Source organism: Phragmites australis, chromosome 2, assembly GCF_958298935.1.
Source record: "Phragmites australis chromosome 2, lpPhrAust1.1, whole genome shotgun sequence".
Lineage (NCBI taxonomy): Eukaryota > Viridiplantae > Streptophyta > Magnoliopsida > Poales > Poaceae > Phragmites > Phragmites australis.
The window spans coordinates 50,168,585-50,310,516 of NC_084922.1; the positions used below are offsets into that span (position 1 = coordinate 50,168,585).

At 44.0% G+C, this 141,932-nt stretch overlaps 10 protein-coding genes and 1 long non-coding RNA gene across 22 annotated transcripts; 6 read left to right on the forward strand and 5 right to left on the reverse strand.

Moving 5' to 3' along the window:
• Positions 1-4,867: 4,867 nt before the first annotated feature.
• LOC133909580 (glucan endo-1,3-beta-glucosidase GII-like) lies at positions 4,868-6,266 on the reverse strand. The gene is made up of 2 exons (XM_062352070.1): positions 6,110-6,266; positions 4,868-6,029 (listed from the first exon to the last, which is right to left on the reverse strand). The coding sequence occupies exons 1-2, from the start codon at positions 6,180-6,182 to the stop codon at positions 5,098-5,100; spliced, it is 1,005 nt and encodes a 334-aa protein (XP_062208054.1). The 5' UTR covers positions 6,183-6,266; the 3' UTR covers positions 4,868-5,097.
• A 15,421-nt stretch (positions 6,267-21,687) lies between these two features.
• On the forward strand, positions 21,688-23,243 carry LOC133910239 (protein JINGUBANG-like). Its single transcript, XM_062352758.1, has one exon. The coding sequence runs from the start codon at positions 21,845-21,847 to the stop codon at positions 23,093-23,095; it is 1,251 nt and encodes a 416-aa protein (XP_062208742.1). The 5' UTR covers positions 21,688-21,844; the 3' UTR covers positions 23,096-23,243.
• A 7,261-nt stretch (positions 23,244-30,504) lies between these two features.
• LOC133909581 (NAC domain-containing protein 48-like) lies at positions 30,505-31,539 on the forward strand. The gene has a single exon (XM_062352071.1). The coding sequence runs from the start codon at positions 30,634-30,636 to the stop codon at positions 31,300-31,302; it is 669 nt and encodes a 222-aa protein (XP_062208055.1). The 5' UTR covers positions 30,505-30,633; the 3' UTR covers positions 31,303-31,539.
• A 9,043-nt stretch (positions 31,540-40,582) lies between these two features.
• On the forward strand, positions 40,583-50,977 carry LOC133909582 (crossover junction endonuclease MUS81-like). 5 transcript variants are annotated; one of them, XM_062352077.1, is made up of 12 exons: positions 40,583-40,907; positions 41,832-41,920; positions 42,039-42,104; positions 42,199-42,299; positions 42,400-42,542; positions 47,991-48,063; positions 48,384-48,542; positions 49,281-49,363; positions 49,960-50,006; positions 50,123-50,194; positions 50,298-50,384; positions 50,567-50,707. In XM_062352077.1, coding segments are annotated over exons 1-12 (1,128 nt in total). In that variant the 5' UTR covers positions 40,583-40,701; the 3' UTR covers positions 50,569-50,707. The 5 variants fall into 5 exon arrangements, with proteins under 5 accessions (XP_062208061.1, XP_062208057.1, XP_062208059.1 ...); XM_062352073.1 differs by having other exon boundaries at positions 49,960-50,194; positions 50,567-50,977; XM_062352075.1 differs by having other exon boundaries at positions 42,199-42,278; positions 49,960-50,194; positions 50,567-50,977.
• A 431-nt stretch (positions 50,978-51,408) lies between these two features.
• Positions 51,409-65,071, forward strand: LOC133909584 (crossover junction endonuclease MUS81-like). 7 transcript variants are annotated; one of them, XM_062352080.1, is made up of 22 exons: positions 51,409-51,815; positions 52,458-52,555; positions 52,670-52,748; positions 52,909-52,995; positions 53,091-53,204; positions 56,152-56,416; positions 57,053-57,128; positions 57,225-57,275; positions 57,384-57,484; positions 57,573-57,715; positions 58,176-58,233; positions 58,888-59,046; positions 59,708-59,787; positions 59,954-60,188; positions 60,305-60,391; positions 60,539-60,813; positions 61,385-61,521; positions 61,691-62,297; positions 62,892-62,933; positions 63,473-63,635; positions 64,523-64,670; positions 64,760-65,071. In XM_062352080.1, the coding sequence occupies exons 1-16, from the start codon at positions 51,412-51,414 to the stop codon at positions 60,641-60,643; spliced, it is 2,142 nt and encodes a 713-aa protein (XP_062208064.1). In that variant the 5' UTR covers positions 51,409-51,411; the 3' UTR covers positions 60,644-60,813; positions 61,385-61,521; positions 61,691-62,297; positions 62,892-62,933; positions 63,473-63,635; positions 64,523-64,670; positions 64,760-65,071. The 7 variants fall into 7 exon arrangements, with proteins under 7 accessions (XP_062208064.1, XP_062208068.1, XP_062208062.1 ...); XM_062352084.1 differs by lacking the exon at positions 64,523-64,670 and having other exon boundaries at positions 56,152-56,202; positions 56,341-56,416; positions 64,760-65,070; XM_062352078.1 differs by lacking the exon at positions 64,523-64,670 and having other exon boundaries at positions 64,760-65,067.
• An 11,199-nt stretch (positions 65,072-76,270) lies between these two features.
• On the forward strand, positions 76,271-78,856 carry LOC133909586 (scarecrow-like protein 3). The gene is made up of 2 exons (XM_062352085.1): positions 76,271-76,835; positions 76,957-78,856. Exon 2 carries the CDS (start codon positions 77,197-77,199, stop codon positions 78,532-78,534), a length of 1,338 nt encoding a protein of 445 aa, XP_062208069.1. The 5' UTR covers positions 76,271-76,835; positions 76,957-77,196; the 3' UTR covers positions 78,535-78,856.
• A 4,634-nt stretch (positions 78,857-83,490) lies between these two features.
• Positions 83,491-85,901, forward strand: LOC133909587 (uncharacterized). The gene is made up of 3 exons (XM_062352086.1): positions 83,491-83,863; positions 84,617-84,881; positions 85,507-85,901. The coding sequence occupies exons 1-3, from the start codon at positions 83,611-83,613 to the stop codon at positions 85,754-85,756; spliced, it is 768 nt and encodes a 255-aa protein (XP_062208070.1). The 5' UTR covers positions 83,491-83,610; the 3' UTR covers positions 85,757-85,901.
• A 657-nt stretch (positions 85,902-86,558) lies between these two features.
• On the reverse strand, positions 86,559-89,546 carry LOC133909589 (pyrroline-5-carboxylate reductase-like). Its single transcript, XM_062352090.1, has 7 exons — positions 89,125-89,546; positions 88,956-89,004; positions 88,509-88,600; positions 87,857-87,929; positions 87,263-87,383; positions 87,066-87,171; positions 86,559-86,872 (listed from the first exon to the last, which is right to left on the reverse strand). Exons 1-7 carry the CDS (start codon positions 89,353-89,355, stop codon positions 86,690-86,692), a joined length of 855 nt encoding a protein of 284 aa, XP_062208074.1. The 5' UTR covers positions 89,356-89,546; the 3' UTR covers positions 86,559-86,689.
• A 236-nt stretch (positions 89,547-89,782) lies between these two features.
• On the reverse strand, positions 89,783-93,699 carry LOC133909588 (U-box domain-containing protein 43-like). Of its 2 annotated transcripts, none has more exons than XM_062352088.1 (3): positions 93,153-93,699; positions 92,093-92,393; positions 89,783-91,711 (listed from the first exon to the last, which is right to left on the reverse strand). In XM_062352088.1, the coding sequence occupies exons 1-3, from the start codon at positions 93,423-93,425 to the stop codon at positions 90,255-90,257; spliced, it is 2,031 nt and encodes a 676-aa protein (XP_062208072.1). In that variant the 5' UTR covers positions 93,426-93,699; the 3' UTR covers positions 89,783-90,254. The 2 variants fall into 2 exon arrangements, with proteins under 2 accessions (XP_062208072.1, XP_062208073.1); XM_062352089.1 differs by having other exon boundaries at positions 92,093-92,415; positions 93,153-93,262.
• A 2,120-nt stretch (positions 93,700-95,819) lies between these two features.
• On the reverse strand, positions 95,820-96,575 carry LOC133909590 (uncharacterized). Its single transcript, XR_009908408.1, has 3 exons — positions 96,529-96,575; positions 96,249-96,345; positions 95,820-96,073 (listed from the first exon to the last, which is right to left on the reverse strand). It is a non-coding gene; the product is annotated as an uncharacterized LOC133909590 (long non-coding RNA).
• A 21,627-nt stretch (positions 96,576-118,202) lies between these two features.
• Positions 118,203-121,487, reverse strand: LOC133909591 (BTB/POZ domain and ankyrin repeat-containing protein NPR5-like). The gene is made up of 2 exons (XM_062352091.1): positions 120,457-121,487; positions 118,203-119,458 (listed from the first exon to the last, which is right to left on the reverse strand). The coding sequence occupies exons 1-2, from the start codon at positions 120,976-120,978 to the stop codon at positions 118,475-118,477; spliced, it is 1,506 nt and encodes a 501-aa protein (XP_062208075.1). The 5' UTR covers positions 120,979-121,487; the 3' UTR covers positions 118,203-118,474.
• Positions 121,488-141,932: the final 20,445 nt, after the last annotated feature.

The following is a 141,932-nucleotide window of genomic DNA, read 5'->3' on the forward strand; positions in this document are numbered from 1 at the left end:
CATGCGTTCTAAATGAGCAGGACTTGCCTTCTCCTTCACTGGGCTGAGTTGGGCATCATACTAGGAGGCTAAGAGCATCAAGTAGTCAAGTGACTATGTGGCCCCCTGTTTGAGTGTGCAGAGACTAACAAATGCTTAAAAGGGGAACTTGGTGTTCAGTACAAGACCACTAGTATTTGGGGGTAAATCTCGTAGAAAAGCCCGTCAAGAAAGGTGATTGAAGTGTCTCGGTATGATTCGCTCCTCCGCTTGCAACGGTTGGAGGCTGAGCATATCACGTGGGTACAGTGTATAATCTCTGCAGAGTGTAAACCTATTCGAATAGTCATGTCCACGGTCATGGACATGCGAAGGTGTGGTCACACTTGAGTAGACTCTGGGTGCATGCGTCTTGATGAGTGAGTGTGCAGACTAGATGCCTATGTGATGATGGTTCCTTGCTGAATCCGCCAGAAACTGTGTGGTACTAAAGGTACACCAGGTGTGATAACCGGGATTGTGGAGCTAGGTGTAGCCCCATCTAGGACCGAAACCCCCCTAGATATAACTTGTGGTTTTGTTTTGAACTGTTTAAACTATTGTAAAGTAAATAGTAGATGATACAATTGACTAACTGCATAAACATCTTTGCACTTAAAACTAAACCGTAAAGCCTTATCCTTAAATTTCTCCTTTATGCATCTATCAACACCTTGAAGTAGAATAGAGCTTACTGAGTACCTTTCGTACTCACTCTTGTTATCATTCATATGAGGAAGCCGATGCTAACAATGCCAGAGGCAAATTTGGGAATAAAGAGTAGTCTTAGAAGTTACGTTTCACCGTAGCTGCTTGTGGCTTTGGTCTTTGCTTTCCGCTGTATTTTTGTTGGCCGTTTGGCTAGGTTTGTAATATATTGTATGGTTTGTAAACATTTTATACTCTAAACTTTAATACTTATGTATGATGTTTGATTGTGATACTACAACTGTTATACTATGCGTATCAGCTACTTGATTCAGGGACTGATACGAGAGGCACATACGATCCCGGGTTGGGCTCCTACAAGTTTTGGCAACACGACAATTTTGCTGCCCAAACTGCTCCTAGGCGCGTCTTCACCAAGTCTAGGTCGACTTGCTTATGTGTATTGCTGGAGCTCGTGTGGCAAAGGATGCCACATCAGCGAACAGACTCTGTCACATGCCACTGAGTATGTCAGGTTGGGCCTGATCGTCAGAATGGATATGAGAAACGGGAGTGTAGCTGTGCGATACCGTTTAGCAAAAATGGTGTAGTTCTTTGATAAGGTCGTATGAAAGTGTAGTTTTCTGATAGTTTTTGCAAAGTATGTGTATTTTATGATACAAAAGGATAGAAAAAATGTAGTTATGTGAAATAGTTTTCTAAAAGGGTAGTTTTGTGATAGTTTTGACGATTGTAGTGTAGTTTTACGAAAGTTACTCTTCAGAATTTGATTTAAGAAAAAATTACTAAGGGTCAAAATGAAGATACATATGCTGTTGCGAGCTAGCAATATGTACACACCCATTATATTTGAGAAAATTGACAATTTGTTACTCAAAAGGTTGGGCTTCAACAATTTGCCACTATAAAATTTGGCTTCAATAATTTTATCTTAAAGATAAGCCACCTTGATTCATTGCCACTCTGGACAATTCTGCCCATGGCCCCACCTGTCACCAACCTTATTGTCCATTGAGCCACCGCATCGCTCGACCCCGATGTCCGCCCCCTTCCTCTCGCCCTCGCCCCACGTGCTGTCGTCCACCATGTCGAGGAGCGCACGAAGCAAGTGAAGGAGGGAGAGGGACTTGCGCCATGAGGAGCGGAGGTAGTTGAGGAAGAGGGTGTCATATGGGGATGGTGGGGAGCCCGTGAGGAAGAAGGTGTCGAGGGTGGCGGCAAGGTTGGCATCCTCCGGGAGTGTGTAGGGCGGAGGAGGAAGCGCACGGGGTGGAGGAGTGGCTGGAGTAGGGCGGAGGATGGATGGGTGGAAGGGGAGTGGCAACAGTGGTGGCGGAGGGAGAGGACAATGGGCTTGGGCCTACAGGGCTTGACGCAAGTGGGCTTCAGGGCGGGGCGGTCGGTAGTCGGCGTGGGCTTGTCATGGAGGAGCGTGAGGGAGAGCGATTTGAGCTGCTCTGAGAGGGACGACATGGAGGAGGGCAAGCCTGTGCCTGCGGTGGCGAAGGAGAAGAAGATAGTGGCATTTGCCCTGGGCTTGGGCTTAAGGTGGGTCTGCCTCCATGGTGGGGTGAGGAATTTGGATGGGGTTGTGCGCATCGCAGGGTAGAAGAACACAATGACATGATAGCTCTACGGGTGACTATAAGATCAGTGACAGGTGGGACCATGGGCAAAATTGTCCATAGTGGCAATGAATCGAGGCGGCTCATCTTTACAGTGGCAAATTATCGAAGCCAAATTTTATAGTGGCAAATTGTTGAGGCTCAATCTTTTGAGTGTCAAATTATCAATTTTCTCATTATATTTGAAGCTTTCTAAGGTGAATATGAAAGATCCATGGCAACATGCACCAAGATACTGGATGGAAAAAACGAATATCTTGTTGCAATTGGGAGTCTCGATAAAGATTTAACCATTGAGGAGGAGCATAATGTTATTGGTAATCCTTTGGAGTAAACAACTATATGCAATTGCGGACAATTCAATAGAATTAGGATATTGTGTGGTCATGCTTTGAAAGTTCTTTATTTGATGAATATCAAGCCATTGCCGGCACAATATGTATTAAAGCGATGGACATAGAAAGCACGGAGTGGAACTATACAAGACAACCAGGGAAGAAACATAATAATAAAAAAAAAATCCAAGGTTGAATGTTATGCTTCACTAGAGATTTTTCTCCCACAAATTTCTTAATTTGGCACATCGAGCAGTCAACTTTCCAAAATGCATGCTGTTAGTAAACAACACACTTGACATCCTTAGTAAGCAAATTGAAAACCAAATCAATGCATGCACAAGTACATCTGGGGATCCTTGTACAATTCGCGTGTATGTTAGTCCACCAAATGACTTACTGAGTAATTCACGCCTAAAGAAAAAGGAGGTCCGCACAAGAGGTTCAAAATGAAAAAGAACTTGCTCGATAAGAAGCGCAAGGCTAGGAAAAAGGAAAAGGTAAAACTACATTAGAAGAAAAAAAATCTATGGTATGTTGTTAAAGAAAAATTGCATTCCAGTGTTATCATTCAGTCCCATGTTTCTCTGAACCATTTGATTTTCTTTTCTTGCATGATACAAGAGGTTCGGAAAGAGGCAATTAATGATGGTGCACAATCATAAGTAGTAGAGGATATTGCTTCTAAGGATAAGGGGAAGGAATCTAAAGAATACAAGGCCCTCAATAGCTTCACTCAACTATTGACGGCAATCTTGTTCATATGCTAAGTTTACAAACATAGTGATGGTATATTACAAAAAGTTCTTACTTTTTATTTTGCTTTGCAAGGACCAATTACTGATGACCTTCTTTATGGAGAACTATTTCAGTGATGGAGCTTGTGTTCTAGAGAACTACTTTTATTTGGGCAATCATGTGCTCTAAGATCAAGTTTAATTACTATTCCCTGTATTTTCAGGATTGTGTTGGTTGAAATTCCTGTGTGCATTTCAGGAGTCCAGATCACTATACATTAATTTTAGTATGTCAAAAATGTTCATTTTAGTCTCATGATCTCAGCAGTGCAAAACTGTACAATATTTCTGCTATTGTTGTTCTTTCTTCAGACTTCAGTGACCGTTGTAGAACTGCAGTCTGCAGATGATGCAGATTTTTGCAGCAATTGTGGTCATGCAAGCCAATGGACTTTTTTTCTGACTTTCTAAGTCACACATTTCTCTGGGCAGTACCATTGCCATGAGGTCTCGGATACCTGGTCAATTTCTCCTTCGTTCCATTAGATTCTCCAAGCTCAGGGCAACACATTTGGTCATTGTTTTAGTCAGACATTTCTCTGGGCAGTACCATTGCCATGAGGTCTCGGATACCTGGTCAATTTCTCCTTCGTTCCATTAGATTCTCCAAGCTCAGGGCAACACATTTGGTCATTGTTTTAGTCAGACATTTCTCTGGGCAGTACCATTGCCATGAGGTCTCGGATACCTGGTCAATTTCTCCTTCGTTCCATTAGATTCTCCAAGCTCAGGGCAACACATTTGGTCATTGTTTTAGTCAGACATTTCTCTGGGCAGTACCATTGCCATGAGGTCTCGGATACCTGGTCAATTTCTCCTTCGTTCCATTAGATTCTCCAAGCTCAGGGCAACACATTTGGTCATTGTTTTAGTCAGACATTTCTCTGGGCAGTACCATTGCCATGAGGTCTCGGATACCTGGTCAATTTCTCCTTCGTTCCATTAGATTCTCTAAGCTCAGGGCAACACATTTGGTCATTGTTTCTGCCTTGCTTCCAAACATGGAAGTTATGGGAGATGCTATTCTGCAGCTGATTGAAATTTCTCTCATCTACGGTCGATAATCTCAGCCCTCAGATCAGGATCCAACGGTCCAACACTCATCTTCCACCTCCAGTCTTCTTCTTCCTCAGGACAGAACTTCCCCTCCCCTTGCTTGCCCTTACCCCGCCCCCTCAACCCGTCTCTGCCGCCGCGGCCGCCCTCCTTCACGCTAACCAGTCCGTTTTTGTCGCCCTCGCCATCAACCCCGGCCACCTACCGCCTGCGGCGCCGACGCCTCGCCGCACCGCCGGCTTTAAATGCGGCATTGTCAACTTGAAGTTACTCCTACGGAGTACGGGCTAGTCCCTCATTTCTACTGCTTATGAGTATGAGATCTCTTAGTTAAATTAAACTGCATCATAATTCAGAACAAGACCTCGCACAGCAAACGGCAACAAATATATTCTAGACATCTAGTATATACCACACAAACAGTGCTTCAAGAAGTAGTATATCGATTCCCAAACCAAATATTGCGTCTCTCTTGCTCTTCTTCCAGCTTATTCAAGTCTTTTTTTTCGTCGAATTATTTGATTTTTGTTTATCCACGGTGATTAAAGTACGCATAGTGATCCTGCAATCCTGCTCATACCCCTGCTTTACCTAATTTCACTTGAAATTAATAGGATAAACTGGAGATTTGTCTGGATTGAACAGCCCAAACTTCTTCTCTGTGGGGTCCCCACGCTTGAGGTTCTCGTTGAACATGGCGAACACGTACACCTCCATCGGCCCGGGCTTCCTCGGCGTGCCCTTGCCCGCGTGGTCGATCAGGTTCTGGTTGTAGGTCCGCGCGTTGTCCACGCTGGCGCCCCTCCCGTCGGCCGAGGGCCACCCGCTCTCAGACACCACGACGTTGACGTTGCCTCCGCCCGCCTTGTCCAGCGCGGCGTGGACGGCGTCCACCATCGCGTCGAAGAGGTTGTTGTAGGTGAGCCCGTTGGGGTCACGTACCGTGGTCGAGCTCGGCTGGAACAGCGCGTAGTTGAGGTCGATGCCCTTGTCGCCCTTGTAGGCGAAGTAGGGGTACACGTTGACGAGGAGCGGCGCGCCGTTGCTGGCCAGGAACTGCACGATGGGCGACATCACTGAGGCGTCCTTGAACACGCCGTCGGAGGGCGGCGAGGACTTTTCGACCGTGTCCATGCTCACCGCCGTAGACACCCTGATGCTTCCGGCGAGGCCGGCCGACACGAGGGCGTCGTGGACGTTCCGCATGGCCGAGAGGATGTCAGCGGTTCCGGTGAGCTCGTTCCCAACGGCGATGTACATGATGCTCACGTCCGGGTAGTAGGCCTGCACGTTGTCCCGGACCCAGGACGCTGCGTTGGAGGGGCTGGCGGCGAGGTCGCCGACCTTGTTGTTGCCGACGTCGAGGACCAGGCCGATGCCCGAGCCGCGCAGGGCGTCCAAGGCCTGCTGGTCGGCGAAGTAGATACGCATGTTGCCGATTCCATTGGATTTGTAGAGTTTCACGACGTCGCTCCGGGAGGGGAGGTTGTTGCCGTTCACGCCGTAGCACACGCCGATGGCTCGCACACCTGCATGCAGCAAATACATGGCTCCAGTGACTGAGCACCGGCACATGTATTGTATGGTACATGGGACCTCAGGGACATACTTGTAACAGTGGCGGCGAATGCTGCAATGACCAATGCTGCTCCAAGTACGGGAGCAACGCCTAGCGTGGCCATCTTCTTCCACGCTGGCCTCTGCAAACGGTGCCGAGTATCCAGGTCGCTCTTGCAGTGGATGCTTACCCTAACGGCCAAACGCAACGATGCTTTTATACCCGTGCCTGACTGCCTGATGGAACTTGGAATTATCAGTTCAGGCAATTCAGACTGATGACCAGTATTGGCCACAGTACGATTGGTCGCAAAAACCGGACAAGGTCAACCGATCCAAAATCTTGCCGTTTTGCGTACGCTTGGAACAGATTTACAACGACACTGACAGATTGTTCATTTCCGGTGCACCCGTCACCACCTAAGCAAAGCTTCGTGCCTTCATAGTGCAATTTTTGCAGCCTCGGCGAGAGTAGACAAGGACGCGTGAGTGCAAGTCCAAACTGGCGCAAACTTCCAAGACCACTGTGGCCAAGTTTTCCAATGCCAAGCCTGACTTCGCCCCACGGTCCACATGAAACAATCAATGCATAGAGCGAGTCTCATACGTCTGTTCTTCTGGACAACACACGTATACATGCAAAGTTGGAATTCCAGGCTCCTAAATCCTTACAACAGGAAGCGGCTCCTGAATTCCTGGCAATATGGTAGTACCAATACATGGTCATCGCAAGTGAAAGAAACTTGTCAGCATGAGTTAATTTCAAGTTAAATATTGAATGGAATGGCCCTCGATAAATTTGATCAACTGTAGTACAAGGTAGTTACAGAACATGCACAAGAAGATGGTACAACAGTATCCTACAAAAAAAATTCCAATAAAAACATGATACATCAATTCTGCCTCATGATGGGATCAAGACAACACGGCTAACAAAGCATTAGCCTCTCTAATTGATCAGCCATCCTTTAACTGCGTTTCCTTCACAGAATAAATAATAAACTAGGTACTTAAATGATTCCCGGCTGTGCAGTGTACCTCAATTTTCCTCTCAGTTGCCATATGTGACGAGAAAATTTCAGAGCGAACCAACTTCCAGTTGCCTTCGTGTGTCACCTTTCAAAGAATTGGCTTCTCATGGTGCTGCAGATCTCATCTGCAACAGCAGCATTTTCATGTTGGAATTTTTCAGCTGCTGTCTTTTTTTTACCCTCTAGACTAGCAATTAAAACATTAGACAAATTAAGATCTTTGGTGACTTCCTTAACTTTCTCAAATTCAAGATTTCTCTCTCTTTCAGACATGAGCAAATCATCTTACTTTTCGAGAATCTCCTCTTGATTATCTATTGTTTCTATTAGCTTCTTTATTTTAGACACAACATTTTTACTTAAATATTTAAGTAAAGATTCACAATCACTATTATCATTACTATCTATGAGTTTAGGTTGTGATTTTACTTTACGTCCTTTTTCCATTAAACACTTTGTAATCTAAAGATGTACTTTATGAATTCAATATGAATGAATAAAGCTTACATTGAATGAATAAAACTTACATATTTCTGTTACATCGTTCTCCTATCTTTCATATATTTTATATACTGACACATCCGCATTATATTACATTTAGAGTTATATATATACACAACTCGAACGCAAGGTTCCTTGCGTGAAACACCCTGGCCTCCCAACACACGCTAACGGGCAGTAATAAGAACTTGCAAAGAATTAGTGCTAAAATCGTGTGTAAATCCGTCGATGAGTGAACGATCACACGTAGACGTAGTTGAAAGATAAAGATCGGGCCTTGCTTGTTTAGATTTTTTTTAAATAGTCCAATGCGGTTCACTGGGCCAAATTTTAAGAACTAGACACTGGAATTGTACGTGGCCTTGCTTGTTCGCACCCGTTGCAACAGGCTGCAGGCCGATACTCTCTTGTGCTCACTTCACTTGGATCTTCTCTTGATGCGAAGCTTTTCTATGCTTCTCTCTCTGTATGGGAGAGTTGATTTTGCGTTACTGCTTAGTGATGGCTAGATTAAATATTTTTTCTTATAATTCCATTTCACCAGTACTATCTATGACACCCAGGCCCGGCCCCCGACAAAGGCAGCAGGGGTGACAACCTAGGGCCTATGAAAGTTAGGCCCCGATCTAGATATGTATATAGTACATAGTCTAATATATGTATATGTCAAAAATAACTACAGAAAGAGAAATTATGGTCCAATCTAAACCCTCAGCAAGAGTCATGCTCTTGCTTGTTCTCTTCTCTTGTCACGCCATCACAACTAACGAACGAGACGACGGGTAGTCCATGCGAACGTGTTCCAATCCCATCTGAATTCTTCTTCTCTCTTCCCTAAAATCGAAGGGCACATCAATCGCCTCGCATTCTTCACCTTATATCGTCATAATTAATGTAGGAGAAGATTTCAATTTCATAGATTCCTAACCTACACGGGTTCAATTACTTCGATTTGCAATGGCTCTACTTCATAATGTGTCAATTAGTTGTTGCATACAAGGTGCTACTTCTTGTATAAAACACCGAGAGTAATACAAAAGTTACTCGATATGAATCTAAGGGCTTTTGTATATGCCAGGTGCTTGATATAGTCTTAATCTTAGTTTTTTTGATATGGCCAAATATTATAGTAAAGTTGTTTTATTTTTTAAAAATTGTGAAACAAATATATGCATATTTGCAATTTCTAAAAAAGATGGAAAGTTTTGTTAGACCATATACCAAGTTTAACTGTAAAATCATTGCCGTTGTCGCGAAAAGATGTTGTCTTTATGGTAAATTTGTAAATATACCAGATATTTAATTTTTAATTAAAATATAAATATTTTTTTATGGAGCCTCCAATCTTTGTTTCGTCCCAGGGCCACTGATGTGAGGCCCGGGCCTGATGACACCATTCATCTACGTGGAAGGAGACCGCAGACCGGAGCTGTGGAAGCTTACCTGTCACTCGCTCCATACTCAGGACAATGCCACCTGGCCGTCATGGTCGTCAAATGCTCACCTAATCGGCGCATTCTCGAGCTGTAGTGTTCACCTGGCCGTCATGGTCGTCAAACATTTGCTTTCTCGAGCTGTAGTGTTCATCTTCATCGACTAGCTGATGCTACCGTTGGGCGTTAGCTATTAAAGATTTTAAGCGATCTTCTAGTCATTTGGCGCTTTCAGCTATTTGAAACCTTCTGCGAATCAACTCCAACGATCGTTTCTTCGTTTGTAAATCGACCTCTATCTGCTCTCTCGTCTTCTCCCAGCTGTTCCCAAACTTTTTTCTGGTCCAAAAGTTTCGTTGATTGATGAAAAACGATCGAGGCTTAATGAATACTACCTGAAACACGAACTGTCCTTTTCAGACTCAAAAGGTGTTCTCCAACCGAAGGGCGGCAATTGCTTCATGCGTGAGCCATGCTCGAAATCAAGCACCGTACTGTGACTTTTGCTTGGAACGTATATAAAAATGTTTGAAAACTTTTGAACCTAACGCATTAGCGTAAACAAAGCGTACCAATTCTCTATCGCTTTGTTTTATCAGTCGCGTGCGTCAAACAAGCGGCACCGAGTGAGACTGAAACTTCTCTTAATTTACAAATTCTTCAGACCGTACTGTCAACGCACCAAGCAAGCTGAATACAAATTGTTAGCAACCAGCCAAGGGGAATCAAGCATTGAGAGGAAGGGAGGAGGAATAGGAGGCAGGATCGAGAGTTCTATTCAGCATCCTTGTGGTTCCCAGAGAGAAACAGAGAGGATAGGAGGAAGGGAAAGAGAGAGTTCATCTCTTCGTTACAGCTTGCCGCTTTCGGCCAGCACGCAGTCAGCTATAAGCGCGATGTCGTACCAGACACGGCTCCCTCTACGCTCTCTCTCTCGGGCCTGCAAGCCAGCAGGTGTTACAGAGCCATTCCGGCCCGCGTACTCGCATATTAGGACGCCGGGCCCGTTTACTTCTGGGCTTGCTAGATGCTTGATCCCCCTCTTCTGTCACAGCCACGCTCTTGCTTGCTGACGACTCCGGGTAGGCGGAGCTGACACTCCCCCGGGCTTGTGTGCCTGCTTGTCCCCAAGCAGGAGCAAAGGGAAAGGCTTGCCGAAGCTGTTCAGTGTCCTCCCATGATGCCATGGCTTTAGGCATCCTTGACCACTTCACCAAGACTTGCGGTACAGATTTGTCACCACGCCGAGCCAGCCTGCTCTGAAGAATGGTTTCTGGAATCTGCAGCTCAGAAGAAGTGTCAGGGAAAGATGGAATGACTTGTTTGTTACCTATAGCTTTCTTGAGCTGAGATACGTGAAACACAGGATGGATAGAAGTGTGAGGTGGGAGCTCCAAGCGATACGCCGATTTCCCAATCTTCTCAATTATACTGTAAGGCCCAAAATACTTGAAGGCCAGTTTCTGACAGGATCGATTGGCCAAAGAGGATTGCACATAAGGTTGGATTTTCAGAAAGACCTTATCATTGACCTCGAAGGAACGATCTGACCTGTTCTTATCTGCTTGTTGTTTCATTCGGTGTTGGGCTCGGGTTAAATGCTGGTGAATAACACTTTGCATGAGTTTCCTTTCAGACAACCATTGATCCAATTCTTGGACAGGACTGACCGAGAAGTGATCCAAACCGAAATGGCGAGGTGGGTGACCATACAGGACCTCAAATGGGGAATGCTTCAGAGATGAGTGGTAAGATGTGTTGTACCAGAACTCTGACAGAGGTAACCATTTCAGCCACTGCTTCGGGCAAGTGTGAACAAAGCAGCGCAGAAAGGTCTCAATGCATTGGTTAACTCGTTCGGTTTGGCCATCCGATTGGGGATGGTAAGCTGAGCTCATCCGGAGTTGGACGTCGGCCAATTTAAATAACTCTTGCCAAAATTTGCTGGTAAAGACACGATCTCGGTCAGAAATAATAGATGCAGGAAGGCCATGGAGTTTGTAAATGTGTGTCATGAATGCTTGAGCAACTGACAATGCTGTAAAAGGATGAAGCAATGGGACAAAGTGACTGTATTTGGAAAATTTGTCGACAATCACCATTATGCAATTTGCATTACCAGATCTAGGCAGTCCCTCTATGAAGTCCATAGAAATGATTTGCCAAGCACTGGTAGGAATAGGCAGGGGTTCCAATAAACCAGGGTATTTGGCTCGATCAGATTTTGCTTGTTGGCAAATAATACAGGATTGCACAAAGGCATGAATGTGAGCTTTCATACCTCTCCAAGCAAAGAGATGCTTGAGTCTTTTGTAGGTTGCAGGGAATCCAGAATGCCCACCCACAGCAGAATTATGAATGGAAGCAATCAGCTGCTGTTGCAACTGAGTATTATGACCAATCCAGATCCTATTTTTGTATCTGAGTAATCCATCATGCAGAACAAAATGTGGAATAGCCTGGGAATTCAGAGTGAGAGCTGCTATAATGTCCAAAGTTTTGGGATCAGCCTGATAGCTGTCTTTCACTGAGTTAAGCCAAATTGGGCTGCAAGAAGAAAATGCCAACAACTGGCCTGAAGGATTAGGATGCCTTGATAAAGCATCGGCCACTCTGTTGTCACTGCCTTTTTTGTAAACAATTTGATATTGTAACCCTATGAGCTTTGTAAAAACCTTGTGTTGCCAATGTGTGTTGAGTCTTTGGTCAGATAAATGTACAAGGCTCTTTTGATCAGTGTAAATAAGAAACTCAGCAAGCTGTAAATAAGGTCTCCATTGATCAACTGCCACAAGAATTGCAAGGTATTCTTTTTCACAAGTAGATAAACCACTGGTTCTAGGACCTAGAGCTTTACTAATAAATGCCAAAGGATGACCTGCTTGCAACAAAACTGCTCCCACACCCTTGTCACTAGCATCAGTCTCAATCTGAAATTGTTTGTTGAAATTGGGCAAGGCCAGAACTGGAGCTTCAATTAAAGCCTTTTTCAGTGAAGTGAAGGCAGTGTCTTGAACATCAGACCAAAGAAACAATGTGTGCTTCTTCAGAAGTTCAGTGAGAGGTTTACTAATGATTGCGAAATGTCTCACAAATTTCCTGTAATACCCAGCAAGACCTAGAAAGCTTCTCAATTGTTTGACATTTGTTGGTGTAGGCCAATCTCTTATGGCACTGATTTTAGAATCATCAGTAGCAACCCCATGTTCTGAAATGACATGTCCTAGGTAGGAGATCTGTCTTTGGGCAAAAACACATTTGGATTGTTTTACTTTCCAGTGGTCCTGAGCTAAAAGCTGTAACACTAGTTTCAAATGCTCCACATGATCAGTGAGACTTTTGCTATAGATTAATATGTCATCAAAGAACACCAAAACACATTTTCTTAACAAGGGTTTCAATGTAGTGTTCATAGCACTCTGGAAGGTGTTAGGGGCTCCAGACAGTCCAAATGCCATTACTCGAAATTCAAAATGGCCTGAATGTGTTTGGAATGCTGTTTTATATTCTTCCCCTGGAGCTAATCTTATTTGGTGGTAACCAGCCCTCAGGTCTAATTTGGTAAACCAGCTAGAATCAGCCAATTCATCCATGAATTCGTCAATGACAGGAATGGGGAATTTAGTTTTAACAGTAAGAGCATTAAGATGACGATAGTCAACACAAAAACGCCAAGAGCCATCCTTCTTTTTAACTAAGAGCACAGGAGAGGAAAAGGCACTGGAACTTGGCTGTATAATACCTGACTGAAGCATTTCAGCAACGTGCTTTTCAATTTCATCCTTCAACCTTGGAGCATATCTATATTGTCTGATATTCACTGGTCCGGCCCCAGAGATAAGAGGGATGTGATGGTCACAGTTTCTGCTAGGAGGTAATTCTGAAGGTTCTTCAAATACAGCTGCAAATTCGTGAAGTAGGGACTGAATTACTGCAGGTAATGGAGTATCAGCTGTATTGGAGCACTGATCAGTGATTTGGAATAATTCAATCATGGTACAAGCAGGTATCTCAGGTAGAATGCCGTGCAGCACAATTGAAGTGCCCTGATAGGGAAGAGAAATCCATTTTTGAGCCCAATGCACTTTCATAGGAGAGAAGGCTTCCAACCAATCCATCCCAAGAATTAAATCATAATGCTTAAGTGGCAAAATCTTCAGTGTAGAATGAAACAAATAATTGTGAATGAACCAATCAGCATGTGCTAGTTCAGAAGTGCAGAGAAGCATACCCCCATTGGCTACCTGAACCTTCAATGGTTGCATAACAGTGGAGATTCCCTGAAGGTGAGAAGCAACTGTTGAACTCAAAAATGAGTGAGAACTGCCAGAGTCCACCAATATCAGTAGAGGAACATCCTGAATCCTGCCCGCAAATTTCATAGTGCGAGGGGCGTCCTGATTGGTTTGTGCAGCTTCAGAAAGAGCCATAAAGAGTTGCTCCTCTGGCATTGCTTCGGGTGAAACTGCAGAAGAGTCCACTGGTTCTTCTTGGAGCAAGTCCCACAATTCCTGCAAGACATGTAGCTGCACGGTGGGTGCGCATTTGTGCTCACGATTCCAGCGCTCACCACACTTGTGACATAAGCCTCTTGCGCGCCGGTAAGCACGAAGGGAAGCAATTTTGTCATCCACTGATGGAGCTCTAGCTGCTTCAGTGCCACGCCTGTCATCAATATTTGGCGCTGGTCTGGGAAGCTGATGAGCAGGCGGCGGTGGCAATGGATGAGGACCGCGTGGTAACGCCTTTGGTGCTGGGAATTCCGGCTTGCGGTAGTCACGCTTGCGTGGAGAGTCGGCCACTTCTTCCTGTAAAGCAGCGAGAACAAAGGCAGAGTCGAGGTCTTGGGGACGTTGAATCAGAACAACAGATCTAATGTCATCGCGCAATCCATCGATGAACCTCATGGTATAGTAGCGAGGGTCAGTCACTGAGTCATATGCGGTGAGCTGATCGATTAGTTCAGAGAACTGGTCGACATACTCCATCACCGACCCAGTTTGTCTAATATGAAAAAGCTGGCGAATAAGGATGTCATGCTGATTGCGGCCAAATCTATCATGAACTAGAATGCAAAATTGGGTCCAAGTCAGATGCCTAATCCGGTGCTCCACAGACTGAAGCCAGCGCGCGGCTGCACCGGAAAAATGCATGGTGGCAACCTTGATCCAAATTTCCTGAGGCACGCCATACAAATCAAAATAATCCTCACTGCGTGATTTCCACAGTTTGGGTGTCGTGCCATCAAAGGAAGGGAAATGCAATTTGGGAAGTTTGCTAGAGACATCATGTGGTGGAACATGGTGATGCATGTGGCCGCGACCATGGCTGAATGCTCCAAGCGAATGATCATCCATAAAAACCTTGGAGTGGGGCGAGTCATGCTTACCCTTGACCGGGAGATGAGAAAGGGTGGTGACCACCCCATGCCCATGCTCCCGGTGATGCGAGTCGACGCGGAGCCCAGCTGGGCCGACGGCTGTGTTCTCGGCAGATGAAGGTGCCGCAGCCGCCTCCGGTGTTGCGAGCAGCCCCGGGGAAGGGATTTCTTGCTCGAGCAGCACCCGATCGAGATGCTTGCGCAGCACACCGACCTCCATCTTCAGATCGCCCACCGCAGCGTCGACTTGCGGTTTCCAAGCACCCATGGACGAGAGAGTCTCCTCCATGAGCCTGAAGCGATCTTCGTGCTTCAGATCAGACTCGTGGAGTTGAGTCTCCAGCGCTTGCTTGAGGCTCTTCATCTCTTCGAGGATGAGCTTAGTATTGGGATCCATGGCGCCGGATCGCTTCTGAAATCTCGTGAAGTGTTCGTGAGGATCCAGATCGCGCAGCCAGGACCGGTGGCTCTGATACCAATGTGTTAGCAACCAGCCAAGGGGAATCAAGCATTGAGAGGAAGGGAGGAGGAATAGGAGGCAGGATCGAGAGTTCTATTCAGCATCCTTGTGGTTCCCAGAGAGAAACAGAGAGGATAGGAGGAAGGGAAAGAGAGAGTTCATCTCTTCGTTACAGCTTGCCGCTTTCGGCCAGCACGCAGTCAGCTATAAGCGCGATGTCGTACCAGACACGGCTCCCTCTACGCTCTCTCTCTCGGGCCTGCAAGCCAGCAGGTGTTACAGAGCCATTCCGGCCCGCGTACTCGCATATTAGGACGCCGGGCCCGTTTACTTCTGGGCTTGCTAGATGCTTGATCCCCCTCTTCTGTCACAGCCACGCTCTTGCTTGCTGACGACTCCGGGTAGGCGGAGCTGACACTCCCCCGGGCTTGTGTGCCTGCTTGTCCCCAAGCAGGAGCAAAGGGAAAGGCTTGCCGAAGCTGTTCAGTGTCCTCCCATGATGCCATGGCTTTAGGCATCCTTGACCACTTCACCAAGACTTGCGGTACAGATTTGTCACCACGCCGAGCCAGCCTGCTCTGAAGAATGGTTTCTGGAATCTGCAGCTCAGAAGAAGTGTCAGGGAAAGATGGAATGACTTGTTTGTTACCTATAGCTTTCTTGAGCTGAGATACGTGAAACACAGGATGGATAGAAGTGTGAGGTGGGAGCTCCAAGCGATACGCCGATTTCCCAATCTTCTCAATTATACTGTAAGGCCCAAAATACTTGAAGGCCAGTTTCTGACAGGATCGATTGGCCAAAGAGGATTGCACATAAGGTTGGATTTTCAGAAAGACCTTATCATTGACCTCGAAGGAACGATCTGACCTGTTCTTATCTGCTTGTTGTTTCATTCGGTGTTGGGCTCGGGTTAAATGCTGGTGAATAACACTTTGCATGAGTTTCCTTTCAGACAACCATTGATCCAATTCTTGGACAGGACTGACCGAGAAGTGATCCAAACCGAAATGGCGAGGTGGGTGACCATACAGGACCTCAAATGGGGAATGCTTCAGAGATGAGTGGTAAGATGTGTTGTACCAGAACTCTGACAGAGGTAACCATTTCAGCCACTGCTTCGGGCAAGTGTGAACAAAGCAGCGCAGAAAGGTCTCAATGCATTGGTTAACTCGTTCGGTTTGGCCATCCGATTGGGGATGGTAAGCTGAGCTCATCCGGAGTTGGACGTCGGCCAATTTAAATAACTCTTGCCAAAATTTGCTGGTAAAGACACGATCTCGGTCAGAAATAATAGATGCAGGAAGGCCATGGAGTTTGTAAATGTGTGTCATGAATGCTTGAGCAACTGACAATGCTGTAAAAGGATGAAGCAATGGGACAAAGTGACTGTATTTGGAAAATTTGTCGACAATCACCATTATGCAATTTGCATTACCAGATCTAGGCAGTCCCTCTATGAAGTCCATAGAAATGATTTGCCAAGCACTGGTAGGAATAGGCAGGGGTTCCAATAAACCAGGGTATTTGGCTCGATCAGATTTTGCTTGTTGGCAAATAATACAGGATTGCACAAAGGCATGAATGTGAGCTTTCATACCTCTCCAAGCAAAGAGATGCTTGAGTCTTTTGTAGGTTGCAGGGAATCCAGAATGCCCACCCACAGCAGAATTATGAATGGAAGCAATCAGCTGCTGTTGCAACTGAGTATTATGACCAATCCAGATCCTATTTTTGTATCTGAGTAATCCATCATGCAGAACAAAATGTGGAATAGCCTGGGAATTCAGAGTGAGAGCTGCTATAATGTCCAAAGTTTTGGGATCAGCCTGATAGCTGTCTTTCACTGAGTTAAGCCAAATTGGGCTGCAAGAAGAAAATGCCAACAACTGGCCTGAAGGATTAGGATGCCTTGATAAAGCATCGGCCACTCTGTTGTCACTGCCTTTTTTGTAAACAATTTGATATTGTAACCCTATGAGCTTTGTAAAAACCTTGTGTTGCCAATGTGTGTTGAGTCTTTGGTCAGATAAATGTACAAGGCTCTTTTGATCAGTGTAAATAAGAAACTCAGCAAGCTGTAAATAAGGTCTCCATTGATCAACTGCCACAAGAATTGCAAGGTATTCTTTTTCACAAGTAGATAAACCACTGGTTCTAGGACCTAGAGCTTTACTAATAAATGCCAAAGGATGACCTGCTTGCAACAAAACTGCTCCCACACCCTTGTCACTAGCATCAGTCTCAATCTGAAATTGTTTGTTGAAATTGGGCAAGGCCAGAACTGGAGCTTCAATTAAAGCCTTTTTCAGTGAAGTGAAGGCAGTGTCTTGAACATCAGACCAAAGAAACAATGTGTGCTTCTTCAGAAGTTCAGTGAGAGGTTTACTAATGATTGCGAAATGTCTCACAAATTTCCTGTAATACCCAGCAAGACCTAGAAAGCTTCTCAATTGTTTGACATTTGTTGGTGTAGGCCAATCTCTTATGGCACTGATTTTAGAATCATCAGTAGCAACCCCATGTTCTGAAATGACATGTCCTAGGTAGGAGATCTGTCTTTGGGCAAAAACACATTTGGATTGTTTTACTTTCCAGTGGTCCTGAGCTAAAAGCTGTAACACTAGTTTCAAATGCTCCACATGATCAGTGAGACTTTTGCTATAGATTAATATGTCATCAAAGAACACCAAAACACATTTTCTTAACAAGGGTTTCAATGTAGTGTTCATAGCACTCTGGAAGGTGTTAGGGGCTCCAGACAGTCCAAATGCCATTACTCGAAATTCAAAATGGCCTGAATGTGTTTGGAATGCTGTTTTATATTCTTCCCCTGGAGCTAATCTTATTTGGTGGTAACCAGCCCTCAGGTCTAATTTGGTAAACCAGCTAGAATCAGCCAATTCATCCATGAATTCGTCAATGACAGGAATGGGGAATTTAGTTTTAACAGTAAGAGCATTAAGATGACGATAGTCAACACAAAAACGCCAAGAGCCATCCTTCTTTTTAACTAAGAGCACAGGAGAGGAAAAGGCACTGGAACTTGGCTGTATAATACCTGACTGAAGCATTTCAGCAACGTGCTTTTCAATTTCATCCTTCAACCTTGGAGCATATCTATATTGTCTGATATTCACTGGTCCGGCCCCAGAGATAAGAGGGATGTGATGGTCACAGTTTCTGCTAGGAGGTAATTCTGAAGGTTCTTCAAATACAGCTGCAAATTCGTGAAGTAGGGCCTGAATTACTGCAGGTAATGGAGTATCAGCTGTATTGGAGCACTGATCAGTGATTTGGAATAATTCAATCATGGTACAAGCAGGTATCTCAGGTAGAATGCTGTGCAGCACAATTGAAGTGCCCTGATAGGGAAGAGAAATCCATTTTTGAGCCCAATGCACTTTCATAGGAGAGAAGGCTTCCAACCAATCCATCCCAAGAATTAAATCATAATGCTTAAGTGGCAAAATCTTCAGTGTAGAATGAAACAAATAATTGTGAATGAACCAATCAGCATGTGCTAGTTCAGAAGTGCAGAGAAGCATACCCCCATTGGCTACCTGAACCTTCAATGGTTGCATAACAGTGGAGATTCCCTGAAGGTGAGAAGCAACTGTTGAACTCAAAAATGAGTGAGAACTGCCAGAGTCCACCAATATCAGTAGAGGAACATCCTGAATCCTGCCCGCAAATTTCATAGTGCGAGGGGCGTCCTGATTGGTTTGTGCAGCTTCAGAAAGAGCCATAAAGAGTTGCTCCTCTGGCATTGCTTCGGGTGAAACTGCAGAAGAGTCCACTGGTTCTTCTTGGAGCAAGTCCCACAATTCCTGCAAGACATGTAGCTGCACGGTGGGTGCGCATTTGTGCTCACGATTCCAGCGCTCACCACACTTGTGACATAAGCCTCTTGCGCGCCGGTAAGCACGAAGGGAAGCAATTTTGTCATCCACTGATGGAGCTCTAGCTGCTTCAGTGCCACGCCTGTCATCAATATTTGGCGCTGGTCTGGGAAGCTGATGAGCAGGCGGCGGTGGCAATGGATGAGGACCGCGTGGTAACGCCTTTGGTGCTGGGAATTCCGGCTTGCGGTAGTCACGCTTGCGTGGAGAGTCGGCCACTTCTTCCTGTAAAGCAGCGAGAACAAAGGCAGAGTCGAGGTCTTGGGGACGTTGAATCAGAACAACAGATCTAATGTCATCGCGCAATCCATCGATGAACCTCATGGTATAGTAGCGAGGGTCAGTCACTGAGTCATATGCGGTGAGCTGATCGATTAGTTCAGAGAACTGGTCGACATACTCCATCACCGACCCAGTTTGTCTAATATGAAAAAGCTGGCGAATAAGGATGTCATGCTGATTGCGGCCAAATCTATCATGAACTAGAATGCAAAATTGGGTCCAAGTCAGATGCCTAATCCGGTGCTCCACAGACTGAAGCCAGCGCGCGGCTGCACCGGAAAAATGCATGGTGGCAACCTTGATCCAAATTTCCTGAGGCACGCCATACAAATCAAAATAATCCTCACTGCGTGATTTCCACAGTTTGGGTGTCGTGCCATCAAAGGAAGGGAAATGCAATTTGGGAAGTTTGCTAGAGACATCATGTGGTGGAACATGGTGATGCATGTGGCCGCGACCATGGCTGAATGCTCCAAGCGAATGATCATCCATAAAAACCTTGGAGTGGGGCGAGTCATGCTTACCCTTGACCGGGAGATGAGAAAGGGTGGTGACCACCCCATGCCCATGCTCCCGGTGATGCGAGTCGACGCGGAGCCCAGCTGGGCCGACGGCTGTGTTCTCGGCAGATGAAGGTGCCGCAGCCGCCTCCGGTGTTGCGAGCAGCCCCGGGGAAGGGATTTCTTGCTCGAGCAGCACCCGATCGAGATGCTTGCGCAGCACACCGACCTCCATCTTCAGATCGCCCACCGCAGCGTCGACTTGCGGTTTCCAAGCACCCATGGACGAGAGAGTCTCCTCCATGAGCCTGAAGCGATCTTCGTGCTTCAGATCAGACTCGTGGAGTTGAGTCTCCAGCGCTTGCTTGAGGCTCTTCATCTCTTCGAGGATGAGCTTAGTATTGGGATCCATGGCGCCGGATCGCTTCTGAAATCTCGTGAAGTGTTCGTGAGGATCCAGATCGCGCAGCCAGGACCGGTGGCTCTGATACCAATGTGTTAGCAACCAGCCAAGGGGAATCAAGCATTGAGAGGAAGGGAGGAGGAATAGGAGGCAGGATCGAGAGTTCTATTCAGCATCCTTGTGGTTCCCAGAGAGAAACAGAGAGGATAGGAGGAAGGGAAAGAGAGAGTTCATCTCTTCGTTACAGCTTGCCGCTTTCGGCCAGCACGCAGTCAGCTATAAGCGCGATGTCGTACCAGACACGGCTCCCTCTACGCTCTCTCTCTCGGGCCTGCAAGCCAGCAGGTGTTACAGAGCCATTCCGGCCCGCGTACTCGCATATTAGGACGCCGGGCCCGTTTACTTCTGGGCTTGCTAGATGCTTGATCCCCCTCTTCTGTCACAGCCACGCTCTTGCTTGCTGACGACTCCGGGTAGGCGGAGCTGACACAAATGTACGAACCTTTAGCTATGTTTACACGTGATTTGAGTTCCTAGTTGTGAAATATTTGACCCGTTTGCCGGAACCAAGTTAAGCAATGTGTAAAGGCTACAAGAAATTGGAAGCAACCTTTCAGAAATAAATTACAAGTATGTATGTTCTCTTCAAGTGAAGCTAGCCACCAAGGTAGTACGTACCTGACGCTTGCCTGGCACAATTCAGTGTTGCAATGCATGTTCTTCAGTATTCTGCTAGCATTTTGTGGCGTACGCGTGCATGGCGCCCGGCTTTGGTCGGTGGATAAATAGTACTGTAACAGTAGCATGGTTGGTACATCAATAGCTGCAGTTCAGTAGACAAGTGTACAGCACTATCATTCTTGAAGGGAACTCAAACCGGAAAGAATATGCATGGCAGTTGTGTGAAGTCTCAGTTCATGCAAAAAAAGAAAGAAACGATGGCTTGCATGCAGTTCCTAAGTCTGAGTCTTGTGCTTAGTGAATTACAGAGAGGAGGAAGATCCAATCTAACTAGAAAGATGCAGAATGTCGTAAAGATATCGTTTGCGAAATGTTTTGTCAGTCAGTCAGCGACATTTGTCTTGCAGAGAAACAGCACCAACAGGTCCTCTCGTTCTGGGACTGTGTGCCTTTCAGTGCAAAGTTGGTGCCTACGAAAGCAAGCATTGCTTGCTCCAACTTCCAAGTGCTCCATGATGCAGCAGCGAGAAAAAAAGGCAAATTAGCAGGCCAAATGTCCGAACGAGGGCAAAAGAAACGCAAAGTGTCTTTCATAGCGGAGGCATGTGACCTCTAATCCCCTTCTTAATTGTCTGTCATGATTGTACGGCCCTGATTGCTGGCATGTTTTCCATCATGGCAGATTGATAGTGCAGCGGATAAACTATGTCAGAACCTTAAGCAATCGGCGATCGCAGGCCCCAAACTCACACCCCCTGACCTCGAGCATCGGGCAACACGATGGATTACTTGCCACTGATTCAGCCCAAGATTGGTGCCGTTGCAGGAAGAAACGCTCTAAATCTAACCTAATCACTGCATAAACAGATTCGTTAAAAAACCCTACATAAACAGACGAATGCTTGTGCCGTTGTGCTGCCTGATTAGAAAAAAAAAAAACCGGAAGCCGTAGTGGCGAAGCAGCTCACCTCGACGTCGTCGACGACCGCTCCAGCCTTCAGCTCCGCGCCCAGCTAGTAGCCGTTGAACCGCCCCGACCCCACCTCGACCTGCACCAGCCCCTCTCTCTCGGGGAATAACTTTTCGTCGTCCTTAAAACGGCCCGCGCCTCTGTCCCCAACCCAGCGTCGCAGCTCGCAGCTCGCAGCCTTTGCTATTATAGCCATCTCGACGCTCTCCTTCCCAACGTCTCTGCGTCCGCCCCAAGCCTAACCATGGCAATGCCGGATCAAGACCGCGCCGCCATGTCCACGCCCCTGCTCCCGCGGCCCTCCTTCCTTTCCTCATCTTTCTCCTCCTCGTCTTTCACCTCCTTGTCGTCGTCCTTCTCAGACGCCGCCTCGGCGCCCTCCACGGCGAACGCGTCGCAGACGATGCCACGGGGCCCGTGCAAGGCGCTGGCCGTGCTGCGGGACCACCCGGGCTCCGTCTCCTCCCTTTCGCTCTGCGGGGAGTTCCTGCTCAGCGCGTCCACCGGCGCCGACATCGTCGCGTGGCAGCAGCCTGACCTCCGCCGCTTCGCGCGATTCGGGCACGGGGAGGGGTCCGTCAAGGCGCTCGCCGCCGCCGGCGGGAGGGTCTTCTCCGCGCACCAGGACGGCCGCGTCCGCGTCTGGCGCGTGTCGCGGCGGTCCGAGAACGCGTTCAAGCTCGTCGCCGCGCTGCCCACCGCCCGGGACTACCTGGGCAGGATCTTCCGACAAGGGAGCTACGTCCAGACGCGCCGCAACCACCGCCGCCTCTGGATCGAGCACGCTGACAGCATCTCCTGCCTCGCCGTGCACGACGGCGTCGTCTACTCGGGCTCCTGGGACAAGACCCTCAAGGTCTGGCGCATCGCCGACCTCAAGTGCCTCGAGTCCATACGCGCCCACGACGACGCCGTCAACGCCGTCGCCGCGGATGGCGGCGTCATCTACTCGGCCTCCGCCGACGGCCGCGTCAAAGCGTGGGAGAAAGGCAAGGCCTCACATTTCCTCCAGGGCGTCCTCATCGCGCGCGACGGTGTCTCGTGGAACGCTCTCGCGGTCGGCGGCGACCGCCGGGTGTACGCTGCGGGGTCGGACGGGCACGTAGTCGAGTGGGACCGGCTCGGCAGCAGGGGCGCCGCCCGGTGGAGTCTTGCGTGCGACATCAGGGCGCACGACATGGCCGTGCTGTGCCTGTGCGTCGTCGGCGACATGCTGTGCACGGGCTCTGCCGACAAGACCATCGGCCTGTGGCTCCGGCAGAGCAGCGGCGAGCTCGCCAAGGTGGGCGCCATCAGAGGCCACGAGGGTCCTGTCAAATGCCTGCAGGCGTCCTGGTGCAGGGTGAGCAATGGCTGCATGGTATACAGCGGGAGCCTTGACAAGAGCATCAGAGTTTGGTGGGTGCCGAATGGTTTCGATGGCAATGAGCAGCAGCAAGACAAGTGCTTCAAGGATCAGAATCAGAATGAGAAGGCCTGTGTGTTCTTGAGGTGAACTGTGTTTGCGTCGAATTTCGACCTGGATTATTTGATATGGCTTAGTCTGAAGTCGTACGGGTTTTCAACATTTATTTATTACATGTACAAATTAAGGGGCTCTAGAATTATTACCAGACAATAGAAAAAACAACACATTGTAGAGGTTCTCTACTAAATCATATTAAGATTACGTAATATTTTGTCACGATAACATTTGATTATAAATTAGTCTCTTTAGTTTTTTTAAGATTAGTGTCATTTAGTTACAAAATATATATAATTATAAGAAGAGATAAAAATTATGTTCCTATAAGAGAAAATTATTTATGCTTCAAATTTATACCAAAATCGCATACATATATTGGTTAAATTCGTATACATTTTGACAACTATCAAAATTGTACGCCAAGTGTAGGTAGCATGTCGTATATAGAATAGGGGTCCTGTATTATAAAGGCCAACACCAACCAATACTAGTTAACAGAATATTCTTACTCAGACTAAAGTCCTATCGCCCGACTAGTCTGTATCTTCGCGACTAGGATCCTTACCACATAAGGAATTTCCGCCATCAGCCTTCGCTGGTCACGGGGTAGATACTCATCAAATCAATTTATTCTTATTAAATACGTTCCACTCAAGTATTTTTCTTCTCTAATCACTCCTCCTCAGCGGATAAGTCGTGACTGGCACGGTGGTGCCATGCCTTGTCCCGTAGCATTAAACATTATGAGACAGACTCGTAGGAGTATCAGACTGCTTCACAGGCGCGCGTGCGAGATCGGTGATGGAATGGGATGTACTGCCTAACCGGGGTGATGTAGACGTGGAGGTGTCCGGCAGATGGGATGGGCTCAACAGCTTCATAAGAAAAAAGTGGCACGTGCGCCGCCCGTTTTAAAAAGCCCAGGGGTGAGAGGTTTAACTAAGGTATGGATCAGTAGATAATGGTTCACTTGCAAGTTCTCATTCTCTCTAGTATATAAACATAGGGGGACTTGGTTTGTAAATGGGATAGAAGGATAACCAATTTACAAACTCTAATAACAAAATATGCACGACGTAGGGGTGTTATCCTTCAAGAGGCTTGAACCTGGATAATCCCTGTGTTCTTGAGTTCATCGTAGACACACGCACACCGCAAGTGTTGTTCACACACCCATCGATCAGTACATCTCAGAATCATTGTCAGGGATTAAACCATCGACAGTTGCCGCGCCAGGAAGGGGGCACGTTTCTGTATTTCAGTAGTGTTGGAGACTAGATTGGGTTACTCATGACCAGATCCACGACAAACGTTGAGTCCCATTCCGAGGACCCCGATCACTACGAGATGTTCGTCATGGGGTACGACCCATATGAGCCCGGTCTGCTCTAGGCATGGGACACCAAACCGAAGTCCGAAGTCTCCGAGGCTCAACGGGAAGTTTGCATGACAATTCATGCAACGAGGGAGGGGGGCAGTGGAGGCTCCTGTGTTTCGGGTGCCAGCGATGATCCACAGGCCACGTTCCCAGAGGGAAACAAGACTAGCGTCGGACATGGGGATGCTCTAACACAACCCCAACCACCACAGTGTTGCCTGGAGGAAATGACGTAGAGGACGCAGTCATTGGCGGAGTCATCGCTAAGGCCATTACGCTACACGAATGTCGGGGGCTCCCCCCGTCGCGACATGACGCCACTCTACGTTCGGCAGCTTGACTATGAGGTCATGACGCCTATACAGAATCTGCGGACCATGTGAATATTTTCTAGTCGCCCACTGGTAGCAGTACCAGAGGGTTTGCCGTTAGCGCCATGGTTGCGTGACCTCGCCCTCTTGGTTGAGACCGCCCGACGCCAAACTACGGCAGCAAATACCGTGTCCGTCGGTAAGATTGGTGATGGTCACGATCGGCCAAGAACCGTGGTAGGCCCCATGACAGGAAAGATCTCATCCTCCATCGGTAACAGGGAGCGCTTAGAGACCCCCGCCATGTCGGGAAGCTAACCCTCTAACCTGCATGACTCCCTACGCCAATGTGACCTCTACAGCGTGATCCAGAGCCATCATCCAAGCAAAATCCTCAAATAGGTAAAAGGGTACTCTGAAACTAGTCAGGAGTGTGGTCTTTTAGGCAGGGTTATCTCGAGGATAGGAAAAAGGGTCTTCCACTCTTCAAGTTTCTAATAGAAAGAACGACCACTTTCGGCGGATACCAGGAACGGAGGTAGCCTTCTAGGATCTCAACAGGTGACCCTTTTTCTCCTCCTATATTGACCACTCCTCGACCAGATGAGGAGTTGTTGCCCTACTTGCAGCTACCCCCACAGGCATGGGCGGACCCACCATGATGCATGGGTATTCAATTGAATACCCAACTTTTTTGCAAAAAAATTAAGTATATAGCACATATACTACGTATATATATCTTTGCTGCTTCAATTCATCAGATCACTCAGCAAATTGTAAACTAATTGTTTTAGTAAACTAATAAAAGTGATTTCACTAATTTTGGGGGTGTTATGGATTAGTTATGAATTAATCTATCTGCAACATATTTACTCAATCCTGCACGTTACAATAACTATTTTAAGATTTCATGTATTTTTACACGATAGAGGATCATGTAAGAAGACTAAAAAATTTTGTTTCATAATTTTTGGATTAGTAAATAATTAACTATGCATTTAACTCGAATTAATAAATGAGTTGCACGTTTTTCTTTTTTTTCAAACTTACTCTCCATGTAATATGATGTAAAGGATATTATTTTTGAAAACAAATTTCACAAAAGGTCTTATAATTGTCTCTAGTTTTTTTTAGAATTTTTTGTGATTTTTTTAAATTTTTTAAATTTTTGGACGTGTTTTTGCAACAAAATCAAACTTTTGGGGGGGTTTTTTTTTTTGCAACAAAATAATTTTTGGAGGGGAAAGTTAAAATCGAAGTGACTTTAGGGGGGGTTTGCATTTTTCCCTAACTGAAAAGAGCCCACATAGCAACAAATATCAGGTATTTATGATCTTTATGTTGTGACTGCCCAGTTCGGCAATCAGCAGTTGAGCGTAAATTTTTTGTGCAAGTTAAGGATAGTGACATCATTAAACGCTTCCAAGCCATAAAGGAACATAAAGTTAAATTGTAATTTTGTTTAAATGCTTTGTAATTTCTTTTAGTTAGTTAAAACTTCTCTACTATGAACAATTTATACTTTAAAATTTACGCTACTATGGACTTCTCGTATTTTGGATTGAACATTTTTTTTAATACTGAATACCCAATCGCTAAATCCTGGGTCCGCCACTGCCCACAGGTCACGGGAACGGTACTGGTCGTCGAGCAGTGAGGGTTTTATGCAACTAGAGATGAACAGGCGCATGACCACATATGTCGGTAGGCTGTGCACGTTGAATGGACTGGGGGCTGGAGCGATCTCGACTCCGCAGCAAGCGACCCCTTCAGGTATACATTTCAATTAAATTTTCAGGCCACCAAACAATATTGCGGAGTATAAGGCCCTCTTATCTAGAATACGAGCAGCATCCACACGAGGGGTAAAACGCCCACTAGCGATGAGGGACTCACTACTGGCTGTAAACCGGGTGGAGAGGGATTCCTGTGCTCGGACCAGACGATGACGGCATACCTCTCCAAAGTGAGAAAGCTAGAGCGATGCTTCTTTGGTTTTGAAGTCTAGCACGTCCCTCATAAGTACAACTTCCCGGCCGATGAGCTTGTCTGTCTAGCCTCTTCTTATGCACCTCTCCTGGTCAAAGTCTTTAAAAAAAGATCAACATGACCACCCACCACAATCTTGGGCCAACGTGGAAGGGATGCTCCGCTCAGAAATGGAGCACCAGAGGACACACCTTTGAAGGCAACGCCTCCTTCAATGTCGTCGACCTCGGGTGACCATCATGTGGTCGCCCTGCTTGATTTGGGTACGACCTAGATGGATCAGATCTTAGACTACCTTCAGAATCAGACAATCCCTGATGATGATGGGTCAGCAAAAATAGTCACGTGGTAGGACCACAAATACTCTTGGGTAAGGGGACGTCTCTACTGCCAAAGGAGCAATGACTTTTTGTTGAAATACATCACTTACGAAGGGGGGAGCACAATATTCCATGACATCCTCGGAGGCATATGTGGTAGTTGTGCTTTATACCGCACTTTGGTCGGGAAAGTTTTCCGGTAAGGATTATTGGCCCATGGCCCTCCAGAATATTTGCAAGCCAGTGAAATGATACGGGTCATGTCAAAACCATGGCCAATATACCAAACTAAAAGCCTAAGCACATCAAACCGTACCACTCTCTTGTTCTTTCACTGTCTGGGGACTTGTTATCATGGGACCATTCCCTAAAAGCCCCCAAGCGGTTTTGAATTCTCCACCACAACCTATGGGTGGAAGGTTTAACTAGGCATAGGGCTACCGGTTTTGAGCCTATTTGTAAGTTCTCCTTCTCTCTAATCTAGTATATAACGAGAGGATGACCTGGCTTGTAAAGGAGAGTATAGAAGAGAGGTACCGGGCAGAGCGGTGTATCTCGTCTGGAACTCATCTGTAACCAGTTCACGAACACTCATAACAAAATACATAGGACTTAGGGTTGTTATCCTTCGAGATGCTTGAACCTGGATAATCCATGGTGTTCTTGAGTTCTAACAGATACATACCTGTCCAAGATGTTGATCACGCGCCTATCATTCGGTACACCATAAAATCATTGTATGGGATTAACTCATGACAGGGACCCCACCGAATGTGTATCTAGACCTGCATCTACCTCAGAAGGGTCCACTCCAGCTCCCTCTATACAGGAACTGCCATCCTCGTTGCCGTCCCTCCTCTTCATCCATCACCTGCTAGCTTGATTCTTGCACGCTAGTCATTGCATCACCTTTCACCAGTCGTGACACTATATTTACGTACACCCCTATATCAAAGTTCTCTTCTAATACCTTGCATGAGTACAAACTTCTTATCTCGAACAACGTATGGACAACGAACAAGTCGTAGCCGCACACCCTTAGGACAACAATATGTGGCTACTAGTTCACACACAAAATACTCATAACATGTGATTTCAGACCATCTATGTGAATAGGTAGCTCAACCGAACTCTCTATGTGCTGACAGTTTTGAATTATTACGAGCCTCCCGTGTAAAACAGTGTGATGCTCTCCATAAGAAATTTGGATAGTCATACCGTATATAGCACAAATGTACATGTAATAAAATAACTACTTAGATATATATACGATACGCAACTAATTATTTACATATAAGTAAATTAACAATTCAAATTAAGTAGCACAATACTTAACAATGCTAAATATTTAAGTAATTAATAATACTAATTAAATCATCATATATTGAATTCAAATGAAATAATTAATATTTAAGATTGACATAAAATATTAATTAAACATTACCTAAGTACTAATATACAACTATTATGATTAAATATTTAATAAGTATTAATGTTTTTTCGCTAGAATTTACTTTGTAAAAATTCAATTTGACAATTTTTTGGTGCATTATGAATTTAATTGAATCTTTCTGTCCGACTCAAGTTTTTTTAATCTTTCTAAAATTTATTTTCTTTTTACTTTTCCTTTATTTTTCTCTCTTTTCTCTCATTGCACCGACATCCAACTTACACCTATGCAGAGCATGCATGCACTAGCCCATCACCCTATGCCACCACCACTTGCACAAAGTGCCACCAAGAGGGGAGGCGCCTATAGGCATATGGGGCCACCATCATGCATCTTTTCTGATGTGACACACTATCTTCCACGGTTTCACTAAACCTAAGTGATTAAGCTAATTAATTAAATTAATTGAATTAACCAAATTAATCAAATAAACCAATTAATCATATAACTATAATAATTCCAATTAAATTACGTAAATATTGTAATTATACTGGCTAATGATATTCGTATAATTATACTAAGAAAATAATCTAATTACATTGACAAATGAAATTCATGTTATTAAATTAAGTAAATAATCTAAATACACTGACTAATCAAATTCATATAATTAAATTAATCAAATAAATAAGTACTCTAATTCATCAAATTAATATAATTAAACAAATGTAACTGAACCGATTAAACAATCTACTTACTCTAATTGCTATTATTACTGCTAGTATTAAGTAAATACATAATCTAAGTATTTACTGTAACTCACGTTGCTGCTCCTACTTACCTCAAGCTGATTCTACTCTACTCACGCTGCTGCTACTCCTCACCTCATGATGCTTCTTCTCTCCTTACGTTACTGTTCTTCCTCACCTCACGTCGCTTCTCCTCTGCCCGCGTTGCCGCTCGTCTCCTATCTTCTCGCACTGCTACTCCTTAACAGTCCGCTCTCATTTTAGAGCAAAACACGGCAGCGCGGGGATAGCAGCGCGTTGGCTAAAAGTCGTCGGGACAGCATTGCGTGGGCTGCAAAACTTGACAAAAGCAGCACAACGCGTGAAGCGGTGACAAGATGTGGTGAGAAGACGCACGAGCGGCATGGGCGACAAAGGCCGGCCATATGCTAAATTTGCAAATATGTCAATATGCTATCTATTTTAGTAAATACGGTGGCATATATTATCTATTTTTGGATTTTTTTGCTATTAAAAAAATGTAGTTTCGTAATAAATTGATGTAAAATAAGTGTGATTTTGTGATTTAGGAGAAAAATATAGTTTTTTTTGATAGTTTGTATAGTTTAATGGAGGAATATTCTTGAGAGTGATGGCTGATTAGAAGAGCGTTGCCAGTTTCGTCGGCTCGATTCCTTTCCTTTCCTTTCCTGCCCGAAAGGAATCCAGACTGGGTTATTTGTGCGGGCCGAAGACCGGTCGATGCGTTGGGCTCAATCGACTCCTTGGAGGGTGAGGACACCACAGAAGTACGAGCCAATAGAGACCGAGCATTAGATTATCCCCAATCATATTCCCTTCATTTCGTTTCCTTTCCGATTCCCTTTCTTGTTCTCATTCCTTTTATTTCCTCTCATCTCCAACAGCTTCCCTTCGAGGGGAATCGCGAAGGGAACGGAGAGAGAATCCCGTTCTGAAGGGAATGACCCTGAGAATCCCGTCGTGAAGGGAACCGTGAAGTGAAACCGTTGGGAACGCTGAAGGGAATGGGAATCCCTTCACAATGGAAATCTACCCGTGAAAAGACTCCCTTGTGCTTGGTCTTAGCTCAGTGGCAAGTCGCTCGTGTGCGACGGAGGGAATTTATTCCCTAATTGCTTTTGGGATAGGTCTCGAACTAGACATGATGTATATGTATATGCGCATTCAATCCCATCCTAAAATATGTATAGATTCGCTCGTATGGATATACGTGGTGTGAGTAAGTAGTGTGATACTAGTGTACGTCCCCTCTACTCTTAAAAAAAGAAGCACGAGCCGATAAATTAAATAGCGGCGCTGTCTCCTCTAGTTTCGAGTGATAGTGTCCGTCCACTCCGCCTCTCTATTCCAAATCTGCCTGCCTCTTTCTCCACGCCTCGTCTCGTGTTGACTCCTCAGCGACCGATTGGAATGGAGGATGAGCCGCATCTGGGCGCCGAGGAAGAAGACGAAGAAGACGACGACCACGCGGCTGACCTCGCCGGAGAGGAGTTCGATCCGACGGAGGACGAGCTGGTGCTCCACTTCCTCCGGCCCCAGCTGCGCGGGTTCCCGCCGCGCGTGGCGGGTGCCGTGGTGGAGGCGGACCCCTGCGGCGCGGCGCCGTGGGAGCTCCTGGCGCGCTACGGCCTGCGCGACCAGGGCCACTTCTTCGCGGCGCGCGGGCGGAAGAAGCCCTTCGTGCGGCGGTCCGTCGGCGGCGGCGCCTGGATGCACAGCGCGACCAGGTGCGGCCAGTCCGTCTCCGACTTGGGCGTCGTGGTGCGGTGGTGCAGGGTCAACTTCTGCTTCTACGTACGCGGGGAGCTCGGCCAGCAGCGGAGCACCGGGTGGATCATGGAGGAGTACGAGATAACGGACCCCCGGTGCTACCGCCGGGACGACGAAGGCGAGGAGGACGAGTACTGGGTGCTCTGCCGCGTCAGGAAGAGCAAGAGGACCGTCGCGCAGGCGGCTTCCCCATCCCTGAGGGACAAAGTGCGGAGGCGCCTGCTCGCCGCGGGATGTTGGCTAGGCGGCGAGGACGAACTCGATCCGGATTCGGGAGTGAAGGCGAAGTCACGGCCGCGGCGCACGTGAGAGCACGAGGTGAAGTGATGGCCTTTGGCTTCGATGACCTCAACTGTGCATGGTTGAACAAGGCATTTTTTTACCATGTTTTCTTCGCCGGTCTGTCAACCTGCGTGTGTCGGTGTTTAGTACTGCAAAATAAAGGCACATGTGTATGTACTGTGATTCAGTGATCGGTTGCCCTGTGGATGCATCTGACTCCACAAATAATTTTAAAAACGTGTTTGGTTATATATATATATATATGATTCTAATTTAGTTTTGGATGCACATATACGTTCGTAATTTGCCACAACGGATGCACAGTCTGCGTTCTCTTATACAAACAGGTTTATTTATTGGTGTTATAAAATTATCTTTATACAAGCAATCAATTATAATTTTAACTCTCGTATCCGTTTATACAATTTTAGATTCAGTTAAACAAATATAAATTCAGTTCGGTCTATTCAGACAGATACAATTAACCAAATTCTTTTCTTTGCAACAAATATGATTCGATCAACTTGTTTCTTCTCAGCCTATATATATATGGTACATACGAGAAAAATCCCGCACAGGGCAACCAATCACCCCATGAGTGAGTGCAATGCAATACCTGTGTATTGGGTAATGCAAAATAAAGTGACATGTTTCAGCTGGGCATTGTAATTTAGTTGGTGCAGAAGTTGTAAGTGAGTGCACTCCATTGCTTGTTTCGACACCACGCAGTTGGGGTTTCAGAGTTCGGACAGCACGCCTGTCTGTGTAATAGGTAAGAGGGTGCCCAACCGGGTGGGCCCCATGCTATCATGTGTCAACTAGCAGGCGAATACCCTTAAGATCACATCCTCATCTTGCGACCAGGACATGACTCTGTCGACCAGCCCTCTTGTTGAGGGCAAAACCCTGTAGGTCGTAGGGTAGTTACTCACATAACCAGTCAAATCACATTTAATGACAACCACTCGAGTGCTTTCTTTCTACATGCACTCCCTTCGACGAGCGAGATCGTGGGCAGGCGTGCTGTGCAGTGACCCATCCTGTAACATTTAATGATACAGGATGGCCTCGTAGGTGCGCGTGACGGCATCTGGTGGATGGGACAAGGCTCGCAGGACGATCAAAGCAGGATGGGCGTGCCTACCCCCGTCATGATAAGCTAGGAGTAGTTGACTTCGTCAGGTGTATGTCTGCCATAGAGTTTAGCATTGTCCATTAGTATGTACTCATTTCTCACTGTTATATAAAGGGGAGGACTCGCTTTATAAGGACACACGGAACAAGTTCATCCAATCCATTAGAAAATACACATAATGTAGAGCTATTATCCCACGAGAGGCCTAAATCTGGATAAATCCTTGTGTTCTTGTGTTCCTCGATCCAACCTTGTGTTCCTCGATCCAACCTCAAGAAATGTTGATCAATGCACCCATCGATAGGTATACCCTAGATTCATTATCACGGATTATCCCTCGACAGTTGGTGCGCCAAGTAAGGACACGTTTTTTCTCGTTTCTTCAAACTTCAGAACCATGGTTGTGCTACCCATTTCAGGATCTGCAACGGCCGCGGGGTCCCGTTTCAAGAACCCCAGCCATCGCGAGGTACGACCTAGATGAGCCCAGTGTGCTCCAAGAATGGGACACCATGACGGATTCTAAGGATTCAGAGACCGAATGTGAAGTCTACATGACGAACCTTGCAACGGGGGCAACAAAAATACTCATGTCTTGGGAATCGTAGGTAAGCCCCAGGGCGTTGGCCAAGTGGGAAATCAGCCTGACGCCAGTCATGAAGGTGGTCTTATACTGCCCCAGCAACTGCAAGGTCACCCAAAGGAGCTCCCGCCTAGGGTTGAGCCCTTGGTTGCATCGTCTTCAAAGCCTTCATGCCATGCTGCAAACTTGCATCGTGCGCAAAACACGAGCGGTGGAGGCTCCCCTCGCGATGTACCGCCGCTCCGCGTCAAACGGCTCGACTACGAGACCATGACCCTCGCGCATGGGGAAAAGGGGCTGCCACTCTTCAAGCTCCTAAATAAAAGCGTCAACTTCCTATGGACACCAGAAGCGACAGCGGATTTTTAAGATCTCAAAAGGTACATCTCTTCCTCTCCTATACTAATCGCTCCTCAACCAAACGAGGAGCCCCTACTCTATGTTGTAGCTACCCCGAAGGTCACGAGCACGGTTCTAGTCGTCGAGCGGGTAGGTCTTCAGCGATCAGTCTATTACGTCAGCGAAATCCTGCATGACGCAAAAGCTCGATACCCACATGCCCAGAAGTTGTTGTACGCCATGCTGATAACCTCTCGTAAGCTTAGGTACTACTTCCAAGCCTATAAAATTAAGGTAGTCTCCTTGCCTCCGATTAGAGAAATCATTCACAACTGGGATTTAGCAGAGAGAACAACGAAGTGGGTAGTGGAGCTCGAGGAGTTCGATATTCAGTTCGTCCCCCGAACGGCTACTAAGTCCTAGGTGCTGCTCGATTTTGTGGCCGAGTGGTCGTCCTTTGAGCCAGAGCAGGTACAACGACCAAAGGTGGAATAGCACTAGACCATTCATTTTGACAGGTCGTTCACACTGAATGAAGTGGGGACTGGAGTGGTCCTGACCTCCCCGACCGGTGACACCCTCAGATACATAGTTCAATTATGTTTTCCTGTCACTAACAATATTGCAGAATATAAGGGGCTCTGGTCCGAAATGAGAGCAGGCTCCACACTTGGTATAAAACGTATGCTAGCGAAAGGGGACTTGTTACTAGTCGTAAACCAAGTACGTAAGGAGTTTCAGTGTTATGACCCAATAATGATCATGTACCTCGCTGAAGTGAGAAGGATGAAGCGACGCTTTATCGGTTTTGAGGTTAAGCATGTCCTGCGCAGGGACAACTTCCTTACCGATGAGTTAGCCCATCTAACTTCTTCTCACACATATGTCCCAGTCAGAGTCTTTGAAGAAAATATTCACACGACCATCCACCATGGTCTCGAGCCAAGATGAAGGGGATGCAATGCTTGGAAATAGAGTACCCAAGGTAACACATTTAGAGACAATGCCTCCCTTTCTGTAGTCCTTGGGTGGCCATAATGTTGTCACCCAGCTTGATTCGGGTATGACCTTAATGTATCAGATCTTAGTATACCTTCATAATCGAGTGATCTCTGATGATGATGCGTTAGCAGAAAAGGTCACGCAACAAACCTGTAGATACTCCTTGGTAGAGGGGCGCCTCTACCACAGGGGGATCAACAGTTTGTTACTGAAATACATCACTTAGGAAGAGGGGAGCACATTGCTCTTTGAAATCCATGGAGGCATATGTGGTAGCCATGGTTCATACCACACTCTGGTCGGAAAAGCATTCCGGCAAGCATTCTATTAGCCCACGACCCTCCAAAATGCTTGCTAGTTGGTGAAACGGTGTGAGCCATGTCAGTACCATAGCCGACATACCAGCCTAACAGCCCAAGCACTGCAAATCGTACCACTCTCTTGGCCTTCCGCTGGCATGATATTGTGGAACCATTCCTTAAAGCTCCTGGTGATTTTGAATTCCTGTGCGTGGCAGTCATAAATTCACTAAGTGAATTGAGGCCAAACTAGTTAGAAGATCACCGTTGCGACATCAATTAAGTTCATGGGGGCTGGTAGTGCGGTTTGGTCCCATAGATTTTTCATAAGTAAATACCCTAAATATGATAGGCTCAACTAATACATAAACACAATAAATACGTTTGAAGTTTACAATCCAAGGGTGTGACAAAGATTATTCAAATCTAGTAAGATGTGCAACAAAACTCTAATTGAAAATCCCGAAAACATGGTTCATCCGGAAGTTCCAGGTTCAATCCGGAAATTCCGAAATTACTGTTCACCGAAAGTTCCGGGTTCAATCCAGAACTTCCGAGTTCAGACAGAGAAAGAGCTCGAAACTGAAATTGAAGTACGCCTAAAGAGTTATAGCTCAAACCAAATGAAGTTGTATGTTCCAAGTAGATCCCTGGAGAATCTATAATCAATTTTACACGAGCAAGTAAATTGAGCAATATGCACAGATATTGAGCAAGAACTCGAGAACAAGGAAATAAGAGAGAAGACACGCGATTTATTTCCCGAAGTTCGGACACCTCCTCTAGAGGTTCCTACATCTATGTTGATCGGTTCGGTCACACTTGAGCCGGGTCTCTCTCGACCCTTTTCCTTTTCAAGCTTAGTCACACTTGAGCTTGGCTTTCACTCTTGATTTCTTCTCTCGCGGATGCGAAATTGAAGCCTTCACAAACTTTTCGTGGCACAACCCAACCGTAAAATCAATCCCCCGGGGATAACAGATTTATCTACCCTCGATTCACCATAACCTTATATGCTCGCCGGCGACGCCTAGCCACCTAGGAGCTCTAAGATCCGAGAGTAAAAAACGCAACAATGAACTTTTTGTTGATGAACTCGAGTGCTCAAGAATAGAGTTTAGCTCTCTTACACTCAGACTTCAAATATCTCAACCCAACTCACTTCACTTCTCAAATCTCACACTAGATTGGAGTAGTGAGAGCTCTATTTGGCTTTAGCTTTGAATATTTCATGGGGAGCACCAGCAGCAAATGAAGAGAGAGGGTAAGGGGGTATTTATACTCATCCCACAAAAACTAGCCATTATGCAACTTTCTGGCTTAACCCGGAACTTCTGGGTTGCTCAAGTTAGACACACCCGAGACCCCATCTAGATCAAGTCTGGAACCTTCGAATTGATCATAGAATCCGGAACTTCCGAGTTGAAACCGGAACTTCCAAATTGAAACTTCAAACAAAAACCGAGAACATGATTTGGACACTTTGACACTTTCTGCACCAGACTCCCTAAACCGAACTCTCACTTTGGATTGGTTAGAAACTCTTGAGCACTGAGACATAACAATTAACTCTATGTTGCATCCCTCTTAATAGTGCGGCATACCTATACTCAAATTCAAATGTAAAACTCGTTTGAACCAATTAGAGTATTTGGATACCTTCAAGTACCGCTTCCTTCTTTCAAACTTAGAGAGTTGCCAATTTTTATATCATCCTCACTCCATCTCTTCTTGTATCATCCTCATTCGATCTCTTCTTAATTCTTTAAGTGATTTATGCAAATCACCCGTAGCTTCACATGTCCTCGCACGGTATTAGCATAAAAGCCTTCACTCGCTCTTCACCATTGCCTTGGTCCTTCGCCATCAAGCCATTTGCTTGCCCTTCACTACCGGATAGTCCATCGCAATCGAGTCTTGCTTGCCTTTCACCGTCTTACCATAGAAAACTATTTTATATTTGATATTTTCAATAATTTCACTTTATCAAATATGGAGTCTAATCTTGTTCTTCACTCTTGGCATATATGATTTGAATTCAAGTTATTTCTTCCTATAGATCTTAACCCTAACTCACTCTCAAGCACAAAGCATATGGGTTAATCTATAAACTTAATTGATAACTTTATACCTTAAGTTACTTGATCTCCATAAATAATTTAGCATTTATGCTTCAAGCTTCTTCTTCTTATGAGTATCACTAAGATTTCAATAACTTTGATGCAATTATTTGAACTCATGGAATTTCTCAATGAATTCATGCTTCATTACTTATGCATCTCCTATGAAATAACTTAATAACAATTCTTAACAAAATTGTTGGTTCATAGGTATTATCATTAACTTACTTGAGCATCACCTAGAGTTCATTCATCTTGATACATATTTCTTTTCTCCATGAATCACCTATGAAACAACCTACTAACAATTATCAACACAATTTGTTAGTACATAAGTATGGTCATTAATGATAATACCTATAGATTAACAATTAGTAAGTTGTTCCATATGTGATGCATGAAGAAGACATATGCATCAAGATGAATGAGCTCTTAATGATGCTCATAAGAAGAAAGAAAAGCTCATATAAGATTAACGATAAGCGTGAATACTAAGTTACTTGTGGAGATCAAGTAACTAAATGTATATCATTGTCAATAGAGTCTTTATGGACTAACCCATGTACTTTGTGTTTGAGAGTGAATTAGGGTTAGGATCCATAAGAAGGTATAAGTCGAATTGAAATCATATATGTCAAGAGTAAAGAACAAGAGTGGACTCCATATATGATAAAGTTAATTTCTTGAAGATGTCGAATACAAATTGGTTTTTCTATGGCAAGACTTGACTACGATGGACCATCCATAGTGAAGGGCAAGCAAATGGCTTGGTGCCGAAGGACCAAGGTGGTGGTGAAGAGCGAGTGAATGCTTTGCGCCTATATCGTGTGAGGTCATGTGAAGCTACCAGTGATTCACATCAATCACATAAAGAATCAAGAAGAGATGAAGTGACGATGATATAAAAGTTGGCAACACTATAAGTTTGAAGGAAAGAAGCAGTACTTGAAGGTATTCAAAGGGTCAATAAGATTCAAACGTGTTTTATCTTTGAAATTGAGTATAGGTATACCGCACTATTAAGAGGGATGCAATATTGAGCTATTTTTATGTCTCAGTGCTCAAGAGTTTCTAATCAGTCCAAAGTGAGATTTCGCTTTAGGAATTCAATGCGGAAAGTGTGGAAGTATCCAAATTGGGTTTCGTAGTGTTTCTAGTTTGATCAAATATATTTGGGATCATGAATTCAGTTGGGATGTGTATCCATCTGAATAAGTTTTTCATAGAGTCCAAAATCGTCGAAATCGAACATCGAGATCAAAAGTTATTGTCATTTTTACTGGGTCAGCTATGCTGAACTCGAACATTCCAGACTAACCCGGATACTCTGGGTTGGCTAGATTCTTCGAGTTTAGCTCATAGCTAGGTGATCTGTTAGGGTCTAAGTGTTTTACTCGGATACTCCGGATTGACCTAGATACTTCGGATTCTATTAGTTGTCCGGACCCTCCGAGTTGTACTTCGGTCGAGGCTCTCGGTTATGCATTCTATTGCTAATCCGGAGGCTCTGGGTAGACTCGGATACTCTGAGTCAGTACAAAAAGTTATGTAACAGCTAGTTTTTGAGGGAATGGTATAAATAACCCCTCAACCCCACCCTTGTTTGTTGCTGCTTGGGCACGAAAGAAAAACCTTTTAGAGCCAAAAGAACTCCCTCCCACTCCAATTTAGTGTGTGATTTGAGAAGAAAAATGAGTTGAGTTAAAAGATTGCAAGTTTAAGTGCAAGTGAGCATATCTCCCATCTTGAACACTCGAGTTCATCAACAAGAAGTTCGCGAAGCATTTGTTACTCTTGGAGCGTGAAGCTTCTAGGTGGCGCCGGCGAGCACCTAAGATTGTGGTGTGCCGTGGGAAGTTTGTCAAGGTTTCGATTTCACCTTCGAAAGGAAGAAATCAAGGGTAAAAACCCAAGCTCAAGTGTGACCGAGCTTGGTGAGGAAAAAGATTGAGAGAGACCCGGCTTAAGTGTGACTGGGCCCCTCAACGGAGACGTAGGAACCACTAGTGGAGGTGTCTGAACTTTAGCAAACAAATTGTATTTCTCCTCTCTTATTTTCATGTTCTTGTGTTCTTACTTAATATTTATGCATTTTGCTCGATCTACTTGTTCGTATGTATTTGATTGTAGGTTATTTGTGAATCTACTTTGAATCATCATTTGAAACACACGATTTCACTTGGTTTGAGCAAGAACCCTTTAGTCTGTTTAATTTCAATTTCAAGTTTATTCTCTTTAAACCCGGAGGTTCTGAATTGACCCCATATACTCTGGATGAAGTGTTTTCGGGATTTTCTTTTTTTAGTTTTATTGCATATCTTTTACTAGATTTGAGTAATCTTTGTCGCCTTAGGATTGTAACCTCCACATTTATTTACGGTGATTGTGCACTAGTTGAGCCTAGCATATTTAGGATTTTCACTTGTGAAAAATTCATTAGTTTATTTTTTTCTGTAGGTTTAGGACAATGGTAAAAGGAGATGAATTTTTGTAAAAACACCTATTCACTCCTCTCTATGTGACATCATTATCTTTTTAATTGGTATCTGTAAAACCATAGATTCGGAATCTTCTATATCTCCTGTATCAATCTCTGAATCAAGTAGCTGATATATACAGTATGACCATAGCAGGCCAGTCTGTCCTTGAAGGCTTCAAACTCTACTGATCCCCAATTCCGGCAAAGTGCGCCATGCATCTTGCCGTCAGCTACTTCGCGTGGAGGTTGCCCTGCACTTGCCATGCCCGCTATGGTTAGCGCAGCAGGCATGTCTGCCCACACTCCGATCACTTGCTCCAGCTCTTCTGCTCTCCCAGCCGGCATTGCTGATTTGTGCTTTCGTTACCGTCTAGGAGTATATATTTTTTTAAGTTATTAGATCGATCTAAAACTCAAAAATAAACTAAAGATTCACCTAATCAAATTAGGTTAAAAATAAGCTAGTAATTCAGAACTATCCATTAAATACTTGCATCTATATTCCCGTCTCCGTGAATCCCGTGAAACGGTTGCAAATGCTGACAACGGATGCTCAACACACCCGAATCTCATGCTCCTCGGGCCTAGTAGTTCGGGAGCCAAGAACTCATTCAACCTACTCAGGTTCGAGAATCACACTTTATTATTTAATGAAATCCCGAGAGATGTCTTTCCCTCTGCCAGGGGACAGGCTAACGAAGTGCTCGTGGTGATTGAGCACCAATTAGGCTTGGGCTATATTGGGCTTAGAGTAGGACTTGAGCCCAACTAGCCTTGTGCTACATTGGGCTTGGAGTAGTACTTGAGCCCAACTAAGGCCTCCTTTAGATTGAAGGAAATTCATAAGACTTATGGAGGATCTAAATTCTTATGAATTTTTTCTATATGTGTTGTTTGGAATATAGGAATGTGTATGTTAAATTCCTATGGAATGTATTCCTATGCCTTCGATTTCATAGGAACTTTAAAATGAGCTCAAACCTCATGTTTTTAGAAGTCTAATGCAATGTCTCTCTTTCTCTCTCTATTCTCTCTTCTTTCCTCCAAAATTCCTGTGTTGTTTTCCTGTGAACTATCTAAATATGTCACCTCTAACGTTCATATGTTTTGAAATCCTATAGAATTAGAGAGTATGAGGCATTTCATTCTTACGTTTTTTCTATTTCTATATTTTTTCAATCATATGTTCTAAAGGAGCCCTTTGCTTGCTCGGTATTGGGCTTAGAGTTAGGTCAGACGAGCCCAGATTCGAAACAAACCCTACACCAAGGACTTGAGTGCAATTTCGGCAAAGAAGTGTGCTTGAATGAAACATTAACCCCTCGAACAGAAATACTCGGAGCACCCGACCGCAAAATTCAAATCGTTCGAGCCACTTCAATGGCGTGCTCTTCCTCCCCACCCCGAAACCCCAAATCCTAGCCCGGATCTGGCAATCCCCTCCATCCCAAGACCCAAATCCGTGTAGAATGGCGCCGGCGGTGCCGATGCAGCACAAGGTGCGCCTCCCGGAGAATGAGGAGCTCGCTCGTAGCCTCCACGAGAAGCGGCTGTCGATGAGGGAGCAGCCGGGCGGTTTGAAGGAGAATCTTGACCTCACGTTCGCCAAAGCCTACCGCAACGTCTACGCCGCCAAGGAGCCTATCCGAACTCTCAAGGAGTTCTCCAAAGTCAAGTAACCATGTTTTCCCACCTCTCCATTTTTTTTTCGTTACTGAGGTGATTGTTGCAGTAAGACTAGGATTTGATTGATTTTAGTGCCGAACACTTTTGTGAGAATGTTTCATCTTGGAGCTGTCACTAGATAGAAACCGGAAGTCCAAGGTTTCTTTTTGGCGCCTTCTAAATATGGCAAACTGTAAGAAGTATGAATTGGTTTGTACTTTGTAGCTTTGGCGTGTTTTGACGCGTCGGTTGCCTTATGTGGTTAATTTCACATCTCGGATTGTAATATCATAAATTTATGTTTGCATATGTTCAGTAACTTTGTAAGCTTTGCTAGGCTGCAATGTGCATTGTAATTTGAGACCTATTTTAGGTCAACCTTTTTTTAAGAGAGATGCTAGGTACTATAATGGTATACAGTTTTGGACTTTTGGAATACTTTTGATATACATATCTGGATATGGCTAAATAGCTAACATAGCAACTTGCTTGTAATTAGATAATTTCTGTAACAGTACTTTGGATTCATGTGGAACTTTATAGTTTTGATTTCCATTTTCCAAGTTTAATTGAGAGATAGAAGTCACCAGAGTCCTTTGCTATTTCATAAATGTATGGAGTATTTCTAGGCCCAAATGTCTTCATTTGCGTTGAATTGCAGCAATTGTTCAAGAAACTTTGTGCTCTCTTAGTTATTATATCGCCGCCCTCACTTTGTTTTTCACCTTGTAACATAGTCCGTTGGAAAACTGCCAATTTTCTGGTGAGTTTAAAATTTTTGCAAGCTAATGTAGGTCTGAATTCTGAAATGCTTGATTTCTTCCTTATGCTGCATTAGAACTATATATTTGTTTCTTTGTATAATAAAGCATTTTCTAATGTAGCATTGCATCTTAAAGTATTAACTGATGTCTTGTTCTATCATTGTTGCCAGGGGTGTGGGACCATGGCTCATACGATGTATGAAAGGGTTCTTCGCAGAGTCCAGACAGGATTTATCTCCTACAAAAGGTATTGTAGTAGGTGAGAATGGTAACTGTTTTCATGGCTGACTGCATGTCGTTTGAATATCGTTTTTTCTCTTGTAGCCACCCATTTGTCTTCTTCCGTGAAATCTGAAAAGTGTTGTTTGTTCTTACAGGAAAGAAAACAAGAGGACCGAAGTGTCATCTACCAAAGAAAAACCCTGCTGCTTCTGGTCCTCCTGGTAGCATTATGCTTGCTGTTTAGATAATATAATGGCCCAACAAAAAAATTGTTCTTACTGGTCTTTTGAATTAATTCCAAAACTTCTTTTGCAGGCAAGGGGCCTCCTACTAGCTTTGGACTGTCAGATTGCTCAGTTTCTATTTATCCGTTTTCATCCCAAGGAGCATTTGAGGTACAATCTTCTGGTACAATGGTATGTTTGATTTTTTGTGGAGAAACCCCTGTACAGCTGCACTGCACCCTTTTTGTTTTTCAATTGGAATATACTGCTATTTTTTATTTTCTACCACCAGGGTTCTGCTGAATTCAATATACCACACAAGGATACTGTATATATAGACAGCTCTATACTAGCTATGCCACCTCGTCAGTCCGGTGAAGAATTTCTTGAAGCTTATGAAGTTGTGTTGATATTGGATGATCGTGAGAATTTCGGGTATGCATGATCATATCCTACTCATACAAGAATTATTGTATCTGCCATTGTCGTTACTACTTCCGGTCAAGTTTAGTTGATGTTTTAGACTACATTTCATATACCAATGCGGGCATTTTGGACTCTTCTACTCCTAATAAGTACTCTGCTGACTTCCAGATTACATGCTAGTAGTTCCTATGTGTCACCGACACGGGATACTGATACGGCTTACAGATACGGTGATACGGAGTACTATAGTAGTATAGAGAAAGTCGAAGTATCAGATTGACAAGTATCGGATATGGGTGCAGCTGAGTTAGGCCTGTTTAAATGCCGTGCTGGACCAGGTTTCGAGTCAGGCTTTGAAAAGACCGACAGGAAATCCGCAAGCTCGAGCCCGGCCTGAGCCCGACATCGGGCTGGGTTGCTAAGCTCGAGCCCGAGCTAACATTAGATTTTTTCAGATTAGGCTTCGGTTTTTTCAGATCGGGTTTTTGTTTTAGGTCTATTTTGAAGCTTGGGTCTGACACGGTTGGAACTGCGAGCCTATATTTCAAAGCTCGAGCCCAGCCTATGTACTGATCGGATCAGGCCTTTTCGGATGGGATTATCCATGAACAGGCCTAGGCTGAGTTAGTGAAATATCAGACTAGTGCTAGTCTATCGCCCTACTGCATGTGAGTACCAGTGCATGACATTGATTGAGTTTTCTTTGGAACATGCATGCATATGGATTAATTAGGGGCAGAAGTGGCCTGTTGCTCCTATCTTTCTCCCAGCGACATGTTTTCATGTTCTCTTGCCAAAACCCTCCAACGATAACTATTCCTGACCAGAGGGAGTATTTGTGTTCTATAGGTGGGGTATCACACACCCAATAGTTAAAATATGTCTCTTTGTAAAAATCAATTATCATTACGCCCTATCATTCTAGAACTGTTTAGCTACTGAAATTAATGAAAATATTGCCTTTTCTGTAGATGTGCTTCTACTTTTTGATGCAGGACTATTTATGCGACTTAGCTTCCATAGTTTTTTTACATTATGTAAGAGAGAAAATTTCTTTTTTCATTGGATCGAGTTGTAATTTCCTTTCTACCATCACAAAGTGTGGATCCGCTCATTTGCCACTACATATGTACCGATTTCATCTTTTGCCAGTTATGTTAGGTAAATACTTTTTGACTGTAAAAAAATAAGTACATTTTACAAAACTATAATTATTTGTACCATTATAACACAAAACTACAATTTTGAAGTTTATTTTACAAAACTATAACTACTTCGACCCTTGTTAACAAAAAACTATAACTTTTTGGCACATATGTGGTTGACGAGTTGGACCAGACCATGTAGCACATGTGTGACTAACGGGTGGAAACATGCCAAAAAGTTGTAGTTTCTTGTTACCAAGTGTCGAAGTTGTAAGACCTCCTAAATCCAGGATCTCCTATACTTTCTGTATCACTTTCTGGATCAAGTAGCTGATACACACAGTATAATAGTTATAGTATCATAACCAAAATTCGTACATAAATACTAAGGTTTAGAGTACAAAAGGCTTACAAATCATACAGTAATAATACAGTCCTGACCGCTAACAAAACACAACGGAAAGCAATGACCCAAAGCTATAAGCAGTTAGGATGCGAATACGACTTCTAAGACTAATCTTTATCCTCGGCTTCACCTCCGGCGAAATCAGCATTAACTTCCTTATCTGAATGACAGCAAGAGTGAGTACGGAAGGTACTCAGCAAGCTCTACTACTTCAAGGTGTTGATAGATGAATAAAGGGGTAATTCAAGGATGAGGCTTTACGGTTTAGTTTTAAGTGTAAAATAGTTTATGCAGGTATTCAATTGTATCATCTATGATTGATTTTAAAACAGTTTAAATAGTTCAAAACCAAGTAACAAGCTATATCTGGAGATTTTTCAGTTCTGAGAGTAGCTACACCTCACTCCACAGTCCCTATCATCACCTCTGGTGTACCTCTAGTACCACACAACTTCCGGTAGATTTAGCCAGCAACTTCATCACACGGACATCTAGTCCACACACTCACTCATCAAGACACATGCACACGGAGTCAGCATGACCATACATTCGCATATCCATGACCGTGTATACGGCTATTCGAATAGATTTACATTTTACAGAGGTTGTACACTGTACCCACGCGTTATGCTCAGCTTTCAATTGTTACAAGCGAATGAGCGAATCATACCGAGACACTCCAAACACCTTTCCTATCGGGCTTTTCTACGAGATTTACCCCCAAGTACTAGTGGTCTTGTACTGATTCATAGTATGATGCCTAACTTAGTCCAGTGAAGGAGAACTCGAGTACTTCCCATTTAGAACTCCTGGTTGCACGGGGGTGGCTAAGCATAACGACGCAATGACTCATTCCTTAAATGGCTAGGGTAGATATCTTCTGGCAATGAATACCACAGAGGTAGCTCAAGCCCCCAGGAGCAACTTTATCCAGAGTACTACTCCACCTGCCCCCGCCAAAACAGTTTTCATTCATTTTTACACACCACCCTCCGCATCTCACATGAAATTAAGGATTTCATAACCATCACGAAATTCACAACCATCAATGATTCATGGTATATGAGTTATCATTGATAACAATAAATCTTATCTCCGAGGAGAGTTATTTTAAAAGAGACGTCTCTGATGAGAGGTGTTTTAAAAGCGACGTCTCCGTTGAGACGTATTCAATCCTAAGCATGCTAGATATCAAGATGTCATCTGTCATTAATATAGATAAAAACAGGTAATCCTAGGGTGATATATCTTTTGAATGAGACATTTAAAGCATAGCATGTGTTAATAGGATTAAATACCTTAAGTAGTTTGTAAAAGCGTAATACATAGCATATGCGATAATAAGTCAAGTTTTAGTTGATCACATAGATTATCTGAAAATATAGGTTTAATATGATCAACAAAATAGGATTTGACTTCTTCGAGATTTTCTTCAAAGTTTTGGTTGTAGTTAGGATCTTCCTTGCTCATAACGCTACCCACATAGCACTCGCAGAATTCTGACAGTTCTATAATTGTGACTACGATCATTAACGGGCTATACTAGAGAAAAATCAAATAACACCAAATAGAAAGTCAAATGAGTTCTAATGGATATCACACTATGATAGATAGGTAGTTCTCGAATTTAGATGAATTACGGCGAAAGAATCGCCGAAATCGGAGTCAGAGCTAAGAAGTTACGACTCTCGGAAGATCCGATCTAAAATTAAATTAAGAAAATACGAAATTATACTATTCATAGGTGGGGCTCATGTGATCCGTAGCTTGGCGGGACCCACATGAACAGTCTCAGGTGGGTCGAGTTGGGCTCAGTCCGGGCCTGGATGGGCCGAGTCGGACTTAAGTTGTACAATATTGGCTCGCTTGGATTTGGGCTAGCCAGTTCGCAAGCTGTGGAGCTGGGCTGGCCCACTAGGGTGAGGCCCATGGTGGTTTGGGCTGGCTTTGCAGGCCAGTGGCGTGCAAGCCGAGACATGTCTTGCGGCTGGTCCACACGCGCGCGCAGGCGCACAGGCGAAGCGGAGCGGCGATGGGGGAAAATCATGCCGGTGGCGAGCGATTCGGCATAGCCACGCTGGCGAACTCGTCGAGAGCGTGCTCCTGCCGGAGTTCCACGACAAGAAGCTAACGCCGGGCATCTACGCACGACAGGGAACTCGGCTAGGGTCACATTGATGGCGGGCCGGGACCAGAGCGGTATCAGACGGCGGCCGGAGTGGACAGCGACGGTGCGGGAAAATTAGGCAGCACCTCCCCTAGTTTACACGCGTTCTTCCTACAAGAAAAAGGAGCCGAGGGCTCCTTGGCTACTCGGCACGATGGCCGGACCACATACAGAGGCACAAGCACGCCAACGGCGAGGAACATCACGGTGGCAGAGCTAAACAGTACAGGTGCACGCGGCTACGCTGGAGAAGAAAGCACGGGGATGACGATACGCTACCTAGGAGGGTTCGTGAGGGGCCGAAATGCTCACCGAGAGCAAGAACGGCGAGAAGTTGGACGGCGGCCAGCGGAGCGTCAAAGAGGAGACGACGGAGTGGCTCGGTGTCCGGCATGAGCGGCCTCCCGTCGGGCTTCTGGTCGACGGACAGTGGCACAGGGACGGCGGCGTCCTCTTAGGGCTCCTCGGCAGCACGTGGGCGGCGGCGAGCTGCGGTGGCAAGCAATGGCGATGGTGACGGCATGATGGTGGTGGCAAAGTTGGGAAACAGAGAGAGGGCAGGCCGCTTTATTTATAAAGCGAGGCGAAGCGGCAGTAAGGCGGCGGGCGTGTCGTGCTGGCCATAAGGAACAGGACGGTAGCGGACGGCGATATTTCCCTGTAGCATGGGCACTCTGTGCTGTCCACACGGGCGGGCGAACGCGAAAGTTGCACGGTGGCAGCGGCATGGGTGGCGCGAGTATGGGTAGAGAGAGAAGAGAGAGAGAGAGTGAGAGCGCGGAGGGTATCGTGGCGATATTTCCCAAGAGGGAGGAAGGCGACGCGTGCGAGCAGGCTCACGCGTGGGGAGGCTGGGCTGGCAGCGCGCGAGAGTGGGCAAAGCGCAGGGGTGGGGGAGGAACGGGGAAAGAAGAGAGGCTGGGCCGGGAGTGCGTGGGCCGGAACAAGAGAAAAAGGAGAGAAAATAACCTGGGGAGAAAGAAAAGGGAAAAAGAAAAGGAAAAGAGAAATGGTTTTGGGATTGATTCAAAAGAGAGTTTTTGTTTGAATTTGGTCTTAGCATAAATTCAAATAGGGATATTTGAATTGTGATTTGGATTTGAATCTTGAGACTTGTAAGATGATTTGAGCCAAACATTTGAATCCAATTTGGAATTGGGCTGAATAGAAACAATAATCGACTTGAATTGAGAGACATTCAATTTCAAATCTCCATACAAAGAACTATAAAAACCATAAACCAATACACATGAATCAATTTAACGTAGGAATTATTTTGGAAATAACTCTAGTGCCTTTTGAAATACCTAATCAACTCAATATATACTTGAATATGTTTTTTCCCTTGATTCTAGTTGACTTAATTAATTACTAAAAGTTTTAGTTTGGAGCAAAATTTGCAATTAGTTAACATGTTAAAATTCAAGATGTTACAGAAGTAGTTGTAGTTTTGTGAAATATACTTCAAAAATTATAGTTCTGTATTACAATGATAGTTGTAGTTTTATGAAATTTACTCAAAAAAAAATAGAAGATCATAAACATGCCATAAACCATAGAAAATTAAAATAAAGGAAAAGCACTAACAAAATCTGGAGCATTTCAGGGATAAATGTTGGTCAGATGCTTTACAATTTCATGAAATTTTACTCTGATTTTTTTTAGAATGCTACATTGAAGCAGAGTTTTGTTCAGACACGTCAGCGTTAAGTTCTCGTGATTGTTTCCTTTTTGTGTAGGTATCGTTCAAGAAAAGTTGCTTCAAGAAAAGTTGCTGATAACATTCATTCACAGTTTAATGTACCTGTAGAGGTTAGTTAGAATCCGAGTTAGATGAGATCTTCTTTATGTCCTACTAACCCTTCCCAAATTCATAAAACGGGTGAATTAATTATATGGGAGCACAGACATTATTGTTGTCTAGTGTCAAAGTGTGGACAACCCAACTTGTTGGATTGTACTTTTCTTATAAACATCCAAACACAAGCCTTCTGGTGATATTACAAACGGGTTTGCTCTTTTTGAACAAAGAAAAGTAGGGTTGTGACGCTTATATTGATCTGTGTGCGTTGTATACTTGTGTTCCAGAGAAAAAGTGTTGTTGATTCTTCCGTTTGGACGTTGTCATCCAGGTTAAACGTTTGCCTGTAGGCGATGGTATTTGGATCGCTCGTCATAGAAAACTTCTCACAGAGTATGTTCTCGATTTCATTGTTGAAAGGAAAAATGTTGCAGATTTAAGTAGCTCAATTAAAGACAACAGATACAAAGATCAGAAATCAAGGCTGCAGGTACCTTCTGAACTTGCATTGGCTTGTTGTTTATTGAATATTCATTTCCTTCTTCTTTGTACCTTCAGTTTGGATTGTGAAATATTCCCTGTCTGCATCTGTTTCTTGTGATGATCCCAATCAGTAGTTGTGGCAACTGACCATTGAAAGTAATTTTGTTTTGTTCATGAATTAATCGCCTGTGCAGCAATTAAAATGATGGTTAAATCATGTATGTGCCTGGCAGCATTATCTTGGAGGCACCTGTGACAGTCGGTCAAAAAATTCAGTGTAACTTTTTTGGATATTATGGTAGTGCTGCTATAAAAGCATGCATATGTTAGACGTCTTTTTTAATTCTTCCCACAGTTGATGATGGCTTGTGTTGCTGAATATGAAAAGGAATGTTCCACTTCAAGGCGTTGCGTCTTTGCATATTTCTAGCGTTATATGGTCACATGCCATGTTCATACTGGTTCCCTGTGGCCTGAGTCTAACCTTTATTGAGGTTATTTTTTTTATTCTTTTGTCATCTCGAATTGAAAGACATAAAGTACATCACCTATAATGGGCAATGAGATGATAAAGGTTATGGTTGGAAGACTTAAGCTTGAGTCTGTAAATTGCAAATCTATTCATAAACAAAAACATTTTTTGTTGTCCTTGTAAAAGGACTCTGAGGGCTTACGAAGTTTCCCTAGCAGATTTTGTTCATTTTAGCAACATGATGGGATCTTCCAATTATGTTTGCCTTTGTAGAAATGCGGACTAAGGAAGCTGATATATCTTGTTGAAGGTGATCCAAACGATTCAAAAGGATCAGTGGCAAGCATTAAAACAGCGTAAGCACACTGCTCATTTCACCTCAGTGGATAATGTTAGATATAGTGCCCGGGGACCTATTAGCACTCCGTAAGTTGACAGGTTCTATGTCCCGCATATGATATTTAAAAAATATATAATTTTTTAATACGATCTCAGATGGAGATGATTTTACATAAAAATTATACTTATCAATGAGATCTATAACTTTATAATTAAATATTTTTTCATTTAAATCTATTTAGATACTCAAAAAATGCCTAGAAGTTCTAGATCTAGAAGTTCTGTGTGCCAATAGGTCCTTGGGCATACTGCCACATAGGATGTCAACACGTGGAGTGTTGACAGTTCCCTAGTCGGCACTCCGCGTGCCGGCATGTACATATTTATGTAAATATCGGATTTTAGCTATTATTTTTATAATTCTCAATAAAATTATATTATTTTAAAAAATCGATAATGTTATGACTGAACAGTAGTATCTTTTCTCCTTGTTTTACACCCTACTGTTATTTTCCTTGCGAATAAGTGATGTGTATATATGTTAGTTATTAAATGGAGTATTTAAGGCAGCGGATGTTTAACCTTTTAACTGCCCCATGCCATTTATTTTCAGCTGCTTCACCACTGAGATTCTCGAAGGATTTGATGTTCTACGGACCAGTGGGTATACTGATACTGAAAATACATACGGCTATCTTACACTCTCGATAATTGAGTACTACAGCACAAATTTCTTAAATCTTGCTAAAAGTTCTCGTGTTTGCCCAACCTACGAGGAGTTTGGGGGAAAGTGTCGTGGCCTTCAGAAGAAAACAGTGAGCCAAATATTTGCACTTCAACTTATGCAGGTTACTTGGCAATACAAGCACCCTTCACCAAAGTTAGCCAGCTGCTTCATTTGATGCGATAGTTGAATGCAAAATTATCCTCATTGATGTACATGCAATGCAGGTGCCACAAGTAACAGAGAAAGCTGCACTAGCTGTTGTAGAGTTCTATCCAACTCTTTTATCACTTGCACGGGCATACTTCATGCTTGTCAGTCCTCCCTTCCTTCTAATTTTCGTTTTAATTTACAAGTTACAGCACTTACTCGTAGTCAGAACAAATATCAGTAGTACATTCAGTATCCCTTTGTGTTCCTGTACTATTATCATATTATGCCTCACAAAATTCTCTAACATTTCTGTGAACTAAATTTTACCTTTACAATGTTGAAGGAAGGTGATATCTGTGCCCAAGAGGAGATGTTGAAGAACAAGAGCAAGATGATAAACGCAGGGGCTAGCAGAAACATCTTCAAGCTTGTCTGGGGTGATGGATGCAATCTTCAGATCTAGCTTCGGACTGACTTAACTGGCTTATATTGTCACCGGCTCGGTGATCTTGGTGCCATCTTCTGTGATCTTTGTCACCGCCACAGGCTTAACTAGCTCACTTATTCCCAGAGATTTAAGCGCAAGGTTTCCATGTTGGAAATGTATGGACCCATTCGACACGTAGAAATTACCGACTGCACGTTCACTTATCTCGATGGTACTAGTTTACTGTTGTACTGGTATAGTAATCCTTGAGCACTAGAATAAAAGTTTTGATTTTTTTGTCATTGCATTGACCCAAAACTCATTCATTTGAACTAAAATTTCTCCTTCTTCTACTTAAGTAGAAAATAACTAAGTAGTAACTCACAACTACCTATTAAGTATCTACATACATCTTTATTGATCACTGAGCGTGGATGACATTAAGGTAGCATGGCCAAAATCAAATCACTAAGCGGCAGCCGTATGATTGAAAAATCTAACGCCTGGAGCATTTCTTTTTTTATTTTTGAGAGAGCGACAGGGACTAATTAGTAAAAAATTTGAGAAGAGGAACTAGTTAGTAATTAGGCACATGCTGGTCAAGCGCTACTCTGGGCCGAGCTGGCCTTGGGATACATTTGGTTTGGAGCCCAACTTGGCTTGCGCTTCTCTCGCTTGGAATGGGCCAGGAACCGGCCCAGAATTACAACAAATCTAACTTCGAGGACTCGGATGCAATTTCGGCAAAGATGTGTGACTCGATGAGATATCATCAACCAACCCCTCCAACTCAAACCGCAGAGCACCCCTCCAACCAACTCAATGGCGGGCTCTTCCTCTTCCCCACCCCGAAACCCCAAACCCTAGCTCAACCCTGGTCTCAAATCCCAATCCGGCCACCCCTCTCTACCCCAAGTCCCAAACCCTCTCTGATGGCGCCGCCGTCGCCGAAGCAGCCCAAGCCGCTGCCGGTGCCGAAGCAGCTGAAGGTGAACAACCCGGAGAACGACGAGTTGGCCCGCTTCTTTCTAGAGAAGTGGCGGTCGATGATGCAGGAGCCGGGCGGGCTCTCGGAGAATAATTACCTCACCTTTGCCAATGCCAACCGCAGCCTCTGCGCCGCCAAAGAGCCCATCCGAACCCTCAAGGACTTCTCGAAGATCAAGTACCTATGCTTTTCCTACTTACATTTTTTTTCATTAAACAGATGGGGTGGAATGTTGCCGTGCGACTAAGGTTTGGTTGATTTTGTTTGGTGCGGAGCGAAGGCTTTGTGTTGGTGATAATGTTTCATTTCGAGCTGTAATTAGATAGAAACATGTAGTTGTAGGTTTGTTTTTTGGCGCCTTCTAACAGTTGAACACTGTAAGATGCATGAATTGGTTTATAGTTTTGGTATGTAAGCGCGTTCATTTCGCTAATTGCAGTTGGGGGGGGGGGGGGTCATCCCTGGTTCTGGTTGCTTTCAACATTTCAGGAACTCAGTGGTTAATTTCACATCTTGGGATGTAATATCGCGGATTTGTGTTTGCAAATTTTAATAACTCTGTAATATTTGTTAGGCTGCAATGTGCATTGCACATTGTGATTACTTGTCCCCCCTGTAAACATAGTCCATTTGTATTTCTGGTGACTTTAATTTTTTGCAAGCTGATATTATCGCATTAATGTAGGTCTGGAATGATTCATTTTCCTTATGTTGCATTAGAACTATAAATTTGATTTTTTTTATGTATAATAAGGCATTTCTAATGCAGCATTGCATCTTAAAGTATTTACTTATGTCGTGCTCTATCATTGTCGTCAGGGGTGTTGGACAATGGCTTACACGTTGTATGAAAGGGTTCTTTGCGGAATCCAGCCAAGAGTTATCTCCTGCAAGAGATGATACAGCAGGAGGGAATGGTAATTATTTTCATGGTTGTTTGCTGCATGTCCTTTGAAAACCCCTTTTTCTCTTTTAGGCCACCCATCCGTCCTCTTCTGTGAAATCTGAATATTGTTATTTAATTCTTACAGGAAAGAAAACAAGAGGACCAAAATGTTATTTGCCAAAGAAGAACACTGCTGCTTATGCGATACTGATCACACTCCTTAGGTATGATTTCTCTGGGGTATTATTGGCCTTTTATTGTTTTTGAGAGAAAAGTATTCTTTCTTAGACTAAATGATGATATTTAGTCATAGGAGTCAGGAGAAAGACACCTAAGTTTTTTACAAAGAGATCAAGAGAAAATAACAATTGATTTTCCCCACAGGGCAAAGATTAGCGGGAAGAGTTTTATGCTGAAACAAGAGCTTATCGATGCTGCTGAAGCCAGTGGTCTGTCACGAGATGCAGTCGGGTACTGTTTGACATTGAATATATGCTGTTACTGATAGCACCTGGCACCTGCTATTTTTGGCATGTTACTAAGTAGCTACTTTCCGTTTTGAGCAGTCCGAATAAAAGTAAAGCAAAACAGAGTTATGGGAAGGACTGGTACTCTGGCTGGAGCTGCATGAAGACATTATTGTCTAAAAAACTTGTCAACAAGTGGAGTAACCCAGCAAAGTAATGCACCAGTCTCATCTTCCTTGTCTGTGTTTAGTGTTAACAAATTGATTCTTGTTTCATGAAGACTTAGGATTTAGAAAATGCAATTCCAATGATTAACTGTTGCTAGTGATGGAGCAATGTTGTTGCCAACTTGTTGGTGTGGTTTCTGTACACCGATTCCACAGTTTTTTTTGGCAAAATAATTCGTGCCTATACAGAAGATCACACATAAAGATTTTAGAGGATAGACTCCGGAGCTTGTTGTACCCACGTATTAACATTCATAGGTATGCATTCTGGCTATGCAACTAGCTGCTGCATTATAGTGCATTAGGACATCAATGCTAGATACTGATTGTAAAATTTTATTTAGGAAGAGCTTTCGTAAAGGATAGTTTGATGATTGGATGGGCTGAAGGATTGATGGATATTGGTGCTTTTGCACTTGTATTCACCAACTTGACTGCTTTTTCATCAGAATGTTCACACTGTTTCAACAGTGTTTAAAGAAGCCACCAGATTTGCTCCCAAGTCCCAAGGGCTAGAAAATTATCGTGTCAATTAGAAAAAAAAGAAAAAGGATATAAGTCACTTTTTTTGTGGTGATTTATATAATAATGGTGTAGGCTGGTCAGATGATTTAAAAATGTATGGCAGGTTAACCTGTTTTGCTGAGTGTAGGCAAAGCTTTTGTGTTTCTTTTGATTGGAATTTTGAACTATTGACTATTTGCTAATATTGAATCTTTATTGAAGTTGAGTGCAAAACGAGGTGCAAGAAAGCGTCACTTCGTCAAATTATGTTAACACTGTCAGATTAAATTTCAGTAGATAGAAATGCACTAAAAGAATGATACTCAAATACTCAGCATCGCGGAATATAGTTACAACCTGATACAAAGGCATTCAAGAATTTGATTACTATCTAGATTACTACCTATTTTTAAGAAACAACAAAGCTCAAAAGGAAGGGAGATTTGTTCTTGATTGATGTGCTTAGCTAATTAGCTAAAACGCTTCATATAAACATTTCCTTTTTTAATTGGTAATTCAAATCTTCGATGATATATTGCAAAAGGATGGCAAAATTCCTATTGCATAACCTTTTGCATGGGACTCCTAACTCCTCCATATGGTCTTACATTTTTTCTTATTTGTTGGTTGGAGGAAACTTGATATGATAACAAAGTAAAGCCATATTGCATGCTAGCAGAAAAATTGGCTGTTTGCTATTTGATTTTGCTGTGTGCATTAGGAAGCATAATGTTTTCTTAACTTCTGAAAGTGTTGCGGGAAGATATCTTTTAAGAGGCGCAAAGGAGATCAATTAACCAATTCCATTGCCCTTTTTAGTTGTAGAGGCCACAATGTGATCGTGCAACGCGTATCTAACAATATTGTGCACGCCAGCATGATTCTGAGACCTACCATCTTTTTTGTCACACAAATTGGATCCTGTTCTCACGTGTCATGGTCTTTTAGTTAGTTAGACCATCCCCAACCGTTTTCCTTCATTTCGGTCCATTCCCAGCCCAAAATCCCTTCCTGAAGGGTCCCTTCCAGACTTGTTCCCTTCAGGTTTCAACACTCCAACAACATTCCCTTCTCGATTCCTGATTCCCGATTCCTTTCGCACTACTAAAGTAACCAACACCCGACCCAACCACAGCCTCCACAAACGATCGGATTCACTGGAGACGCCATCATCCGTATCAGCACACAGAATGTCATCCGAGTTCCAGTCAGTAAGAAGGACGTTGTCGTTGTCCTTCGATCTAGATGCTTCCTCTTCAACTGTCACGTTACTATTGTCGGCCAAACCAACATGGTTGGGCACGACACCGCCTCGCAGGACATCCTCAACTTAGAACAGTAGTTGCTCCAAGTCCGCCGCAATGGAGTCAACCTCTAGAAGTGCAGTGTTGAGCTCCACAGTTGTAGGGGTGCTGTCTGGACTCAAGTTATCCTTGGCCACCTTCTTTAACGCGGCAGCTGCCTCCTGCACATGGTCCTGTATCTTCGACAGAAGAGTGGCAAGCGCTGCAGCATCCATCTACAATAACGGATTAGGGGTGTCCATGAGCACGCAAGTAGCAGAAAGCGCCTGCCGAGGCCAATGTCGCAATGTGGCGATGCACATCCAATCGCCAGTGGCGGAACAACCCGACTTACCCGAGACGGCCAACCAAACCGACACGGCCTCGAGGTGAGCGGACCCCTCCCTCCCCCCCCCCCACCGGTGACACCGCCCGACGCCACGCCCTAACACCCTCACAATTCGAACCACCGCTCCTCCCCTACTCTGCACGACAAACCACCGCCCCTCCATCACCCGATTCACGATTTGCACAAAAAGCTCCGTCACTCGAGTCGCACACAAATCTCAGATCTGAAAGAGTTTCGAGAGAAATTTGTACCTCCCGTCACCGCTCGTCGTCGCCGCCATGCCGCCTCCGGTCCGGTCGCTGCTTCCGTACACACCAACGCACGGATCTATCCTTCAGGAGCTCGCCGCCGCCAACCTTTCGCCGCCCTCCTCGCGCGCGCTGCCGTCGCCACGCATCGCGCGACCTAAACCTCCAGCCCCTTCCACGCTCGGCATCTCCTCGAAGGGATAGGAGAGAGGTTCCCTGGGGCGTGGGAACCTCTCTCCTATCCCCTCCCGCGCCGGTCCGCAACGGGAGGCCGTTGGAGGTCGCGTTTCGTTCCCCTTGCATTCATTTTCCCATCGGGAGGGGAACAGTGGGTGCGACGGGAACCCCTTGGAGATGCCCTTATCTCCCTCTGGTGCATTGATCTTCTGCCACTTTTCATCTTGTGCAACAACATGAGAATCATCTCCTGTAGCCTTTTCAATTTACATCATTACATGTCATGTATCTACTTTGGCTTTTTTAATCAAGCATCCACATTCTTTTGAGATACTGAGCACAGCTTGGTACTGACTAGGTGAGTTTTTGTAGGTATATGCTAACTGAAGAAGGGGAAGGCACTGCTCATGATTGTCTTTCACGGTCTGGATTAGGCGATTCTGTAGGACCTTTAATTATAACCAGTGCTCACAACATATCTGTTGCAAGTCATAATTCAGATCATTGCACGAGTCCTGGTGTTGCTGAAACAATGTCAGGGCCTTTTATGGCCACTTGTAGATCCAGCACATCTAAGCTTGTTTGCGGCAGTTCTACAAAAGAGCAGAGCAGTTACAATGGTCAAGTTCAAACTACTGTAAGGCCTACCCTTTTCTAACATTGCTCTTGTTTTCTGTGCTAACAATGTAAAGATAGCTATATGAACCGTTTCACAGATTCTTCTCTATGTGTAGGCGTGATGAAAGACACAATGGTGTGGTCTGATAGTCTTATTCAGTTATTATCATGATGAAGTTTTCCAATTTTATGTTCATATTCTTCAGTCCTGGATCCTGGTCTGACGCAAATAAAAGTTCTTTTCAGTTTTCAAATTTCAATAGCAGAGCAATGCGTTACTAGTAATGCATTAGTTCAATTCATATAGTCACTTTAACGTACACACTTAGTTACTTACATGACCTCCAGAATATTGTAGCTTCAACAATAATGTGACAAGGAAAAGTAACTTCGACTGTTTAAATTCTTTTTGTCCAAACGAGCTATATGTACACCCTGAGATTAAACCTTTTCCAATTTAAGGAGCTTCTCTAACTTCCTTTTTTCTAAATTTCATCTGATTCCTATAATTCACATTTGTAATTTACGTATACTAGTTACAAATGGTTGATATAATTTCAGCTGGTATTGCTTACAACAATTTACTAACATATTCTTCCATCATGCTAGATGCTGTCATACATTTGTAACTCATGGTTTCACCTATCATGTGTAGAACTACTGTGCTGAAGGAATTATTTTCTGCGATTCAGATTCAGAAGAACCATATAAAAAGAACAGTCCTCTGAAAGGTGTCGATTGGTTTTCTGTTCATATCACATAAGTTCTCATAGAACTATGTTTATGTTTTTGTTCCACTGCACTAAAATTCATTGTGGGTACCACAGGTTCTGAAGAATTTACTGAGAGGGGTGGTCCGCCAAAATTGAAAACATGCAGTTCTGTTCTCTTGATATCACTATGCTTGCTATTTAGATAGTACAATATCATAACAAAAGTGTTATTTCCTGCCGCTCTTCCCAGTTGATTCCTATACTTCTTTGCAGTCAAGGGGCCTACTATTAATTGTGCCCCGCCAGATTACTCAGTTTCTATTTCTCATCTATCATCCCAAGGAATATTCGAGCAGCAATCTTCTAGTACAATGGTATGCTTGACTTTTGATGGAGACATACCTTTTTTTTTCTTAATTTTTCAATTGGAACTTACTGTCATTGTTTATCTTTTACCACCAGGGTTCTGCCGAATTCAATGTGCTAGACAAGGATACTGCTTATATGGACAATTCTATACTAGCTATGCCACCTCGTCAATCCAATGAAAAATTCCGTGAAGCTTATGAAGTTGTGTTTATATTGGATGATCGTGAAAAATTCGGGTTTGTTTGATCATATCCTACTCTCACAAAGAAATACTGTATCTACTATTGTAGACTTGTTATCTCTGATCTTTAGGTGGGATATCTCACCCAATGCATAATACTAAAAGAAATGTGGTCCTTTGCTGCACATTTCCAGAATTTATTCAAATTATTACTACAACAAGAAAGGTTACCTTGTACAATGTTTATAACCGTGATACAAGTTTCAATGGTTTGACTGGTGTGATTTACCCTACTCTTTTGCACAAAACTCTAATACGTGACTTGGCTTCGATAGGTTAATAGATGATTAATCAAAAAACTGTAATTTTCTGTATTCCCTTTTGATGAATCTTTATCCATATGCCAATACTATTATGACTGCTCCACATATTTTTGTTGAACGTCTCATTATTGGAATTTGGTGTATTGGCAGTGCATGGAATTGGGTTATCATGTTTGTTACTTGTTTGTGCAGGTCTCGTTCAAGAAAAGTTGCTGATAACATTCGTTCACAGATAAATGTACCAGTAGAGGTTAGTTAGAATCAGTGTTATGCATACTCTTCTTCATCTTCTCCCACATTCTCTCTGCTGTAGGCTTGAAAGCAGGGGAATTAGTTATATTAATTAAGGATATCTCATATATGATACTAAACCGATAGGCCCGATACACAATTTCAACTTTGCCACTACATTTTCCCAGCCTTACGTTTATGCGGTGTGTTTCAAAAAAATGCCATTGGAGCCCTAATTTTGTCAGTCAATGATCTTTGATCATTAAGAAAAATTCTTAAAATAACTAGAAAATTGATAGAAATAATAGAAAACTCAGGAGAAAATCAAGAAAAATACCATATAATACAGGAAAATTGATAGAAATAATAAGATTACTTGGTCGATATTTTTTCTGTCTGTCCCAATTTTTCTGATGCCTGCAACCTGCAGTGTTTGCTTCCTTGTGTTCTAGGAGGCAGATGGCATTAGTGTCTAATGTCACAATTGTGGACAATGTTGCAACTTGTAGGATTTTAATTTTCTTATAAACGCTTAGAATATATCCTGTTTGATATAGTTCATCTTTTTCTTTTCCAACATAAAAAGGTTGAGGTATAATGCTTAGATTTATCCGTTTGTGTTATGTGCCAGAGAAAGTGGTCTTGATTCTTCAGTTTGAACCTTGGCATCCAGGTTAAGCATTTACCTGTGGGAGATGCTATTTGGATTGCTCGTCATAGGAAACTTCGCACAGAGTATGTTCTTGATTTCATTGTTGAAAGGAAAGAGGTTTCGGATTTAGATGGCTCAATTACAGACAACAGATACAGAGATCAGAAATTAAGGCTGAAGGTACCTTCTGAACTCGAATTTGCTTCTTCTGCTCTTACAAGCCTTGAACCTTCACTTCCCTCTTCATTTTTTTTAGCTTCAGCTTGGATTGTTAAATATTCCGTGTCTCAGATTGTTTCTTGTGATAATCCCAATTGGTTATTGTGGCAAACTCACCGTTAAAAGATGTTTTGTTTTGTTCATCAACCAATTACCTGTATTGCAACTAGATTGATGATTCAATGCTGTGTCTTTGGTGATGTGATCTTGGAGGCATCTGTGGCGGTCATTCAAAAAATATAGTGCCATTTATTTTGAACGTTAAGAATTTTTTAATTTTAACAGGAGTGCTCCACTTCAATGGGTTGCATCTTTGGCTCTTTGCACCTGTCTAGTGTCATTGGCCGCTCTAATGTGGCCCTATTTTAACCTTTACGGAGGTTATTTTATATTCTTTTGTTATCTTGAATTTAAAGGCATAAAGTATCTCACCCTAGGCAATGACTCTAATGTAATGATAAAGTGTATGGTTTGGCATGAGTCTATAGATTGTGAATCCATTAACAGACAAACTGTGTTTTTTGTGATGTTAATGGTCTTGCAGGGCTTACAAGTTCCCCTAGCATATCTTGTTTATTTTAGCCGCAACATGATGTGATGCTTCCATTTGTTGTGCCTGTAGAGATGCGGACTAAGGAAGCTGATATATCTTGTTGAAGGTGATCCAAACCGCTCAGATGCACCAGAGAGGATTAAAATAGCGTATGCACACTGCTTATGTCACCTGAGTGGATAATGTTATGCCTCAACAGCAGTACATTTTTCTCTTTTCCTCACTAATAGATGTCTATAATTGTCAATTAGCAAACTGAGTATTTTAGGATGCCAGATGTATGACTTTTTAATTGCTCCTTGCATTTATTTCCAGCTGTTTCACCACTGAGATTCTCGAAGGATTTGATGTTCATAGAACCAGTGGTTATGCTGAAACTGAAAGGACATATGGCCATCTTACACATTCAATAATTGAATACTACGATACAAACTTCTCAACCCTTGCTAATACTGCTCGTGTTTGCCCAACCTATGATGAGTTTGAGGCGAGGTGCCATGACCTTCAGAAGACAACTGTGAGCCAAATATTTGCACTTCAACTTATGCAGGTAACATGGCAATATGACCCCCCCCCCCCCCCCCTTCACCAAAGTTAGACGTCTGGTTCATTTGATGCCATAGTTGAATGCAAAAACTGTCCTAATCGAAGACACATGCCATGCAGGTGCCTCAAGTAACAGAAGAAGCTGCGTTGGCTGTTATAGAGCTCTATCCAACTCTCATCTCACTTGTGCGGGCATACTCGATGCTTGTCAGTTCTCTCTTCTTTTTAATTTTGTTTTCATTACAAGTTACTACACTTGCTCGTACTCATAACAAATATTAGTAGCAGTCCATATATCTTGGTGGTCCAGTTCTATTATTTCTCACACTAAATTATGTCTTTAAAATGTTGAAGGATGGTGATACACGTGCCCAAGAAGAGATGTTGAAGAACAAGAGCAAGATGGTAAATGCAGGGGCAAGCAGAAATATCTTCAAGCTTGTCTGGGCTGATGGATGAGATCTTCAGATCTAGTTTCTGACCATCTGACTTAACTAGCTTACATGTTATGTTGATGATCCTGGTGCCATCTTTTGTGTAGCTCAGTAGCTCCCTTATTCTCAGAAATTTAACTGCAAGGCTTTCATGTTCCGAAGAAAATGGTGACATCAAACACTGAAAGTTTCAGAGTATGGCCCTGTTTGGCACAGCTGAAACTTATAATTTTTTTCTGAAAAGCTGCTTATGGCTTCTGAGAAAAGCGGTTAGGTTATGGGCTATTTTTAGGCTCTCAGCACATCAGTTTTGTAGAAAAGCTGGTCTCAGCTATCCTTATCAATTTTTAGTTCATTTCACTAGAAGTCAGCTTTTCAGAAAAGCCATAAGCCAGCAATAATTTTTTTTTTCCAGTTTATCAGCTTTTCTGATAAACAGAAACAACCGGGACCTGTGTAGAAAACGTTTTAGCATAATTTCACCTCCCATTTAGAGTACTTTCCTGCTGTGGGCTCCAGGTTGTACATGAAGGAATTATCATGGAATGAGATGGTTTAGTGTGTTTCATATACATCTGTTACTGAGCTGCTTGGATAGTTGGATTATGTGATGTCTCTTGTTATCTCGGCTTTGTTTGCATGGAAGTAGACAGGATAACATAAGATTGTACCTATGGCAGAGTTGGTCGGCGTCATGTCTGGTTGGTGTTTGAACTTTGAAGCTTGTTTGGCCATCTTTGGTTAAGCCTCTCTTGCTTATGATCAGGTAACAGGTTACTTCAGGTAACTTTTGATTCAAGCGCTGTGAATCGTACCGGAAAGGATTGTTGCTCGGAGAACTCAGAAGGACCCGGCTGGCAACGGACGTTACATCACCGCCGGATATACGTGCACCAAACTCAGGTATAAATCAGGAATACAAAATGATCAATTTCTAGTTAATATCCCTCTCTAACCAGTAGAGTTATAAATCAGGAATACAAAATGATCAATTACTAGTTAATATCCCTCTCTAACCAGTAGAGTTATAAATCAGGAATACAAATTGATAAATTACTAGTTAATATCCTAGGAATCGCACCTCTACATTCGTGCACGCGAGATCAATGCGCGGAGAGGGAGGGTGGGGAGTGGGGGATGAGGCTGGGAGCATGGAGCGGCGGTGGGGTGCTTGCCGATGGCGCGTGGAGGCGTGCAAGCCACGTTCGACGGTGGAAGGATGGCGGCGGCTTGCGGACTGTCGCTGGCAGAGCGTGAGTGGGTGCTGTTCGGAGCTGTTCCCGGTCGTGGTGCAGGCCGTGGAGGTGCTGGAGACGCCGAAGTGGGCGCTGCCACCGGTTGTGGTTCTGGGTCCGGCGCAGGAGGAGGGAGGTGCAGTGCAGCCGCAGCAGCGCCGTCCTCCCCTTCGCAGCGCTAACTGCCCCGCCTCCTCCCCGTGCCTATACCGTATCTAGCCCGAGCCGATCCACTGCCGCAATGCTTGGGCCGTGGCCGCACCGATTTGAGCGACCTCCGCCTCCACCTGGGCTGCCGGACCGCCCGCTTGTATCCCCAGCCACAAGATCGCCCGCCTGCTATCTCCATCCTCCATTCAGAACGCTGGTGCTGCATGGTTGGGCTCCCGTAGAAAAGGAACAGAAAGTTTCAGGAGCTGCAAACCTAGCTGCGCAATCCCTTGGGTATGTCATATCTTTCAGCTTTCCTATGCCTGATTGCTGGTTTGGTTCACTTGTGTGTTAGAGGCAAATTCCTGTGAATTTGCAAGAGTTAGTTGCTTGGATAGATCAATTTCTACGAGGCCCTGAACTTGAGTCCATTTAGGATCTGCAAAAAAAACTGTAATGTAATAGTGCGTTGTCTACCTGAAATTTGCTCTGCATTTAATTGAATTGAAATAGTGCAATGTGTCTGGTAGATGTTAGGTGAAAATTTCAATAATTGTAATGTTTGCAGTAGTAGCATGAGCATCGTCTTGTGTACAGAGCATTGCCCTGAAGGTGCTTGTGATAATGCCAAGCTTAGGAGAAGCTCAGATTGGGCGATATGCAAACCAGAAGTGATGATATGTTCTTCCCTTATAAACCAAAAGGTGTTTGTGATAATGCTAAGCCTTGCTTTCCTCCAAATTATGAAGGGTTTCTGGAAAAAATGTGTCGAACTTTGAACAAAGCTCAGCTTCAAAGCACCGTTATCGAACTCCTTGTTTTCATGCCATTTTCAGATGGCACCTGCCAATAGCTGATAAATAGTTTTTTTGTTTGCTTCATTTGCAGGTTGACCGCCTTGCTTGGATGTGCGTTCAATAAGATCTTTAGGTGAGCTCAAGTTGCCTAGGGCTGAAAATAGAGTGCAGTTTTTTATTTTGTTAGACTTAGATGCCTGTTCTTTTTAGGTTATATTTCTTTTTGTTTTTTCCTTATGCTCCCAGCTGTATCAATCAATAATACATCGAATCAACTGTTAGGTCGTATTGAAGTTCACTGATTTTTTTGGTTGAAGCAATGTCGTATGTTTCTGCTAAAAAGAATCATCTTACATACGTTTAATTTCATGTCTCCTTTTTTCAGCTTCCATAATGAGATCAACAAAGTATTGGCGTCTGGTCTGTGATGATTTTTCTATTTTTTTAATATGCTTTGTTAGTACTGTAGTAACTAACTGATTCAGATAGCTGAAACTTTGAAGCCTATTTATGCTAGGTATATGTGTGCTCATTAGATGTTGCCACAATATGCATTCGGATCTTTTTCATTTTGTGCAGTGGCATTTTACATGCCCTAACATCTTTGTGTGAAATGTGTCAAGTGGCACCAAATAATTTAACTTTATTTGGGAATGGCAAATCTTCGTGAAGGATCTGTGCAAGGATCACGCGGGGTGGGCGGGTGGCTGCTCAACGACATGGAGAGCTCATACAATTTCATGGTGAAACATGTGCAGCTCGTGGCCTTTCACAGCATCTTGCCTAGATGTGTCCATTGCTTCTACCTTGCCGCTCTCACCTCATTCTATGCCAGGTAAGGACCATTTTCTTTCTTTCATGGTCAATAAGAACTTTTAGGTTCTTGGAATGTTTCCCTTGTTTTGCTCTCCGCATCCAGATTTTAAATAAATTCACTTGCAATTTGTATTCATGTTGCTGTTGTTGGTGACATCCTAATAATGTTGAAACAGGGTACTCCGTGGTATCCTAAAAAGCATGAGTAGGTGATGTGATGTGTACACTGTAAAAGCTAGGAATGTTGAAATAGGGTACTCCATTGTAGATTATAGATTACTTCTAGGAAACAAATATTAATAACATACATTGAACCGGCAGCCACAAGGCATCACACCATTCTGTCAATCCTATATCTATGGTCATACAACAGCAGCCTAACCTTCTTTCACTGAACCTTTACCTTTTTTTATCCAGTGTTTCAATGTCTTTTTGAGGGTAAAAGGAAAAAAATACTGCTTTCTATGTATGCGGATGGGGAAACTTCGAGTGGTTGAGTGGAGGTTCGGCTTGCAGATTACCTCAAAAGATGATCAATGAGTAGGGTGGCCTAGTCTAGGGGGTTATAACCACTAAAGAAATAAATGTTCATATAATGAAGTCATTATTTGAGATACTTGGAATGTTAGGAACTGAGGTAAGGAACAATGCAGTATGATCTTTTTTTCGATGAGACGCTTCATATTTGCTGCTTGGTTCTTTTGATATGAGACTGTTTCAATTTTTGTATACTTGAGGTCAGATAGAGTACAAGTTCAGGATTCTATTGAGAAAGTGTCAGCAAAGTGCACCAGTATCGCTTCTGTGGTTGCCTCTTTATATGCTTTCCCTTCAGTTTCAGATTTAGTTGTTGCCAGTTATCTCTTTAGCTGGAAGCTTGATTGAGATAAACATTGTACTTTCCAGTTATATGTCTGCCAAAGAGGAAACATTCCTGCTTGGAACATTCATGTAATTTCCCAGTTTGCTCTACCGAAGAGGAAGCATTTCTATCGATACTGCACTTTTTTTCTGTGAAGTTCAGCCTTATAGTCTTTCCGATTACAAATCTGTGGTACTGCTGTTCAGATACTCCAACCTACTAAAAACTTCTTCATTTACTGTGTTTCTAATAAGCTTTATTTTTTTCTTGTTTTTTTTCAGGGCGGGTTATCCCGGATTTCATTACACAAAGGCAACGAAATTACAACGAGTCAAAACAGGCTAAAGGCAAAGTTAGAACAACTATAGCAGCACAGGGTTAAAAAACCGTCGGTAACCGTCCAAAAATCGCGGTTACCGACCTTCTCGGTCCGGTCCGGTTTCAGAAACCGAATGTAACCGAAATTTGAATTCAAAAAATTCAAAAAAATCAAAAAAATTCAAAAAAATCTTTTAAAAAAATTAGACATAATTCTAAGACCTTCTGTGAAAACATTTTTCAAAAATAATGTCATTTGCATTATATTCTATAGGGAGAAAGTTTGAAAAAAATGAAAAAAATTGAAGCGTGCGACTCAGTTATTAACTCACGTTAAGTAAAAGTGTAACATGCAAACACATATTTTTCTCGTACAAAACGTATTTTAAGAGAATCTTTAAAATTGATTTCACTTTATTTAGAGTTTTATTAAATTCTCTATGATTTTTACAAAGTTCACAAGTATAAAGTGAATATGTTAAGAAACAGCACTGTAATTAACTTTTTCGTGTCTACTATTATTTTTTTCTACGTAAATCATAGTATAAATAAGCTAATGAAAGTGGTTTTACTAATTTTTGAGTATGATGGGTCAGTTATGAATTAATCTAGTCGCAATACATTTACACAATCATGCATGTTACAATAACTAATTCATGAGTTCATGTATTTTTAAAATATATAGGATCATGTAAGAAGACTAACAAAATTAGTTTTATGATTTTTGGATTAGCAAAGAGTAAACTATGCATTTAATTTGGTTTAACAAATAAAATTTCTCATAGAAAATTTTGAACTTTTTTATGAGTATAAATACTTTTATCATGTAGATTATGTTACAAGGAAGCTAAAAAAATTTGTTTCATTTGATTTGAAGCTCGGATGAATTAGTTATTGATTTTACAAGATTGAGCCCTTTTTTAGGTTTTTTGTTGAACTGCACTGAAATTCGATAAAACCACTCGATAAATCGAGAAAACCGAGCGGTTACCGACTCAAACCGCTCGGTAACCGACCAAATCAAAAATACGAGAAAATCGCTCGGTAACCGACCCAAACCGCTCGGTAACCGACCAAAATCGAGAGGTTACCGAGAGGGCAAAAACATGATTTTTTCGTAAAAATTCAAATTTTGCCGAATGAATTTTCTTCGATTTTTTTTGAATTTTTAACGGATAACCGCGGTTACCGCGAGATTTCGGTTACCGCCGGAGCTCGGTAGCCGAGCTCCGGTCGGTAACGTGAACCTTGTAGCAGCATCGAGGGCTGCCCCCTAGCAAAAACTGCGGAGGAGACCAACAAAAGACACATCAGAGTAACCATTAAGGCGTTTAATACAGCGCATAATGCTAGCGACATATGCTAAGATGACAGCACACCTGACCATATTTACAAAAGACAATAGGAACAACAGCCAAACACCGAAAAGCCCTCTATATGATCTCAATGATTGCACCGGTTTGGGACACTCCTCTCTTTGCTCTCTTGCAGCCTTTGTAGCATCATCGTCCTGCTTCTTGAGATGGAAGAATAGCGCCGTAGTCTACGCTCTAGCCACCAGCGCGTCTTTGTGCTGACCATCAAGGAGATCTGTCCAATATCGAAGGAAAGAATATGCACATCACATAATCTCAATAGAAAATCGAACTAGTTTTTTTATCGAAAACCACTCTATTTCTCATTCTCCAGATTGCCCAAATAAAAGCAAGTAAATCTGTCATATAAAAAGTTCCCTGCCAGGGAGGAAGTGCTTGACTCAGCGAAAATGCTGATCTATGCTTTCTGGCCGGTAGCTAGCCGCAATGACCAAATCAATCAAGCTCAAAATATATTTAGTCATGGTGCATCAAAGAACAGATGGTCAGTGCTTTTAGGTTCGCAACAGAAGACGCATTTGGATCCTCTTTCCACTTCCTTCTGATAAGATTATCTTTAGTAAGAATAGCATTTTGATGCATCAACCACATGAAAATCAAAGGGTTTTAGCTTTCCAGATTATGTTATGATACAGACCAATCTAGGTTCTACATAGATGTTTGTATATTGACTTCACAAAAAACTTCCCAGCATTCCCCTAATACTAAATCGGTTTGTCTATCTCAAGGGACAGCGCACAAGTCAATAGAGCATCTTTCAACCTTCTTAACTGGCAATTTATTTATTTTCTTGTTGAGGTGATCTCAGATGCAATATCTTGATCATTGAGGCGCATGCTTGGTTTCATGAGATGTACAGTGAAGAGACGATACATGCAGCCCTGAGGCCTATATCCATTTCCATCGTTGTGTATATTTCAAGGTAAACATTCAAATTCTTCCATGTTTAATACCACGTACTGATATGGACCTACTGTACTGCTCCTTAAAAAATGCTGATCAAAGTGACTGCTTGTTTGTACCCATTACATTCGATCTGTATAACCCTTCAGTAACTTTAGTCTCACAATTTCACCACGGGATGAGTAACGTGCCTTTTGCAGCCTCCTTACTTTGCCGCCTTGAACAATTTTATCTGTGCACGGCTGGAAATAGTTAAGCCGGAATGGCTTCCCATTTTTCGTTGTTGATTTACACCATGGCCTGTCATCTGGAATATTTTTTGCACTTATTTGATGTGGTCCATGGTTGTGGGCCAAATTGGATTGTATTGGCACGTCAGATATGAGTTTTTCTTCTTTTCTTTTAGGAGTCCATGCAAGATCCGAAGGGAGCTCCTGACAACTTTTGTAGAAAGGGCTGGGTGGATTTGAATGAATTGACAATTTTTCTGCTGATTTTTTTTTTTTGCAGTATCACTGATTTTCTTAGAAACGTGTTATGGTACACTGGGATGTTTGCTAAATATGTTCCTTCCTTCTACTTGAACCGAAATAAATCGTCATGCGTTTAGCAGATATTAAGCCACTCCAGATCTGCCTCTCTGCGCATCCCGATACAACAAACAAACGAAGGGCGATAGAATAATGGAAAAAATCGCACGCCATGCCGCTTTCGCGAATGGCGCCAAGCCAAACAAACCTTGGCATGGATAGACGACGCTGATCCACGCCCCGCCATAGGTCCAAAACCAAAGCCTGCTTGGCAGTTGGCGCAGGGGGACGCGTCCAAACAAACGAAGCCCCCAACCCCACGCCGCGGCGCCCCCCCTCCTTTCCGCTTGTCGCCGCTCTGCACCCGAACCGATCCGAACCAAACCAAACCAAACCAAACCACCTGTTGGTTTCCCAAGCACGGCACGGCACGGCACGGCAGCATCAAAGTCCAAGCCAGGCGAGCCCCATCCATCGGACGGACTCGTCTCGTCGTCTGGCTCGGGCCGGGCACCTTGTTCCTATGCGTTTGTTCCTGGCATCGCCGCTCACCCGTGCCCGTCCGTCGCGGCACATAGCGTCCAACCCGGACCCTCTCAGGTCAGGTGGAAATGGTGGGCGCAATGGTCCAAAAGGAGGCGGTGGCGACGGCTTGGCTGGCTGGCTCGTGACAGAGCGAGCGGACGGGGGACGGAGGCGCCTGTGATGCGTCCAAAGAATCGGTTTGGGAGCACGCACGCCCAAAAGCGCGCACCGCGACAACGGGCAAGTGCTCCGTCCCGTCCTGCGCCAGAGGCCAACTCGCGTGCACGCCTGTTGCTACTTGCTACTCCATCCATATCTACACGTCTGCTTGCCTTGTTTTGTTTGCTTCGCCTGACTGCAAGCCTAGCGACCTTGCCAGCTCTTGTTTTTCTCTCGGATTCCTTGTCATTTCAACGAACGCTCTGCTCGTCCTGTTCATCAACAGAGAATGGAGAAATGGAGGATGCGATGGGCGCAAATTTATTGGCCTTGGACCTTTTGGTTCATTGCAAGGTCCCCTACTGAAAATGCCAAAGATGGGAGGGGGAAATGTATTCTGTGGAAATGGAATAAACTAAGCGTTAGCGGGATAGTTTTCACTTGCCTAGTTTGAGCCCATCAGTTGTGCTATCCTACCACTAGTAGGCCAGATCATGGTACTAAACTGACACTACGACCTGTCATGGTACTAAACTTATTATAAGCCGCATCGGCCGTTGCCGTCGCAAGCCATTTGGTTTAAAACGACGATTCCACGTTTAAATACAGCAAATGCCTCTTTGCAGTATTACTTACACTTTCTTCTGACTAAACCAGGTGCTACTTGTGCTACCTGTAAAGTCGTCTATTTCTTCTTGTTCTTTTTTTCTGCACTCCAGTACACACAAAAGTAATCTGTGTCACTCATGAATTATGGCCGTAGAGGCTTAGCCACTAGGAAGACCTCAGTAGTCATGATATAGAGATTGGAAGTTATCTTTCATCTTAAAAAAAAAACTCATATTGCTATTCTCAGAAAACATAATACAGTTGGTCTCCTATCATGAGTTGTCGATATCTTTATTGCAGCTATAAAACGCTGATAAATAACAACCCTATTATAGACGTCGGTGCCACCCTTTCTAAAACTTACCCACAAATAAAAAACACACCCTAAGTCCATAAAAAAAGCACACCCTAAGTTGTCCTAAGTTGTATTGGAACAATTACAAAAAAGATATTGCCCCATCAAAAGTGGTGGCTTCAGGCCTTTGTCTTTCCTTGAGAAAAATCCAAGATCTTTGGTTCCAACAACTCGATATTTTAGACCTAGTGAATGTGTGTGGATGTGAATATGGTGTGTGTTAGTGTGTGAGTTCAACTAGCTTGTACTTAAAAAATAACTCGATATTTTAGACCTGCCAAATAAGGGTAAGTTTTGCTTAAAAAATTCAAGTCATTGTTCATTACGCCCATGTCATCAAATTAGACACCTCACTTGCACACGACTTTCGGGAGAAATAACTGAAAATTGGTGCATACTAAGAGAAGACCAAGGGAAGCCAAAACTGCTAAATTCAATGTATCATAATACAGTGCATGTACGAAACCTGTTAATGTATAGCAGTCAAGAAATTGCCTAACTGCTGGCTTTTCCATCAAGACTTGTGACCTTTTTGGTTGTCTTACGATTTGTAGCAATGAACCTTTGTTGATTTGGCTGGCCATTTAGACTAGACAACCTTGGACATTCACACGCGAAATTTGGTAATTTAATCTGGTTGGTCATCGATCGGCCGATCAGTAGTCTAAATGGTAAAACACTTAGTTCTTCATACAGTCCTTCAGCCATGATCCAACCAAACCTTCGCTTCTTTTGCTGATGGTTGGCTAGTCCAAGCCATCCTAGATGCTGCTGCTGCAGCGGCAACAAGAGTCTTGATCCATGAGACCATCACTGGTTCATGCAGACGTGACTTCAAAGGATATGCTACATCCTTTTACGTACGAGTTGTACTAGTGTTAAAAAAAAATGAAAAGTCGCAACAGCTCGTCACACATGTGCCGATCGAGTAGATGATCGTTCGAACCATCGGAACCAACGTAAGACGACGCCTTTTGAGTTGTCGTCGATTACAAGTCTGGCTAGCTAGCCGATGACACATGTATCCGGACCTGGGCCACACACGTGCCCCGTTGCTCATCGGCTCGTACTGTCAGATGGGAACGAGAGAGAGAGAGAGAGAGAGAGAGAGAGAGAGAGAGAAATAATATATATATATGCACAGACGTGAGGTTAAGGCGCGTGACACGCCACGGGTTTTGGCAGATGGCTCGTTCGCAAACTGCATTTCTGCTGTGGCGTCAACATCTCGCTGGTCGGTGCGTGGCTACATGAAGACTAAATAATTATTAAGAACAAGATAACCACGTCCACATTGATGCCGATAGACCAATTAAGACAGAGGACAACGCACAGCATACGCTTGATAATTGACACTACCGATGGATTATTTTTTTACAGGCATCCTCTCCACCGTGTGATCTACTTTAAAGACTTTTGAGGTGTAGAATGGAAGTTGAACTCTCGCTGGCTAGCTCCATCCACAGAGCTTTGTCGCTAGGTTACTAACCTGTCTGCAGAACCGATGATCATTATATGGCATATAGAAGAGCATAAGAATTTTTGCATTAGGCTGACTAGCAACGAGTTGCAGGATCGTCAGAAGAAGGTGTGCAGGGAGGGTTGGGGTTGTGTTCACGTTACATGTTTGTACGTAGGATCAGTCAATCAGGCATTCAAACCAACGGCCGATCCTTTTGGATTGTATATACTCCTTTTTCTTTTTGCTTATTCGGTTAGTATAAGCCCAGGCAGCTCTCCTGCCGATTCCTTCAAAAAAAAATTATTTTAAGCCATTAGTTTAGGTGGCTAGTAGTGTGTAGATAGACTGTCACCTATACGTTGTTGTATTGTTGGTGCATGGTCTTCATCTCACTCAGCATTTTAGCCTTTTAGGTATTTGGAGGAAACCTGGGGTTTCCCAGCTGTTAGAAATTCCTGCAACAAGATTTATTTCAGATTAATTCCTGGTAGGAAAAGTAGCAGTTAATTAGGCCATCTAATCTTGCAAAGGCAGATCACGAGTGCTAATATATAAACGTAAGTTTCTTTCTTTCATGGTGCAATTTGTACTGCCTCTGAAGCTTAATTAATATTGAAGCCAACTAATGACAAGAAGGCGTACAGTGTCGTTTTTTTTTTGGGGTGAAAGATGCACAGTGTAGTATTTACACATGACTAGCGTCGTCCCACGTTTCATGCGTGCTACTAATACAAACCACGTCGTTACGCACTTAATATCCATCTAGGACGTGCGTACTGTTTTTTCCAATAAATTTTCGTTTTGTCACCTTGTCTAGAGTTATGGACCACACTACCCTAGCGGTGCATAAATGCAAGAAAAAAGGATTACAGTAAAATGGTAATTAGATTATGATGCATTTAAGTAGGGATAGATGCAGAATAATGAAAAAAATGTATTGAAGTTATGATAAACTTATATTAGATGTATTTAGAAAAATGATATACATGGACTTAGATGTATTTAGAAAAATGATATATATGGACTTATATTTGGAATCGGAGAAAGCAGTAGACAAGATTTATGCATATTTTCCTCCTTTTCTCTTTTTTTTTGAAAAAACACGTTAATTTTAATGAGTAGGCACTTGGCACTTGTAGAAAGACTTTCCCTACGTATATCAGCCCTCTATTTGTTCTGTACTGCATTAGGGAGTATTGTTTTCTGAAAGACAAAAAAAAGACAAGCAAACTTAACTTGGCTGAATCTTCATGTAGCAGTATTCCTCGTGAATAAATTTCGATTGGGTTTTGACATTTTCTCATCCGACTTTTGCGGTGACTTCGATGTAACCAGTAGCCTGTAGCTGTGAACAAGCGAAGTCACTATTCGCAGCATGCATACGGCTCCAAAAATCTCCTGCAGTGTTTTTGTTTCCCTTGGACCAGACACAGCGATTGATTTTTTTAGTCAATTCAATACTATACAGCTAGCGTTTTGTTTAACTTCTTCAGTCTAAGGCGTGAGACTTATTTTTAGTCTAAGGTCTTAATTTTGTTTCTTTCCTCGTGGATGCTATGGACAAAATACATTTCTGTAATTAAAGTATTTTGACGCTTGAGTCAAAGAAAACTACAGCAACATAGATAACTGAACAAAGGAGTTGAGGCATAATTGCTGCGAATGTGACTTTGCGTGTTCACAGCTACAGATCACTCTTCGTTCAAAAATAATATATGTATTTTTTAATGTTCGGTGTTCAAAATTAGATTTTAATTAAAGTTTTCTCCTAAAATATATCATTTATAGCTACAAAACTTATATAATATAAAATTATTTTAAATTGTAAAACTAGTTATATAGTTTTTATACTCTAGATATTTTTATAATTTAATTAAATGTTAGATAAAATATATAAAATTTGAGTTTTTTTAATAAAAGTGTAGTTACTATTTCTAAATGAAGTGAGTACTGTTACATCAAAAGTCACCGCAAAAGTGGGATGAGAAAACGTCAAAACCCAATCGAAGTTTATTCACCAGGAATGCTGCTATATTTGATGTAACAAGAGTTGAGCCCATGCGGAGTTGCCCGATCCCGATCCCGTCCCGTGACGGCCTCCTTCCATGCAGCATGAGGAAAATGGATGGTCCGATTCGCTGTGATTATGGGGAGTAAATTTTATACGATTGCATTTTATAAAAGATTTTATTTTTATGATGACATATGTTTTCTTTTTTTTTCTTTTTTCAATGTAATCGTAGATCAGAGGATATATATCTTATAAAATTCATTTCCGTCCTTACCTTATGAACTGTAGCGTGGCATTGTTGGGTCAGGTTGTTGCCCTGCCTTGATCTGTGCGCGCGTCAATGGACGCGGCAGTAGTCTTTGGGAGTGTCCGCTCTGCTGTTTGCTTGCCACGTATGCGTTGGGCATGGTGCTGGATGCGGATGATAACCGAAAGTTCATAAAGTGAGCAAGATAGTAGCACAACGTTTCTGAGTTCAGTTATACAGCTGCATGTAGGTGCTTTCTGTCTCTTTAACGGATTTTCCGTTACGATATGACAAAAATGAATAGCTAGCCTGTTTTGCTGTCAGATTATTGCAGTGCTAGCAACCTTTAGATTATTAGTACTGGATACGCTACTGATTCGTACAGCCGACTTCGACAAAAGAGCGAAAGCAGTGTGATCTTTCTTAGGCCAGCTCCAACCGAACCATTTTTCTGGCCGTAAAGTAATGTGCCCAGGCAGATATTGATCGAAGGCTCCGCAAGAGTCGTTTTTAACTTCTATAGGATTATAGACGTAAAGAAATAGCTGCAAATTTGCGGATGTATGAGTGATACTGTATCACTGTAGTTATAGATTGATGTGTAAGTTCGAAATGAGAAAAAGAGTAATAGAAGATAGAAAATATGGTAACTATTGGAGATAAAAATAAATAAAATATACTATAGTAGTGTTAGAGGAATCTATAATAATATTATAGGAGATAAATTTTTAAGTATATATATTAGAGATAATCTTACATATAATATGGACAAGTAGTACGATTCTGATTAAAACCGCTCGGTAAATCAAGATGAGATCAGCACGGAATCGACACTTCCCCGTTGCACAAACAACGTAGTACGTACCACGTGATAACGCAAAACCACTCTAGGTAATTACTCTCTCCCGTCCTTTTGAACATCCTATGTCTTGCGTGTGTAGCTTTGATTACTTATTAACTAGAATATATCTATAAAATTTAATAAGTTTATAATATTATAAAAATATTTTTAAGACAAATTCATATATACTCTATGTTCACGAATAATAGATGTATTTTTTAAGAAAAATCAAATATTATATACTTTAATTAATATTTAATTAAATTATAAAAATATCTAGTATATAAAAATTATACAACTAGATTTACAATTTAAAATAATTTTATACTATATAGATTTCGTAGCTATAAATAATATAGCTTGTGGGGAAACCTTAGTAAAAATTCAATTTTGAAAAAGAACTTAAAAAAACTATGCATACTATTTCTAAACAGATGAGGTATCGTTTTTATGTTATAAAACTAAATATTTTAAAGTTAGTGATAGTTAAAGCTTTAAAAATTTAATCGAATCTTATAAAAACGTAAGTATCTACGGCAGTCACTGTAACTGCTCCTCGTACGTATCTACGGCCGTCACTGTAACTGCTCCTCCAATACTGGCTTGTACTACTCCAAGGCAGCAAGCAGTGGATGAGCGAGCACCAGAGGATGACAGCATGCTCCGGTATGTGATGCAACGGGCGCACAGAATCTGAGGCAAAAATCATGGACGCCCTCTCCGCCGCTCGTCACGGGCGCAACACACACAGGGCCGGCCGGTGACGTGCCGTGAGGACGGCGGTGGCGCGCGGGGCCGACGTGCGTGACCGTGATGGAGGAAGGAGCGGAGCGGAGGCCGGGGCCCCGTCCGCCGCAAGCGCAAGCGCAAGCGCGCGTGCCCGCTCCCTCCCTCCTCCCGTTGTCGTCTCGTCGTCTTATAGGGTACGTTTGGATGGCTGGGCGGAGGCGTCCGGGAGATGGCTATCTATGTTTAATGGTTTTTGGTTGTTGATCAAGTGATGGAGCGGCCAGGTATTAGAGAATAATAGAATATTTTTATAGATTCTGGATGGCTTGGTCTGATAAAATCAGCCAGAAGTAACCATCTAGTTTACTCGTCTCATTTAACTTCACCTTTCAACTAAATACATCCTTAATAGACGGATAGGCTCAACAACAACAGCTCGAGGAAGGATCGATCGAGAGGGCTGCAACATTACACGCCGCCGGCAGGCAGCTGCGTTTGGAGGCCTGCATTTGCCCGGCTGCACTGCAGTGCGTATTCAGATACTAGAGCCCAACCGCGGCTTGCTTCTCTAGTACTCAGATACTCCGTATCAAACGCATCGCTAAGGCATTCCTTTGTTGCACTAGTATTCTGGTAAGTGCGTCGATCTTGAACGTTGATTTCTCAGTCAAACAACAGTTGCAGAGGATTTATTTTATATAGAGATCCATGCCGTGCAAGATACTACTACTAAAGTACCGCTATACTATAGTTCTTTTTTGTCTGGCTGTTTGTGTACTATACCTTTCTTCAGCAAATGCTGCGAAAGATATTGTTTTCTGAAACCAGCCACACAGACGAAGAATAACGCCAGGAAGAGGCAGGAAAGAAACAAGCGAGGAAGAAGGGGGCGTTTTTGTTTTGTTGCGGTGCCCTCGTCGCGTTACGGAGTTGGAGGAATAACTGAGGCCCAACACGCCATTCTTATTCTTCCCCTCGCTACGTCACGTATGATGCCAAAAGCAATGCATGGGTACAATACAACCAGCTTTTTTTTGCTTATCCAACCCTGTCCTGTCCTCAAATAGCAAATACGTATACTCCAGTGGTACGAATTGATTAAGGGCGTTTCCGTTTTCTATTACAAGTACTGACCAGAAAAAAACTTGTTATTTTCAATATTTATTTACTCTAGAAGTAGAATAGTACAGAAATTTGGATGCAGCCAGCGAGCCAGACGCCATCAACGTCGATCAGAATTATCATCTCGTCCGTGAGGTTGCGCCGGAGTGAGCAACGGATGCGCCAGGCGCCAGCTCGTGTGAGTCGGCGTCGCGATTATGCCATCTTCAACTATTTTCTATTTATTTGTTTTTTTTCGACTTCACTCTCTGTTTATATTTTTTTTTCATCTTGAATAACTTTATTTTAAAAAGATTCATGAAAGAAAAGCAAAAAGAATTCTAGAGTGAAAAAAATGACCTTGATAATCTCTTAACAAAGAATCATAGCGAGAAATCATTAGAAGAAGGTTAAAAAAACTCTTCATGAAAAAAATATAACTCACAAAAAGAATTAGTTGCATATGATTAAAATAGAGAATAGAAGGAGCAGGTTGTACGCCTTCACACAAATTCCTCGACTGCTAGCTCTCGTCCATCCAGGGCAGGCCGGTGTGGGCTTGCTGCGATTGCGAATGCAGCCGAGCGCGATGCAGACAAGACTCCCCGCTTTCTTGTCGCGAGCGCACACGCCCCCAAAAGTCCAAAACACAGTCCGCTCCGCTACACACCCCACCACGTCCCCCTGCCCTCTTCAGTCTTCGCCAACTCCTCCTCCCTCCTCTGCTCTGTTTCGGCCGTCCTCTCCTCTCTCTCTCTCTCTAGCCACCCCCCGTCTCTCTGCACGGGAAGCGCCTTGCCCTCCTGCCGGTGTGTGTGCACCTCATCTCTTGCACGAGGAACCAGCTGACTCCCGAGGCGAGCATTTCTTTTTCGCCCCTCTCTTCTGTTTTGTCCGTCTCAGGTTTTGAGCCAGCACAGCGATGGCGCTGTGCTTGCCATGGTTGCAAATACTAGTGGTACAATAAAGTTCTTCACTGCCGCCCTGCCTCACGAGTGCAGAAATAAATGGTGGCTCTGTGTCTGTGCTGCCTACCTAGCGATTTCCTCTTGTCCTTTCTCTCCCCTTGCTCTGAGAAATCTGGCCACCGGGTTGTATTTTTGTTTCTCGAGCTGTTCCTGCTTGTTGCAACCTCCTTGGCCTTTTGGCCCTTGTTGTTCTCTGCCTGTTTGGCTACTGTGTCCGGATACGGTAGTACCACCAAGCACAGCGTGATGATAGAGTATCGTCGTTTCATTGCCCAATCTATCTAAAGCTGGTTATTAATGGATTTCTTGCTTTGTCTCCTTGCTTGTCCTCTCTCCGCATGCAGGCTTTGGCAGGTCGCCTCCTCCTACTCCCACTGACTTTACCCGCTTGGCGCTGCGGTGTCAGAGAGAAGAGAAACCTCAGCAGCATCAAATGCTCCTGAGCCATACCATTTCGGTCGTATAAATCCACAAGAAAGAGAAAGAGAGAAACGGGAAGCAACATTGAAGCTTTTGTTGATTGTTAAGTAGTGCTTCAGCTTGTGTGTCAAGAAGAAGAACAAGAAGCAGAGCTGGCGTGGCTGATGGTCCAGGACGAAGGCTCGTCGTCGTCGGTCACATCATCGCCGCTGCAGAACTTCTCCAACATGCCGCTTCACCCGGCCGCCGCCGCCGCGTCCCCGACGCCGCCCTGGCTGCTCCGGGAGTTACGCTCCGACGAGCGCGGACTCTACCTCATCCACCTCCTCCTCAACTGCGCCGCCGCGGCGTCGGCGGGGCGGCTCGACGCCGCCAACGCCGCGCTGGAGCACATCGCCTCGCTCGCAGCGCCCGACGGCGACGCCATGCAGCGCGTGGCGGCCGCCTTCGCTGAGGCGCTGGCCAGGCGCGCGCTCCGGGCGTGGCCGGGCCTGTGCCGGGCGCTGCTCCTGCCCCGCGCGGCGCCCACACCGGCGGAGTTTGCCGCCGCGCGGCGGCACTTCCTCGAGCTATGCCCTTTCCTCCGCCTCGCCGGCGCCGCCGCCAACCAGTCCATCCTGGAAGCCATGGAGTCCGAGAGGATCGTTCACGTCATCGACCTCGGCGGCGCGGACGCCACCCAATGGCTGGAGCTCCTCCACCTCCTCGCCGCGCGCCCTGAGGGTCCGCCCCACCTCCGCCTCACTGCCGTCCACGAGCACAAGGACGTCCTCACCCAGACGGCCATGGTCCTCACGAAAGAGGCCGAGCGCCTGGACGTCCCCTTCCAGTTCAACCCCGTGGTCTCCCGCCTGGACGCGCTCGACGTCGAGTCCCTCCGCGTGAAGACCGGCGAGGCGCTGGCCATCACCTCCAGTCTCCAGCTGCACTGCCTCCTCGCCTCCGACGACGACTCCGGCGAGGCCGCCGTCGGCGGCAAGGACAAGGACAGGCGCAGCCCGGAGTCCGGTCTGTCCCTGTCGACGTCCCGCGCGGACGCGTTCCTTGGCGCGCTGTGGGGGCTGTCGCCGAAAGTGATGGTGGTGACGGAGCAGGAGGCGAGTCACAACGCGCCGGCGCTGACGGAGCGGTTTGTGGAGGCGCTCAACTACTACGCGGCGCTATTCGACTGCCTGGAGGTGGTCGCGGCGCGCGGGTCGGTGGAGCGCGCGCGGGTGGAGCGGTGGATGCTCGGGGAGGAGATCAAGAACATCGTGGCGTGCGACGGAGCGGAGCGGCGCGAGCGGCACGAGCGGCTGGAGCGGTGGGCGCGGCGGTTGGAGGGTGCCGGCTTCGTGCGCGTGCCGCTCAGCTACTACGCGCTGCTGCAGGCGCGGCGGGTGGCGCAGGGCCTCGGCTGCGACGGCTTCAAGTTGCGTGAGGAGAAGGGCTCCTTCTTCCTGTGCTGGCAAGACCGCGCTCTCGTCTCCGTCTCCGCCTGGCGCGGCCGCCGCTTCGACTGACCCGATCGACAGACGGCGGCGGTGGCGTCCTGTTGCCTTTCCGTATTTGTGCGAAGGAGACGTAAATTTGCTCAGGTTGCGTCAGGCGTTGGTCACGTCCACCTCGCATCGCATCGCATCGCATTGGCTTCTTACATTTTTCTTTTTGTCACTACGTCTTTAGTTCCATGTTTTTAGGGTGGTGTCGTGTTAGATTTCAGGCCAGGTGAAGTCGATGTGCTGTGTTTGTTCATAGTGTATCTTTTTCTGTTTCGGCTGAAATTCGTAGACTTTCGTAGGAATGAACTACTAATGAAATGAAGGGATATCTCCTTTTTATCTATATATCTCCTTTTTATCTATATTTGATCGACCGATTGGATTGTTTGGCGCTCTTTTTCAGTTCTTCCAACATCAACTTGTCGTTGGTGACATCCAGGAGGCAAAACAGTTCTAAATAAACCGGCAAAAATCCCAAAATAAACAATAAAAGTCACTCTATTTGCTAAAATAGATAATATGTATGCATATTTGCAAATCTAACATCCGTATTCGGCACATCAAATATTAAAAAATCTATTCCGTTACTTGAGGCACCGAAAAACGATAAATCCGACCTATATTCGGCATCTTAGATACTGAATACAGGTCGGCTCATTCTATCGCTCACATCGATCTTATCGTGTATAAATTTATTTCAACGTAATTTTATTGATATTTTATTTATTTATTTATTATATTTATGTAGGTAACTTTTTAGTAAAGTAACATTGGGAGGATATAAATTTTAATTTGTAGAACAAGAATATTTGTGCTGCTGTCTTTTTTTGCATCTGAAATTTATTTATTTATCTTTTTTCTCTCATTGCATTGACATCATACTTAAACCTATAAAGAGCATGCATTCACTAGACCATCAACCTACGCCACCACTAACACAAAGTGTCACCACTAGACCATCGTATTATTAAACAAATTAAATAATCTAATTACATTGACAAATCAAATTCACGCTAATTACTATTATACAATCTACTTATTCTGACTAAACAAATAATTACTATTATATAAATTCATATTAATTACTATTACACTGAGTAAGCAAATAATCAATTAAATTGAGCAAATAATTATATAAATGTAATTGAATAGATTAAACAATCTACTTACTCTAATTACTATTATTCCTGCAAGTATTAATTAAATACATAATTTAAATGGTTACTGTAACTTACGCTTCTGCTCTTCCTCGTCTCGGGCTGCTGCTTCTTCTCGTGCTGCTGCTTCTCCTCACCTTGCACTGCTGTTGCTTTTCTCGTGCTGCTGCTTCTCCTCTCCTCCTTTGCTCATACTGCTCATCGCCTCTCTTCTCGTAGCGCTGTGTCTTCTTACTAGCATGCGACTCCTTATAGCGCAACACAACAGCGTGAGGCCAAGACATGCGAGCACACGATGACATTAGCACAAATATTATTATTTGTCAAATTAGAATTTATATCATCCCGATGTTATTTCACTATAAAAAATACCTACACAAATACGTTAAATAAATAATAAAATATCGATAAAATTATGTTAAAACAAATTCACACACACGATAAGACACGACGTGAGCGATGGAACGCGTTAGCCTATATTCGGCACTTTAAGTGTTGAATACGGTATTGTGTAACATATTCAGTACCTCATGTGCCGAATATAGGCTGAGTTTATCATTTTTTGGTACCTTAAGTATCAGAATTGATTTTTCAGTATTTGAGCTATCGAATACAAATATTAGATTTGTAAATATATCGATATGTTATCTATTTTAATAAATATGATGAAATTTATTGTCTATTATTTTTATTTTCGCCAAATAAACCTGAATCTCTTACTAGTTACGTAAAGGTCGAGCACGGTTAGTGGAGACGTATCTCGTCTCTTGACTTTAGGCGTGGGTTGTGTCTTCATGTCATGTCTGATTCAACAATTCCGACCTGTCAAAAAAAAAAAAACAAATCAACAATTTGGATTTGGCTTTGAAATTCAATGTGTCGGAAGAAACCGGCCGAAGGTCACCTTGTCGGAACTTTCACGGAATTGCCAGCTTAATTAGGTTCCAAAAACATTCCACGTAGTACTACTAAGAAAGAGTGGCTCACGAGCGGCATTCCATCACGCATGACATGATCTGTTTCCGATCAGATGCTTTTGGTCGAGCCAATCTGCATCCACCATGCGTCCATGCATGCAGCCTGCGTATGAAATACTCACTTTCACCTCACGGAACCTAGTAGACTCCTCCTATGGTTTCCAAGCCCAGTACAGCGCTGGTCGGCAGGTGTGTACGATTCCAGCTTCTCATCGTTATCATCATCTCCTCCTCGTCAAGGCAGCTTTCGAGTCGAAGGTTATCACCATTCTCAAGCGAACATCCATCAACAGGGCTGTTCTACTGTACTCCTCTTCCCTCCTATAAGGTAAGATGAGTATTAAATCTCAACCATCCATTAATTAAGCGTAGGTTTGGCCACAGAAATATCTATTTAATATGATTACCAGCTATTTATAGAAGAGAACGTTTTAAAGGAATTTAATTCTTTCTAATATTAATACATGAGCAATTAATTATACTAATTATGTATTTACATGTTGAGTGACAAAGTTAGATATATATGTGAGGGTGTGATTCTATTTTTTAAAATATACAGCATAGTACTTAAAAACACATTAAGCATGTTATATGTATTGCCTTAACACTGAAAGTTTGTTATTTCAATTTCCTATGTGATAATCACACATCATAATTTGTAATTTGCACAACATGCTGAAGAAAAATAGAGTCTCAAGAAAAAAAAATAGTAACATAGCTCACGTTTGTGCATGCATGAGAAATTAGGACCAAATTGGACATGTACAACTAACAATAATTACTATCTTTATGACATTTTTTATTTATCTTGTGCTTTAATAGTAAAATTATTTTCTTCCTTAATTATACAAAGTGAAAAGCCGATATTATCCTTATATAGTCATTAATGAACTCTTACCTACTTAATAGGTAATAGTAAATACTAGCCACTAGATAAGAAAGATTAATGGCTCCTATTAATTTGGATGTACTGTAAAATTTCCCCTATCAACAGTAGTTCTTCAGGAATCCCTGCCCGATAGCTGGAAAGAGAATCAGTTCATTCATCTGCATCCAAAAGGTCTTTGCTATTTTTGCGAAAACAACGCAAACCTGCTAACTACCCTTTTTTGACATGAGGCGATGATTCCGTCTCCGAATTGGACTATTCTTTTCCTGGAGGTGCTGCTGCCACTGCAGGCGTAACCATTAGCTAGCGATCCTTTTTTTTTTTTGTCGAACGCAGAGCATATACTAGAATTTCTAGGAGCTCCTTAGAGAGAAAATAAAGAGAGCGACGATTTTTTTAAAGATGAAGCATAGTTTCTAGTTCCATCAATGAAACCAGATTACATACAGAATCCAAACATTCAGGAAAGAAGAACAGAACGGACGAAAGGAAAAAACTATACTTATTACATCACATTTCTGAAACGTACTCTGTCCACCTAGTAACATCTCAGATGCACCAATCAAAAACAGAACAAAAGATCAACCCCCTAATTGACCACCATTCAGCAAAGAACTCCCCTGTAGTCTTCTTGTTGCCGGCGCCCATCCAGAAGTCATACAAAACGCCGCCGTCGCAACTCGCCGTAGCAGCTTGCTGCCTTCACGCACCGCCTCTCTTGCTTCCTTTTTCTGCAACGCCACGCTACTATCAAGCCATGAACAACTTTGCGTATATTACAGTCGCAGGATCCGTCAGTTTCTTCCCTGAAAACATGCCGAATTGCGTGCCTTCCATAATGCCCATACAATTGAAGCACAACCCATTATCAGAAGATGCCTATATTTCTTGGAATATGTCGTACTCCAGGCTCCATCATCTGCTCACGATATTGTTAGACCCTATTAGACTATCTTCAACAAAGATTTTAAAAATTCATCCTCTATAACACTATTACATCATCATCTAATACTATTACAGCATCCTTTATTTTTTCATCTCCAACAACTACCTTATTTCCTACATTTCATTACTCTCTTCCTCTTTTCGACCCCAATCATACTTATAAACAGTGTTGATGATCGCTACAGTAGACCACGAATTTGTTTCTCCCATTTCACTGTGCTGGTCCGGGCGTATTACTGTAGAGACCGATGAAGCTTCTGTTGAAGATGAAAACTGGATGAACAATAGTCCACAAATCACTGTAGCACTGAATTTCTTAATTTTGCAAATTCCGTTGGAGATGGTCTTAGGACTTCTTTAGAATGTAGGATTTTTATTCCAATGTTGGAGGATTTCAATCCTTAGGATTTGTTCTTAAGGGTATTTGGAATGTGCTTGTCAAATTCCTTTGAAATAGTTTTTTCATAGAATTTTTGGAGGAATTGTAACATGAGATCCAACCTTATGGAAAATTTTCTTAATGTCTTTCTCATCTGATTACTGTATTTTTTCTACGCTTCATCCAAACGGTCACTCTTTTAGTTTTTCCGTGTCTTTCCGTTCCATAGGATTCAAAGTGTTAGGGCATTCTAATTATACGTTTTTCTAATTCCTTTGTTTCAAGAATCCTATATTCTAAAAGGCCCCTAGTATGTTAACATCACAATACAAAACATGCTATACATACTTCGCCACCAGACACTGAAAGAATAGATGTTGAACTGCGTCATATGCACGACAGAATCGCCAAGCACTATCGCCTGTCCACCCTCTCTTCATCAGGTTTTCCTTTGTTAATATACTGCTACTTCTAAGCGATAACCCAAGGAAAAACCTATATGCGAAGAGGAAAAACATTTATTTCTACATAAATTTCCGAGGAAAAATATTTCCCTGGTATTTCAATGCAAGATACATTTTTTTTTTTCACTCCCGTAACATTACGCGAGAAGAACCGCTTCCTGTCCGCGCAACCCTAGTAACGGCCCGGGCAGAACCGCATAACAGCTGCCGGTCGGGACTCGAAGTCGACGGCCGACCTGCTGAGTCGGACGGAGAGGGCGAGCTGCGGCGACCAACCGACCGAGGGATGGCGCGGGCGTCGGGCTCAGGTAGCGGCGAGAGCGACTTCTCCGTGGTCGTGCTGGGCTCCGACTTCGCGACGGACGCCGGCGCCGCGCTCCTCTCCCGCGCCGACCGCGAGGAGTGGCACGACTGCGTCCCTGACCTTGCCGCGCCCGCTGACGACTTCTCCGACCTCGAGGAGCTCCAGGTCGTCCGCGTCCAGGGAAGCGACAGGGCCGCCCGCCGCGTCGTCCGTGTCGTCGGCAAGTTCTTCCCGGGTGCGCAAAACTCCTCTCCTCGTACCGTCCTTCCCCGCGCGCAATTTGGGGTTTTGTCAATTGGTAATCGCCGATACTTGATGCGCTTAGATGGACGGAGTAGTGAACCTTCGCGTAACTATGGGGTTCTACTAGATCTCGTCTCTGTGGATAGTTTATAGCTGGTTTGGACGTGTAATTGTGTATGGACTATCAAACGGAGATGTTTGCTAGATGGGATTTTGGGTTCACCTAAAAGGCTAAAATGATTTGATGATGGATTGGTGTTGCAGATTCAGTAGTATGTACAAATTAACTTTTATTCAAACGATGGTAGCTTAAATGCTAACTTTTCACTGAGGTTGGATACGTGGAACTTTTTACTGAATTGATCATAAATTTAGATTTCTAGCAGAACATCCACACATGACATGTATTAAGTGCAATATTAGATGAAGGCTGCAACTTACGGTACTATACTTAAATTCCTCTGCCAGCAGGAGGAAGCATTTTCTCATGATCATTCTAATTCAGGCTGGACGACCATCTGCTGTGACTGTGTACTGAATTGCTTGACGTTAATGCCAGCCAGTATATCAGTAGACCTGATCATTATGTTGATTCCTTCACTACTACTACTAACAAGCTAACAAGCTTAATAAGGCTGTCATAACTTCATAATCTTATTATTGCTTTGTTGCTAGAAGCTTTGCTCCACAGTTTTTTTCAGTATCAATGTTAACATCACATTTGCTTTGGAACTCGGACTTCCAGCTCAAGTAATTGATGGTGAACGTCTGAAGAGGTATGTGTTCCACAAGCTGCGCACTGAATTACCAGAGGGTCCATTCTGCATTTTGTACGTGCACAGTACTGTACAGTCAGATGACAACAACCCGGGGATGTCAATCTTGAGGACGATTTATGAGGAGCTTCCACCTGAATACAAGGAAAGGCTTCAAGTATTCTACTTCTTACATCCTGGGCTTCGCTCTAGGCTGGCCATTGCCACGCTTGGCAGGCTATTCTTAAGTGGAGGGTCAGTACTCTTTCGTATTGTCCTCAGGCATTACTATTGTAGAAGCAACTTAAGCTATTTCATAATGACATTGACAAAAGAAATAAGTCTACAAAATAATGATGTCATAAAACTGTACCTAGTCCGCCCCACCATACCTACCTACTAGAGAAATACGTAAATAGTCATAACAAATTATGGAGTACTGCTGATCCGTTTCCTGCCGGTGGAAGATAAGTATATCAATAGAAGGTTAATTCTTGTTACTAACCGTCAACGGCCATGTCAGAATGAGAGTAAAGTCACTAAACGGACTGGCAGGCATATCATCAGCTGTTATATCCTTTATGAGAAAGGATACCAGTCCCTATATTCAGGAGCTATGGTTCAAATGGACTTGTGGGGTGCAAAGAAACTCTCAGCACTAGTTCACTTTCACTATTCTTTATTTGAGTTTCAACTATTAGGATATCGGCTGGAAGCTACAGTATTGCAACTTTGTTCCATTTGTGCCTTCTGCCAAGAAACATTATACTGAACTCTAATAATCTGGATCTGTTAGATATTTTAATTCCTAATGCATGCTGCTAGAATTAGTTCAGTTTTGAATAAACAGCTTTCTGACCTCTGTTAATCGTCCTTACAGGTTGTATTGGAAAATCAAGTACATCAGTCGACTAGAATATCTCTGGGGGGATATAAGAAAAGGGGAGGTCGAAATACCAGAGTTTGTTATTGAGCATGACAAAGTTCTTGAGCACCGACCACTGACCGATTATGGTATAGAACCTGATCCTCTACATCTTTCTGATGTACCTGCTGTGGGGTACTCGCTTGGAAGGTATGAAGATAAATGGTCTCCTGAAGATCGATGGTATTCTAGCAATTACATGTGACTTTTCTTGGTAGCCAAAGGCTTAAAGCTTTATTGTATAGTAATAGGGGAGTTTGGTGATGTGTAATGCCAGGTTGATGTGAAAACCTTGTCTTAAGACCATCTTCAATGGATTCTCGTCAGTGATCAAATTCCCTTCTCGAAGATATTTTCGTTCTCTTCAGCGTTCCAACGGTTTCCTTTTACGATTCCTATCACGACAGAATTCCTAATATCATTCCTTTCAGGACGGGATTTTTAAGTTCATTTCTTTTAGGATGGAATTCTCTCTTCTTTCTTTTCACGAATCTCTTCGAAGTAAAACTGTTAGAGATAAAAGAAAATAAAGGAAATGAGAATATGAAGAAAAATTAGGAAGGGAACAAAACGAATGGAATATAATTGGAGATGGTCTGTCTTAACTTTGTAATCCAATTTAACACCTGTTTCAAGACTATTGAGCAGACGCTATATGCTGTGATTTGAAATTGTGGTATGAAAGTCGATGGTTGATGTTTATCTTCATATCTGCGTATGTACTTCGATAGTGACTGTGTTCCTAAAAACTTTTTTTTTTTGCGTGCTTAATCCTTTGGCTTGTGAAATTTTTTGTACTCTTCTATTTTGTATTATTTGTTAACCAGTCTCACGCCATTTCTAGGCTTGCGGGCAGACTCAGTTTTAATGTTGGCAGGCACACCAAACTTGGCTCTTGCAATTTTGGAAACCGAAAGCACTAGGATTTGTATGATTCTATCTCAGCAAGGAAACATATAATTAACCGTATGCCACGTGCTTCTCCAAAACATATATAACACATCACATCTTGCCGCTCTAAAGCTGTCACGAAGTTATTATCCCAATATTCCAGACAATTCGCACCTTGCCATCTAACACATATATTAACAAAATTCAACATCGACAAAATTCCGCCAGAATAAATATCGACCTAACTCTATGATAGTTCCCGGCATCGCTTTGCGGCAGCAACAACAGCATTTATCAGGGTTCCACGAAATGCACCCTTCTCAAGCTCCTGAATCCCGGCTATGGTAGTTCCTGCTGGAGAAGTGACCTGATCCTTCAGTTGACCTGGATGTTTTCCCGTCTGGCTCACCATGGTTGCAGCGCCAAGAACCTAAGTAGCAGATAACAAGACGGTGGTAGAAAAAAATGCTTATTTTGTATATTGAAATGAAACATAATGCATAAAGGAACTCAGTTTACTGAAGGAAAATACAAACGTCAGCCACGAGATGATGACACAAAGAATTACTAAACAATGTATCAAACAGTGGATCACAGCATATCTTAAGGGAGTGAGCACTCACTGTCTGAGATGCAAGAGCAAGAGCAAGGTCCCGAGGTAGTCCAGCAGCAACTCCACCATCAGCCATGGCCTCTATTGCTAAGAAAATGTAGGCTGGGCCACTACCACTGTTTACAATAAGATGGAAATACAAGTCCATTATCCAAATGATGATCATTACAGCTTCCTTGAATGTCATATACAGAATCAGCCGCATACCTCAAGCCAGTAACAGCATCAAAATATTTCTCTTCAGCTGTCCAAACTTTTCCAATGGCACTGAATAAACTTCTTACACGGTCTTCATCACCCTGAGTAGCCATCTCCCCCAAACACATCACTAAAGAGATGCAGCAACATTAGCAATTGATACACTCCCTTTTATTGGAGCAGGGAAACAAAAATTTCATTAATGTCAAAGAAGGCATGAAAGTGACTAGTCAGATATCCTTTTACTTAATTCACCAGCAACAACAACAACACAAAAAAAAAAAAAAAAAATCTGCCATGAATCAGAAAAATAAAATATTTTTTCTTGGCAGACGTGTTGTGAAGCCGGATTTGTTACAACCATAGTTATTAAACATAACAGTAAAGCTACTTCGTGAGTCGTGGCAGATGCTGCATAGCATTTTTTTTTCAAACACTTATCATGAAGAAGGGAATATTACATATTTCAATTCAACTGATAACTTGGTAGGAAAGACTATGTTGATTATCAAGAATTTGCATGTGTTATGGCTACATGTTCAAATTATATAAATCAAACTATAGAGGAAAAGGATGGTGAGCAGATTGTCAGCATATGGTTACCTGATGCTGCTTGCCCAACAGCTGAAGGGGTGTTGGGCATTACTCTAATAATTCGTCGTTGACCAGACCAATCCTGGAATAGAAGAGGAAAAAACGGGTGACATTTAGGAACTCATGTAGTCAGACTATTTTAATTTGACTTATATTATCTTTATATGTTTTAGATCAGCTGTATGGCAATGGTACATGTTTGAAAATAATTTCACGATGTAACAATTGTATAATGTTTAAAATTAATTATCTAATGCAAAATGACTTGTTAAAGTTATGTTTGGAGACTATGTCCATGTCCAAAACGTCACTGTATTGTCACAAGTAGTACTCCAATGTAAGATGCAAAATGTGATCTAGAGAAATTAATAGTGTCATAGGTAATAGTCTCGTGGAGACAAAATGCTACATAGCTCAACTTAAAAACTTTCACCAGGTAATGTTATTCTTTTCGATAGTTTTAGAAACGGTGGTTAGTTTGGCATACAGTGAAAACTATGATTCAACTGAAAAACGAAAGGAATGAACTACAAATTTTATGGAGCTACTGGAAAACATTTTATCACAATCTATCTAAACAGACAGAAAATTGGTTCCAAATAAATCCAAGAGTTAGGCAGTTAGCATATATAGATTAATAAGATTCGAAATGCATGCTGACCTGTAAATCTTTCATTTTGATGCCAGCAGCTATGGACACTAAAAGCTTTTCTTCTGACAACAAGGGCTTCAGCTCAAGTAGAACCTGCTTTACTGAAATTTGATGTGTGCATAATCTCAAAAGAATGAAAAATAGAAGCCCAAAACATTACCTCCACATCACCCTACGCCCTAGCAAATATCATGAGAAGAAAATTTTGCAATACATATCACAGAATGACTCCTTAAGCTTTTAACTTCCTAACGCACAGAACAGCTACATACCCAAACTAAGTTCATCCATTGTAGCAACTGTACAGTTATGTCTAGATAGTTTCTGAGACGCCTCTAAGTAGATTTGGACTGCGACAAATGATATGTTTGCACAAATAGGATCTTCCAGCCCCGAAATGGTAACTTGGAGCCATCTTTTGAGAAAGGACGGAAAAGCAGGACCGGATGCTCTTACCAATCTGAGGCTTCACGGAGATGACGATCACATCACTGTCGTCGACCACCTATCACAATTTTATTAGATTGATAGATAAGAGTTCTATAGTGATGGATAAGGAATTAACCGATCGAGAGGAGGGAAGTCCTGGGGAGGACTCGGGCAAAGGAGGGAGACGATGAGAAACCTGGGCATTGGTGTCGAGCAAGCAGGCGCCGATGGAGGCGAAGGCCACGCCGCGCTCGGGGCGGCGGTGGGGCGCCGTGCGGATGGCGGAGGCCGGGAGGACGCCCGACGCCGCAACGCCGCGGGCGATGCTCTCGGCCAAGTTGCCCGCGCCGATGAATCCCAGCTGGAACGCGTCACAGCCGTTGGCGGCTGCGGGGGCTAACACGGGTTGAAGAGGAGGCGCCGCCATTGCGAGGAAGGCGAGGATGCGGAGGATTGCCTGGGTCTTTTGGGTTCGCCTGGGCGGTCGCGCGATTTCTGACGACCTGGCAGGGGCTTTATGGTAAAACAAACGGGGATTTCGTCCCCGTAAACATGGTAATTTTTTTTTACCGGACCTAGAGACCCACCAGTAGATCTATCTAACCGGATATTATCTCTATTTTCCTTATCACCAATTTTTTCCATAGTAATTTTGATCCTTCGTTTTTTCTATTAAAAATTTATAGATATGTAAAAAATTTATATCGTTAGATTCATCGTAAAATATACTTCATTAGTATTGTATACTTTTAAATATTTATAATTTTTCTGTAGAGAAAACACAATTCGTAAAAAGCTAGTGACAAGGAAACGAAAACATTACCGAGCAGTATTTTTTCTCTGCAACCGTCTCAGAGGAAATATTTTGCAAATTACTCTGTTGAACAAGTGTGCTGTACAAACGGTAACTTTTTGACATATATTTCATCTATAACCATTATCACTTTACAGACAAACAAGGAGTGATTCATGCCTAACTATACAACATCTTTTCCTCTTTCGAGCAAAATTCGTTGGACTTCCGAAAACTAACAATCTGTTATGAACTTACAGCGGTTCACAATTCAGAGTGCACAATCTGGCGCAATCCTGAAGAAAACTTTCTGGTCAAGTAGGAAGATCCGCTGCTTGGAACCTTTCCAAATGAGCTCAATGTAGCATTTGGTTCAAAATATGATTGTCTGACTACACATCCCTTGTGTATCACTACATTTCTGACGACACAGCCATTGGCAGTGGCATAGCCCTGCATAACTGCAGATGGCCGGTTACCCATGTCATTTTTCTGATTTTCTGCCAGTATCTCTGCATCAATACCTTGCTTGCTTAAAAGTAGCTCGATTGTGTTTGCAGTAGCTCAAGGTGAGCCAGTATCTTGCCAATCATTGGCTTCAGGACAGGACTTCCTTTCTGAGCAAGATCAATGAGCAAAGCCTGTGCAATTTCGCCATACCGCTCTCTATGGGCTTCAAGCCGGAAAATCCTCTCCAACATCCATATTGCCTTGTCCTGGGCACTCAGGTCACCCGCTTCAGCAACTCTCAGCAAAGCATGAATTCCCGATGCCTTTTCTATCACCATACTTCCATTTTCCCAAATCTCATCCTGCATAAGGGTAGCCAGTGCTTCCAACACTGCTCCATCTGCTTCACGCTCTTCACCTTCTAGTATTCTTACCAGAGGACTGACAGCACCAGCTTTTACTAAACAAAAAGTGCTTTTGACAGTGCATTGGCAGTTGTGAACTATACAGAAAACTTCAGCTGATGGAGGAACACATAGCCACCTTGGCAACTTTGACTTACGCAGTGCCATTGAACTCTGTGACAGTTGAGACAAGGATGTTGCTGCTTTGGACTTGGCGTCTACTGATCCTTCTAAAAGCAACTTAACAAGGCAAGGAACCACCCCATATCCAACTGCCAAACTCTGTAGTTTCTTATCCCAAGTAACTGTGAACCGAACAAATACACCAGCAATGCCCTCAAGCATCCACATTCTTTGAGGTGTCAAAGATGCTATGATGTTTGCCTCAAATAAGGAGATCAGAATAGGAAGCAAGTTTGCTTGCATGAGAATCTCGGTAATCTTCTTATCTGTCACTGGGAGGTTGCTTAGGATACCGACAGCTGCAGCCTTCTCATCTCGAGATGTAGGTGAAGAGATAATCTTTACCAAAATATCTAGATGAGTCTCCCTCAATTGTTCCGCCAATTCTTGAGAAGAATCTTTTGATAGATGGAACATTAAATTCAAAGCAGCAATTTTGATATCCACATTCTTTTCTGTTAGGAATGGCAGGAGGAGTTGCACCCCTCCATTTTGCCTAATTTTACTTCTGGCTCTTTTAGCATTTGTGTGCCCAGAAATACTATTTAGGGCTCTTAGAAGATGAAGTTGAATTACTGGACTTGATAAATTAAGAAGTGAGAGCATCTGAGGAGCTACATCTTTATGTAGTAGAATACGTTCAGATTGTGCTATAGCTGCAAGTATAGCTGAGGCTGGCTCTCTGAGGGTCATGAGCACTGATGTCACAGAGAAAAGAAGCTGGAGCAGTGGTCCTGTTATGCCAGAATTTATCAAAAGTCCTGCATTTTGTAGAGAGCTAGAAAGATTACGTAAGGCACCTAAGGCTGAGTGCTTGGCTTCAAGATTTCCATATTTAAACATTTCCACAAGGGGCTCAACAGCTCCATCTTCTCCAAGGGAAGATTTCATCTGTTCAGATAGGAACAGTTTTGAAATAGCGGTTGCCATTAGGACCTTGTTCATGTCAGAACCTGCAAAGTAAATAAGAGAACAAGTCTTAGATGATCATATGTTAGAGTGGAGAAAGTTGCAGTTGACACTAATATTCCAAAATAAAATCTGAAGTTGCTTCTGGGAATTTGTGTCGGAGTATTGTAGCCTGGTGAAGAAGAGGTCAAAAGAACTGACGGAATTAGTAACAGTTAACATGTGCTAATCTTCCACTATTTCCATTTTGCAATATCTCTTCCATTTTTCCCAAGAGGCTATTGTTCTGATCAGAGCTCAATTTTGCAGTTTCTGAATCTTCTTAAGTGCTTTGTACAAGAATGGGAAATGTTCACCTAATTTTAGATGTGTTCACATACACTGAACAATTTCAGGTTGAAGCATGGTATGGTAGATTATAATACCTTCTTTCAGGTACTGTATCAATGGTTGAAAATAACCAGCCTCTGCCATCAACAGCACATTTTGTGGGTTGAACGACAAAATGTGTAGCAACTTCTCTGCATCATCGTTGGTGCCTAATTCATCTGCATTCCTCAATGTGACTAACATTACAATACATCCTTTGATCCTGCCAATCCTCTGCCGAACTTGTGGGATGTCTGACAGATACAAGAGCACTGCAATTGCTTCCTTTCTCTCATCAACATCTCTGGACAAAGAACGCACAATGCTTGAAAGTGCCTCGATGCTTGCCAACCTCTCCTGCAGAGCCATGGAGCAAATCCTATCTCATGAAGGCAAGAAATAAAGGGAAAAAGGAGATACTAAGTGTCACAAGAAAGAATCAGAAGATGTAACTTTAATAACCGATTCATAAATTTGATTGATCTCTAGCCTACCCCAACTTGCTTGGGCCTAAAAGGCGTTGTTGTTGTTGTTGTAAAACTTTTTTGTGATCAATAAAAGAATTTGTAGTGATACTCCATAGCATTGTAGTCAGAGCTAATATGAACATACGATCCAGTGAGGGAATAGATAATTGGCATGATAAAGCTCTATAATTCCAGTCAGACATTCAAGAAATCGAAACAGTAAGCCAAAGTTCAGCACCGTAGCATTTCAGAATTTTTTCCGGCCAAGTAACTATGGAGCCTTTAACTGACGAGGACTAAGCTGTTGACATGAGCTTCGTGATCACTGAAAAAACTGTGTTCCAGAAGAAGAAGAGTTACGACCCACAACTGAAACTGCAATATATACACCAAACGGTTGAGCTTAAATCAAACTTCTTGTGAGCTACAACACCGCATGCCATTACAATATCCAAAGTGGCACTAAAGGCAGCTTGGTAAATGGTAGTCCTCCCAAATGCAGCTAGAGCTACGATCTACTATGGTAGTATCCGAATTAATACTAACAAACTAGTATCGAACGGGCATACCATCGAACACAAAGTGTGCGCAAGCTCGAACACAAAGCGTGCGCAAGCAGAGGCAGAAAAAGAGGCGTTCCACCACTCACCTTGCCCTCCCCGCCAACGCAGCCCGCGAGCCGCCGCAGCGCGGCCATGACGCGGACCCTAGCCTCGGCACCCCCCGCGCCGGCGAGCCGCGCGAGCAGCGCCGGCACGAGGAGCCCATCCTCGTCGTCGTCCTCCCCGAGCCTGCCCTCCTCGGCCAGTGCGGCCACCTCTCGCGCAACGTCGGCAAGCTCGGCCTCCGTCCCATTCTTGACGCGGACCAGGAGGTCCTCCACGTCCACCGCCACGCCACCCTCGCGCGCCGTCCTTGGCATCGCAGCGCCTCGGCAACCAACTCACCGAGAACAAGAAGCAAGCGGCAGCGGCTGGCAGTAAAGATGGTAACTTTGTGCGGGGCGGGCGGGGGCGAATGCGCGCGTCGGAGGAGGAAGCGTGGGAGTGGAGTAACGGGGTAGTGGAGGAGAGGACGACGAAGAGGTCAAGTCGTCCATGGGGGAGGTGAGGGTGGGAGGTGACGACCTGCCCGAGGCAGAGGAAGGGTCACTCGGGCGGGGTCGCTGTCTCTCTCGGCCTCCGATTTTTGCAGTACGGCGGGCAGAGGATGCCGTGCCCGATTTTTGCGACACGCGGAGCAGAGGCAGTGAAATGAAGCCATGTTGTTTCTAGCGAATGGCCCGACACGTTGGAAGGAACATTGCCGCGATTTGCACGACGCGGCCGGTTACCTTTTTGCTGAACTGAACCAAACAATAGCTCTGCTAAGTGAAGCTACCAAATGATTCCATCTCTATCAAATTTGGAAGAGAATAGTGATTCTTACTTTTCGTAGTTCTTTTGGTTACGGTGAGGTTAATATTTTTTAACGGAAATGGCAGAACTCTACTGTTCAATTAAGTAGGAAAAGAGATAGAGTGCAATTAAAAAAACCTCCACACATGAGGGAGGATTAAGGACCGTTTGGTTCGTTACCATACTTTGACACGTTTTGCTACACTTTTTTGGGCATCTGTTTAGTTCATTGCTTTTGTTTTAGCGCGATATAGTTTTTCGTTCTTTGTCTTCGTCTGTTATATATTCATACATTTGCTAAACTTAACCGGTGAATAAGTAAGTTTTGGTAAATATGATAATTTATGTAGTCAATCAAACATGTCTTAATACTATAAGTTAGGTCCTATGGGTCTAGTGTGATGTCTAATTTAACGGTAAATTAGCTAAACAATATTTGACTAGTGTGATGTTAATTTGGCGGTAAATTCACCTGTAGGTATCTGTGACTCTAACACGTCACGATCGTTACTAAATACCACGGATTTGGCGAAGGCATATGAGAGCACGCGTTTTGGGGGTTTGACCCGTTCTTGAGAACAGGAACGGAACGCGACCAAGTCAGCTCGTCCGTGCTGACTCCGACTATCGTGAAAGCTCCATTTGTCAAAGAGACCACCAAGCGTAAAAGACCGCCAAATCGTGTCGCAGTCCAGCCGAGCGTAAAAAGTAACGTTGTTCTAAGTGTGTGTTTGGTTGCTTTCACCAACCAGATGGTACAATAGATGGTTGCATCAAATAGAATATGTATGGAATCGAAAAAACTTTCCTTGTGGAAAATCAGTAAAGAAGCAGCTTCTCCACTATACAGAAGTACAGAACTACAGACTCGACACAGTTCAAATTGCAAGGTGCAAACCATGAGAGGAAGCGCGAATGGATTGACCACAACACTGGCCCTTGTGCCTCGACGAATTCTACATAACCAGTTAATTGTAACAGCTCGATTGGATTGCCACTGGATAACCTCTACGATCGCAATTCAAAATTGGACGCGAAATCTGTAAGCGCGACTTGAAATACCATAAATCTCTTGCCTGAAACAGCAGAGGTGACGGTGGCGACCTGGATGGGAGGCCCTCAGCATCAGACGCGCTCGTGCGCACAGCGGGGCGAGGCCCAACGAACAGCCGCTCCAGGGACGTCGATGTGGAGGAGCCACCAGCGCTCCCATCGAGCACGCTCCAACACCAACAGACACAAGCTTATGGTGCATCTCCGCACGCCATTTTGCCGGCCGGGGGGCACCGATGGTCGAGCAAAGGGCGGCGGTCGCGAGAAGCGAGGCTCACCTTGGCATGCTACGATGGCGGCAGCCTTGATCCGCTGGCGGCGACCTTGGTCCGCTGGCTGTGGGCTTGCTACAGTGTCGGCGGGCTTGCTCCGGTGCCAGCAGTGGGACAGCCCGGCGGGAAGACCTGACAGAGACGACATGCAACGCTGGCCTGCGAGCCACGCGGCGACGTAAAAGGGTGAGCGACGCACAAGGGAGGTGAGCAGAATGGCTGAGCGTTAGTACGTTCCATCCTATGACGTCGTTCGACCAAAATCGTCATACAAGTCGGTACAACATCTAGAGCCAATATTCAGGAATCGATACAACCTCATCCTGAATAAAATAGTACAATTCAACTAACCAAACATCAAGACATACTTAAATCCCAAATTAATTAGTGCACATTTGATTCGTACAACGAACCAAGCACTGCCTAAACCATCTGATCCAAGTTCGTGACACACGGCGGCCCATGGTGACAAAATCGTCGGATCCTTCATCGCGTACCAGCCCACGGAGGGCCATCATCGGGCTGAGTTGGGATGCAGCTCAAACTACGGCTGCCGATACCGGTTTTTACAATACAACTAAAAAAACAAGCACGTACAACAGACATCGTTTTTTCAAGTAAAACATACAAGGTTCACGTATGTAAACGACTCACGGAACCGTCAATACGTACAATACACGATGCATACACACGAAGCACGTATATCACAACGCTGGCAGTACATCGTTTCAGTTATTGAGCTCCCTAAACTAATACAACCCGGTAAACACTGAACAACAACAGCTGCGTCGTCATGCATGCGTATGCATATCTCCACGCCCCCATCTGAGAGCAGGCGTTCATCATGTCTGCAGCACGATGGAGCTGGCTATTAGCAGCACATCTCGCAGATCCAGCAGCAGCAGAGCGCAGCAATACTGAAATTAAACACGTCAAATATTTCTTCAGGCTTACGCCAAGCTTCAGAGAGATTGAACAGCAAACCAACAGATTGCGATTAGCAGAGTGGTAGGAAGCACATACCATCCTTCAACGAAGCCTTTCTCTCCGCGTGAGGTTGTCTTCCCCTGGCGCGACTTCTTCCCTCCCTGCTGTTCTGCACCTGCCGAAGTCGGGTAGCCTGCATATATCCATCCACGCATGAACTAACCAAATCATTTAAAAAAAACTTTGACATCAAATCCAGCTAAAGACAAAGAAACCAGTAACTAACTCAAATTAAAAAAAAAACTTTGCCATCAAGTCCAGCTGCCAAAGAAACCGAGGCGTATTCTGTTGGGAACAAGGATTCAGAAATCAAGACCTGGGGGTGGAGGCTGGCTGTTGCTGTTGTTCTCCATCCTTTGTGCTACAGAGTACGCAACAACTACTTGTGGAGGATGATGCAGCGAGCAAAGATTTCGACTGATAAGTAGATGTCTTGGTTGGGTTCTTAACAATACAAGTCCCTGTATTTATATAGCCTCGCTGCAAGGCCTGCAATGAGATGTATCACTAGTACCTTCCTTGCTGGCTTAGTCTTCTTACAGATAACCCTTCTGACTAATCCTCAACACATGGAAAGAGATGAGAGGCCAAAGGCGCCATCACCTTTTCTGACACTCAGCCAGAGATTGACAACTCGCCGAGGGATTCCCTGTTCGATAATCAAATGTAGCTTTAACAAAATTAATAAAGTTGCGTTACACCTGTTTCCTCACTATCAATCAATATTCGAGAGGCAGTTCTGCTGTCCTGGCTTGCTGACTTGCTGCCTTACTGTAGAATCGAGATACGATTAAAGAGTGAACAAGCGTCTCAATCATTTTTTTTTAACTGATGATCTTTTCTTATTTAATTATCCAATGCACTTAAAAAAATTTAGAGAAAAAAAATCCTCAAAGTTGATAGAATAGAGGCAAGCAAATTTAATACTTGTACACATATGTGTGCAAATTTTATGTCTCTAACAACAAAAAAAATCACTTCAAAATTTGCTAAACTTTTAGTCTAAAAACCAAAACGAAAATCACATTAAAAAAAACTTACAACAAACACAGAGCCAATAGAAAGAAACTAAAAGATTATTTACATAGCATGCTTAGGATTGCTTTGCTCAAAAGAAAGAACAAGATTATTTACATATGTTAATCATACCTTTAAAAAAATGTGAAGTGTTATGTACTTCGTGCGTGTGCATGTAAGACTTGTGTTCCTGGAAAACTCTATAGTATTGTTAATAAGGGTGAGTAAAGTACCCCATAAAGATGGGACCTAACTTGGAGCAAGGTTCGCTTTTGTGGTATTCTTGTTAGGAGACACTTGCCTCGGTCGTATAAAGATCGGTTCACTGTGACATCCTATCTAATATCCATTCGTACAACCATATAGCCTAAATGAGCAAGACTTGACCTATCCCTCTGTCGGTGTATCAGGAATCGGAGGTCCCCGAATCCCGAGGCCAGGCCAGCAATCCGCCACATGGCGTCATCCCGCAGAGTCTCTCCCGCAAGGTGAAAAAGATCGAGTCCTGGGAGAGGGCGCTCGGGGCCACAATCGGTGGCCCCCGAAGTACCCCAGTTCCCCGATAATCCACGAAATCTAAGTACCGGGAAGACAGTACTCGGGAAGGTGTACGGTGACCTCCGAGCACCCAAGTCCCCCGACGACCAGAAAAGCTAAGTACCGGGAGAAACGTGCCCGGGGTCGCTAGCGGTGGCCCCCTGGGCACACAAGTATCCCGAGGACCCACCGAAGGAAGTTCCGGGAGAGAGTGCTCGGGGCTGCGTGCAGCAGCCCCCGAGCACTCGGTTCCCCGAGGATCCGTACAAGTGTGCCTGAGCACTCGGTACCCCGACGACAAGAAAGGGTATTCTCGGGAGAGAGTGCTCGGGGAGGCGAACGGCGCCCCCCGAGCACTCGGTACCCCGACGACCCAGGGAGCCCCCTGGCAGTGGCCCCCGAGAGGCCCACCGATGAGGTGTCAGCCAGTCAAAGGCCCAAGGCCGCATTTAAAGAGTGTGCGTGGCCTGTCACCTCCAACTGCTCCTACCGCGCTCAGCGTCAGTTCCTGGCACGTTCTGGCAGAGGGGCGTGGGGTTATTAATTGCACGGGTCCCATCCTGTGCTATCCGGCCCGTCTCGGGATAACATCGTAAGGGCCGAGACGTTCCGTCTGCCGCGCTGTTGTGGCAGGGGAACAAGACAGGACGGGCACGCCGGGCCGCTCTGTGTCTGCCCGGTGGGCCCTCTCCACGGCGCCCGTTGCCAGTGCATTTATGGTGACGGATGACCGGGCATGCGACGCATTTTCCACCCCCGGTCACTTTGCCCAGAGGAAATGATGACGCCCTTTCCATTTATGGTGTCTCGAAACTCGTGCTCCCCCTCCCGTCTGGGGCACGCTGCTGCCGGCGGGTATTTAAAGCCGCCGGCGGCACAAAAAGAAGAAGAAGAGAGCTCAGTAGTGTGAAAAAATACAGTACAAGAGAAACAACGGCTGAGAAGTGAACAACATGAGATAGGCTGAACAACAAAGAGCCCCAAGTTCTAAGATAGACCAACATTTTTGTAACCAGCAACATCCTTGAGGGACTTTCTTAGGGCATATATAGTATCCATACAGGAGTAGGATGTTACGCCCCCGTGCGGCCCGAACCTGTCTAAACACCAGTGCATTTACTCCTTTCCGCATTAGATCATTCTGCACTGCCGGTCATCACATTCATAACCATTTATTTCTCAGGCAAACATATTCAGGATCATCCTCCCGGCCGAATCTCTAAAAAAGGGTCCCCCAGGATCCCTGCGACAGGAGTTCACCCTCCGACACCCTCCAATTAGTTCGGTACCCACCCGGAGGCCGATAGTGGTAATGTGGACCAGGAGAAGACTTAGGTGGTACGTAGCCCTGGTCCGATTGGTGATACTGTTAAGGATATGTCAGAGCTTTAGGATTGCTAAGTAGTCCTTCCCGTGGATCTTCTAAGGCACCTCATATCTTAATGCTCCATGGGTGGATATTGTGACTACGTTATAAGGTCGTTGCGTCTTGTTATGACAGCTTCACCAGTTGTTAAGGTGAGAGCTTGTGCATATCTTGTGGGTAAAGTGTACAACCTCTGCAGAGTGTTAAACTTATTTGGATAGTCGTGTCCTCGATCAAGGACATGCTATGGTTTGATCACAATGATTAGCTTTTCGGCGTGAGTATCTCCTTGGTGTGTGAGTGGGCAGTGTGCCCGTGTTTTAAAAAGAAGGTGTTAGCTATGTGCCTTGAGTATCCTGGACTGTGTGTACACTGACAAAAAAAGTGTGAAAACTGGTGGGATTGAAGTATCTCCCCCTAGGGTTGATGACCCCCATAAGCTCGACTTATGTGTTATCCTCAGAAATGCTTTTAAGATAGTCTTTATAAATTGAACCTTATATCAAAAACTAGTTTCATGCAAAACCCTAAGACTCTACAGTCTTATCCTTGATCTACCTATATGCATCTAATGTCTCTCCTTGAGGTAGGACTTGCTGAGTACCTTATGTACGTACACTTGCTATTTATGGACCTAGATGATTCAGAGGCTGACTTTGTTGAAGGAGAAGCTAGTTTCGTCTGCACTCAAGTTGCCTGTAGGGCATGTGTCACTTTTGCGTTATTTCCATTGAACTGTGAGGATTTATTTAATTATACCTACGGGCCATTATTGATGAACTTTGTGATGTAGCCTAATATTCGTACTTAATTGATGTATGCCTGTGATATCTATTTCTGTTGAAAATAGATACGTACCAGCTACTGATCCAGGGACTGATATGAATTACACAAGGTGATCCGAAAGAGAGGTCTGATTGACACTGAGATGGTGGAAGCCTTGATTCGCTGGTGGCGACCTTACTCCACTGGCTGTGGGCTTGCTACATTGTCGGTGGGCTTGCTCTGGTGTCAGCAGTGGGATAGCCCGACGAGAAGACTTGACAGAAACGACAGGCGACGCTGGCCTGTGAGCCACACGACAGAGGGATGGTATATGTCCTGGGTGCTCTACTCCCACTCACACATCTCATCTCTCCTATGGAGAAAGCAAAACACAATAAGATGTCTCTCTCTTTGGCAGTAGGTGCAGTGGTAGTGTCTCTCTAGAACTCGACTACCGATCACTCTAGGCTCTCTCACAGGTGCCCTTATCTTTGGCTGTGGAACTCTCTTGGGTTGTGATGTGAGTTTCTTGTTTGTAGGTTGTGGTGTAGGCTTGTTCTTTTCTGTTATGGATTATGCGGTATTGATCTTGGCTTTCTCTATCTCTAGGGTAGTGGGTGCAGTAAAGACGTTCTTGTAAGGACTGGTGTAAGCAACTCTCTCAAAGTCCAAACCCAAAGCTAAACCTGCCTTGTCAGCACACATCTTGGTCTTACCAAGATCAAATTCATTTTTCTCTTACCCTCTCAGCATTTCTCCACTAGAGAAAGGAGATATTCATTCTCAGTCAAGATGTAAGGAACGGTCCAAATAATATTCTAGTTAATCAAAAAGTCGATCATTTACATAATCACGACTTCAATGATTAACCAGAATATCATCCCGGTAGTCCCAACACGTGTTTTGTGCCTAAGATCGGAACACGTGCCTTTCTAATATAAGCAATCACAACCAAGATTAATAAAGAACGAGCAATTAAATTATATTACGAGTTCTTAAGCATAAACAAGTTTAATATTTTACATCAAAAGAGATCTAGGAGGAAACTAAAACTGATCAACTCTTAGCTAAAAGAGAAATACGCAGCGGAAACAAAAACTATACACCACAAAAGGTGGGTGAAGCCATATGCCCTTAGGCTTCACCCCAAAAGCACGACCACCGAGCAGTTTCCTACTCATGCCCTCCACCCCCGGCAGGCGTGAAGTAGCCAAACACCACATCTTCCTCACCTGCAAAACCTGTAGAGTAGCTGAGTACGAAGGTACTCGCAATACTTAATCCATATAGGGTATATATAAATAACCCGACTCTAAGGATCATGCATTGAGGCATTAGCAAGAAAAAGATCACAAGGTTAAGTACATTAATATGCTTAAGCAACCTAGACACATATGTGTGAGCACCTATGCTTAACCAACATACCTGTAACCAATAACTTACACATAAATGTAAATAGAAACATAGCAATACATCAATAGCCAACATCAATATTTCCCAACAGACCATCTGAAATGTCGCCTAGAGGGGGGGGGGGTGAATAGGCAAAATCTAAAAATTCTGCAAACTTAAAACAGCGGATTAAAAAAGTTTAGACCTTTCGCACTTTTGTCCGGAACCTCCGCACTTGTCCGGAGGTTCCAAAGAAAAGTGCGGATACTCCGGACTTTTGAGAAAGTTTGAACTGGAGCAAAATCTGAGATATTGAGTGACAAGTTTATGGGTTACCAACCATCAGTAGATGTATAACACCATATAAGATCAAATACCTGCAGCTCAAACTTTGCAACGAGATAGATCGGGTTTAAACCCTAGAATTCTATTCAAACGAAAGATTATAAACAAATGCTAGAAATTGAACAAGGTTGACACAAGAATTTATTTACCAGAGTTTGGTCACTTCACAAAGAAGTGCCTACGTCTCCGTTGAGGAGCTCACAAAAAACCGGGTCTTTTCTAACCCTATCCTCACCAAAGCGACCACAAAGATCGAGCTTCGGGTTTCTTACTCAACTTGTCGGGGTGATACAAACGTCCCGAGGCTCACCACAAACTTGGAAGCTCAATGGGCAACGCCTTGCCGTCTATGTGGACGAACCACCAAGAGTAAAAAACTTGAAATCACCAGCTTAACGAAGAAACGAGTGCTCAAAAGGTGTCTTTGTACTTCACTAGCACTCTTGCTTAAATTCACTCAACCCTAGCAAAGATCTCAACAAGCATCACAAAAGGGGAGTGGAAAGGAGTTTTTAATGTGCTAGAAGCCTTTGTCTCAAAGCTGGTTGGAAATAAAGGGCTCAGATGCTGTTGCATTGAAGGGTGTGGGGTTTTTATACTCCACACTAAAAAACTAGCCGTTATGCTTCGAAAAGTGCGGACTCTCCGCATAAGTCCGGAACCTCCGCACTTATGCGGACCCTCCGCAGAAAAGTGCGGACCTTTCGCAGTTAGCCGTGAACACACTAAAGTGCAGACCCTCCGCACAAGTGCGGATACTCCGCAGAAAAGTGCGGACCTTCCGTATTTTTCTGAAACAAGGGTTTTAGGGCTAACTTTCTAAGACTCTCATGGGTTTGTTTGGACTTTTGAGCACTGTCTCTGTACAACCAAGAGATTTTATGTCCCCCTTTATAGTACGACATCATAAACTCAAATATAAAGCATAAAATAATTTAAAAAGCATAGGAGCCAAGCCACTTTTTCTTTATCCTTTTTGGGGGGGGGGGGTCACAACGCGTCACATTTTTCACTTGATGGAACTAATACCTGTCCATAACTCATAAAACTCATTAGTTCTTTAATTGTTTTATCATTATCCTCAAAACCCACTTAGGGGCCTAGATGCACTTTCACCATCCATACATAAAGGGGGTGACCTTGGTCAGACCGCGAGGGGGTTCTTTTGCTGAATTTTTTCTAAGTCTCTCCTCATCAATCTCCTTCTATTCTTTTCCTTCTCCAACATATTTAGGGATTCTCCAAAGCGCTATAAGCCATCTCTAAGGTATTTGAAACATGCTTAACTAGTCTTTGATAGACAAATACGTGTAGAACATGCGATGACAATTACACATGCTTAGTTATGAAATTAGCATTTTTGGGACATGAGACAAGAGATTCTGAACTTGCCCTCCAACCCAACTGAGTTTGTCCTGAAAGATGGTGTAGATGGAGCAATTCGACTGCACATTCTTAGAACTCTTAGCACTCTACAATCTAGATTCTAGCTCTCTAATGCGCTTATCTTTTAACTCAACATTCTTTGCAAGCAATGGACAATTCTTGCAAGCGTATAAGAGAGTAGACCTAAACTCATCCTCAAGGAGCTTCTTGTCAGCACTCTCAAACTGACTGATGACTTGAGCATACACATTTTGAAACTCGGCAAGGTCAACCATAACCACCAAACAACTCTCACACTTCTCATCATCAGATCTAGACCTAAGTAGTGCAATTTCAGTAGAAATAGACTCATACTTAGGCATGAGATCCTTCAACTCACGCATAACTTTCTTAAGTAACATATCCTAGATAACAAGAGTATCATTCAAGGTATCAACTTGGATATAAAGCTGGTCGTAGGAAGATAATACCTCAGAGGGATCAAGCTCGAAGTCGCTATCGTTATTGTCGTCCGCCATGAAGCAGAGTCTAGTGAAGTCCTTGTTCTTCTTCTTCTTGTCCTTCACCAGCAGCTCCTTCTCCTCTGAGCTCTCCTCCTTGCTAGAAGATGTGTCGATGTCACCGAGAGCTGTCACGAACGTCCTAGAGGCTGTCTTGCCTGCCTTCTTGGCCATCTTGTCACAATTCTTATTAAAGAAGATAATCTTGTTCTTCTTCTTGTGCTTGTCATTGTCGTAGTCGCGGTCTTCCATCTTCTTGAGCTTAGGGTAGTTCGATTTGAAGTAGTGTCACCACACTTAAAGCAGGCACGAGAACCACCGTCCTCCGGACTCGGCGATTGTTGTAGAAGCGAGTAAGCTTTTTCACAATAAGAGCAAGGTCCTTATCATCCATTATGTACATTTGCTCATCTGTGATAGAAAACAAGGAAAACAAAGTAAATCTACTAGGTAAAGTTTTAGCACAAGAAAAGCTAACTTCAGCCTGATTGCCATCATTAAATCCAAAAACAAACGACATATTCTGAGAAAAGGGGTTTTCGAGACCTATCTGAGCCACCTTAGCTATCTCTATGGACTTGAGCTTGCTGAAGAGTTAATCATAAGTCAATGTGTCATAACTTGGTGACTCTTCAATGCTCGAGATCTTCACTTCCCATATGCTATGATCAAGAGCCTTGAGAAGCTTAATTACCCTCTCATGATCAAAGTAGGGTAAAACGCTAGTGGATCTAAGGTTGCTGACAATTCCATCATATCTAGCAAATATAGCATCCAGAGAATCACCATGTATTTGCACAAACATTTAATATTCTTGTTTGTATGTGCTTTGGTGTCTAATCTTAATCTGGTTAGTGCCTTCATGAAAGACACTCAGAGTAGACCATATCTTTCGGACAGTACAGAGGTGCTAAACCCTGTCAAACTCATTCCGACTTAGGCTTGTGAACAAAATATTTCTGGCCTTATTATTGGACTCTTACTGTTCAATTTGAACATGAGGCGTTCGAGTAGTAGTGATCTCATAGTTGGAATTAACTATCTCCCAAATTGCACTTCCTTAGCTTAGAAGATAAGCCACCATACGCACCTTCTAGTACGAAAAGTCTCGATCATCAAACAACAAAATCTTCCTACTTCTCTCCATTATCGCCTACGGATCACACAACCGGCTAAGATCAGCAAGTGATCAAACTGGATCTGATACCAATTGTAGGACCGAGATTGACGACTAGAGGGAGGCAAATATGTGCCTCAACAAATTTATTTTGAAACTGATAGCCTTATTCTATTTGATCACCCAATACACCTTAAAACCCTAGTGGAAGAAAAAACACTAGGAAAACTATTTAAGAAAAGAAGTTCCGAGGCAACTCGACTCCACATATGATATATGACCCATAGGTTACATTCAAGAACATTCCATGTATCTTTGTGCATAAAAACTTGTAATTTTGAATCAACATGAGCTACCTAGAGAAGAAAACCCTCAAAGTTGATAGAATAAAGGCAAGAGAATTCAATACCCGCTTGTACATATAAAGAGAAACACTTCGTAAGGTGCAAAACTTTTAGCCCAAAAACCAAAATGAAAATCATATCCAAAAAGAAAAACTTGCAATAAAACACATAGCCAATAAAAGAAAACTAGAAAGAGATAAACTCGAACACGGGAGGAAACTTGCACTTTATTTGAACAAGAGGTCAGCCCTATTTTAGGTATATTATAAAGTATTTTCCTCTCTAAAAGCTTTAATCTATTACAAAGGTTAAGCCTATACTCTGCTCTCTTCTAAAACCCTAGCTCTCAAGCATAAATAACTAGCTCATTCTATCCCTATAGTCCTACCACTCTATTTAATGCTTAGAGAGGTAGTTTAGCCCTTAAGTTTTCTTTTTCTTAAAATACCCCTCGCTTACAATGTCCTCCTACCTATCATCGGGGTATTTTAGTCAATTTTCTACTCTGTTCATCGAACGGCTGTGACACCTTTTAAGACTTAGCTTCACCTTGACGCTAGCTCTGTGATGATGCCACATGCATTTCACCCCTCTACGTTTTTGAGGCTAAACTACGAAACTGTCTCACACGCTTCTCAAAGTATGACTCATAACTCATTGATTTGACCTCAAGCAAACATCCCTATGTCCACGTGTATACTCTGTCTTACGATCTTGACCGCCGGTAAGTCTCTCCAACTCCCAATCCCATGTGCCACTTTGTTACTTACACCGACATACTATTCACTTACCTTTGTCAACACGTCGTATTCATTCTTTCATTTAAACTGTGCTTGACCTCCATGTACACAGTTAGGATCACCCTCGACTCCACCTGATCTCGTCAATCGTCTGGCACCAAGCACCCTGCTTGGCCCCCATCATCCCGCCGTCGGCCACCAAATTACATCTATCACCTACACATCACGAGACAAACAGACATGTATCTCCAAAACACCATGCACACTTATCACAAGTTTGTTCAAATCAAATCTATATTGAAAAAGACAGTCCAAAGAAAAATGTGAACACCAAATGTTCCAATGTGTATAGTCTCTGAACACCAGACCATCTGTTGAGTACAATAATTCTTTTTCTGAAAACCTCTTGAAAAACCCTCCAGTGAGTTTAAGGTCCATCATCAGATCATTTTGTGAGTAGAACTTCATCTCTGTTAAATATTCTGGTGTTATCTCCAAGTGCTCACCGGATCATCTGATGTGTACTAATTCTCACACACCAGATCATCTGATGAGTGTAATCTTTTCTTAACTTTGATAGAACTATGACAACTCTATTTCCTTCAATTTTGATTAATCGTAATTATAATTACAACACATATATATGCTTATACCATCAAAATATCATCAAATCCAAGCAATACTTTATCAATCTCTCATCATAAATAAATAAAAATACATTTTAACTTGGTTACTGACTTAATTTCAAAAGAAAAAAAAACGAACAAAGTGTGTTGCATGGAATCCTTAGCCACGGTTGTTGAGCAGACCCACACGAGAGGTGAAAAGGTTAAACCGGCGTCGCGGTTTGGTGGTTCCGGTTGCGCCGTCGGCGGCCAGCGACCGGAGGAAGCAAAGCTCCAAGTGGCACGTCACAAAGCATCGTTCCTGTCTTCCTCACCAGTGTTTCAAGTTGCTCTTTTTCCCCCAAAGTTTGACGTGTATCAGATGAGCAGGTCACGGGGAATCTGGTTCCCCCAGAATGGAGCAAAAGGTCGGATGCAAAGCTGAAACCTTGCAAGTTCAGTGTTCCCACCAGATATGGTCCAATTTGGCTCTCTGGTTTGTTCTCCTCATCTGTTCAAAGTTATCAAACGATTCCCGCGGTTTGAGAGACATTCCTGTGCGTGAGCATCCACGGTAGATTTTCTGCTTCCTTTCGGTCACGCCGTTGTTTCGGGCTTTCGGCTTCGTCATCTTTACATCGCTGTGTATGCAGTTATGCATCGCATAATAGAGACTGTAGTATTATTAAAGATATGTCAAACGTTATGTCATCATCTGCGGTAAAGTTTGATAGCTATAATTTATAGAAAATTGTAAACTGCCAAATTTATTATGTTAAGTCACATCATCCTTGTCATTTAGCTCATGTGTCACAGATATTAAGAAAAAAAGACATGATTCTCATATTTTAAAAGAAGGGACGTGGGTCAGTTGTTCTGTTGTGTGTAAATGTGAAGTCTTCTCTCACGCTCTCTCTCCTTTGTTTGGAAGCCGTTATCCAAACCATACAAAACATATCAAATGGAGCAACTAAAATAGACTAACGTGGATACGCTCGGAGGCCGCTGTCGGAGGATGAACTCCTCAAGCGGGGATCCTGAGGGACCCTTTTTGAGATTCGGCCGGGAGGATGATTCTGAATCTACCTTGTACGTAGATTTAATGCGAGTATGTGAGATGTAGGCGGGACGGATGATCTTCTGCTAGTGGGAGTAAATGCTCGAGAGATTTTAGACAGGTTCAGACCGCACGGAGCGTAATACTCTACTCCTGTGTGTATGCTATTAATACTTTAGGAATGCCTCTCTCTGGATCTCTATATCACAAGGTTTTTTGTCTAAGTCTAGAGCTTCGGTCTTGCTTCGAGCTTGGTGAACCTCTGCTCTGCTTCTCAGACTTGTGTGCTGTGTCTCTTTCTTGTTCTTGAGCTTCTAAAACTTGTTCGACCTGTTCAGACTTCTGCTTGAGCTCTTATGTTCTTCTCCGAGTGCACCCCCTTTTATCCCATCGGGGGAGGTTTGGCGTGCCCAGAAAGGAGGGCACGAGTTCTCATGAGCCATAAATGGAAAACAACCATCATGAGGCTGCAGTTTGATGTTACAAGGGGTTGAAAATGCGCCATCGGCCGGTCCTGTCGCCCATTGCGCCAACTTTAGCAGGTGCAGTGGGGGGAGGGGCACCGAGCAGCCGCCGAACGACCCCGCATCCTCGCTCGGTCAGAGCAGGTCTGACACAGCAGACGACAGGTGATATGTCTCGTGCCCAGCAACGATATCTCCAAGCCACGCAGGGTGACGTGCGATGGGACCCGTCGCACTAAATGTCCCCACGCCTTCCTGCCAGGCGGTGGCAGGGACTGACGTACTCAGTATGACAGGCGTGGGGGGAGTGGTTGGAAGTGACAGGCCATGCTCCCTCTTAAATGCAGCATCGGGTCTCTCACCAATTGACACCTTACCGTTGAGCCCTTGTGGGATCCACCGACAAGGGCTTCTCAGGTCCTCGAGGAACTCTGGGTGCTCGGGAACTACTGTTCATAGCCATGAGCGCCCTCTCCCGGATATGTCTCTTTTCGGTCCTCGGGGAACTCCGGGTACTCGGGGGACCACTGTTCATGGCCCCGAGCACCCCTCCCGGGATTGGCTCTTCTCGGGTCCTCGGGGAACTCCGGGTACTCGGGGACCACTGTTCATGGCCCCGAGCACCCCTCCCGGAACTGGCTCTCCTCTAGTCCTCGGAGAACTCCGGGTACTCGGGGACCACTGTTCATGGCCCCGAGCACCCCTCCCGGAACTGGGTCTTCTCAGGCCTCGGGGAGATGGTCCCCGAGGGAAGGTGCCACGTGGCATTCTGCTGTCCTGGTCTCGGGACTCGGGGACCCCTGGTTCCCATGTCACCGACAGCCGCTGAGACGGCGCGACCTAATACTTCTAATTGGAGATGGTTGCTGATGGTGATCAACGTTCACAATATAACCGGTCCTCGGTGGTAACCAGAAATTTGCGGTTATTGAGAAAACTTTCGATACGAATTTATTTAAATTTTGCTCAATCAAATTTGTAATTTAGAGAAAAATTGACCGAATCGACATTCGATAACTGCTCGAATTGGACCGGTTACCGACCGTATTAAGCGACTTATCAAATGGTTTTCTCGATAACTCATAAGTGGCAAGATCCTGAATTTTAGGCCATATTGCAAGAACAATGATCAACCACTTCTGCATGTATAGAGGCAAAGTTAGGTAGAGCTGCTATCTATACGATGGATAATGCTCATGTCCATTAAAGAGTACAATACAACCGAATTTAATCATCCCCAATTAGAAGCTGGTGGTACTGAAGGTGATGATAATTTACTTTCTACAACTACCTTTTGCATATCATGGTATTATACTTTTTTCCATCTCGTAGGTTGTACGTGGCGTGGATACTATGAAAACTACATTTAAGCTGCTATCATCACTTTGGTAAGTATTAATTTATGGCATATGATTGTGTTTCCACTATTTTTATAGACAATTTGACATGTCCGCAGAGGAAGGGTGTGTCGCACCACTGAAGCCGTGGAAGTGGCCAACGGAACCGTAGTAGGGGTCACCGGCGCTGGAGAACAAAAGCTGAGGCAACATGCCACTGTATTAGGGGTGACCAGCAGCAGTGAAAGACTGCCTCGCCATCGTAGGGGTCAAAGAGGAAGACGGTGTCGAAGATGTCCTCGACTGCTCAACGCCGAAGGGTGGAACTATCGGTCAGTGCGGTGGCGCAGTGAAGGTGGCAGATGGTCGTGCTGGCATCTGTGTCGACACTCGTGGTCCCGTCGTAATGTTCGAGGATGAACTGCAACTCAACGATCTTAAGGCCCTCGCCACGTTCTGGATAATCTGGCCAAACGACGCACTCATCTCGGCCCTGGGGACCTCACCCCCACTATCGAGCCGCAGTCTTGATGCATGTGCCTCATCATCAATCTGGTGTAGTATGCCCCTCTGCAAAGATAAACTTCATCTTCACAATTTTTAAGCTAACAATTGAGGTAAATGATAAATCACGTAGGGTTATTCGTACCTCAAGCAAACGAGCCTGTTCCCTGTGCATAGGGTACGTGTCGCGCACGTCCGCCACGTGCCGTGAAAACTCAGCTGATGTTTACGTCACCCGGACCCACGTCCAATGCACAAACCACGAGAGGTACTCCGCGTATGCCTCCTCCGAGTGTGGCCGCTTCTTGTCCATGACGTGCTCGACAGCTGCGTCCCATTCCTCAACCCATCTATGCACACGCGACGTAAATGCGCTAGTGGAATGAGCCCCCTCCTCGTCAACCTGCAGAAATATAAGTCCGTGCAGGGTGTACACGTGGGTCATATGAAAATGTAATTACAATGTTATGCATCTATGTATGTTGATAGGTACCGACCTAGTCAACGGTAGTAGCCACGGCTGGAACTTCCCAAATTGCCACATCACGCGATGTGGTGAGTACTCCTCAACATAGATGTCGAAGACGAGGGCGTGAGTCGTGAACCAGTACTCCCGGTCACGTAGGCAGAGCACCAAAAGTCCAAACGGCGCGAGTCATGAACCAGTACTTCCGGTCACGTAGGCAGAGCACCAAAAGTCCAAACGGAGCATGTCGAAGTACCTCGGCCTGCGTATATAGCCACCAGCGCACACAGTCCACCATCAGCTCATCGAACTGGCGAATGAAGTCTGCATACACGTGGTGTGTCTGCACACTGGACTAACTCGACTATGCAACCTAATTAAGTTAGATAATACAATAAAGCAATCAACATAAACATACACAAATAGCATTTCACTTACCCTACGTTTGCACCACAAGGACGCCATGGTCGGGCTGTCGACGCCGTCCGCATCAAACTGGTACGCGCTAAGGTTCACAACAGGCTTGCCGATGGCGATACGCTCGTACTACCACATCTGAAGTAGCAGAGGACACCCAATCAGGATTGTGTTGTCATCGATCTTCATGCACCCGTCGCACAAGCCGCGGTACATCGCAGCCAGCACAACTGACGCCCAGTTGTATTACGAGACCTCCGCCGGGTTGGTATTCGCAACCTCTATGGCATAGGGGATCATACTCCTCGAGACCGTGTTACTGTGGGTCTCAGGACAACCACAAGAGATACACCTCCAGGTGTCAGGAGACGTCCTCGGTGTCTGCCAGTGGGTGGATTGTGTCCGTCTGTCAAACAAGGAAGAAGTACAAATATCTGCATCCGTTAATAACGTAAAGGAGATGACAAACCATTAAAAGACATATATATCACAAACTGAACGAGAAAGGCCTTCGTCGGGCCATACTTCTCGTTCGCTGGAAAAGGTCTGAACAGGGCTACACTGTCCATCCATTGAAAGACAGAGAAGCGGCCTAGCATCTCAACCCACCAGCCCACGCCCACGTCCCTAGCCCCAACAGTGGCACCCGCGCAAGGTAGGTCCATTAGGAGCAAGACATCCTCGAGCGTGGACGTTATCTAGCCGCACAAGAGGTAAAACGTGTGCGTCTCGGGACGCCACTGTCGACAAGGGCCGCAAGGAGGGCCCTGTCGTAGCTAAAGCGCGTCGCCACCTCCGAGGCCCCCGCCAACACGTCCACCTCCACAAGCCGACACAACGAAAGTAAGCCAACAGCATGCAACCTGCAAGCATACTACAGTTAGCGACCAATGTCGTGTCTAAATCCGTCTGGAACCGTAAATTCAAAATTAACAAACCTCAAGATCCAGTGCTCGTCAATCCTCATGAGCTCATCCGACACACGAGGTTGAAGTACCAAGAATTCCTCACCCTGCACAGCGATGCGGTACGAACGGTGCCTGACCTCAATCTGGGGGTTGAGCAGCTCCGGCTGCGCTATACCTACATGTTCACAAGTTATTTACATTTTTATATGAAAAAATAAAGAGTAAGAAGTGTCGTCTGATCTTTATTTGTAGGAACTGAATGAGTAAAGTACAATGATGTGCATCACACACAAAATTACAACATTAATCAATCTCAGTGTGCCAACGAAGCCGATGATCGATGACTACGAGGATGTCTCCCATCTCCAGCAAACCTGGACAGACTTGCTTTCGCGGAGTTCACATTTGGCACACCAATGGTGCATTTCTTGTAAGTGTGTCATGCTCCGTTGCACTTGCTGCACCATTTCACGCGACGTCCAGTTTCTGCTTCATCCATGTCATTACGAAGCCTCGTAGTCCTGAGCCACCCCTTATTATGCTTCATCTTGTCAGGATCCGGTATGAACAAAGCATCGGGCCCAGGTTCCTTCGTTAAAAAAACCATAAATCCAAAAATCATAGACCTTATAGTTCCAGGTGTCGAACAGAACTTCCTTCTTGAAGTAGTCGCAGACGAACCTCCGAGTCCTCAGCCCCATCACAGCACACACGGCAATCACATGGGAGCATGACTTATGCAGTAGCATCAGCTTGTAATAGGTGCAAACGCACATGTCATCGAAGATGGTGCACTAGTGGATAACTCTCTCACGCTTACCCCCTCTCCTTTCTTTATCACTGTATAGAATTTCGTATTTATGCTATGTAGTTCTCATGGTCTTCACTCGATGCATCTTTACCTTCTCCGCCTTATCTTTTATGTACTTAGTCATTTTCGTCCCATAAATCGTACTAGCATTATTTGACGCCGTGTGCACTACTGCATAGGTCCCTGAAATACTTACATATCCCTTAAAGTATGAACTCTACAATCCTCACCAACGGTAACTCTCTTACACATTTCATCACCCAGTTATAAATATCTGCTAAATTTATAGTCATAATACCGTACCTAGCCCGTTTGTGTCATAAAGAAGAGCCCACTTCTCCTTGAACTCATTCTCAATCCACTCGCTAAATGACCTAGTAGATGACCCGCTCCTCCGCATGATGCCAGCTTCATTGTCATTTGGCAGGGACTCAAGAGATACTGGTACGCCTTAAACTGTCACATATCCACCATACCTGACAACTATCGACAAAAAACTATAACGTTATTGCAACATAACAGAAAAAATCATATTAAATTACATCTACAATGCAATATTCATTACAAGCATAACCCAACATGTAATATATACTGTAACAATATATTCCCGATTCGCTACATCAAACACATCTAAATCCTACATCTACCGTATCAATTATGACTACACTATGTCTAAATTCTATATCTAATACCTAAAACATGTCTAAATACTACATCTAATTGCTAAAATATATGTATAAACATAATTTAATTACTGAACTACATCTAACACTAATTCTAAACCTAGATCTACATTTTAACCTACTTCTAGTGGCTATACTACCAGATATATAAAACAAAATCTAGATCTAACATCTAACATATGTCAAAACCTGGTACTAGTTACTATCCTACCGAGTTTGTTAAAAAAAAATTACCTTTTTTTCAGCAGGGCTTCGCCACACAAATCTCCTTCTCCTCTTCTCTCCTCTCCTCTCTTGGTTGAATGTGTCAAATAAAATGCTAATGTCAGTAGGGCCGGTCAGACCGACCTAAATACTCAAAAGGTCTCTCCCGCTGAGCGGACGATACCTTTTGGGTAAGTCTGCGTGACGTCACAGCCACGAATGTCTTATTTGTTCAGCAGACTAGAACAAGATCACGTTCGCTGAACGTGCGAGACCTTTCTTTCTCCGATTATTAAATACGCTGTCAGCCGAAACTCATAAGGTATCGCCCGTTCAATAAACGAGATCTTATTCTTACCCGTTGAAAGGACGACGATAGACGACTTTATTATTTTTGAAACGAACTTGTAATCTTAAAATTTTTAAGAATTATATATATATAATACAGCCGGGGGAGGCGGGGTGTGCGCGCAGGCGGAGGCCTTAAGCATGGATTGGGCAGAATCCCCAGCCGCACGTATAATTTTGGGCCGAGATGTCGTAACCAGGCTTGGCTGCACCATATAACACCTAGCTAAGCGCTCTGGATACCAAAGCTTGATCTGATTTTTTTGGATATTGGAACAATTCTGGTCTCTGCATCAATAGATGCCACAGCCCGGTCCTTATTACAAAGTTTCAATAACAAGCTGATATCAAAACAAAGTAGCAAGCGATATGATATTTTAGGCTTGTGCACACTTATTGAGAAAAGCACAAGATTGACACACGCATCTGTTAAAGTTATTTCTCCTGCACACTCATTAATTTTGTTATCTCTTTCCCTCGAAAAAAAATGTTTATCTCATAAACAACCCATTTTTCCAAGTTCCAGAGAGAGCTAGCTGATCCATTACGTAACCGCAAGTTACAGAAAGAAAATAAAGAAAAGGCAAGAAAACACACACACACAAAACTATACAAAAGGGACCGTACAGCCCCCACCGAAAACTTCTGCATGGACTAAGCGGCTAAAAAAATCAGGTCAAAAGCCCATAACTTTCCAATAAAATGCAGAAAAAAGGGTGTTTGAATATAACAATTATTCTAATTTTGAAAACTACTATAGTATCGACATCGTGGTCATTTTAGAGTTTTAAAACTCCATCTATGATCTTTTATGATATTATGTGGCTCATGTAGGGATGAAATTAAAAATGGTAAATCTCGTTTTACCGGAGCTCATTTTAGAAATCTTCCACCCAAAACAGCCAAAAATAATATTATGAGAAAACAGAAATAAAAATAATAAAAGTTTATAAAAATGATAACATAAACAATTTTAGCTCTTCTAATCGTTTCTAAACTTTTCCTATTTTAAAATAAAAGCTACCACCGATAATTACCGTTTCTCTACGACCTACATATATCAATTATCAAGTGTCAACTCAAATACACTGGCCCAAACGACTAAAGCCCAACTACTCGCTCCTGTTTCACATAGCTCCTGTTTCACATTTCTTCCGTCAGCCATTGACTATTATGGCCGGAGCTTCGTTCTTTTGTGATACTTTTTAGACTTACGACGAAGGCAGAACTATTGTCTTTTAGTAATTTAAAGGACACATTATTAACAATAACTGGTTACTGTTTAGTTAATACCGTTAATACCTGTGACGATATATTTGTTACCTTAGTACTTTCTTTAAAACCGTGCTAATACTATATTTGTGATAGAAAATATCTGCTACGATCCGATGCTCTCATATTTGAATTATGAGCTCCTAATCGATACTGACATTTTTCGTCCCAATAATACCATTTCTGGTTCCTTTACCACCATTGATGCCATATTCGTTCCCAACATTTTTATTATCAATTTAGTTTTCAAAAGAAAATATGAAACTAAAAATAATTTAGACCTTAGACCTTTTCCGATCATTTTCGTACCTGTAGCTCTGATTTTTAAAAATATAGTTTCTCAATAGTATGGTTTTTAAAAATCGTTTTAGTACCTATAGGTTTAATTTCAAAAAATACTATGGTTTTTAAAAACTACGCCATCCAAACAAGTAGCCTTATAAGTTGTAGCAAATAAATACTAAAAGAGGTACTGGGACTTAGGAAAATATGGTTATATGGTCTTATTGAAATCCTTAACGTCAAATAAAAGAACTGGTGAATATATATAAAACACAAGTGGAAAACACTTGCCAGCATAAGTGTTAATTAGAAATATCTAAACTTCTTAATGAAATTTGTTCCGCTACATATGATCACACATTTAAAGGGGCATATGAGCTTTGTACAAACAGATATATGACATGTGCGTGTGTTTTTTTTTTGTTGCACTATTGAGCATACAAGTTAGCCAACTTAATTCTAGGTGATGAAAATGCTTTGGCTTGAACCATAGAACTGAAAGAAACACAAAAAAATGAATTAAATTGAGTAAATTAAGCATCATATGTTAGGCCTTTTTTCCCTTTCATATTGCATGATTTTCACATCAAAATTGTAGGGAATAGTATAATTCCCAAAGCTATAAGAACATTCAATTATAGGATCCAACTAATTAAGCAGCACCACATTCTCATAAACACCAGCGTTATGAATCTGCCATTTTTGGGCTGCTAGCTGGTCACATGCATTTGTTCCTTTAGGGGACAACATTTCAATATCTACTTAGGACCGCATCAAGTCAATGATCATATCATATTTATTCAAAAATGTTCCTGTCGGTTGTGAAACGAAAATACAAATTGCGGCTATAAAAAGCGATTCCGAAATGCGGGCGGATCACCAAATGAGCCAGTAGAAAGTCTAAAATAAGGATAAGTCCAAAATAAGTTCAAGTTAAGAAGGTAATAAAACCAAGACAATCCTTTCTCGGAGATGCTCCATCACACTATCTTAGTTGACACTGATAGCCATCTTGTGCTATTTTAAAGCAGCAAGATGCCAGGATACAAATTATTTAGTGTTTAAGTACGGATCAATCTGATTTGTTTTGTGAACCTATCTTGCTATTCACATGCCTATGAGCCTATTTATTCATGCATGCATTAGTACACCCAAAACACCCGTACCACAACAAACCATTACCTTAGGCGCTTTAGACAAATCACAAATCTTAACTGATCTATACAACAGGCAGGAATGTTATATCATATTATATATGTGCAGCATCATACAATGTACGCACACCTAACTACTCTTGGTCTGGCTTAAAAAAAAGCTACTCGATCTTGGTCTAAATTGTTTCTGCAGGATGGTAGAGTCAAACACATGCAACCTTACCTGGCTCGCTACAGAACCAACTAATAGTAACAACGGCTAGAGAGAGATGCTCAGACCCCTTAACCATAACTCCATAAGAGACCAGCTGCAAGCTTTATGAAGACAAATCAGAACACAAATGCAAAATAAAGGGGGAGCCAACAGGTAAAGAAAGCAGGAGGCCGCACAGGAACGATATAATAGGGGGAGTCCATGCTGATGGATGCATGGAAGCTCTCTTTTTGTAATTAACAGTGTAGGTAGGCATGCACAGAGATGTAGAATGTAGCATGTAACACGGACGCATGGTGTGTGCGTCGTGTAGTCACACTCAGTGTTGCACTCATGCAACATGCAAGACAAGGATCCATTTGTCCACAGCTGTGTAAACCCCACTATTTTGTGGCAGAGTGTGAGCCCAGGCACTATTGGGCCATAAAGATAGATAGGACATGTCGCCTGGAAAGGGTGAGAAACCAAAGGGAGAGAGATAATCTCCACAATCAATTCATGCAATAGTCATGCACTATTGATCAAGTAAAGATGGCGCAAGAGGGGACAACTACCTCAATCTCTCTCCCTTCGCTCCGATATCGCCTACTTAAGGGCACAAAGTTTGCTACAATGACTAGCTTCTCTCTCTCCGGCCTACACACCAAGGCATAGAAAAAAAACCAAACGTGTATTATATATATATAGAGAGAGAGGGGAACCCATACCTCCATAAACGGAGGAAACCAACACCAAGGTCAGCAGAAGAAAGACGCGCTATAACCCTTTGTTGACGAATGACGATTCTTCACCAGGGAAAAAGGAATTAAAAGGAAAATGATACCCCTCTCTCTTTCTGGTAGATTGTAAGAATCTATTTGTCATTTGGCATATCTATTAGATTTTTATTTTTAATTTAAAATAAAAACTAGATGCTCAATTAAATATCCTTGAGATCTAAGGTTTCTCAAAGCTCTCAATTAAATACCCTCGACACACACCCAGCCAGAGCTTCATATCTAAGGTTTCTCAAAGCTAAATTTAATCAACTTAGAAAATCTCGGATCTATAGCTATATACCTGAGTAACATAGACGTAGACCAAAGTTGCAATAAGAACAAATGGGAGGGGTTGTGGGGTTAAAACATTGACCGGCATCGATCGCTTCCATCATTCATAGCTCGAGTTAGATTCTCGTTGTCTCCCTCTACATATACCCCACATGCTTGTGTTTGTGCACCCTGGCCCCGGCCCTCTAGCTTTGTGCCAAATACTCTAAAAAAATTAGCCGCAAATAACTCCAAAAGACAACACTACAACAGTTCAAAGCAATGAGATTTGCCGATTGTCATATAAAGCTTCCTCTACTTTACATGCACGTTCATTCATTTACAGGGGACAAAAAAAAAAGAGACATACACTTACCCTTTAGTTGTATTTGGTTGAATATACAGTAAAGTTTAGTGTAGGGAAAATTTATATTTTAGTTAAAATGATGGAACTTTCTTTAAGGCATTATGATAACTTAAGAACATCACATTCTTCAGCCTGAGAAAAGGGTAGTATAACCATGGGCCATGGCCCATACAAACTAAAATATTTTGCGTGCAAATTTGGAGGTAGAAGGCCACATAATAACTGAATACTGGCTCAATCGATCTTTAAAAGGATTAACTGAAAAATGGTTTGAGACAAACATACTGTAGAAGTCACGTTATGGATTAGTAGCTTTGTTGCCTATGCATGGCTCGATGCATCGATGCACATGACCCACCATCAAAAAACTGTTTTACCTCTTAATGGCCACTTAGAATTTCCAGGACAACACCCCCATCAATAAAACAACAAAAAAAACTAGACACTAATAGATTATCTCACCATGAAACTCTTGTGATGCATGGTCTCTCTACTAAGAGTCAGAGGTTGATAGGGCAAAAGGATTATCTTACCATTCTCATGATCTCATCTCCTGTAATGTGGATATGGATAACATGTAATTAATTAGTTCTAAGCTTACAAGGAGATAGTAGAGCAGCCACCTCAGCTTGTCAATGGAAGCCATGCGGGGAGAACAACGAAGAGGGGCCTCCTTGCCCTCTGCTCCCGCCGTCATCGCCGTCGCTCATCTTGCCGAACTGCGCATCCATCCCTAGGTTCAGATACACCATTCTGTTGTCCAAGCTCAGATTCACCATGCTCATGTTCGTGCCACTTGCACTGTACACTGGGCCGGCGCCACCAGGAGGCTCGCTGTACATCGGCGCGGCATTGACCGGCGTTGCTGCAGTGTGCGCGTCCTCGCGGGACATGACCATGGCCGCCGACTGCACGAGCTCTAGGCATAGCCGGAGCTTGTTGGGCTCGATGTGCGCGAGGCCCGGCACCGCGCCCTTAAAGAGGAAGTCGGAGGTGAGCGTGCGGAGGATGTCGAGCGGCGTGACGCCGTCGACGGTGCGTACGTTGGGGTCGGCGTGGTGGTCGAGCAGCACTGCGACCATGTCTGGGCACACCATCTCGGCCGCGACGTGAAGTGGCGTCTTCCCGGCGGGCCCCGCCGGGTGGTTGACGTCGCCGGCGCCGAGCTCCAGCAGAGCCTTGACGACCTCCCGGCTGCAGTTCCCCACTGCGTAGTGCAGCGCGAGTGCCTCGTCGAGGTTGAGCCCCTCGCCCATTACCATGAGCTTGACGAGCTCGACGTCGGACGAATCAAGCGCGCGGCGCATGCGGTGGATCTTGTGGTGGTCGTCGATGTCGGCCGCGGACGAGGCCTCGATTCCCGCGGGGTGGTGCGGGTGGTGGTGCGCGAGGAACGGCGAGCGGCGGGACATGGTGGACTTGAGGCGGAGTTCGTCAATCTTGGCGACGACGTCAAGGGGCAGGTGCTTGGCGAGCACCTCCGGCGGGAGGCCCGACTTGGCGACGAGGTGGGAGCACGTGGTCCAGAGCTGGTGCAGGTCCTGCTTCCGCGACGCCATGAGCACCTTCATCACATCCTCGATCGACGCCTTCTCCACCATCCCGGCCAGCTGCTTCTGCAACAATTAACCAAATCCTCACTGTAAGTAGGAGCACAATGCAAAAAGCATAGAGGTGTGGAAGCACAACGCGCTGTGGGATATAAAGGGGGGAGAGATGCGAATCAGATAAGCATAGTGGATTGACCCTGTGCATAAAATATAGAGAAAGGGGAACATGAGAGTTAAACAGTATGGGAGCATCATGGTGCTGATTCGGGGAGCAAAAGTTTGGGGGAAAATCACAGAAAAGAGAGGATTAGAGAAGTAGCATTAGGTCTTGTTGAAACCCAACATGAAGAAACCCTAGACCAAATTGCAAATCAAGAGAAAAGAAGTGAAGGTGCTGGAATGCTAATTGCACAGTTTGGACTTTGGACTACGGAAAGCTTTATATATGTGCTGCTTAATTGTGCTGCAACAGTGACCATGAAAGAGTGCAGTGGTAAGATTAGATGTAAAGAAAGAAGAACATGGGAGGGTGATGCGCGAACAGTGGCGAAAAGGAAAAGAGAAATTTCCTTGTAACGAACCCTAAGAACGAAAGGAGAAAGCACGGGAGGAGGACGAAAGGATGCAAGCTGCTGCTGCTGCTGCTCAGCAGCAGACGGATCACGGATGGACGGACAGAAAGATGGATGGACAAAGAGAGAAAGAAAGCACAGGTACGCACGCGTGCGCAAGCAGGCAGGCGGCGACGGTGACGGCGACGGCGACTACTGGCTACTGCTACTCATACTTCGCTTCATTTAAAAAGGCTGGAGTCGAAGCAGGGGTACAGAGATCAAATCAATGCGGCAGAATGCTCGCCAATCCCAACATAACCAACCCCAACTCCCATCTTGATCCCCACAACATATCCTCAATTCCCAGGAAAAATAAAGGAAAGAAATTGTTCTTCTTTTCTTGTTTCTTTTCTTTCCCTTATTTAGGAGAACAGAAAGAATGAAGAAATCAGCAAAACAGCGGGCAAATCAAGAATCGCAATCGGGGGATTAGACGAGATAGTTGATTACCTGGGTGAGGAGGGCCAGCTCCTCGACGCCGAACGAGCGGGCGGCGCCGAGGGTGTCGAGCGCGAGGTCGACGGCGGCGGCGCAGTGGGTGTGCCAGCAGCCACGCTCACCGCAGCCCGGCCGGGGCTCGCCCTTCTGCGGCACCAACGACACCTGACCGCTGTACAGGAACTGCAGCAGCAGCAGGAACACCTCGTAGCTCACAGAGTTCACCGGTATCACGGCGCCGGGCGCGGCTGCCGCGGAGCCGCCGGCGCCGCGCGGGGAGGACGCGGAGGAGCCGGAGGGGGAGCGCGGGCTGAGATGGTCCAGGAGCAGCGCGCCGGGCGCGGCCGCGGCCTGGTCGGCGGCGGCGGCGGCGCCGCAGAAGAACTTGCGGAAGAAGAGGCTGCGCGCGGCGAGGATGCAGCGGTGCGCGTGCACGGGGCGGCCCTCCACGTTGAACGTGACGTCGCTGAAGGCCTGCCCGTTGATGAGAAGGTTGAGGTAGTCCATGGACAGCGACTTGAGGGTGTCCTCCATGGCCGCCCGCCCCCGCCCCGTGTCTCTTGCTCGATCTCCTCCTCCCTAGCTTGTTTCTCCTTCAATTGCTGCTAGGGTGGTGGAGATGGATCAGAGGTGAAGAGAGACTATCAGGGAGGGAGCTTGCTTTGCTCTCCTCGCCTCAGCTTCAGCCACAGCCTCAGGGAGTCAGGGGGAGGAGTGGTGGAAGCGGTTGCTACTGCTTTCCTGGCTTCTGCTGCTGCAGCTGCTCTAGAGATCCAAACTTGTGCTGCATCTCCCGATCTCTTTTGATCTTCTCTTCTGTCTGTGACCACTTCCCTTCCTCTCCCCTCTTCGCTTCTGTCCCTCTCTTTCTCTCTATCGAGTTTTTGTCCCCTCCTCCTTTTCCCCTGCCTTCTTTTCTCTCTCGACTAGAGGTGGACTGCTGTATGTGCTCGAGATTTTTTTGAGGCTGTCTTGGAGGGAGGGGGTTTGAGGTGTATGTATGGGGAAAAGAGGGCAATGCGGGTGGCTGTCCTGGGCGGCTGGGGGCATAAATAATTGGTGGGTCTACAAATGCACACACAGAGAGAGATAAACTGTACATGCACAAACAAAACATGTTCATGTCTTCACTTCAGGGGCCCGGAAATAATTTGGGGACATAGAGAGAGCATTGAGTGCGTGGAGGCATAGCGTGTGAAGAAAATTAAGAGAGTTCCATACTTCGACTGGTGAACATCATAAATCGATTGTGGCTGAAATATCTGCTTTTGTACGTAGTTGCACATCGATTATTCTCAGACCGCTGCTAAATCTAGCATAATACTAGAAACAGAGTCATGCTTGATTTGTCGAATCAATAAATGGACTATTTTTTTTTACAGAAATTACCTCGGTTTATATTGAAAGCTAATTAGTAGGTTCATAATATTATCAGAAGAAAAAGAAAACGAAAAAAACAAGTTAACAGTTGGGGAAACCAGCGGACCAGATAGTTCAAAACTTCTAAGAACCAAAGTAGCAAATACACATATCGACCTATTACAGATATTAAACGAAGGCACCAGATCAGAGCTCGCAGACATCAGAAGCTGGACCCTCGGTAGGAGTGAAACCTCGTAGCCACCCTCGGACCTGATATGAGGTATTGTCCATATTAGCCCTTCCATCTTTGTTGAATAGGATATTTTATTTCTGCACGAATGATACAATGAGGATCAGCACTCATGCATATTTGTTAGGGAACCTCTTCTCGATAGCTATGGTGTTTATTGTTCGTCACAGAGCCCAAACAATCCCTATAAAAAAATCCCTAGTTTTTGAGAGATTTTGAAATTCTTTCACGTTAATCTTAGGCGGAGACATGCTAGAAAAATAAAGAAATCATAGAAATTCTAAAAAAAACATCTGTTCATTGATTTAGCTGCTTAATAATCCATAGCCGATGAATCTTCTAGACAACCAGTACCATAAAAAACATGTAACATATTAGATGAAAGATATTGTTCAGAACATAACGCAACGAGTCACGTGTAAGGAAACATGACTTCAATCATATAAACGTCAAAAAAGAAGAGACAAAGAGCAAACTCGGTCATCAATTTAGGCACATATACGTATTGGAGTCCTCAAAAAATTTCAACTCTTGCATGCTCTAGCAGGGTAGATCATGATATGCTTTAAACCTTTTCCAAACTTTCCTTGCAATAATCAATTTAGTCATGTATACGTATTGCATTGAGTCTGGATGGTGTTTCAACTCTCGCATGCTCTAGCAGGATAGATTATGATATATACCAAATATTCTCCAAATTTTCCTTGCAAGGACTCTATATAATATCATGTATAAGTTTACATCAGATTGAGATAGAAGTTTTGTGCAAGCACTGGCGAACAAATAAAATCCAAGCAGCTGCTGGAGCGTGCCAGGGAGACAAGGAGGCATCATTGCAGGCAACACGAAGCTTGCGGACATGGCCACAAAGCAGGCGCATGAATGGCAAACCAGAGTTCTTTGCTCGATGCAGAATATCATATAGTGGTGTTAGCGCGTCCTAGAGGTCTCAGAACTCGCCTAGGGCAAGCTCGAGTGGACGACAGAAGAACGAGGAGCGGTGGTGAGGGCACGAAACTGGGGTGCGATGAAGATATGTGCGGTTGGGTTTGGCCATTTGGACCGATATTCACGTTAGAAAAAAAAAAGATCGAACCATAGGGAGGTAAGAGAAGCGAGAAGATCACAACCATTCATTTTAAACTAAACAACTCTAGGAAAGAGTATGATAATAAAAACAAGTCTCACCACAATCTTAATATAAGTGTGTTATAAATAGATAAAAAGTAGTTACCTAAATTATTACAGGATAAATTCTTTTTTAAATGACTAATATTAGAGATTAAAAATTATACTTTTATTCATATATATAAAAGAAGTGTAATTCTAAAATATCGCTATATGCTTCAAGTTATAATTCTTAAAAACACAAGAAAAACTCTTCCCCACGAAATTTATTTATGTATCTTATAAAATACTTGCACGTGCACTGATATGGACTAGTACACATATATGCTGTGTCGCTGTTAATCACATTGCAAAAACTAACAAGTCATTCCTAGTAGGTGACACATCACAATTCCTAACTATCATAATTTCATTTGCTGCTATTGAACAAAAAAGTACGGGATATTAGAGCAGTAGTAAGTCAAGAAGACGGAAAAAATATGGGAAAAAGAGCGACACCCTACCAAAAAATGATTTGGTGATAATTGCGTCCCACCTAGCTTCTAAAAAAAGAATGGATGCCTGCAAGCTTTCAAGTAAAGTATCGGCTCAGGCATACCCTTAAGATGACATGGAAGACACAGCATCTATTCAGAATTTCAGATTGTTGAGTGTGCGTAGAGATATAGCTGTATACATACGCAGCTATCAGCGATCATTCTTTCTGTTGGTTAATTTGAGAAGATTCCCCATCATGTATTTGTTAATCGTCCCAGTGATCCGAAGCATTATTAGGTGATGATTAGGGACTGCATAAAGTATCATGAAGAAATCTTTGTTAATTACTTTTTTGTTTTATAATAACGGTTCATTAGTTGCTACAGGAATATGTTCTTTATGCTACTCATTGACTTTTAGTTCCATCCTTTTCTTTTCTTTCCTTTTCCCCTATCCATTCTTCCTCTAAGATTAGATAATCCAAGAAAAAGCCACCCATGACGTTGCGAGTATATTCCTTGCAAGCTAGGTGCAGCAAGTTAACAATTAAGGGAGAAAGCCGTAAAGAAATGGCGGGATCAAATCCCATCAATAGCAAGTACCTTATGCCAAAGAAATTAAGATGAAGCAGCGAAGTCGCTAGCTAACTTATAATTGATTGATCAATGCTTCCTAATCCATTCATGACTTGACTCCAAAATTATGCTTTGGAAGTTCGAATTTCCAAGCTGATGGTTTGAATCCTCGAGTTGAAATCTTTAAAATCCATCCACATTTGGTTGGAACTTCCACTAATTAGGAAATAGGAAGCGTTCACTAGTTAGTTGACCAGTGAATCTTCAGTGGATTCAACTCTTTATGATCCAATAAAGAAAATGACGAATTGATTATAATTAGTAATATGATAATTGAATATCTATATATACTTGTATATCTATACTCCTATAAATATATGAGTTGTGGCTGATCTAATCGATCTCCACCGTCCACTTAGTCAATTAAACAGTTACAGTACAAAGGTAGACCTCGTTCTTCCTTTTAAAAATACATTTAATATCCTATCCTTTGCTTTTATACCTAGACGTCTAATATTTGACTTCTATACATTTTAAAAATATATTTAATCTCCTATATTTACCTTCCGTGCATTCATCGCCATGTTTCTCCAGAAGGTGCGCCGCCTCCCGCACTCCACCTATTTCATATTGCTACGGACAACTAACTCTATAGGATACGATCCCTCCTTACTCGAAATGATATGATCATGGTGTGAATTCTGTGAATACAAATACATCTTTTGTTATGCTATATTCTTTTACTTGTTCAGTGTAACGAATATGGCTCTTTTAAGCATGTATGTGATTTTCGTGATTAATGATAATATAGTCAATGAGACTAACATGTTTATTAACTATATGCCTTAGTAGGTCTCATAAATTTAATATATGAAAAAGTTACCAATTGAAACAAAGATTGATTGAATTGGATAAGTCCGAAGAAAAATACACATATCAAATGGTCATGTGTTCTGAAGTTTTTACACGCTGGAGTACCTTTCAGCTTGGAGAAAAAATAGAAGAAGAGTACACCGGATGGTCCGAAGCTTAGTAAGTGTGAACCCCAGAGCATTTTGTCTCACAGGAACATTCTGCAATTCAACACACCAGATGATTTGATGTTAAGGAGAAGTGTACACTGAAGTATTTTTTAGGAGCAAGTTTTCCAGTGCAAAAGAGCTTTGAACACACCAGGTGGTCCAGTGCTCAGAAGGAGTGTATACCAGAGGCTTCATCGGATGATTTTCTAGAAATTTTTTAGAGATGTGAGAAGTTGTACACAACGGATGGTCCGGTGATCAGAGGGGTTATACACATCGGACAATTGTACAGTGAGAAGTGGCTTGGTCAGGCTCAAGTATACACACCGAATGATCCGGTGATGGAGTTGAATATTACACCGAAATATTCGGTGTTCACAGATGGGTTTGAGTAGAATTTTAAAGGCTAGTTTGTACTGCTGTACACATCGAATGGTTCGGTGTTTGTACTGCTGTTAACACCAGATCATCCGATGTGCATAATCTGTTTGAGCCGTTGGAGCAACAGTTAGTTCGTGGGGTTAGAACTATAAATACTCTCACTCAGTCATTTGCATGGGCTAGAGTCCAGAGAAGCTCATATACATCTGAGAAGACATCCAAGTCACGAAAATGCTTAAAGTGATCATCCAAGATAATTAAGCATAAGATTAGAGAGTGATTAGTGCTAATAGTCCTAAAGAGAGTTGTTGCTATGTGTTGCTGCCTAGAGAGTGGATCAATGAGTGATCCTACATTGTACCAAGTGGTAAGCCATCACCTTAGAGTCTGGGTGACTCGCTGGCACCGTGAGCCTTGGTGGCTCATGCTTGTTGACTTTCTGACTTGGTGTGGAGCGACGGCAAGACTCTTGTATAGGGACACAGAGACCCTTGCCTTCATGGCTCAAGCTCTGAAGTGAATACATCGGTAAGTGACTAGAAGAAAAGTTTGTGGTGAGATCTTAACTTGGTGGCTTGATAGCTCAATGTACTTGAGACCTATGTGGCTCAAGGGCTGTGACTGGGTGTTGTTCGGGAGCATTAGCCTAGGTGGCCGCACCAACGTAGATTAGAGGTGATGTTTATGTCATCGATACTATATGATAAAAATACTTTGTACCGAGTTTGGTCTCTTTATCATATTTACATTTCTGTATTTACTTATTGCAATCTATCATTGCTTGTTTTACTTTTCTAGAGTAGTTTGCTAGGGTTGACTATATGTTGCTGTCGGTGATCCGAGGCCAGGACAGCACAATGCCACGTGACGCCATCCCTCGGAGACTATCTTCCTGAGGGCCGAGAAGAGGCAGTTCCGAGAGGGGTGCTCGGGGCCATGAACAGTTGGCCCCCGAGTACCCAGAGTTCCCCAAGGACCCGAGAAGAGGCAGTTTCAGGAGGGGTGCTCGGGGCCATGAACAGTTGGCCCCCGAGTACCCGGAGTTCCCCGAGGATCCAAGAAGAGCCAGTTCCGGGAGGGGTACTCGGGGCCATAAACAGTTGGTCCCCGAGTACCCAGAGTTCCCCGAGGACCTGAGAAGTCCCTTGCCGGTGGACCCCATAAAGGCCCCACGGTGAGGTGTCAATCGGTGGGAGGCCCGATGCTGCATTTAAGAGGGAGTGTGGCTTGTCACGTCCAACCACTCTCCCCCCACGCCTGTCGTACTGAGTACGTTAGTCCCTGCCACTGCCTGGCAGGAAGGCGTGGGGACATTTAATGCGACGGGTCCCATCGCACATCACCCTGCGGGGCCTATAAAGGAAACGACTTGGAGATATTGTCGTTGGGCTCGAGGCGTATCATCTGCCACTCTGCCGCGTCAGACTGTGTCAGGTCTGCTCTGACCGGACGGACATGCGGGGGTGTTCGGCGGCTGCCCGATGGGCCCCTCTGCACCTGTTAAAGTTGGGCGTAATTGGCAACGGGACCGGCCGAAGGGCGCATTTTCAACCCCTGTAACATCAAACTATAGACCCATAATGGTTGCTTTCTATTTATGGTTTACGGGAACTCGTGCCCCCGTTTTGGGCACGCCGAACCTACCCCGGTAGGATAAAGGGGGGGGGCACTTCGAAGAAAGACGGACTGAAAAGCTTGAGCAAGAGGGACTGATCGGAGCTCACCTTCGCACAAGTTCAGAGAGACTGACACTTGAAGACCGGAGCTCAAGACTTGATAGATAGAGAAAAAACCTTGTAATATAGAGATCCAGAGAAAGGCATTCCAAGAGCATTAATAGAATATTATACATACAATAGTAGGGTATTATGCTCCGTACGGCATGAACCTGTCTAAAATCCCTTATGCATTTACTCCCACTAGCTGATGATCATCCGTCCCGCCTAGATCTCATACATTCGCATTAAATTCACGTACGAGGTAGATCCAGAATCAGCCCTCCGGCCGAATCTCAAAAGGGGTCCCTCAGGATCACCGCTTGCGTTGTTCATCCACCGACAGTTGCAAACCTTTTAAGTGGTAGAGTAGATACACTAGATGAATTTAAAGTATATTTATATATAAATTGATATGTGTGTATCTTGTGAAGTTTTTGGAGCCGATTAGTTTTAAATATCCTAATTCATCCACTTTTTGGATTTGACGGATCCTTTCATTTGGACTGCTATATCTTGGATTAATTTCACGTGTGTGAAATACGTGTGTAGTTACTTGTGGTAGAACTTAACATATGGATTATTAGCATCATTAAAGTTCTCTACATGATGGAATACTTGTGGTGCCAAATTATTCATGGATCACGTAGGAGTTACTGCAAGGTATATACACTAGATGAATTTAGAGTAGATACACTAGATAAATTTAGAGTATATTTATGTATATATCTTGTGAAGTTTTTGGAGCCGATTAGTTTTAAATATCCTAATTCATCCACTTTTTAGATGTGATGAATCCTTTCATTTGGATTACTATATCTTAGATTAATTTCACGTGTGTGAAATACATGTGTAAGTGCTTGTTGTAGAAATTAACATATGGATTATTAGCATCATTAAAGTTCTCTACATGATGGAATACTTGTGGGACCAAATTATTCATGGATCAGGTAGGAGTTAGCTGCAAGGTAGTTGTATGCAACTTGTTATTCAAGGAACTTCAGTTCAATGATAATATGGATTATAGATTCCACGGAATATATTAAACTCTTCTTTTTTGACTTGTACAGATTAAGCACATATTGTGAACATCACAATCAGGATACCTCCAACGCTATGCGGCATGAATCCATATCGACATCCTTGCAACGTCTTACAGCTGTAGAGGTGGAGGAGAGAGGACGGAGGCTAGTTTTGTACTGTTAAATCCGACGAATGTGACAGCCACCATCCACAATGCAGCTCTCATAGGATTAATTTTCTCCCAAATGCAAGCATCTCCACCGCTATAAAGGTATGAGCATAGCTACTCACTTACTTGCGATTTGAATTTAAATCCTAGCTATATTCAATTTGTGACGTCATCACTGCTATATAAGTTCACTATTTGTGATATTATCCATAAATCAAACTAAGATGTGAATAATAAGGTCTGTACCCTGAAGGCCTGAACGCATCTTTCAACTATTATTGTTCTCGGTGCAGCTATATATGATACTTAACACATATATATATCATGCTCTACCACAATCCTGATGTCTCAACATCATCTCGGCCTAATTGTGTACTGTCTTGTCAGATCACCATCCGACAACACAGAAAAACATCCGGATAAATGAGCTAGTTTACGCATGCTTTTTATAGCTAATTAAGCCACTCATTTTAAAAACATTGCGTTGGAAATATATATAATTAGTCAACCATGGAACTAGCTAAATAGAATTAACAGTATTTGAGGTGTCTTTGCTTGAAAAACAAAATGCTAATGGTACTTATAATAGTACTTATAATTAACTAGTGTGTGCACGAAATTAAACTAGCATGCGCGGCCGGTCGCAAATGAAATGAGGCAGAGTAAAGAGTACTACTACAATACAAGCGTGCGAGATCGGCGATGCTTGCACGCAAGATAGAGGATGACTTGCAAACGAGGCACCGGAGTCAAAAGCTTAGCTGAGCGAGCAAAAAGTTTGTTTTCATTTTGGCGCTTTTGTGTTCAAGTTTTGCGGTTCCGGCCGGCTGAACCAAAAAGTAAGTTCTAATCATTTCTTCTTTGGAGACCATAAAATTAACGTTCGAGTGGAATTTTCTCCTTTTGAATTGAGTACGAGTAGAAACTAGAATGATCTCGGAAGGTTCAACAATTCAACATTTGGCAGATCAGCTTATCAGACTTTGTTTGCCTGGACTCAAAAGTAGAAGGGATTTTAGTTCAACCTGTACAAAGATTCATGTGGATGTTTCTGGAATTCTGGCAAGCTGGCTGATGCAAACGAAACCTTACGTCTGGTCTAGCTACGCCTCGTGCTGATTTATTTGTGTGATTAAAAGTAGGGTGCAGCTGAACCGAGTGGTTCTAAAGGCTGTCCCTAGATGGGAGATCCGGGTTGGATCCCTGGTTTCCACCCCTGGAGGCGCTCTCAATCCTTTTGTGGCTGGAGTTGTGAGCCTCCTTTTTTTAAAAAAAAGAAAAAAAATTGTGTGATTAAAAAAAACTGACACAGGTTTGTTAAGATCAGAAATTACCTTGCGTGCTCTCCACAAAGTAAACCAATGCTGTTAAATGCAGCAAGCCAAAAATGGTACAGTACACTTCTGAAACTAGAGGCTCTTCCCTGGCAGCCCCGTGCTGTCCCAAGAGAGGCGACATGGGGCAACACTATCGCCACTACTAGAGGCCTCTCCCTGCTGCGTCCTGGAGCAGCTGGTACCGTCACCCGTCTGCTGGAGACCGCGGTGATGGCGAAGGTGGCCGACAACAGCGCCAAGCGGTGGCCGTTGCGGTGCTCCCCCTCCCCTCCTTTTCCCTTTCTCTCTTGCTCTACCCCCCCTCCTCTTTCCTCTGGTGGAACGCTGGCGAGATTCGACAGATTGGCACATGCTCAGGCCTGATCTGCTGTTTTGGAGGCCGGATTTCTGGATCTGCAGGTGGGCGGCCAGTTCTGCGCCCTGCGAACGATGGGCACGCGTGGGTGGCTGCTCCTGCGCTCCTTCGCCGTGCTGTACTACGCCAACCAGGCCGTGTTGCACCACCGTTCCATGCTATGCTGTGCCACCATGAGGTGCTCCGTAGGCCATGCTGTGCTGCACCTGCTGTGCTATGTTGTGCTGTGTTGTGCCAGTCGTGTTGTGCTGTGCTTCTGGAGTAGTGCGGCGTCCTGGTCCTTCTGGGGCAGAGCCGGAGCAACCGACAGGTTTGGTTCTATGGTCTCCTCGGAGGCCGCGGGTGATGGCCTCAGCAGTGATGGCGACGGTGGATGTAGCTTCTATGTGCGGCGACAGTGAGCGGCCATATGTGTGTGGTGACATTGTGCGTGTTGGTCACTTGCTACTACGGCTACTGGTCTCCATGGCTATGCTGCCACCCTTATCTCTCCATCGCTCATGCTCCTCCCCTTGCCAGACTTTCCTTTTCCCCAAATCTGGCTCACGGGGAGCCTTTCAGTGTATGGGAGGCTATGGGGTGGTGCACTCTTGTGAAGAAGGTGGCTATAGGAGTGGCATCGTGCCCACTGTCGGGCTATCTTTACAGTGGGTGGGTTGGTGGAGCCCAGGGCGAAAGCCTAGCCTGGTTTTGCCGGTGCCGCCGGCGACGATGCCCTCGGGCTTTGTCCCCCTCCATGGAGGAGTCTATCAATGTGGCTTCTTTTCCCACCTCAATGGGCTCTTCTGGGTATAAACCCAGTCTATGATTTGGACCGGCGATGGCGGCGCCATCGGTGTCATGTCCTTTTTGGAGGCATTATCTTAAATGACCCTCATTGTGATTTGATGGCTATCGACTTGGGTGTTGTGCAGTTGCGATTGAAGACGAAGTTCGTACACGCCTTGCCTCGTTAGGGGTTTGTTGTGTTTGGAGGTTTTTGTGGGAAGTCGGAGCTACTGTGTTGCTAATGTGGCAAGCTTGGCAACAATGACCCACGTTGGACCCCAAGGTTGTGTTTGTTCGGATGTGTGGTAGTGTGCAGTTTTAGTTATTCGTGGTCATGGCATTCTCACAGTTGGGGTCTTTGCTGGTTTCCTCTAATTAATTGTGTGGTTGTATAGTTTTCGAGCCCTATTTACCTCATAAAATGGATAAATTCTCTTCTTCTATGATAAAATCGGTAGATCTTGTGCCGTCGTTTTGAAAATAACTTATGAAACTCATAGTAGGGTCCTTAAATTAGATTGTTGGCACGTGACTCGCAGACTTTACGCTAGACAATAACAGAAAACATTACGCGGTTACATGAACGTGATAAGTGAAGTCAGATTTAGTGAGCACTCGTACCTGTGATGGAAATCAATAAAATCCACCTTGCATCCAAAATCAATGTTGGGTTTGTGTTTCGAAGGAAAAAAAGAGTAAGGCAAGGCGTCGTGTTAAAAGGTTAACTTGATCAATGGGCCAATGGCTGAGTTGAGACCAATACTTGTTAGCAGGTCCTCTTTTGTAGGGAATAATTCATGAGTACTAGTAGATGGTACTTGGTTTTTTTTTTATTCTGTTTTTCTTTAGACTAACTGTCATTCTTCAGTTTCGTCAGTTAGTTTAGGTCGGGTCTTCAGTTGAGTCCGGTGTTGATTGAGCTGTGGTTAGTGCCATTTTAGTTGAGTAGTGGGTCCTTTAGCTTCGGGCGTGTACGTGCAAAAGGTGTGTGGGATGGCACACATCATGGCCTGGACATGGCGCGCCCGACTCGATAAATAGAACACCGAGAAAATGCTACTGAGTATTGCAGCACAAATCCGTGTGTCCAATCTTCGCGTGTGTTCTTAGCTTTGGTGATCTCGAGCATGAGATTGTGCTGACATTTGGCATCAGAGCTTCGACGATGATACAAGCATCTTCATGTTGTCGTCATGAACTCTGGCGGGTGCGCAGTCGTGGATGCCATGATGCCGAAATCGTCCATGCTCGCCATCACCTCCACCGTGCCGACCACGACACCGCAACGATGGTGGCTATGAGGTTGTTATGCAACAAGTGGTCAAGGAAGTCGACGGCTCGATGGTGTATTCGACACTGATGAGGACGAACTATGACAACTGGGTATTGATGATGGAGGTCATGCTCCAGGCATGTTGTCTCTGGGACACTATCGAGTATGGCAACACGAAGCTGCAAGAAGATAGGATGGCCCTCGAAGTCATCCTCTGAGCAGTACCTCCCGAGCTGATCTCCACTCTCACCATGAAGACAATCACCATGGAGGCCTGGGATGCAGTGAAAACCATGCACGACAGCGCCTCATGAGCCTAGTCACCAACCTCGCCGTCCTCGGTGATCTGATCAACGACGACAAAGTTGTAGAGAAGTTCCTAAGGATGGTTCCACCATGGTTCTCACAAATCACGTTGTCAATCGAGACGTTACTCGACTTGTCACAACTCTCCATTGAAGATGTGACTGGCCATCTCAAAGCGGCGGAGGACCGGCTTGACACAGTTGGGCATGACACCGAAGGCAAATTACTCCTTACTGAAGAGGAGTGGACCGTGAGGATGAAGCAGCGGCAATGGACGGCGCGTTCAAGCACCAGACCAAGGAGGAAGAGTGGCGAGGGGCGTCATAGCAAACGTCCACCCAAGAAGTTATGACGTAGTTAAAGCTAGCGGCGGACGCGACGTCTCCCATGACAAGTGTCGCAACTGCGGCAAACTTGGACACTGGGCAAAGGATTGCACGAGTCCAAAGCATCATCAGGAGGCACATGTGGTTCAAGAGGAAGAAGAACAAGCTCTGCTCATGGCCAGAGCCTGTGTTAACCTCACTGGGGCGCAACAGGAGCAACCTTGTTTGGTGAAGCGCGCTCCGATCCGTCTGGTGGAGGCCAAGGTCTTTGTGCAATTGGGAGACGAGGACCTAGCAAGCCAAAGTCTCTAGTACCTCGACACCGGTGCGACAAACCATATGATCAGCTCATGCGCAGTGTTCTCCGACCTCGACACTGATGTATGTGGGACTGTCAAATTTGAGACGGATTTGTGGTGGGCATCGAATGCCATGGTACTTTTGTATTTTCCTACAAGAACGGTGAATATCGTGCCTTGTCAGGCGTACACTACATACCGATGCTTACCTCCAACCTTATGAGCCTTGGATAGCTCGACGAGGAAGGGTGCCAGATTCTCATCGATGACAGCATTCTTCGGATTCGAGACCAACAATGACACTTTTTCACGAAGGTACCTAGATCTCCATGCTTGCTATACATGATCCATTTCAAGGTCATCACTCCGGTCTGTCTCGCGGCGCATGGCGATGGCATGCTCATTTTGGGCATCTAGCATTCGACGCACTTAGGAGGCTCGCAACAGGAAACATGGTGAAGGGGATGCCGTGCATCGAGAAAGTGAATCAACTATGTGACTCTTGCGTGTTTGCCAAGATTCGCTGGAGCCCATTCTCAGTGCAGACCAAGTACCGCGCGATATACCTGTTGGACCTTGTCCATGGGGATGTCTGCAGATCCATCACTCCGTCGACTGCAAGAAACAAACAATACTTACTCTTGCTGGTTGATGATCATAGTTGATATATGAGGCTGGTACTTCTCAATGCCAAGAGTGATGTGCAAGCGACAATTGTTCGCTTCTAAGCCGACGTTGAAGTGGAGACTGGCTGGCAACTACACGTTCTTCGCACCGATTGTGGCAGGGAGTTCACCTCCATCCAGTTCGATGAATGCTGTGCAAAGCAAGGAGTCCAGATGCATCTATCTGCTCCCTACTCCCCACCGCAGAATGGAGTAGTTGAGTGGCGGAATCAGACCATTGTAGCACTGGCTAGAAGCTTCCTCAAGGTGAAAAATCTTCCTAACCTGTTCTGGGGAAAGGCAGTCACGACTGTCGTGTTCATCCTCAACAAAACCCAACGCAGAGCGTCACCGAAAGGACGCCATACGAAGTCTGGCATGGAGACAAGCCGGATGTGAGCTTCTTCCGCACTTTTAGGTGCATTGCTCATGTTAAGGAAACACGGCCAAACTTGAAGAAACTCGATGCTCACAACAAGCCCACAATCCTTGTTGGGTATGAACCTGGCGCCAAGCATGTCACCACTATGACCTGAGCATTGACTGTGTTGTGGTGAGCCACGACGTGGTGTTCGATGAAGAATTCGTGTGGGATTGGACAAACCATGCTGGTGGCAATGACTTAGCACCAAGCGGAAGATTCACCATGGAGTACACCATGGACGATCTCCAGCCCAGTAAAAGCTCCTGCGCAACTACTTCACCAACAATTCCTAGTGATGGGGTGCTCAATCGATGTCGCCAGCTCCAGATATCATAGATGAGGTGGATATTGACCATGATGATGTGCCACTGCGAATGCGCAGTGTTAGAGAAAATATTTGGTCTGCATCCCCTCCTGGACTCGCTCAGCACGACATTGGCACTGAGGAGCTGCATTTCACCTCGACAGAGGAGCCGAGATCCTCCACTGAACCAAAACAACACTAGTGTTGGCGCCAAGCAATGTTGGACGAAATCAAGTCCATCGAGGATAACAATACCTAGGACTTGGTTGATCTTCCAAGTGGGCACCGTCCTATTGGACTCAGATGGGTGTTCAAAGTGAAGTGAAATGAAGCCGGTGAGATTGCCAAGTACAAGTCTAGGCTTGTCGCAAAGGGATATGTTTGGCGAAAGGGGATTGATTTTGAAGAAGCTTTTGCACATGTAGCCCGAATTGAATTTGTGAGATTGCTGGTCGCCATTGCAGCTCACAACCACTGGCAAGTACACCACATGGATGTTAAGTTAGCGTTTTCTGAATGGTGAACTCTAGGAAATCGTGTATGTTCAGCAGCCATTGGGTTTCTCTGTTGAAGGTCAGGAGCACTTAATGTTCAAACTCCGGAAGGCCCTGTATGAATTACAAAGCTTGGTGTGATAAGCTTGATGCAAGCCTGTTTTCATTGAAGTTCATTAGAAGCCAATCTAAACATGGAGTATATACAAAGAGGAATGGTGCTGCTAGCCTACTGGTGGGAGTATATGTTGATGATCTCATAATCACCGGATCAAATTCAGATGAAATTGGGAATTCCAAGTCTAAAATGTGCAGTCTATTTCGGATGAACGATCTCGGCTTGCTTAGTTACTACCTCGGGATTTAGGTTAGGAAAGAAAGGGGTGTGATTACCATTAGTCAGGGAGCATATGCAAGGAAGGTGATTGAAAAGGTAGGAATGCCTGGATGCAATCCTTGTCAAGTTCCTATGGAACCAAGACTGAAGTTGAGTAAGGATAGTGGTGGCCAACTGTTGTCGGATGCAACTCAATTCAAAAGCTTGATAGGAAATCTTCACTACTTGGTTCACACTTGCCTTGACATAGCCTTCTCTATCGGATATCTGAGCAGATTCATGGCAGAGCCCAGAGAAGATCATTTTGCTGCAGTCAAACACCTCCGGAGGTATGTGGTAGGTACCTCTGATTTTGGCTGTGTGCTTGCTAGGAAAAATTCAGAGGGAGCAGATTTGGTTGGTTTTAGCGACAGTGACTTCGTTGGAGATTTTGACGATCGCAAGAGCACCTATGGTGTCATCTTCTTCCTTGGAGACACTCCAATTACCTGGCAATCGCATAAGAAAAAAGTAGTCACCCTGTCTTTGTGTGGGGCAGCGTACATCACAGCCAGTGCAGCGGCTTGTCAGGCAGTTTGGCTAAGCAGATTGTTGGGTGATCTCTGAGGATCACAATATGAAGCAGTGACATTGAGGGTGGGCAACCAATCCGCAATTGCTCTTTGCAAGAATCCAGTCTACCACGATAGAAGTAAGCATATTGATGCTCGCTTCCATTTCATTCGAGAATGTGTCAAAGAAAGAAAGGTTGAAGTTGAGCACATAAGCACTGAACATCAGTTAGATGACATTCTCACGAAATCACTTGTAAGAATGAAGTTCATCGATCTGCGTGAAAGGATTGGAGTTATCAATGCCAAGCACCTCAAGAATTAGGGGTTGAATTGTAGGGAATAAATAATTCATGAGTCCTAGTAGATGGTACTCAATTTTTTTTTTCCCGTTTTTCTTCATACTAGCTGTCTTCTTCAATTTCGTTAGGTCATTCTTGTTTCGTTAGTTCAAGCTTTGCCTTCAGTTGAGTCCGATGCTGATCGAGCTGTGGTTAGCGCCATTTTAGTTGAATAGTTGGTCCTTTAGCTTCGGGCGTGGACGTGTGGGTGTGTGGGATGGCACGCATCATGACTTGGACGTGGCGCGGACTGTTTTCGTTTTCTGTTGTCAGTCAATAAATAGAACACTGAGAAAATGCTGCTGAGCATTGCAGCACAAATCAGTGTGTCCAATCTTCGCGTGTGTTCTTAGCTTTAGTGATCTCGAGCATGAGATTGTGCTAATACTTTCTGTACTAAGGTGGTGTCTCGGACCAATGATGGATGCACCGAAGTTATGAAGGAAATTTGATCTTCTTACTCTTCCACTTATTAGAGGGCTATAGGGGAGAGATAGTCGTAGGTGGAGGGCTTGAGCTCCGTCCGCCCCCACTGAAGATCCCCCTGACCCGGACAAACGTGTGACGCTCATGAAGAGAGAGTTGGCACCGCCGCACGCACTCACGTCGTCCTGATCCACGCGTAACAATCAACCCTTAGCCTGCACACCGGCCTTTGGATGGATCTGGAAGGCAGGTGCCCGAATTTCGCCTTTCGCACGCGTCCACGAGTAGCCGGAATAAACACATCTCGTGTCCCTTCGTGATCCATCGATAGATCAGGTGCAACTTACAATGTTCGATTCCTCTCATCGCCCACGCGTCGAGCTGGGGAGTCCGTCTCCATCCGACGGTCAGCGTCGTCCCTGGCCCCGCCGGCGAGCCGTTCCAAACTGGGAGCAGTTGCATCGGTCGGGACGGCGGGGCCTGCACGAGCCGGGAGATGGGTACATGTACCTTTGTCCCTTACCTTCGTCACGGACTTCGCGGCGTGGCCTAATCTAATGACCGATCGATGGGCTGAAAGGGACGGTATGTTCATGGACGATCAAATGATCGATCCATGCGATGCTGGCTGGCAACCTTATCATTTTTTTTACGATCAGGAGGGAGGAAAACGTGACCTCGTCGGCCAAGCAACTTTGCATGGAGCGTTTTGGAAGTGAGTCGAATTTTCAGTCCCTGATCCAATTTTCTTTGGCTGTTCGATTGCTTCGGCAGCTTGATACTCGTATATATGCCTCGCTATCTGATAATCTTTTCACGATAGTTAAAGGTACGCTCGCCCGCTGCCTGATTGCAATTATGCCATGCCTTCGATTGATAAGATGCATGTGATGCAGATGGTTCGCGCGATTTGGGTAACGACCACATGGGGTCGAGTTGCATACTTGCATGTCGCCTTCGATCGGTTTTCGCGCGCGCTCCCATGCCGAATAAATACATTCTTTTACAAGTTGAGCCCGCTGATTGATCGGATGCGTACAAGGTCCAGCTCCGTCTCTGACACACGATTGAAGGCGATATGTAATGTAGTATGCAGTTAGCGATTGAAAGGTACACACTTAATCCAAAGGCATTAAAATTCGCGTGCCTTTTACGATATACAGTGGCTCAGAGTAACTCCATGTGTATCATTGTGATAGTCGAAAGTCATACGAAATTTAGTGTAATGTTGAAATTTCAACTGAATTAGCTGTGACCGTCGCTTAATTGTGTATCTTTTAATCGCTATGCACATCACATATCTCCGATTATATTGCTTAGATCAGTGACTGTTGGAGCACGAAAAAGTGCTCCGAACAGAACACAGCGAGAGCCTCTCTCATCAGAACGGGATCAAGCTCAAAGATGTGAATGAAGGTTAATGAAAAAAATCATCCTCCTTGCCTATCATTTGGTGGCTCATTTTATTGATAGAAGAGGTTGGAAAGATTACTATCCTGCCCTCAAGATTATGTTAACATATGAGGATATTGTTGGCCATTTGCCTCTTTTGCATGGATTATATCCATTTGGGAATTACACTCGTCATTGTATATCACAATACACCGTCGGGGTACCCGTAGGCTGGAGCATTTTCTCCAACAATATTCCCTCATTCGCAGATGCTGAGGTTATTAGGGGCAAACGGATGCATAGAGAATTAGCTCCAACCACTTCAAAGTCAGGATATTCTAGGTGGTGTTCCGTCATTGTAGTGTGGATGCCTTTGTCCAGGATCGAGAGCCGCAAGGATCATTGAGGTCACATGCTGTGAGCTTGGTGGCATAACCCACAGCTAGTGGCCGGGATGATGGTGGTGAGGCTAGATGAGGAGTTATTGGCAAGAAGGCTCGATTGAGGCGACATCGTCTGGTGCACAGCGATAGGAGCCAACTGCCAGGCCGACGATGGGGCCAAAATCTCGAAGGTGGAGCTTGATGCAGATAGGCCACCGTGATCCGCATAGCGGCTCCGGAGACAAAACTCGACGGAGCCAAGCGCCGAGGGTGATAATGGCATGGCTCTGCCAAAAGTGTTGTTGCGGCTGGGCTCAACAGAGATAGGCCACCAGGACCCCTTTGGTGGCTCCATAGATGGAGCTCGTTGGAGCGGCGCCCCGAGGGTAAAAGTGGTGTAACGCGACGGAGATAGGCTACCGGGACCCCCTTAGCGGCTCTGGAATTTGAACTTGACGGAGATAGGCCACAAGGATACCCTCGGCAGTTTTGGAGGAAGAATTCGACGGAGCCGCACACCGAGGTGATAGTGACATAGCTCGATGGAGTCATTGTGGTCGGGCTCGATGGAGACAGACCACCTGGACCCCCTCGGCGGCTTCGAAATTGGAACTTGACGGAGATAGGACACAAGGATACCCTTGGTAGCTTCGGAGGTAGAATTCGATGGAGCCACGCACTGAGGTGACGGTGGCGTAGCTTGATGCAGTCACTGTGGTCGGGCTCAACAGAGACAGGCCACCAGGACCCCCTCGGCAGCTCCGGAGGTGGAGCTCAGTGGAACTAAGAGGGCGGCGTGGCACTGCGACCCCCTTGGCCGCTCGGAGCCCAGCAACGGGGGTAGGACGTTGAAGTTGATAGTGAGGCTGAGGCCATGGGAGTTAACGGCTCCTTCGAGATGTAGTGCGGCGGTTCGAGCAGGCTCTCTGATGGCAAATCTTCTCGTAATTCAAAATGTTATAGTGAAGCTTTCGTGTGGATGCGACATATTCTCCTCTTTTCTAGTGCAAGTACATGATGACGCCAGGTAACGACAACACATTTGATGGGGATTGCGCTAGTTCTTCTAGGGTCTTGTGTCACCTTCCCTTGCACACACCGAAAGGGGTTCGAGCAATAACTGCGATGAGATGTGTGTGTTGGGTTGACTAGGTTGTTGCCATGTGCCGCAGAGTAGTAATTGGAAAAGCCGTGAAACTATCCTCACGACAATTCTGTTTCCTTCTCGAGACACACCCAACAACTGGCTAAACTTTATAAGAAGAGGTTACCTTGCTAGTCATCTATGTTTAAGTAAGAGAGCGATCCTCCCTATTTTGATCATGACGTCTTCTTCCACTCCATGCACCAGCCGGGGCTGGGTCACCCCTAACGCCGATGCCGATTCCATAGGCCGTAGTGCCACCGAGGGTGGGCGATCCAGGGTCGGAGCTAGTTCCAGCCATTGTGCCTCCAACATCGTTGAGAGGGCTGATGCTCGCTGCTCCACCTCAATCTCCAGCACAAACAATTTCTTCAGTCGAGATCATCGACATCTCCGAAGACAAAGAAGAGATCGATTGGGATATCCTAGAGGAGGAGATCTACAAGGAGGAGAAGGAAGAGGTGGGAGGCGATGGAGGAGGCCAGTGAAGAGTTCCCCATCTCTTCTTCGTCCTCCGATGGCTACAGTGGCTCGGGGGTCGGCTACTACATCAACCTTTCGACGGGACACACTTGTAGCTTCGACGTTGCTATTAGGACTGTTTGGTGTCTTTTTGCTTGCGCTTTCTTCTCCGAGTTTCTCGAAAAGTTACGAACTCGGAGAAGTGACTTATTCATGCAAGCATCTTTTGGGTATAAAAACCGTTGGTTTTGATGACTTCTATGAATCCTTAGCTATCTCCTTTTGATTATCTTTATGCTAACAACACTTTTCCCTTAATTGAAATGTTGGCAAGTCCCTACTTGCCCCTAGGTCATTTAATCGGGGTACTGAGCCTTCTTTGAGTAGCTTCATGAGCCAACTGAAAAGAATCCTCTTCCGACTAGGAAACCTAGGTTAACTGGGGAAAGGTCATCCCAAACCATTAGGATGGGAAGAGTTGGCTCTCCGGAGGTGAAGCAGGCTTCCGAACCAATGGGTAGCATGTTGGTGGCGAGGTTCCGGAGCTAATCACACTCTCATGTGCCATTCAAGTTACCAGGATCTCGATTCTTGTATCGTTTGTTTTATGTTCTTGTATACCACAAGCCTGCCAGTTCTTTTTCTGTACTGCATGAAAAATAGATAAAGTAGACACGAAATTAGTGACCGGTCATCGAAACCCATCGCTAAAGACCCAATAGTGATGGGTTCCACTATGACCCATCACTAATGATCAACTCATGAGTGACAGGTCGTTCTAGGCCAGCTATTAGTGATGGGTCAAATTGTGACCTGTCACTAATGAATTGACTTTTTACTAATGACCAAGTTCACAAATATTTTTTTCTCTCACCTTAGCAGCACTAGAATAGGAACAATGGTACATTTTTGCTCAAGTTTGATGTAAGAGGTGGCGACTATGGACACAAACGCCCGTTAGAAAAGAGTGTAGAAATTTTAGGGGGCGAGAACTCAATATTCAACGCCGAAATTGGCCTCAAATTTTTTTTGAACCTGACATAGTGGGGGAGAAACAGAAGAAACTTTTTCTATAGATGTTTGTAGAGTACAAAAACGTCAAAAATCAGAGTCCATATGCAAAAATTATGCCCATTTTACTGAAAGGCACCCGAGTCACCTATCAAATTGCGATGGTTTGCATGAGATATTAAAAAATTCATAAAATATTAATACAAATTTGGATGAAGAAAAATTTTATATGTAAATTTTTAACCCTAGATGTAATTTGGTAAAATCAGTCATTAATGACGGGTCACAGTTATGACACATTGCTAATGATATACGGCAAACAATGTTAAAAAGGATAATATATCCGGTTTCTATCAGAACTACGTAACTGGTGAGTGGTAAGGGGGCTACGTGCACGAGGGGGAGGTCGTGTGTTCAATTCTCACAGAACATAAACTAAAAACAGTGTGAAAAATAGTGTAGCTTGTAGGTCATATGCGATAGGCCTACATGGAGATGGCTCGGGTGAAAAAGATAGACTTTTTTCTTATCCAAAAAATGTGAAAAATATTGATCAGTCATTAGTGATGGGTCAATATTATGAACATTAGTTACGGGTGATGGTTACGATCCATCACGAATGACCGCATTAGAGATTGTAATGGTTACGACCCTTCACAAATGACCTCTCATTAATGACACGTTCGGGGTGACGGGTGCGGGACCTTTCACTGATGACAGTTATCACCCACCACTAATAAACTTTTTTGACATAGTGCTAGTTAGTACTCTTCGTTATTGAAGATTTT

Coding starts and splice junctions, on each gene's coding strand:
- LOC133909580 (XM_062352070.1), bottom strand. CDS start 6,182: ATGGCCACGCTAGGCGTTGCTCCCGTACTTGGAGCAGCATTGGTCATT. Junction 6,030..6,109: donor ATTCGCCGCCACTGTTACAA/GTATGTCCCTGA, acceptor TGCTGCATGCAG/GTGTGCGAGCCATCGGCGTG.
- LOC133910239 (XM_062352758.1), top strand. CDS start 21,845: ATGGCAATGCCGGATCAAGACCGCGCCGCCATGTCCACGCCCCTGCTC.
- LOC133909581 (XM_062352071.1), top strand. CDS start 30,634: ATGGAGGATGAGCCGCATCTGGGCGCCGAGGAAGAAGACGAAGAAGAC.
- LOC133909582 (XM_062352073.1), top strand. CDS start 40,702: ATGGCGCCGGCGGTGCCGATGCAGCACAAGGTGCGCCTCCCGGAGAAT. Junction 40,908..41,831: donor AAGGAGTTCTCCAAAGTCAA/GTAACCATGTTT, acceptor CATTGTTGCCAG/GGGTGTGGGACCATGGCTCA. Junction 42,543..47,990: donor GATGATCGTGAGAATTTCGG/GTATGCATGATC, acceptor CTTTTTGTGTAG/GTATCGTTCAAGAAAAGTTG.
- LOC133909584 (XM_062352080.1), top strand. CDS start 51,412: ATGAGATATCATCAACCAACCCCTCCAACTCAAACCGCAGAGCACCCC. Junction 57,485..57,572: donor AGCAATCTTCTAGTACAATG/GTATGCTTGACT, acceptor TTTTACCACCAG/GGTTCTGCCGAATTCAATGT. Junction 60,392..60,538: donor TGCGGGCATACTCGATGCTT/GTCAGTTCTCTC, acceptor AAAATGTTGAAG/GATGGTGATACACGTGCCCA.
- LOC133909586 (XM_062352085.1), top strand. CDS start 77,197: ATGGTCCAGGACGAAGGCTCGTCGTCGTCGGTCACATCATCGCCGCTG.
- LOC133909587 (XM_062352086.1), top strand. CDS start 83,611: ATGGCGCGGGCGTCGGGCTCAGGTAGCGGCGAGAGCGACTTCTCCGTG. Junction 83,864..84,616: donor CGTCGGCAAGTTCTTCCCGG/GTGCGCAAAACT, acceptor TCGGACTTCCAG/CTCAAGTAATTGATGGTGAA. Junction 84,882..85,506: donor AGGCTATTCTTAAGTGGAGG/GTCAGTACTCTT, acceptor TCGTCCTTACAG/GTTGTATTGGAAAATCAAGT.
- LOC133909589 (XM_062352090.1), bottom strand. CDS start 89,355: ATGGCGGCGCCTCCTCTTCAACCCGTGTTAGCCCCCGCAGCCGCCAAC. Junction 87,930..88,508: donor TCAAAATGAAAGATTTACAG/GTCAGCATGCAT, acceptor CTTCTATTCCAG/GATTGGTCTGGTCAACGACG. Junction 87,172..87,262: donor GATGCTGTTACTGGCTTGAG/GTATGCGGCTGA, acceptor TATTGTAAACAG/TGGTAGTGGCCCAGCCTACA.
- LOC133909588 (XM_062352088.1), bottom strand. CDS start 93,425: ATGCCAAGGACGGCGCGCGAGGGTGGCGTGGCGGTGGACGTGGAGGAC. Junction 92,394..93,152: donor GCGTTGGCGGGGAGGGCAAG/GTGAGTGGTGGA, acceptor ATGGCTCTGCAG/GAGAGGTTGGCAAGCATCGA. Junction 91,712..92,092: donor GATACAGTACCTGAAAGAAG/GTATTATAATCT, acceptor TTTACTTTGCAG/GTTCTGACATGAACAAGGTC.
- LOC133909591 (XM_062352091.1), bottom strand. CDS start 120,978: ATGGAGGACACCCTCAAGTCGCTGTCCATGGACTACCTCAACCTTCTC. Junction 119,459..120,456: donor AGCTGGCCCTCCTCACCCAG/GTAATCAACTAT, acceptor TAATTGTTGCAG/AAGCAGCTGGCCGGGATGGT.